General features: G+C 43.2%; 4 protein-coding genes across 14 annotated transcripts in view; 3 read left to right on the forward strand and 1 right to left on the reverse strand.

The window, feature by feature from the left end:
- grb10b (growth factor receptor-bound protein 10b) overlaps window positions 1–41,545 on the forward strand; it is a 135,448-nt gene extending 93,903 nt beyond the window's left edge. For 2 of the 4 annotated variants that reach the window (XM_088998806.1, XM_088998808.1), the window contains exons 6-17: window positions 15,982–16,138; window positions 25,955–26,070; window positions 26,476–26,550; window positions 30,703–30,840; window positions 31,067–31,177; window positions 31,423–31,521; window positions 32,493–32,570; window positions 32,731–32,847; window positions 35,699–35,765; window positions 35,875–35,962; window positions 36,035–36,128; window positions 36,890–41,545. In XM_088998806.1, coding sequence (XP_088854932.1) covers window positions 15,982–16,138; window positions 25,955–26,070; window positions 26,476–26,550; window positions 30,703–30,840; window positions 31,067–31,177; window positions 31,423–31,521; window positions 32,493–32,570; window positions 32,731–32,847; window positions 35,699–35,765; window positions 35,875–35,962; window positions 36,035–36,128; window positions 36,890–37,036 — 1,287 coding nt within the window. In that variant the 3' untranslated portion in view covers window positions 37,037–41,545. The remainder of the gene's footprint in view (window positions 1–15,981; window positions 16,139–25,954; window positions 26,071–26,475; window positions 26,551–30,702; window positions 30,841–31,066; window positions 31,178–31,422; window positions 31,522–32,492; window positions 32,571–32,730; window positions 32,848–35,698; window positions 35,766–35,874; window positions 35,963–36,034; window positions 36,129–36,889) is intronic. The other 2 variants (XM_088998809.1, XM_088998810.1) reach the window with 2 other exon arrangements.
- A 1,583-nt stretch (window positions 41,546–43,128) lies between these two features.
- Window positions 43,129–69,349, reverse strand: cndp1 (carnosine dipeptidase 1). Of its 2 annotated transcripts, XM_088998811.1 has the most exons (12): window positions 69,077–69,344; window positions 68,815–68,925; window positions 67,317–67,460; window positions 59,757–59,919; window positions 58,282–58,370; window positions 47,019–47,216; window positions 46,858–46,942; window positions 44,953–45,113; window positions 44,706–44,870; window positions 44,485–44,626; window positions 43,901–44,048; window positions 43,129–43,688 (listed from the first exon to the last, which is right to left on the reverse strand). In XM_088998811.1, exons 2-12 carry the CDS (start codon window positions 68,923–68,925, stop codon window positions 43,610–43,612), a joined length of 1,485 nt encoding a protein of 494 aa, XP_088854937.1. In that variant the 5' UTR covers window positions 69,077–69,344; the 3' UTR covers window positions 43,129–43,609. The 2 variants fall into 2 exon arrangements, with proteins under 2 accessions (XP_088854937.1, XP_088854938.1); XM_088998812.1 differs by lacking the exon at window positions 47,019–47,216 and having other exon boundaries at window positions 69,077–69,349.
- A 1,871-nt stretch (window positions 69,350–71,220) lies between these two features.
- On the forward strand, window positions 71,221–97,967 carry taf2 (TAF2 RNA polymerase II, TATA box binding protein (TBP)-associated factor). Its single transcript, XM_088998805.1, has 27 exons — window positions 71,221–71,937; window positions 72,093–72,147; window positions 72,817–72,977; window positions 73,556–73,674; window positions 76,799–76,940; window positions 78,209–78,440; window positions 78,919–79,103; window positions 81,682–81,795; window positions 82,786–82,885; window positions 84,667–84,752; window positions 84,840–84,975; window positions 85,517–85,671; window positions 85,931–86,045; window positions 87,054–87,163; window positions 88,285–88,350; window positions 88,822–88,948; window positions 89,907–90,032; window positions 90,721–90,861; window positions 91,206–91,316; window positions 91,838–92,031; window positions 92,815–92,954; window positions 93,107–93,176; window positions 94,181–94,290; window positions 94,920–95,149; window positions 95,826–95,990; window positions 96,136–96,235; window positions 96,307–97,967. The coding sequence occupies exons 1-27, from the start codon at window positions 71,855–71,857 to the stop codon at window positions 96,579–96,581; spliced, it is 3,648 nt and encodes a 1,215-aa protein (XP_088854931.1). The 5' UTR covers window positions 71,221–71,854; the 3' UTR covers window positions 96,582–97,967.
- Window positions 97,968–142,529: 44,562 nt separating this feature from the next.
- enpp2 (ectonucleotide pyrophosphatase/phosphodiesterase 2) overlaps window positions 142,530–144,179 on the forward strand; it is a 76,078-nt gene continuing 74,428 nt past the window's right edge. For all 7 annotated transcript variants that reach the window (XR_016115438.1, XM_088999712.1, XM_088999714.1 and 4 more), the window contains exons 1-2: window positions 142,530–142,735; window positions 143,094–143,193. Coding sequence is in view for 6 of the 7 variants with exons in the window: in XM_088999712.1 (XP_088855838.1) it covers window positions 142,619–142,735; window positions 143,094–143,193 (217 nt within the window). In the remaining variant the exon portion in view is untranslated. The remainder of the gene's footprint in view (window positions 142,736–143,093; window positions 143,194–144,179) is intronic.

Here is a 144,179-nt window from a genome sequence, read left to right on the forward strand (position 1 = left end):
TTTTGGCATAGGCTGTATTTTGGCTCCTGCCAAGACTGATGACCTGAATAGAATTGGGACTTTCAGATGGCACAAGTGAAGCAATACAACTTCGTGATAATTCATTAATTATCTCCAAATAAAGCCAAAAATCACAAGTGTTTATTGTTTGTTTAATTTTAATTTTTCATGTTTTTGTCTTGTCGCATCAGATTGACTCTGCCTTGAAATACTCGTGAACATCCGGAGTGTGAATCAAGGATTATTTATATTTATCACTGCAAAGGCTGTCCAATCCATCAAAGATGGCAGCCCATTTTTTTTTCAATTTGCTTGACAGTTAACCATGTTGTAATTCAAATCCAAAGGAAGGAAGTTCGTAATTCTCCCTTTGGAAATAGATTTGGTCTTGTATGTATTTGTTTTTTACGCATATTTAATAGCAGTATTTAATAATAATAAATTAAATAATCAATGTTTCTGACACGTTTGCTGTTAATCTCCGTCCAATTTAACAGATCTCTCGTTTTTCTATTATGTTGGTGATCATCATCTTAGGCTTAAAGGAAAAAAGAAGATTCGTTTGTAGTGTTTTATACAAGATCATACAATGTGGAATTTTCAAACCAACTATAACAGATAACAAATGTTATCTGCCTATTTATAAAAATGTGTCGTCGCTGTTCTGCATTTCCACTCCACTGTGTGTATATGATAACCACCGCTACAACATGTTTTTGTTCAGCCAATGACTCGACAGCAAGGATGGCTAAAGAAGTGAGAAACCATTTTGACGCAATGGTTGAAATAGGATCATGTCAAAAGCAAAAGTGAGGCATAGCTACAGTGCAAGCATTGGTCAGCCTTTGCTAACAGTGCCACTCATCAGCATGAGCGACTGAACATAGTGTTCAGCGAAGTAGACTGTATGGTGTGTGTGGACGGTAGTGGTGTGATATTTTTGTTATGAAGGACATTGTTACATGAATTGACAAGTGTGTTGACGTGACTTGGTATTTAAAGAAAGTAATCAAAAAAAATATTGTTTTCCACATTGTGAGCTCTGCTTCCTTATTGAGAAGCAGATAACGAGAAGGGTGAGAAGAATTGAGCCAGCGAGATCCAGCCACATATGAAGGCACTCTGGAACTGCCTGAAATTGTGATTATCTTTTTTTACTGATTTTTTTTACTGATTTGTTTTTAGAAATTGTCTGTTTTTATGATTAGTTGAGTTTGTTTAAGGACTGCACTTATCCCACGATGCAGTCTATCGCTATTACAAATGTTGCCCTGCAAGGATGCACATTGTGCCCAAGATCCGTTTTTTTCCTCACTGTTGAGCACAAAATGATTGAAACGTTACAGACTTGATGCAGTAATGGGAGTCGGAAGGAAATCCCCGTCCTCTCTCTGGAAGGGATGGATGACTTGTTCCTTATCTAACAAGCAGGATTTGTTTTCATTCTAGAAAATATTTTTTTTTTCAATTTTAAGATTTGTTTTTGTTAGCTATTGTAACCTTGGTATCAAGGGAATGTACAAAGTTACAAAGAAACAATTACTTATCATGATGTGGCTTTTCCTTTTGAGATGTATTTGATGAATGCTTCTCTCCCTGGTGCTTGTCCATTTTCCAAGAGCTTCATATTGCTCGCATTTAGTGGAGCCAAATGTCTTTACTGCCTCGGTTTATATCTCTAATGGCTAATGGCCTTTTTAGAGGTTCTAATCTGCAACAGAAACCCATATCTGATGTAATGGCTTGTAACGTGCACACAATCACGCCACAGCTATTAATAGAACAGCTGGCAGTTGTCAGCGCGCGGGGATGGATGCGTGTGAGCTGCTGGGCGTGCACACACACACTTGTGTCCATACCTCAAGTTTGCGCAAGCTGTTTCTCATACAGTTCAGTTTACTTTTCCTTTGTCTCTTTGCGCCTGTCTCGTTTCACTCTTGCCGTCTTTGTGTGCTTTATTGGTGCATGAATGTGCGCGCAGACAACCATATATGTACATAAATGGGCACAGCAGCATATATGACTGTATTTTGGGGCTTTCATGAAAGCCTAAGCGTGAACATGTGTGGTGCTTGAAGCTTTCGCTGTCTCTCCGAGGGATCACGTCACAGCAGTTATCAGACCTGAGTCATCAGAAAGGTTGAGAGGTCCTGCCCTGCCCTGCTGCGCTCCTTCATCCAAATGAGGACATGGTAAAAAGACTTACTGTGTCTCCTTCCCGTCAGTCATTTCCTTCATTTCTTCAGTCTTATTCTGCCCTCATGTCATTTCTTCCTTGTTGCTTCTGTCTCAAGGACATGACAAAGTTGAGTACGTCAATGGGAAGTAATATTCTGCACAAACCAGTCTCGGAGATGTCCAACTTTTACATTAAAACAATTAACTTGCACGTGCATGCAGTTGGGAAGGTGAAACACAAATTCACGATTGATAACCGTGAATGTGGCTGACTATCAATGTTAGTAACTCATACAGGAAATCACAATGAATAAAACAAGTACTAAGTCAAAATTATGTATTTATTCAACAACTAAAACTCAGATACAGTCACAAGATTAAGATTAAGATTAATATTAACTGGTTCTGGAAGAAACATTTTAACTCATTCACTGCCAGACACTATGTGCAAAATTGTGTCCAATGTTTTGTTTTTTCACTTTTACTCAAATTCCAGGACCCACAGAATATTGAGTTTTAGAATACATAAACATTCGATGCAGCGTAAGAAACCTTAGACTCTCTTCTTTAATCAGAAAAAAAGAGTTAATTCCTAAGTCATACGATGCAGCGTAAGAAACCTTAGACGCTCTTCTTTCATCAGAAAAAAAAAGTTAATTCCTAAATTATATGGGTCTGGAATTATCTGAGCTTCAAATGGATGTGGCTGTACAAATACAATACAATACAATACAATACATACATATTGATTTATATAGTGCTTTAACAACAGCTGAAGCTGTAACAAAGCGCTAACATGGACAAAAGGCAAATGCTGCCCCTTATGGAGGGGAAAAACATTGCCAGAGGTCTGACTCGCGCTTTATCGGCAAGAAAAACCAAAACCGAACAAATTGGGGAATGGCGCTACATGTCACACTTCTCAATTCCCTAATAAATTAGGGAATGGCAGTGAATGAGTTAAAATGTGTAAGCTAAAATGCATGCAGACCAAAATGTTAAATCATGAAAGTGCATCAAAACATGTAACAAATACATGTTACAACAAGATGGTTGCACATGAAAAAACATTAAAAAAACATAGGTAGACACATATGGTAGAGGTCCGTCTTCGACAAGATGATGCTCGGTGATAGTCAATGGCAGAGCAGTTCAGGAAACTGAGCTACAGGTAGCACGCCATAATATATGTTTACTTTTCGTATCTTTACATTTAGTGTGTAACAAGATACAATACTTTGCCATTGAGATATTTTGAAAAGAGAAAATTTTGTATGAAGAGGCGTTTGTAAGTACAGGTACTTTGATTCAAATTACCTTAGCCTCATGCCAATTCATTCCTCTTGCACGATTGATTGAACACTCTTTTCTTTTTGTCAAATTGATGATAACCTCACGTGAAATTCATGCCTCTCTCATACATCCACACCTTTGCCGTCTTGCGTTTTTGCACACATTCAAACGTGAATAACCACCCCTAGTATCTTGTGATCATGTCATCTTATTTTGTTTATTTGATTATTTTTTTAATATAGCATATCTTGGAACTTATGAGACTAACCTGCGACTTCTCTAGTCATAGTTCATGCCACTTGATGTGGAAATGCCTGTTCTCAACTTTTTAAAGGTAACTACAAAACATAACGTGTAATTAAAATAGTAGCCTTTTCATACATTGCTCCACTGCAATGAACCGGTTGTGCTGTTGTACAGCATATGGGTGAGCCAGTTTATCCTGCAATGAATGTTTGAAGTTTTTTTTTCCTCTTCAACCCTCCACCCCATTCTCAAAGGAGGAATATGAAACTTGAGATGGTTAGGAGTGCCAACAAAATTATGGCAATACGCCACTTGGTATTTTTATAGGACAATAGAACTGGAAACAAGTCCAAGAAGATCAGTAGCATTGTGGCGAGGAAGACGTCACAGTGATTATGTGAACTCGTGTGGCATGTGGCAGCAAACAGGGTATGTCATTATTTCGATACCTCTTCTTTTCCTTACGGCTTTTCCCCTCAGGGATCGCCACAGCGAATCAATGTCCTCCATCTATCCCGGTTTTGTGCATTCTCTTCTCTCACATCAGCTACCTTCATGTCCTCTTTGACCACATCCATAAACCTCCTCTTCGGTCTTCCTCTCGGTCTCGTGCCTGGCAGTTCAAGGCTCAGCATCCTTCTCCCGATATAGTCGCTCTCTCTCCTCTGGACATGTCCAAACCATCTCAGTCTGGCCTCTCTGACTTTCTCTCCAAAGCCTCTAATATGAGTTGTCCCTGTAATGTACTCATTCCTGATCCTATCCAACCTGGTCACTCCCAAAGAAAACCTCAACATCTTCAGCTCTGCTACCTCCAGCTCTGCTTCCTGTCTTTTCTTCAGTGGCACTGTCTCCAGTCATTATTATTAGTCATTATTTCGATACCTAATTGGCTTAAACTTTTTTCATGGAATAAGATGGTATTAATTTTTGTATTTTTAATGTTTATACTCCTAGCATAATTGACAGAAGAAATAATCAGAATAATTCTATGAAATGACATTTTCACCATGAAAAAAATACAGTGAGTCTCTCATTTGTGCGACCAGCACAGCATGTTGCTACAAATTAGTCTGCTGCCAACGTATTGCGCATAATTATTTATTTTTTTAATCAAATTAACTAAATGTTTGTGAAAGCTTGTTATAAACAAACAGTACCACAGTAGTCACTAATCTGGGTGAAATAGGCTAATATGCAGTAATAGGGCAGCGTGAAGGCATTGCCAAACTCAAAGATTATGCTTCACCAGAAATTGTTGGATCACATCCAAGCCAAATTATTCCACACTCATGATTTGTCGGCATGTTAAGGTGCAGCCACTGATCTTTGCACAATTGCCAGTGAAGCTCAACTGATTTAACAACTGACTTTAAAGGCATACTCCACATATGCACACCACTTTCAGTAGTAAAAAGTGAATATTTGATCTATAATTAGTTTGATAACTTCATTCCTTTTCATACATATTTAATAAGTGAAACACGTCACTCGGTAATCATCATGCATAAATATCTACAATGTTAATCCTGAAAGAATCAAGCCATATCATTTACAGCCAATGTTGTGAAAGCCATATATATATATATATATATATATATACAGTAAAGTCTCGTTATATCGATATTCAAGGGAGTCCGAAAAAATATCGATATAACCGGGACTATCGATATATCCGACCCTGTTTGCATGTAATTTTCTCCGTGCGTGCATAGAAATAGTATCGATATAACCGGGACTATCGATATATCCGATATCGATATAACGAGACTTTACTGTATATATATATACAGTAAAGTCTCGTTATATCGATATTCAAGGGAGTCCGAAAAAATATCGATATAACCGGGACTATCGATATATCCGACCCTGTTTGCATGTAATTTTCTCCGTGCGTGCATAGAAATAGTATCGATATAACCGGGACTATCGATATATCCGATATCGATATAACGAGACTTTACTGTATATATATATATATATATATCTAATATATATATATATATATATATATATATATATATATATATATATATATATATACACACACACACAACACCTTGCCTGACGAAATTTTCGGTATATATACATATATACATATATATCCATCCATCCATCCATCTTCTGCCGCTTATCCGGGGTCGGGTCACGGGGGCTCGTCCTGGCGGATCCCGAGGCGTTCCCATGCCAGCTGGGAGACATAGTCTCTCCAGCGTGTTCTGGGTCGTCCCTGGGGTCTCCTGCCAGTGGGGCATGCCCGGAACACCTCACGAGGGAGGCGTCCCGGGGCATCCTAATCAGATGCCCGAGCCACCTCATCTGGCTCCTCTCGATGTGGAGGAGAAGCGGCTCGACTTTGAGCCCCGCCCGGATGACCGAGCTTCTCACCTTATCTCTAAGGGAGAGCCCGGACACCCAACGGAGAAAGCTCATTTCGGCCGCTTGCATCCGGGATTTCGTTCTTTCGGACACAACCCATAGCTCGTGACCATAGATGAGGGTTGGGACGTAGATCGACCGGTAGATTGAGAGCTTTGCTTTTTGGCTCAGCTCCTTCTTCACCACGACAGATCGGTACAAAGTCCGCATCACGGCAGACGCCGCACCGATCCGCCTGTCAACCTCTCGCTCCCTTACACCCTCACTCGTGAACAAGACACCCAGATACTTAAACTCCTCCACTTGAGGCAAAATCTCCTCCCCGACGCGGAGAGGGCACTCCACCCTTTTCCGACTGAGAACCATTGTCTCAGATTTGGAGGTGCTGATTCTCATCCCAGCCGCTTCACATTCGGCTGCGAAACGCTCAAGCGAGAGTTGGAGAGCTCCACTTGAAGGCCCCAACAGTACAACATCATCTGCAAAAAGCAGAGATGCTACACTGAGGCCACCAAAACGGAAACCTTCAACGCTTCGGCTGTGCCTAGAAATTCTGTCCATAAAGGTTATGAACAGAATCGGTGACAAAGGGCAGCCTTGGCGGAGCCCAACCCTCACTGGAAACGATTCCGACTTACTGCCGGCAATGCGAACGGTATTTGAGGGTGGGAAGTGAATCGATGTTCCGGAAGTTGGGAGGAAGTGAGTTCCAGAGTTTGGGGGCAGAGCAGTTGAAAGCTCTGTTCCCCATCGTGCTGAGACGGGCAGGGGGGGCGGCACAGGTGGAGTGAGGAAGAGGATCTGAGGGAACGAGAGGGAAAAGAAATTTTAAGAAGGTCAGATAGGTATGGGGGATAGGTATGGGGGGCAAGGTAGCTTTAAATTTAAAAGAATAATTTCAAAGTTGATTCTATATTTGACCGGGAGCCAGTTTATAAAAAGGCAGTGCGAGGGAAATTGAGTTTGGGTGTACATTAGTGAAGTATTTCAGAATATATTCACATTTTTTTCCTAATTGGGCACCATCCTCAAATCCATCTAAGTCTTAATCTTCTGTATCCGAAATCAACAGCTCGGCAAATTCACAATCAAACATTGTCAGTCTTGTTGCCATGCGGCTCCTCAGATATGATGTCGGCTTTTGGGAAAGCCCTAACAACAGCGCAGGCAAACACGTCAGTTTAAACGTCCACATTAGCCCAAGCATCCACAATCCAATCAGAAATTGTGACCTAATTTAGCCCGCCTTGCTTTCCTGTCTAAGTATAGCTGCGTTCGCCAGCGCTCCCGCACTAGTCACAACTTCACTTTGACCATTTCTGTCCGTTACCAAGGCAACAAAACACAACTGTCAAAGCCAACTTTATGCGCTTAGTTGTCCGTGTCACTATCGTACCAGTGGTTCTCTGGGATGCTGAAAGTGAGCGACACCTCGACCATGTTGGTAATGTGGTTGTGTTGGATATTGTCTATGGGCAATGTTTTTGTTGTAGTATTTCAAAATGTGAAACAATGCTTTCCCCTCATAATGTGCCATAGCCCAAGCAAGTATGAAGGAATGTGAAAATTGGTTGAGAGAACATTCGATAATGGAAGCCAAGTGAAGCCGACAGAGCGGCAGAATAAAGGATTAAAGTCTTCCAGAAAGCAGAGGTTCCGGACGGATCTCATCCACCGAGGAGCTTTTTAACCACATCGGTGACTTCAACCACAGAGAATCGGAGAGCCCATCTCAGAGTCCCCAGACACTGCTTGCTCCAAGGAAGGCGTGTTGGTGGAGTTGAGGAGGTCTTCGAAGTACTCTTCCCACCGGTTCACGACGTCCCGAGTCGAGGTCAGCAGCACACCATCCTCACTGTACACAGTGTTAGTGGTGCACTGCTTTCCCCTCCTGAGACGCCGGATGGTGGACCACAGTTTCCTCGAGGGGGTCCGGAAGTCGGCTTCCATGGCCTCACCGAACTCTTTGCATGCCCATTTTTTTGCTTCGGCGACCACCGAGGCCGCATTCCGCTTGGCTAATCGATACCCGTCAGCTGTCTCAGGGGTTCCACAGGCCATATAGGCCTGATAGGACTCCTTCTTCAGCTTGACGACATCCCTTACACCAGCGAGGACGGGAGTTTCCACCACGACAGGCACCAACCACCTTACGGCCACAACTCCAATTGGCCGCCTCAGCAAGGGAGGTACGGAACATAGTTCGGACACAATGTCCCCACCTCCCCCAGGACATGGGAAAAGTCCTGCCGGAGGTGGGAGTTGAAACTCCATCTGACAGGGGATTCCACCAGACGTTCCCAACAAACCCTCACAACACGTTTGGGTCTGCCAGGTCGGACTGGCATCTTCCCCCACCAATGGAGCCTACTCACATCCAGGTGGTGATCAGTTCACAGCTCCGCTCCTCTCTTCACTCAAGTGTCCAAAACATGCGGCCGCAAATCCGATGATATGACTACAAAGTCAATCATCGAACTGCGACCAAGGGTGTCCTGGTGCCACGTACACATATGGACACCCTTTGTCACGTTTTGCGAGGTGGTGATGGCGGGTTCGGATCCCAAAAAGCAGACAGGAGGGAGCAGGAGGTTGTTTGACAAATTGTATTAAAATAAAGTCAGCAGGAACAAAATGTAAAACATCAAAATGATCTGAATGGAAAAGATACAAAGTAGCAAAAGAAGACCAAGTGTAAAAGCCCACCAAGGTTAAACAAACACGTACACAATGCATGCAGCAAACAAGCAGCAAACAAACAATGAATCGGCCCCGGATGATCGTGCCCGGTGTCCTTTTAAGTGTCATTGATTATAACGACCAGCACCTGCGAGGCTGCCGGCAGGGCTGACGTCGCTACCCGCTGGTCGCCAATCTGATCGGGACGACCAGCACCTGTGCAGGTGCAGGCGGGGCCGACAGCGCCCCCCGTTGGTCGCCAACCAGATCATGACAGTACCCCCCCTTCAAGGGGCTGCTTCCAGAAGTCCCAACAGTCTCCCAAAAGGTCCACTCGCCAGGGAACGGTCGGTGGAGAGGGCAACCGCTGCCTCTCCAGCATACGACGGGCGGCGGCCTGATGGGAACGGGACTCGGCCTGGGGTGGACGAAGACGCGGCACGGATCGTCGTGGGCGTGAGTGCGATCCCTCTCGCACGTTCACGCGACGGCGCATGGCTCTGCGTGGACGTCGAACTGCCAGGCAAAGAATGGCACCCCGTACGGCCGTATGGGAACGGGTCTCGGCCGGACGCCGACGTGGGCGTGCACTGCCCGGCTCCGGGGGAACGAGACCAGTCCAGAGCCGCTCCGGGATCCAGCGGTGAGTGGGGTCTCGGACTGACGTTGACGCGGACGTTGCACGGCTCATCGTGGATGAGACTCAATTCGTCATGCACGACGACAGCGTGGCTGGACGTGGGCGTGCAATGCCAGTCACCCAGTGTCACCCTGGACGGCCACCTGGAAGGAGGTCTAGGCCGGACGTTTACGTGGACGTTGCGGCTCGTCGAGTGACGCAATTCAAACGCGACGATGCTTGCGCTAACGTGGACGTAGCATTGCCAGGCACAGGGTGGAAATGAGACGGGTCCGATGTACCTGCGGGATCCGATGGTTGGCCGATTCATTCTGTCACGGTTTTGCAAGGTGGTGATGGCGGGTTCGGATCCCAAAAAGCAGGCAGGAGGGAGCAGGAGGTTGTTTGACAAATTGCATTAAAATAAAGTCAGCAGGAACAAAATGTAAAACATCAAAATGATCTGAATGGAAAAGATACAAAGTAGCAAAAGAAGACCAAGTGTAAAAGCCCACCAAGGTTAAACAAACACGTACACAATGCATGCAGCAAACAAGCAGCAAACAAACAATGAATCGGCCCCGGATGATCGTGCCCGGTGTCCTTTTAAGTGTCATTGATTATAACGACAAGCACCTGCGAGGCTGCCGGCAGGGCTGACGTCGCTACCCGCTGGTCGCCAATCTGATCGGGACGACCAGCACCTGTGCAGGTGAAGGCGGGGCCGACAGCGCCCCCCGTTGGTCGCCAACCAGATCATGACACCCTTATGTTTGAATAAAGTGTTTGTTATAGACAATCCGTGTCGAGCACAGAAGTGTCATAACAAAACACCACTCGGGTTCTCATCAGGGGGGCTGTTCCTCCCAATCACGCCCCTCCAGGTCTCACTTCATTGCCCACATGAGCATTGAAATCACCCAGCAGAATAAGGGAGTCCCCAGGGGGAGTGCTCTCCAGTACACCCTCTAAGGTCTCCAAAAAGGATGGGTACACTGAACTGCTGTTTGGTGCATATGCACAAACAACAGTCAGAACCCATCCACCCACCCGAATGCGGAGGGAAGCAACTCTTTCGTCTCCCAAGGTGAATCCCAACGTACAGGCGGCGAGCCAGGGGGCAATAAGTATGCCACACCTGCTCTATGCCTTTCACCAGGGGCAACTCCAGAGTGAAAGAGAGTCCAACCCCTCTCGAGAGGGCTGGTACCAGAACCCAGGCTGTGTGTGGAGGCAAGCCCAACTATGTCAAGACGGAACTTTTCGACCTCATACACCAGCTTAGGCTCCTTCCCTGCTAGAGAGGTGACGTTCCACGTCCCAAGAGCTAGCTTCTTCAGCTGAGGATCGGACCGCCAGCGTCCCCGCCTTTGGCTGCCACCCAGCTCACGATGCACCCGACCCCTGTGGCCCCTCCCATGGGTGGTGAGACCTTGAGAAGGGGGACCCACGCTTCCTCTTCCGGCTGAGCCCGACCGGGCCCCATGGGTGTAGGCCCCGCCACCAGGCGCTCGCCAATGAGCCCCATCTCCAGGCATGGTTCCAGAGAAGGGCCCCTGTGACCCGCGTCCGGGCAAGGGAAAACCATATGCATTTATGTCTTTCTTCATATGGGGTCTTTTGAGTCATACTTTGTCTGGTCCCTCACCTCGGACCTGTTTGCCATGGGTGACCCTGCCAGCGGCATAAAGCCCCAGACAATTTAGCTCCTATGATCATCGGGACACACAAACCCCTCCACTCACGGAGGTCTTGCGAAACCATCTTGAAGTAAAAAATACAACAAAAAAACTAAATAACAAATAATGTGACACAACACAGATGACACAGGCATGAAACAGTTTTACATGAAAGAGAAGAGGATCCAAGCGTCCTTTTCACCAGTGGATCAGGGACGTCATGGTGGAATGTGCACATCTGCTGCAAGCTAAGCTTTGAAAGCATTTCTTGACGAAAAGAGATTGTCTCACATCACCTGTCCCACGTAAATCTGCTTCAATTCATCTGCGCTGACGCTCCTCTCTTCTCATCGCAGGCTCCTCAAGCCATGCCATCCATCCATTCAGCCACAGACTGTCTAACACCACCGACCCGACCTTTCTACTGAACAAAGCCAGGCTGTGAAAATGCTGCCCATTACAAGCGCAAAAAAAGCACAATCGCCCCAGAGATGTCCAGCCATGACTGCCAAATGACACCAACATTCCTCCCAAATCAAAAACAGTGCTGGCATTTTCATGCTGCCGAAAAGGCACATCCGCTCACCACAGTCTCCTCCATGATGAATGTCGTGGCCAAAAATGCTGAAAAACAATCCATATCCATTCCACACGACGCACAACAACTCAAAGTGACAAAAAACACAAAAATAACAAAAAAAGCAATGCTCATGAGAGCACTTGCTGACGGCTGCCTACTGGGACGCCATCTTGGACTCTTTTTCACCCATTTTAACCCATTGCCAATTCTGTGAAATTGTGCCTTCCAGAATTGTTTCAATCCATTCAAGGTAGATACTGAATATAGCAGTTAATGAATTTGACTGAAACCAGTATGACATCATACATGGTGCTGGCAGCCTTCTTGGGACTTACCCTTTCTGGATAAGAATGATTCAGATGAGGGCAGTACGTGACCTAGGTGTGGTGTCGTGAGCTCGGTATGGTGTCGGGGGTTTCTGGTTTTCACACAGCTGTGCAATATGGAGTTAACCATGCACTGTAAAACAAACAACACACACACACACACACACGTGTATTTTTGGTGGCTATAACAGTAATTGAAGTCAGAACAATTTTAGACATAAATTATTGGGATTTATGGCATCACTGTTAGCACAACAAGGCAAGCAAGTTGTTGACTTCAAACCAGTGTGTCGAGTTGTTTCCACTTAGATGTTTAAGTTTGGTGTCAATATCATTGACAATTAGTTCAGTAGCCTCTTATTTCCTGATTGAAATTCTGGTATGGCCCATTTTGCAATGAGTAAAGCTGAAAAAATATTTTGTTGATTTGCCCAACATTAAATTTTAAGTGCACGCGGTAACAGTGTATACATGCTACACATTCTGCCGCACTGTGTCAACAGAAAGGTTGACTGTCTCCCATCCTTCCACTTTTTGGCCATTACTTATCATCTCTTTCCTCCTATTTACCCCCCACCCCACCCCCATTTACTCTCACTCACACACGTACACACGCGAGCGCACACAAACACACACGCGCGCGCGCACGTTCCCTGTTACTTTCCCCTCCCCATTTCCTGACTCCCCTTTTCCTTCCTTCTTTTTCTGAAGTCTCCATTTCATACAGTAAATGTAGTTATATCTCTTCATAACCTCATCCTTTTTGCCAAACAGCGCATACTCGAGGGGCATACATCACGCACTCACACACAAAGAAAGTTGCTTCAAGGCTGATATGTAAGTGTACGACTACTACTTGCCCCCTGCCCAGGCGGGGTGTGACAGGGATTTTTTCCCGGCTCATTGTACAATAAATATCTGAGTTTGACGGGGGGTAATCGTATTTTTTGAATGTTCCTTTTTTTTGGGTTGGCGGTGGAGGGGCGGGGGGTCATGAAGCTTGCCATGAGGGGTGAAGATGAAGGTTGGGTTTCTCAAGTGCTGCTCCAGGTTTATTTCATTTCATGTACAGTGTACTTCGTAATGAGTCTTGCGAGTGCAGTGCAGCGCTGCGAGATCAGACTCTGAAGTTCAAAGTTAAGCCATGGGAAAGGATGGAGGGATCGTGGGAGAGAAAAAAAGGGGGGGGGGCAAAGACACGGAGAAAACATTCGGCCCCAATAAGCCTTCACTTGAAAACTTTTGGTGGCAATAAAATGTGAACCTTTTTTTTTCTTTTTAAACTCGATCTTGTCCTTCTCCACCACACGTCCAGAAAAGATGGTGCAGTCTCCACCACACGTCACGAAAAGATGGTGCAGCGAGAAAGACATCTGAAAAAGTTAGTCTGCCCATGACTGCGTCGGTGTGTTTGTACTGTGTGAGTGTGCGTGCGTGCGTGTGTGTCCGCTCTCGTCTGAGTTTGTGTGGGAATGATTACATCAGCCCGCTGGTGTCTTATGATTGGTTGGTGAGCGTGTGGTTTGATTCACTGCGCCTTGAAGCCGGCGGCTGAGGCTGTAACCCTTTTGAGAGACTGAGGGAGGGGGAAGAGAGAGGTAAAGCAAGATAGTTGTCAGACTCAGCCGGCACTGCGAGCGCAACACTTTACCTGCTGCCGTCTGCTCCTTGTGTCTGTTGCGGGAGCTGAAGCGGACTGAGTTCTTTGGTTTGCTTGGCAGCTCCGGTGGCTTGGCAGATTGAATTGTGCATGGTATGTGACATGCCGCATTACTTGTCAACTGCCGGCAATATATGCCTTTCTCTTCTCAGACGAGAGAAGGTGACAGCTGGATTTACCGTCCCAGTGTGAATGTGTGTATGCGTGGACAGACCGGCCCCCTCCAAAAATGCCTTCGTGTTCCCCGGACTGCTGCCTTTTGCGGGCCGTGAAGGTAAGACCACTCTTCATCTGTGTCTCACCCTTTCTAGCTGCCTGCTTTTTGCACTTTGGAAGTCCTGCTACGCTTAGACTGTGTTGACAGATTGACTTTGTGTCCACTAAAGAAGGACCCCAGACTATTTGTCTTTTTCTGGGGAGGGGGGGGGTGGAGGTTAATCTATATATAGTATGCCATCTGTGTTAACTGGTTTGTGGCTGAATAACTTCGCAAGCTTAGTCAGCTTCCCCAGTTAATAAGTGATGAGTGTGACTGCATGGTTTCCTTGTGCTGAGCCAACCTGTGGGTAGTTCTTGGAGGTCTATTTAGGACGACTCACCCTGCTTCATTTCCTGTACCTGGCAGTTGGGGGAGGGGTGGTTATAAGGAGGGCTGGCAAAATATTATCAAATGTGTATGGATACTTATATTTATGCAGTATGCATTGATTTATGACTGCCGTTTCACATTAAGTGCTCGATATAATGAGTATACAAATAATAAACCACTTTTTTTTCTTGCTCAGTGTCATATGTGAGACTACGTTCCCCCCTCCCCCTCCTTTTATATTTTAAACCTGTACACCTGAACTTTCAGCTGAGAAGCAATGCATCAGAAAACTCAGAATTGGTTTCATGGCATTTGAAGGTTAAGACACTGCATATAGCAAGAGGTAATTCTAATACCTCGGTTATACTATTACCGAAACGAGAATAACAGAATATCCAAAGACTACCTCCGCATACATTTTGGTTGAACTCTTGTATTGAATCTCACGAGTTCGCACGTGGCAGCCAGAGGAGTAGACAGCCATGTCCATTGCGTTCCATTTTCTCGAGCTTCTGTGGCTTCTTGCGACAATGTTGCCAATGCGAACGCAAATGTGAGTGGTTGTTTTTCCATATCTCCCTCGTTAGAATTGATGAGCAGTTCAGCCTCTAGTGCACTGCCTTGAGGCTCCAGGTTATTCGTGACCACATATCCATTATGTGGATGAGCGGTCTTTGAACAGGGATGAATTGATGGAGGATTTTTTGGTAACCAAATGATGTTTCTGGTGAGTGTATAATCTAATCATAAAATGTAGGTGGAGAAAATGATAAAAGTTCACTCAGCCAGATCCAGGAAGGGTATTGTGAGTTTTCTTTATTTGAAGTCTCAATAGATATCAGTTTACAACAGACCACAGGTAACACTGCTCTCCGGGCTTTCCTTTCTTCCTCTTCGAAGTGACTTCCTCAGTCTGGTTTTAAAGGTGGTTCACCTGAGCTTATGGCCAGCGGCAATTGGCCATGCCCAGGTGGTTGCAATCACCTTCTCAGAGACAATTAGCGGTCGCCCGACTCTACTGTTTTGGATGGGGAGAAATGTGCACCTTTCTCCCATTCAAAATCCAGAAAACGAAATTATTTAACATTTCTTTTGGCATCATGACAGTCTTTAGTGGCCTATCTATCAGTTGAGTTGGCAATTCTTCTGCATTTCATGTTTTACTATTTATGACAAATGTGGACAATTAGCAGACAGTAATACACTGGTGAAAGGACACTTTGACTCTCCTCTTTCATGTACAGTATATCTGCTTTAAAAAATAACAAATAAGATTAGATAATAAGATTAGTTTACACACTAATTTGCCCTGTTATGTTCAATATGAAGTATTTCCATTGCATTTTAAAATGTGGAATGTGTGTGTGCATTCTAATTGGAATACAAGGATCTATGTGAGTGTGGCCATTGATTAACTTTGACCATTGATTACGCAGCTGCTTTTCCTTTGGGGAAAATAATTATCCAAATGTCTCCCTATTTTCTGATGTTCAAGGCCAACATGAAAACAGAATCATCATTTGTTTGTGCATTTTCTGTACCTTCAATTTGAAGTAATGTTTTTGAATAATAAAACGACATTTGGGTAAAATCACCACTCGACTACCAGGCAGTTTCTTTATTTTTCTCATCAAATAAAATGCCCAAAACGTTCCATTTCCATGCTTGTTGCACTTTTGTCATTTGGAGCAGTGATGTTTCCTTCAAATTGTAATACAGGTATTGTTTGATATTCTGTTGTGCCTCCTCATAGATTGTAAAGATCTCCACCGAAGACGGCATGGGAAAAGTGGTGGAGATCCCAGCCGACATGACGGCCAAGGACCTTTGCCAGCTCCTGGTTTATAAAAGCCATTGTGTAGACGCCAACAGTTGGGCACTTGTTGAGCACCACCCGCTGCTGGGGCTAGGTGAGTGCCTGAATCCTACACATAAGACACAAGCACACATATGAGCAGACCCTCACGCTTGCCCCTGGAGGAAACTCTTGGCTGGGCCGAGATATGCGATGCAGTCAGGCACGCGCACAGGTGCATTCATGCTTGCATGCCAACATACTCGGGCAGACAGGAAGGCTAGGAACGCGGGCATGTAGTGAAGCGTGAGTGCATGCACTTTCTGTGCAATGTATGCACGCATTGTGCAAATATACTGCCCCATGAGCCGATCAAATGAGTTTAAGGGCACCAAGTTGCGCAATTAAAAGGAGCCCAGACTCAGTAAGGAAGATCTAGGTTTAATGCTTAATGATTAGCATTTGGGCTAACATTGTTCTTGATGTCAGAGTTGCTGTCGCCAATGAAGTGGCCCTTGGAAATGCATACATTTTTAAAAGACCTGTTCAGAAAGAAAAGCAAAAGTAAATATTCTAACTATTCTTGAAATTCCAATGACTGGAAATGAAGACAATCTATCCATACGGGTGGAATTACAGCAGGGTGCGAATTCAAGCAAGAATCGCCAAATTTGGTCAATGGAATTTAAGTAATTCTCCAAATTCAAGGAATTCTTGGGTAAATTCACTTGTGCGTTTCCTGTTTACGCGCTGATTGAAGTATGAAGAGAGGACCGTGGAGTGTCACTTTGAGATTTGCCCATTGGCAAACGTTGTCAATGCCATACATTCTTTTTCCGACCTTTCACAACTTTCTGAGGCTCATCCTACAGGATGCAATATTTTGGGCTTTACAGGAATACTTTTGTACAATGCTTGATTATATTTTCTTGTATGTCACTGAAATATTCCAATTTTTAGGAAGTGGACAAAATAAACATTATGAATTATAAATTGGAGTTGATCAACATTGTAACATACAATTCTGTTAATATCACTGCAGAGATGTGGTCAAATGTTTATTCTCTCTTGTTGGAAAAAAACAGCAAGCACCATCCCTCCACCCCATGAAAAAATACATAAATAAATTGACACTTCTGTTCACATAAAAGCCTCCTCAAATTAGAAGTATTGGGGCCTTAATATATAAATCCATTGAAAAACACCACTCTACTTGGCTAAAAAAAAATATTGGGGTCTTGCACGTTTGTGATGTCGTCATTGCAACTGTCTCTAAGGTTCTTCATTGATAGACAGACCGAATCCTATTGCAATATTTGAGTCATACATTGTCAGTTACAAACGTGTCAGTGATAAAAATGGAATAAACGGCAAAAAGTATGTTTTATTCTAGACGTTCATGAAACTGTTGCTTCTATTTCGGACTTTGAAGAATAAAATGTGGGTGAAAGAACACATCATTGCCCCAGGGGACATTGATTATCAAGTATTTCTGGAGCTCATGCTCACTCTGAGCCTGAGTTTCCACAATTCACAAATTGTGAGAGAAGGCCTTTTGGGAGTTTTCATCTCATGTAGAGCACAATCCCAAATATAAAAGCTTTTTTTTCATAAAACCGTGCCTGGTAACATTTTAGCACTGTCTACAATCATAAAATGTTTCTGAGATGTGCACATTTCTTAAGAAAGAATATACAGTACATTGCATCATCCACGTTTAAATGTATTTTGCAATCATCAGTGATCATCAGTGACTTTTTCTCATCAGTGCAGGCTTCCAGCACGATGCTGCCAAACACGTTTAACTTTATTTGTTTTGAATGACATTATGTGTTGGCTCAATTTCTTTTTTTCCCCCTGTTGTGTGGCCCAGCTGTGTCCACCTGAATCGATCCCAGTTCGTTTTTCTTGTTTCATGTTAAAAGGTCAACGTTACCTTGAAATTCACATTTTCAGGGTGACGTCACAAAGTGAAGCTGTAGGAAGTCAGGAAAGTGGCTTTTTTTTTTGGGGTTTGCAAATTGTACAGTTTTAAGGGTGAATGAAACTGTACCACTGACATAATTTCATGTCTCTCTGTATGATGTTTCATGTTCATCCACTGGCGTAATGCAATGCATGAGAAAATGATGAATGCCATATTTTCCATACTAAAAGGTGGACTGGGTAATGAGGCGCACTTTCAATGAATGACCTATTTTGTAATTTTCTTTCATATATTGGACGCATCGGATTATAAAATGCAATCTACAATGCCTCCACTAGATTGAGATACGCACAATGGAATGCCAACAGAACGATCAGATGTCAATAAAGCGTTTTTAATAAAGCAGCGACACAGTTCACTGAACCAACAGCAAGTTAGAACATTCAGAATCAAAATCAAAAAGCCTTTAAAAGTCCCAGGAAAATGGACTCGTTAGCATTGAACTTTCTTGCCGCTGCTCCTTTTCCGTGTTCAACTGCAAAATGAATCACCTTAAGTTTGAACTGCACAGTAAACACGTCTTGAGCAAGGACAAATTTTGGAGGTAACATATTACCGTATTGACCAAACACAAAGCGCATTAGATTGCAAGGCGATGGAAGACTTTTACATGTGACTTTTGGTGTCGAAAACATGTAATATGATATTGGCTGTGACAACGCTATTCCTCGCCGTGGTGCATATTCATCACTATATACAAAAGAATGCTCCTAAATAAAATAATAATAATCCAGTAAATTAAAAAAATGATGAGAAAAGTATTGCTTTGGGAAAAAATCTGCAATTTTTTTAAACACATTTTTTTTTATCTGACTTGAAAATTGTATTTTCTGATCATTACTTTGACGCAAAACAAGCGGGGAAATTCAAAGATGTGCTGAGTCAAGCTCAGTCAAGTGGACCCAACAATAAACCTGTTTTACTGGGTTATATTAGCTGAAGTTTACATTCAATGCCTTTGCCACTTGCACTGGAACACAACCAATTAATAATTTGTCATATTTAAATTCCAAATCTGACATCAACTCTTATGAATTACATGTCTTCCCATAAAATATATGTATTTCACACATTATGGTCCTGTAATGCACATAATATTTGCACTGTATTTCGCAATGTTTTTTGAGAACTATGCGACTAAATATTCTCACCATTGTACTGTAGCTAATTAAGGTAGTGGTAACTACGTATTCAGTATAATCGATGACAAGGTTTCTTCAGCCGTCATCTGTACTTTTTGAAGGTGTCGGACATTTCGCCTCCTATCCAAGAGGCTTCGTCAGAGAACTAAAGTCTGACTGGTCGTATCGGCCCTATTTATATATCCCTAATGTCCAGACATGGCGGCGCCGGACACAGCTATGATAGGTCCCTACTCTCAGGTTGGGGGGAGCAGAGGACCACTCCCTGTGGCCCCACTGATTGTTCCTACATTCCTGACTAACGACTGGCCTATTTGCCCCACTCCCACCGGTATCACCTCATCAGCATTAGGGCTCACCAGTTTCACCCATAGTGGCTAATCTGTACATGGAAGAGATGGAGAAACAGGCCCTCACATCCTTCCCGGGGACAAAACCTAGACACTGGTTTAGATATGTGGACGATATTTTTGTAATAATTAAAAAACAATAAATTCAATCCTTCACAGATCACCTCAACTCTGTAAACATCAACATTGAATTTACTCGTGAGGACACTAAAGAGAACCACTAGCCTTCTTGGAAATTAAAGTAATTATAAAAGAGGACAGAGCGCTAAAAACAGAAGTCTTTAGGAAGGCTACGCACACTGACCAATACTTACTTTTTGACTCTAACCACCCTTTACAACACAAACTAGGAGTTATCAGAACCCTCCAGCATAGGGCTAAACTAATACCAACTAGCATTGAAGGTAGAGAAAAGGAGTCAAAACATATCAGGAGAGCACTCACTAACTGTGGGTACCCTCAGTGGTCATTCAACAAATGTCAGAAAGAAATAATAGGGAATGAAACAAAAAATTCTCAAGATACAAAAAGGAGAGGAGTAGCAGTACCTTACATTGCAGGAGTTTCTGAAAAATTACAAAGAGTCCTTTGGCAACACAAAATTCCTACTTATTTCAAACCGATAAACACGTTAAGGCAAAAATTAGTGCATCCAAAAGATAGGCTACCAAATGAAAAACAAAGTAATGTAGTTCATTCAATACATTGTAAGAATGAAAATTGTAAAGAGCAGTACATTGGGGAGACTCAACAAATTCTCAAAAAAGACTTTATCAACATCGCAGGGATAATACTAGTGGGCCTCAATCGGCAGTACATTTGCACCTAAAAGCTAGCAACCACTCATTTGACGACAATGAGGTTAAAATCTTAGCAAAAGAACATAGATGGTTTGAAAGGGGGGGTAAAAGAAGTGATTCTCATAAAACAACTAAATCCTTCATTAAACCGGTCTGGTGGGGTGAGGTTCAATTTGGATTGTTCATACAATAGCCTGCTTAAGCAACACAGGTTAGGCAACATTCGTAATGCTGATGAGGTGATACCGGTGGGAGTGGGGCAAATAGGCCAGTCGTTAGTCAGGAATGTAGGAACAATCAGTGGGGCCACAGGGAGTGGTCCTCTGTTCCCCCAACCTGAGAGTAGGGACCTATCATATAGGATAGGAGGCGAAACGTCCGACACCTTCAAAAAGTACAGATGACGGCTGAAGAAACCTTCTCATCGATGGACCACTCCTGTACGACTGAGAGCTTACACAGACGTATTCAGGGTAATGCATATAATACTATATACTGTATAGTATTTTATATAAAGAGTCCTGTTCTCGTCAATGGCTGCCTACGACTGGGATCACCACCTTATCGTGGTGAGGCACTTTGCGCGTCTCCGTGACCCCGAGAGCTATGTCGGCTGGAGTCTTGTACTCCTGGCAGGGTCACCCAAGCCGAACAGGTCGGAGGGTAGAGGCCAGACAAAGAGTGATCCCAAATCCGCACCCGGGGGTAGCCGTAGGCGGAGTCCAACCGCACTCACCTGAAGGTCGTCTCGAGTCTTCACTCTTGCCACTGGAATACAGTGAGTGCGGCCAAGTATGTGGGGGAAGAAATTGCGCGCCCCGTCCCTCACACTAAATCCACTAGTAGCGCAGGTTTCAGCTTCCACCATATAAGTCCACTGGCGATAGGATAAAGTGACGGGGGCAGGTCATGGATGTGACTGGAAGCTTCTAGCTTGATTCCTACACAGGGGCGGTACAGGATTGATGGTCGTTGCGAAGATGGGATGGAGCAACATTATCCTTCGGCAGCATCCTGTGCGTCTGAGCAGCCCTATTCAGGGTCCGCACTGCTCACCCCTTATAGGGGAAGGGTCTAGAAAAGGTGAGCTAAACATTGCTTGTTCCACCACACCTGGGTTTCCCACCGCAGCCACCAAGGCATCACCCCTCTGCGGTCGAAAACGAAATATAATCAAACCCATGACTATGAACCTGGCTTCCTGGAATGTTCGCACCCTCCTCGATGCTCGAGACGGGATGGAGAGACCTCAAAGACGAACTGCCCTCATCGCACATGAGCTGAGGAGGTACAACATCGATATTGGCGCACTCAGTGAGACTCGTTTCTCAGGCGAGGATTCACTCACAGAAGTTGGTGAAGGTTACACCTTCTTCTGGAAGGGTCTCCCAGAGAATGAGCGAAGACTCCATGGAGTTGGCTTTGCTGTGAAAAGCAGCTTACTCAGTAACATCCCTGAGTCCCCCCCAAGGCATCAGTGAACGGCTTATGACCTGGCGTATTCCCCTGGTAAAAGGTCGCTTCGCAACTTTAATCAGCGCCTATGCTCCCAATTTGGAGGCTGACGATAACACCAAAGATGCCTTCTACGAGTCCCTGGATGCTACCATATCCAAAATCCCTGCCTCTGATAAACTTGTTCTGATGGGTGACTTCAATGCCCGAGTAGGTACTGATGCCAGGTTCTGGAAACAAGTAATCGGAAGGCACGGGACGGAGAAAATAAACAGCAATGGCCTCCGACTCCTCACTCTGTGCTCTGAGCATCAGTTGATTGTAACTAACACCATCTTTCAGCTGAAAAAGAAATACATCACATAATGGATGCACCCCAGGTCCAAACATTGGCACTTACTGGACTACATCATCACAAGGCAACGAGACCAAAATGATGTCTGCATCACGCGGGCCATGCGTGGGGCTGAAAACTGGACTGATCATCGACTGATCAAGTCCAGGCTCAAGCTGAGAATTCGACCTCCTCATAAGAAACAGCAACCCCAAAGGCGTCTTAACACCAGGGCCCTGGAGTCCCCAGAATGTGCAGCCAGCTACCGCCACAAGCTGGCAGAGGGACTTGCCAGCCTGGACAACGACACCAGTAACGGTGACCTTGATGTTGAAAGCAGGTGGAAAAAATTGAGGACAACAATTCATCAAGCTGCCTCTGAGACCATCGGCTTCACTCAGAAACGTCATCAAGACTGGTTCGATAACAGCTCAGCTGCCATACAGGAGCTTCTGGAAGCCAAGCGCAAAGCCCATACCACACTTCTCTCCAACCCTCATTCTCCACTTCTCCTCTCTCACTACAAGGACATCCGTGGTGAAACACAGAAACAGCTGAGGATGATGGAGAACAAGTGGTGGCTCAGCAAGGCCCAAGAAATCCAGAGGCATGCAGACAACAACAACACACATGCCTTCAATGATGCTGTAAAATCCCTGCACGGCCCACGAAGACAACACATTGTCCCAGTTAAATCTGCAGACGGTTCTGTACTACTGAAGGACAAACAGCTAATACTTGAGCGCTGGGCAGAGCACTTTGACTCCCTGCTCAACCAAGTAAACCCTTCAGACACATCTGTCCTTGACTCCCTCCCAGAGCTTCCATCAGTTCCCTCCCTTGATGAACCTCCTCAGTTCACAGAGGTCCTCTCTGCAATCCGGAGCCTTAAAAACAACAAAAGCCCTGGCCCTGATGGACTTCCAGCTGAGGTCTTTAAGAGCGGCGGTTACCTCCTGACACGGAAGCTTTACCACCTCATCTGCAACATCTGGCAAAACGGGACACTTCCTCAGGAATGGAAAGACAGCAACATTGTCACCATTTACAAAAGGAAGGGGGACAAGTCAGTCTGCGGCAACAGCCGTGGCATCTCCCTACTTTCTGTTGCTGGCAAGATTCTTGAAAAAGTAATGCTGTTCCGTCTTACATCGCACATTACCGAAGACATCCTCCCAGAGACACAATGCGGCTTCAGGAAGGATCGAAGCACTCTGGACATGATCTTCGCTGCGCGCCAAGTTCAGGAGAAATGCAAGGAACAAAACAAGGACCTCTATATCACCTTCATTGACCTTACAAAGGCATTTGACACAGTTAACCGTGACATTCTCTGGACCATACTGCAGAAATTTGGTGTCCCCTCCAAATTTCTCGGCATCCTAAAACAGTTCCACAGCGGCATGCAAGCAACTGTACTTGTTGGTGGCCAGCAATCTTCCCCGTTCCCTGTGGAAGTCGGGGTGAAGCAGGGCTGTGTACTGGCCCCTGCTATATTCAACCTGTTGCTGATGGCAGCTACGCTCCTCTTCCATAAGTCCATCCAGGAAGGTGGCGGCGTACAAATCCAATTCCGCCTGGATGGTAACCTGTTTAACATCAGACGCCTACAGGCCAAGACCAAGACCCTGATCAGCGGCATCCACGAGCTACAGTATGCAGATGATTGTGCTCTGCTGGCCCACAGCCCAGCTGCCATGCAAAATGCCCTTGATACCATGTCCTCCGTCTACCGATCACTCGGTCTCGTGATCAATGTAACCAAAACGGAGGTCGTGGCAAAAGAGAGTTCTCCAACCCCAGCGTTCACCCTCAGTGGCACACCCCTCAAGGTTGTCCAACAATTCAGCTACCTCGGCAGCATTCTAACACCCTCCTGTCTAATTGATGATGACGTCCAGGCCCGCATCCATCAAGCCTCCAAAGCTTTTGGCAGATTGCGTACTCGTGTGTTCGAAAACAACCACTTAAGAACTCCAACAAAAGTCGCAGTCTACCAAGCAGTGTGTGTGTCCACGCTGCTATATGGCGCAGAAGCCTGGACCATCTATCGACGCCATGTGAGACGCCTTGATGCATTCCACATCAGGTGCCTCCTACGAATCCTTGGCATCACCTGGCAGGATCGTGTTCCACACACCGACATCCTTCAACGCACTGCCTCCACCAGTATCGAGGCCATACTGGCAAAGAGGCAACTTCGGTGGGTTGGACATGTCATCCGGATGCCTAGCTGCCGCTTGCCTCGACAGGTGCTTTATGGACAACTCTTGTCAGCGAAGAGGAAGCCTGGTGGTCCTAAGCTGCGATACAAAGACCAGCTTAAACAGACTCTAAAGAACTGCAACATCAAGCCCAGCGATCTGGAGTCTGCTGCAGCGAACAGGCCACTGTGGCGCTCCTTATGCCACGAAGGGGTGACACAACTTGAAGACAAGCGCACCCAGAGGAGGATCGTGCGGCACGAGCAAAGACACCTTTGTGCTGCTTCAGTACCGTCTCGCCAGCCCGGTCCTGGCCTCACATGTCCTGAATGTGGCAGGATTTGTGGCTCCAGAATCGGGCTTCATAGTCACCTACAGTGGCATCGCCGCCAGCGCCAATAACCACTGTCCAATACCCCACAAAGCAATGGAAGCGACGTCATCCTCGACTTCGATGGACTGCCAAGAGAGACTTGTCATACATTGGTGAATGGGGAGAAATGGCCCTTTTGAGAAGAAATGTTGACCTTCACTTGTCAGCTCGGAAAGGTTAATAAGGAAGGAGACATGGGGTAATGTTGCCAGTGTGAGTCAGTGTCACAAACATGAGTGACTCATCAGGCAGGCGACCGGATGGAAGGGAAATTTAAAGGAGGCGTCGTGACACTGTTGAAGAGTCCTCCCAGAGAGAGTCCATGAAAACATCATATTAAGGCAAGGAGGCCATAACCTGCATTAGTTTTGAATTAAATGACTTTTTTTTTTACTTGACAAAATTCCTCCCTCGAGAGAAACACGTCCGTCGGAATGTCCTGAGTCACGTCTGGTGCCATCGTCACAGTGGACACAAATCATGTTGACACCAGGACCTCAAACCACATTCATATTGAGACACACTTTTGGCAGTATCACCGCCTCATCTGACCTCTATGATGAAGAACAGGCCAGCAGGAATCAGATTGTCACGACTCCTTTGAAAAGCTCAAGTGGCTCGAACCAGATGGCATTTTTCTTACGTGAATGGATCCAGTATTGTATTAAAGCCAGCGTTCCTTTCGATGAAAAACATTAACTATCTTGAATGGACAGATGGACAGAACGAGAAATGACTGTTTGGGAGCATTTTCAAGCTGCCATTTGTTCATCACTTGACTTTTCTTGTCAGTATCACTTCATCGTGAAAATGAAGCAGAATAATGAATATCTGGGGCCTTATTAAGGATGGCTAAACAATTTAACACATACTAGTACAATGCCAAGTCTCTAAAAAATGGGTTTCCTTCATTTTAGACCATTTTTGGTGATTTCTTCTGCTGGGTGTAGTTTTTTTTATGTCCCACACACTGCTCTATTAATGAATGTGTTTCAGAGGTTAAATGATATCAAATAAATAGTACATGGTTTTGATGTCCACCTTTAGCTATTTGATTTAAAAAAGTAATCATCATAAAATCAATTTCTTGTACGTTTGACGGAAATTGGCGAATAAATCTGAATCTCATTATCATATGCATAATGGATGAATGTTGACGTGGCTCTCTGAAATTGCAGTCGACCCTGTCATCATTGTTTGTGTGTGTTTTTTTTCTTATTAGCTCTGCCAAGGAAAAAAATAAGCAGATGTTATGTCAAATGTATTTTTTTCCACTGCCCCTTCAGAGCGCTATCTAGAGGACCACGAGTTGGTGGTTCAGGTCCAAGCTTCCATGATCAGCGACGGTAGATTCCTCTTTCGGAAGAACTACGCCAAATATGAATTCTTCAGAACTCCCTTGGTAATTACTTTGTCCTGTTCCACATTCCATGTCCTCGCTCAACCTCTTGCTGAAATTGTAACAGCTCATTATGTTTTAGATATCATTTTAAGATGATGATGATGATGCAGACATATTTCAAAGCCGAGATAAAATAGTTTTTTTTTTCGTTTATCCAAATGACAAATATCCCACCACCACACTGCAGTAGTAGAATGTGGATAGTGTTTTGAACTGAAAAAAAAATAATTTCATTCCTAATGTCACAGTGATCTCTCTCTCTCTCTCTCTCTCTCTCTCTCTCTCTCTCTCTCTCTCTCTCTCTCTCTCTCTCTCTCTCTCTCTCTCTCTCTCTCTCTCTCTCTCTCTCGCTCACTCTCTTGTTTCAAGATTAACTTTACAAACTGGTTTGTTTTCTCTTACCAGACCTTTTTCCCAGAACACATGATTGCATGGTGCCAGGAAGCCAATCGTCCCATCCCACCATCACAGCTCTTGCAGGTCCGTATTCTCCTCGGACACACACACACACACACACACACACACACACACACACACACACACACACACACACACACACACACACACACGCAGCTCATTATCGTTAACTAAAACCAACAGAATAACTACAACTAAAATTGTAAACCAATCGTTAATGGAATAAAGAAAATAATTTTTCAAAACAAAACTTAGATGGAAGTACAGTGTACAGTACAGTGTCTTATATTTACAATGAAATGATAACTATGAAGAATGTGAAAAAAATATACCCATGACATTTTTGTCAATTAATATTTTACATGAGACTTTAGGGTTCATTTTAAAAGGATTTCTTGTGGGATTACTGTATGCCCATGTAGAATGAGGAAGGTCAAACAGTCATTTGAAAACTATAGTTTACTTTATGTCTGTGTAAGCTCTCAGTTGTACAGGAGTGGTCCATCGATGAAAAGGTTTCTTCAGCCGTCATCCACTGATTGCTTTTATTGTCCTGACTGACGACTGGCCTGATTGCCCTATTTGCTCTGGTATCCCCTCATCAGCATAACTAAGCCTATGTTGCCTAAGCAGTCTAGTTTACTTTATTACACCATACTTAATGGACCCCTCCACCCCCCTCATGGAGCCCTCCACCCCTCGCCCCATCTTGCACCCAACAAATTCATGTAAACATAAAACTAATGCAAAAACGAGTAAAAATCTATGAGTATTTTCAAAAATATAAAACCTCATAGACTCACAAACCTTCCTAAAACCCAATTGAAACTAAGTGAATTAAAAAAGTCACCAACTAAATAGAAATGAACATGAAAAGTCCAAAAGTATTCTAACCGTGACAGAGACACACCACGTATCATGTCAGTCTTGCCTCATGCACCCATTTCAATTTACCTGCAAGTCATCATTCCACACCATAAAATTAAGTTGACATACCTCACCTCTGACCCTGAGACAGTGTGTCTCGTCAGCGCCTGCAGTAATAACTACTGTTAATCCCCTGTTGACACATGACTGTATCAGCACACGCAATGCGGCGCCCCGTGTGTGTGACAGCTGGAACCAGGGAGTCAAAAACTAGTATGTAGGTTTGCACCGAGCACACGTCCACGTGATTCACGCTGTTCACCTTAGCACAACCCGCAGGAGACCGTGACATGACAGATCTGGAAAGGAAAATGTAGAAATTGGCATTCTTTGGGATCCTCTTGGAAAGCTCTGTCGTAACGGACAAAAGCTGTCTCGTCTCTGTAACGTTTAATGGAGCTGTCAGAGTCCCAACCACAAGTGGAAATCATCCGTTCATCCACGGCACTCACAGAAAGCTTTTTAAGTCCCCTGCTAATCATACGGACGCTCTGCACTGTTCTGCTCCATGAATATGAGTCAATAAAAGGCAGCCCATGTGGTGAACCAAAGTTGTCAGGAATCCTCAGTGTTTGGAGTTTCCCAAGACAAGGCATTATTCCAGGGGTGCCTGTCCGAGCTCAAGCAGGTGTTTGTGACATTTGCCAAGACTAACTCTGGCGACATGTCTTCCGAACAGCCCTGGAAAGGGCCTCTTTTTCTAATCAACATCACATGTAAAGATGCCCTTTTGAAAGGTTCAATTTTTAAAATTAGCTTCAACAGCGGAACCCTTGCTTTAAATATTAAAGAGGTGTCTGTATGTCTACCAGCACCACTCTGCAGATGACAAATCAGATCGCATGATTTCTTTGGAAACACTTTGAAATATTTTGGACAAACAAGAATTCACAACATTTGCAGCAAAATGATGTGGACGTGTATATTGAGGAGGTATGCAAACTGAACTGTATATCAGGAGTGTCTAACTCAATTTAGTCGTAGGCCAATTCCATCTTCCCTCAGAGGGTCGTTAGTAAAAAAGACATCAACATCGCAGGGATAATACCAGTGCGCCTCAATCGGCAGTACATATGCACCTAAAAGCTAGCAACCACTCATTTGACAACAATGAGGTTAAAATCTTAGCGAAAGAACATAGATGGTTTGAAAGGGGAGTAAAAGAAGCGATTTTCATAAAACAACTAAATCCTTCATTAAACCGGTTTGTTGGGGCGATGTTCAATTTGGATCGTTCATACAATAGCCAGTTTAGGCAACATAGGATTAGTAATACTGATGAGGCTAGCAATCAGGCTAGTCGTTAGTCGGAACTATCAGTGGAGCAGCTGCAGTGGGTAGTACCCTGCTCCCCGCAACCTGAGAGCAGGGACCTATCATAGCAGAGTCCGGCACTGCCATGTCTGGACAGTAGGGATATATATATAGGGCCTTAACTACCAGTAAGTCTTTAGTTTGCTGACAAAGTTTCTTGGATAAGAAGCAAAACGTCCGACACCTTCAAAGAAGTACAGATGATGGCTGAAGACACCTTTTCATCGTTACACACAACAATTAAATAGATTACTAGTTTTGAAATAAGTCAAGTTGATTAACTCATTCACTGCCTTTCACAAATTTATTGGGGAATTGAATATATGACGGAGAGCGCCATTCCTGAATTAGTTCGTGTTTTGTTTTTGTTTTTTCTTGCTTGGGTGCCGATAAAGCGCTGGCCAGACCTCTGGCAATGTTTTTCCCTTCTACAAAGGGGCAGCATTTCCCTTTTTTCCATGGTAGCACTTTGTTCCAGCTTGGATTGGATTTGCCTTTATTAGTCTCGCAGTGGAGAAATTTACATTTCACAGCAGCAAAGTTATGAAAGAAATGAAAGTAGAAAAGCAAAACACAGTAGCTGCTGGAAAGGCAGCCACTCTCGCGGCGCTGTCTTGAAGTCAAAAGAACAAATAAAACTAAATAACAAATAACATGACAACACAAAGACACAGAGAGACATTCATTCTTAAGCACTTTCTGTACCCTCTTTGTTACATAAAGCAGTTCCAGATGAAAGAGGAAAGGATCAAAGTGTCTCTTCACCAGTGGATCAGGGACATCATGGTGGAATGTGCACGTCGACTACAAGCTAAATGTTGAAAGCAAACACGCAGCCGTAGCATCCATTGACGAAAAGATATTGTCTCACATCTCCTGTCCCCCATAAATCAGCTTCAATTCCGTCCCGCGACAGTTCCATATACGCATCGGCGCTCTGCGCTGACACTCCTTCCTTCTTATCGCGGGCTCCTCAAGCCATGTATCCATCCAGCCGCAGACTGTCCAACAGCACCGACCTTCCACTGAACAAACCGGGGCTGTGAAGATGCTGCCCATTACAGGCGCAAAAAACACAATGGCCCCAGAGCTGTCCAGTGATGACAGTCGAATGGCACCGACATTCCTCCCTTTCAAAAACAGTACTGGCATATTCATGCTGCCGAAAAGGCGCAACCGCTCAGCACAGTCTCCTCCTTGATGAATGTCGTGGTCAAAAATGCTGAAAAACAATCCGTATACGTTCCACACGATGCACAACAACACAAAGTGACAAAAGAAAGCACAAAAACAAGACAAAAACAACAAAAAAAGCAAGGCTCATCAGAGCACTTGCTGACGGCTGCCTACTCGGGTGCCATCTTGGACTCCTTTTTTGGACGCCTTCAGCTGTTGTTAAAGCGCTATATAAACCAATATGTATGTATCGCATTGTAATTTAGACAGCCTCCCTCATTTCAAGCTCATATAACTCCAGACCCATATAATTTTGGGAATAACTATTTTTTTCTGATAAAAGAGAGTCGAAAGTTTCTTACGCTGCATTGAATATTTTTGTAGTGCTAAAACTCTATAATGTGTGGGTCCTAGAATTCAAATGACAATGACAAAAACCTAGCACTGGAGTGGACACAGTTTTGCACATGTCTGGCAGTGAATGAGTTAAAATAGTTTGTTCAATTTTTGGTCAAGTGACGGTAATTAGGAGAACAAAATTATTCCTAACAGTTTTTTTCTCACACATGACTAAATGACATTTTGGTACACAGTTTACACATACAATTTGCTTTCACAGACCACCTAAAATGACCCGGCGGGCCAGATCCGCAGTCGGGTATGACTCAGTGTCTTGGTGTGTGGGATGTTTATGCTTTGCATTTTGAATCAAATGTTTTGCATATTAATGAGAGCGAATCAATCTGATTGGTGATGAGAAGAAAGCATGCTGTAACTGCCTTTTCTCTCTCCATTCAGAACTTTCTAGCAACTAGTAGTTGTCCCGAAATTCAGGGTTATCTGTATGTCAAAGAGGTGGGCCGAAAGTCGTGGAAAAAAATTTACATGTTCCTGCGGCGCTCGGGACTCTACTGTTCTACAAAAGGAACCTCAAAGGTGAGCAAATATTTTTAACTGATTGTTTGACAATCAAATAAAGTGCATTTGCCTGAAGAATGTGTGTGTTCTTGCTGCAGTTAAAGCAGAGTAAACAATACTTTGGAAAGCTAATCATGATGCAAAAGCACATTTTAGTTTCAGTGGTTCCCTGTGCCGATCTCTGTGTCACTTCGGGCTATTTCTGTCTGTCATCATCTGACAAAGGAATTATTTGTGTCTTCAGGAGCCCAGACATCTCCATTTACTTGCAGACCTTGAAGACAGTAACATCTTCACTGTCATCACAGGCAAAAAGCAGCACGGTGCACCCACAGACTACGAGTTCTGTATCAAGGTGAGTGTCAGATAACAAGAGGGAGTTGGAGTGAAACATTAGGAGCGGGGAACGATTCACCTCTGGCTGAACTCTCCCTCTCTACCATGCATGCCTTTTGTTGCCGATGACTCTTAATCTTCAAAAATGCCCTTAATTGGTTTTATACCATGTTATATGAATAACAGCTTTTACTGTTTTTTGTGGTGGTGAGGGGATTAACCTTTACATTTCAAAGACTGTTCTAATTCTGTGTTCCTCTACAGCCCAATAAATGCAGGGGGGAGTTAAAAGATTTAAGGATTCTGTGTGCCGAAGATGAACAAGGCAGGACATGTTGGATGACTGCCTTTAGATTGTTTAAGGTACAACTGTTGTTGGTTTGTCTGTGCGTGCGTGTGTGCATATGCATGTGTGGGTGTGCGTGTGCATGTCCGCTTCCTCCCGTCTATTTAATCATAATAATAATAATTAAATACTGTCCTGTTGTTACATTGTTATTTAAAAAAGAAAGGGAGAGAGAAGTGGGACAGAGGGACAAAGAGGCAGAGAGGCCAAGAGACAGAGAGACAGGCATGATGACAGCGGCTTATACTTCAAAACTATTGAAACGCCAACAATATTCAACACACTAATTTGTGAATTAATTGTTCCCATATATTGTCTAAATTGCTCCTGACTGTTGGTGACTGACTAGAAAATATCACCTGTAAGTTTCGAAATGGTGTCTACTGTGTCCTTTATAATAAATTGATGGAGACATTAAGTACTACTACTTCTAATAATAATAATAATAATTATTATAATAAGAATAATACATTTCATTTATAAGCGCCTTTCAAAACTCTCAAGGTCACTTTTCAGTCAGAGGATAAGTTTTTCTGTGGGTGAGCAGCGGCAGCCACATGCGCCAGCGTTCACTCAACCCAGAAGTAACTCAAATACATAGAAAGCTAGCTAGCTAATAGATAGCGAGCTAGACAGCTAGACAACTAGCTATATAACTACTACTAGATAGCCAGCCAGATAGCTAGCTAGCCTAAGGATGCAACTATTGAATTCATTTGGTTAATCTAAGTCAGTCGAAAGAAAATATAATGCAAAAATATGAAATGTTGGCAAAATGTTGTGTTGAAGATCTATCAAAAATGTATCACAAGATGTATCACTCTTTCTCTTTGTTTTGCTCATTTTTTAAGATGACCAAAGAGCAAGAGGTCATGGTGGGCAATCAGTTGATGAGTGTAGTTTGAAGCCCACATCACACCGCTCAAAAGAGTTGCCCATACACCGTGCGCTTATCAATAAGGACGATTGTGTTTTGCTTCCTTTGCAGTACGGTATTATATTGTACCAGAATTACAAGATCCCCCAGCAAAGAAAACCCCTGCTTTCACACTTCTCAGCACCCGTGGTATGTTCGCCTCATTACAGAAGGAGATCAACCCTCCAAAATCTGCCATTCTTAAAATCTTAAATCCTTCTATGCCATTACGTTGAAATCCTGACACATCACTTTAGCGTGTACTCCTCTTTTTGACCGCGACACGTTTGTGGCCCTTCCTTCCCCTCAGCGCAGTGTGTCTGAAAACTCTCTGGTGGCCATGGATTTTTCCGGAACAATAGGCCGCGTCATCGACAACCCGGTGGAAGCTCAGAGCGCCGCCATGGAGGAAGGACACGCGTGGAGGGTGAGTCTCCCCTCGCCCAACATCGAGCAACGTTGTTCTAGACTGGACTGTACATGCACCACATTTCAAAGTGAAACTGGATTCAGACGTGTTGCAATAAAGCTGGCAGCTATGCAGGTCGCTTTTTTTCCAAAATCCAGAATCAGGAATGCATCTACTTTTACGTTTCAGTTTTGCAGTAAGGTACAGTGATACAATGATACCTCGGCTTACGAACGCTTTACCTAACGAACTTTTCGCCTTATGAGCATTAAATTCGTGAGAATATCATCTCTGCATACGAACTAGTTTTCGGGAAACACATGGAGCGCCACAATGGCTGGCGGACTAGTTTTTGGCAGAAGAACACCAAACCACACAGTCGAACAGCGCCACTGTGGCTGGCGGACTAGTTTTCCACACCCAATTTCTTTCAGTGCACTCAGTACAGGCGTGGTTTGTTATCGAGTGGATACTTTTGCTATTATGGGATCGCAAAAGACCCCTCCGCAGGCTAGTGTTCAGCCGAAGAGGACACAAAACAAAATTACCTTCAAGCAGAAGAAGGAGATCATCGAGAAACACGAGGTGTGCGTTTGTGTGACTTCTTGTCCCAGTACCAGTACGCTAAGTCGACCATTGCTATGTGCGGCTAAGGGTGTTTCTGTGTTGTCCAAGCCAGTGGTCCCCAAACTTTTTTGTGCCACGGACCGGTTTAATGTCAGACAATATTTTCACGGACCGGAGGATAAATACAACAAAATACAGTAAAGTCTCGTTATATCGATATCGGATATATCGATAGTCCCGGTTATATCGATACTATTTCTATGCACGCACGGAGAAAATTACATGCAAACAGGGTCGGATATATCGATAGTCCCGGTTATATCGATATTTTTTCGGACTCCTTTGAATATCGATATAACGAGACTTTACTGTAAAATGATACGACAGGCGTGGAGACTGTTTTTTTTTCCTTTCTTTTAAATATATTAATAAACGTGAATCCATTGTGTATTTTTATACAACTTTATTAGCAGAGTCCTGGTAACATAGCACCAACAACAACATTATGTCACATAGTCTCTGGCCCTGAACGCTCTATGGTCACCATGGTAATGTTTAAATGTGTCTTCAAAATAAGATACACCGCAAAAACAAGTACAAAGCGCATGAAAAATACAACTCACTACAACTGAATCAGTGGGACCCCTGAGCTTGTTTCTCTACAACGAGACGGCCCCATCTCGGGATAATGGGAGACAATGACACCCAAAGTGTCTTGCTTTGGCCAGTCTACTCCGTAGTTTTATTTTGGTTGCTGTCACTGTAGAAAACCCCGCTTTACACAAATAAGATGTCGGAAACGGCAACAGGGTTTTCAGTGCTCTTGTGGCGATCCCGAGGTATTCTGCCATCACTTTAATCCAGAACACCGGCAGAGTTGTTGTCTCAAACATACTTTTAAATCCGCCTTCATTTGCGAACTCCAGCAGTTGTTCTTCCTCTTGCACAGGCATGCTGGATTCACCTGGTTTGTTGACAAATGGGTTGCGGATCAATTCCTTGGCAGTTCATGGGTCTTTTGTGGCTGGGAAGTAGTGCTCGAACTCTTTTAAAAGCAAAGACAGGTGCTCGTGCATCAGCTGGGCGAATGAAGGCTTGGGCTCAGTCCCTTCCAAAAACCCAGCCAATGTTTGAAACATGTCAAATACACTGCTCTTCACGCACCGTCCCCACAAATCCAGTTTGGCTTTAAATGCAGCTACTTTATCAGCCAACTTGAAGACAGTTGTCATTTTCCCCTGAAGTGACAGATTGAGTTCATTGAGCAGGTTGAATATGTCGCACAAGTAAGCGAGCTTTGCGACCCATTCCTCGTCACGGAAATGCGCTGCAAGCGGTTCTTTATGCGCGGCCCGGTACCAAATGACCCACGGACCGGTCCGCGGCCCGGGGGTTGGGGACCTCTGGTTTAAGCAACGGCCTCAGGCAATAGAAGAGGTTGAAAAACTTCTGTTGATTTGGATTAACGAAAAGCACCGAGTAGGGGATAGTGTGAGAGAGGGTATTATTGCAGAGAAATCACGGCAACTTCACTCGGATATCATCAAGAGGCAAATACATCAACGACCATCAATCACAAAGGTAAATAAAACCACTTTATTATATAGTACAGTTTATTTCTTTAATATCAATACAATAGCACATTTATTATATATAAAATAAGGTATATTTTGTGTAGTTTTAAGGCTTATTTCGTAGAAAATTATCTTTTATGGGGACCTCTAAACGGATTACTCTCATTTTTAATGGTTTCTTATGATAAATTAATGTTTGGAAGACGCACTTCGCCTTACACACTTTCTGGGAACCAATGAAGTTCATAAGCTGACGTATCACTGTACTTTTTTTAACTTTCTATATCATTTTAATGAAAACTGCACATGAATTGAATCCTCTTTATTCTCATATTTTTACTCATTTTTGTGTTTGACCACAGTCTTTGTTTTTACATTTTACTCTTACATTCAGTAATTTAGGCAATGTTTAGAAATAAATATTATCTGCCTACTGTATATTTTATGTTACTCACTCCGGTGTACTTGGAGCGTTATGTGTTTTTAAGGCGGAAGTTGCGGTAAAAGATTTGAAAATCGCTTATCGAGACAATTATCACATTTTTGCTAGTACGGTAAACTAACTGGATCTTGGTAACAAGTGAAATTACATTCTATTTCTATTTATCTTTTTTTTTGGTTAGGAAAACAGCTTAAAGACGGAAATGTTTCACACACATTTCATGATAAAAAGCAAACATTATCCCACTAATCCTGTTGGTTTTGTTTCTTTGTGACATCTGACTCAGAAGAGGAATCACCGAATGAACATTTTAGGCTCCCACAGTCCATTGCATCACTCCTCACTTAACTCAGGTGAATGTAAAGCTGAACGCAACACAGTGCACATTAAATGTTTTTACATTGTACTTCTATTTGGAATGATGTCGTCAATTTCACATTCAATTTCAAATCTCATCTTCAGTCATCCACATAGCCCAGCTGTGGTTCCATGGCAGAATAACCAGAGAAGAATCCCATCGCATTGTCCATCAACAGGGTCAAGTTGATGGGTAATTGAAGGAAAAGCATCCTTGGTGGTTTCATTCAACAAGATGAAAAATGGCACTTGTCTTCTTTTTCAGCTTGTTTCTGCTACGAGTCAGCCAGAGCAACCCCAAGGCTTTCGTGCTCACGTTGTGCCATCACCAGAAAATCAAACATTTCCAGATCCTACCGGTAGGTTTTGCATTTTTCAATACGTGCTGAGGAATGTTTTGGATTGGATTTGGATTTCAGATTATTTTGGGGTAAATGTGATTTAAGATGATGTTTTTTAGGTGTGGTCACGTGTTGTTTGCAAGCACAGCCCTTTTTTTGGCGTGGGGTTGTTTTTTGCTTTTGCTTAAATTCACATATAACTGTAAAGAAAATGTTTGACTTGACTGCTCTTTTAAAATAGCGTATTTTCCAATGTGTAAATCACAACCAAAAGCCTTGATTTTCTTCAAAATATGACCGTGCGCCTTAAACGCCAGTGTGCCTTGTGTGAAGTAATATTTAGCCACAACAGGTCATGCAACTACTGTCAGCAGCCATCGACTCAATTTCCCCGTGAAGAGGTAGCGTCTCATAACGTGGTGTGCCTTATATTTGGAAAACTTATATATCTTTCTATATTATATTTGGATTTGTTTTCATTCATTGAAGGTGCACCATATAGTCCGGTGCACCTTATATATGGAAAAAGTTGAAAAAAAACACAATTCATTGGGGGTGCGCCTTACACTCCTTGGAGCCTTATACACCGAAAAATACGGTACTTTTGTTGTGTCAGTCAATACATACAAAATACAATGCGTAAAAGCTGTGCACTACAGGCATTTACATTTCTTCCGACAATCATATAATTAACGAAGCTCTTTGATTGACTTTTCTTTTTCTTTTTTTTCTTATCCTATGGTCTGACCTACCCTACTTCCTTCCGGCCTGCTTATCAGTGTGAAGAAGACGGCCAAGTATTTTTCAGCCTTGACGATGGTGCCACCAAATTCACGGACTTGATCCAGTTGGTGGAGTTCTATCAGCTCAACAGAGGAGTGCTGCCTTGTAAACTTAAACACCCATGCACCGTTGTGGCCTTATGACCCCTCCCATAACCCGACCCACTGGGCCTGCTATCGCAGCCCCTGACCCTCCCCCTCCCCTCTTCCAAACTTGGCCCCCTCCTCCTTTCACTTTACCTGACACTGCCCAAAGCAGAGCGAATGTTCATACTGGTTGATTCTTCGAAGAAATGTGTGAATTGACTGGTATTTCATCACTCTTTTTTCCCGTTATAATTGTTAATGCAAGTCTGCCAGATACTGCTGATTCGTCGGCTTTCTTTTGGGCTGTGTTTGAATGTTACCGACTAGCACGCAGAGTTGGTAGTCATGAGTAGAGAAAGGATGAACATGAACACTGCCATGTACGCGGTTGCTTTTGCAAAAACTGGTCGTTGTTAAGCTGGGGACTGGGTGACCCTCCCAAAATTTGGAATCTCACAGCTCAAGTGAAGGCTGCTGCTCTCATGTGGACAATCAGCAGGGCAATGAATCCTCTCACGCGTAGGACCACTCTGATCTTTAAGAACTGGAGGCTCTTTGGAACTTCTCTTGGCTTGTGTTGATGGACTCGTTTTCTTTTGCACTCATCCAACTGGGAGTGACTTTTGTGAGTGCTGGACTTCTGTTGTTGGCTTTACTTTTAACTGTGAGATGATGTCACCACCCTCTACTGTCTGAGGCGTGTAAAGACGAGACTAAATTCAGCATTGCATACAGAACAGAAAGTGATTTTTTTTCTTCTTATTTTTTTACATGTATGCATGTGGGTTCGTGTGTGCGCGTGTGTTATCTAGACAAATGAGTCTGCAGAAGGCAGATATATGAACCCATCCGTTTGCAGTAGTCTTAACATTCTGAATGTTTGTCTCTTCGCTGTCCACATATGCTGCACAGTCGTGTCCAGTTGTTGGTAAATTAATGAACTTTTTCAGAAGAAATAAAATGTAAATAAGTGTGTCAGTTATGAACAAACTTCATACAATGTGCACGTCTATTGGCAAGCGCACAGCATGATTCCTTTTAAATGCGTATTTTATAGAGCAGGTGAGATGTTAACGTGGTTGGCACATAAGAAAACAATTGGAGGCTTTCAATCCTGTGGAAAATATCCTCTTCACGCCTCAACTGTCCTCTCTAAAGACTTCCAGGTGTTGCTACATGGTGCCTGTAAACATTCAGCAAACTGGAAATATAATTTGATTTGTTCTACATGAAATGCATTACTGTGCATCCCTTTTATTGGAAATCATGCTTTCCTATAAACAGTGTGAACAGCGCAGTGCACTCTTTGTCAAATGTACATCAGATTGATGACAATGGCATACAAAATGAGCATTCCAAATCTCATGCGTGGCTTTTTGTCTGTCACAAGTGGTTTTGCAGATTGTCATTTGGCATATCATCTCACTGAAAACCTTTCTGTTGCCACAACCCCCCCCAAAAAAAAAAAAAACATGTCTGCATCCAGATAATTGACTTTTAGATGTATCAAAAGCATCGCCCAAAAACTCAGTACGTGACAGTGATACTTCATAAGACCAGTATAGAAAGATGGCGGACACAGAAAAGAAAAAAACAAAACAATCTTCACATCTTGGCAGGTCTGCATAACAACAAAATATTAGGAACGTACATCAGTTCCAAATAGCACTGTTTTTTTTATATGTTCCAATCAAATGGCTGTGAATAGTGACGTCCAAGATAGTAAAAATGTGAAAATGACTTTAGTGTGCCTTCCGCTTTTGCACACAAAAGTTGCAAAGAATGTGTGAGTTAATTCTTGAAATCATATGATTGCTTCTTGCATTTTGCGCAACACCGATGAAGCTCATCAACGCATGCATCAAACTCTTACTGAGTTAGTTTACGTGCTGCTTGTGATAAAGATCGCACTTATAATCTGATGACCGTATGTGTGTCAAACACCCGAAGCTATTTGTTTTTGTCTTTGACTATGTAAAGGAGGATTACAACACAGTGCCTTTAGATAAAGTGTTTTTATGTGTTTGTTTTAATGTTTATTTTAAATTGATATTTTTTTTTAGAAGAGACTCATTACATTTGGCATGAATTCGATGGTATAACAAAAAAAAAGAAATTATGCTTTATTATTCTAATGGCATGTCTGCTTTTTTTAAACTTATCTGGCAGAGTGTATTTGTATTTAAAAAACAATCTGTTGATTTCAATTTCATTCATCCTCCATTGTCACGCAAGCAGTTTTCGGTTCAGTGACTCTTTCGATACGTTTACTATTACGGTCCTCTCCAGTCTGTTCGCTTTTGTCACAGGTGATGCAACATTCAACAGCAATTTCATTGAGCTGCTGCTTGTCCTAAGATTTATTGAACAAATGATTTGCAGTACAGCCACAATATATTGACGCTCTGCATGGTCACCGTAATTCTAAAATGCAATGGTCAATCTTTTTTTTACATATTTGTTCAACAGATATATACAGTATATGTAAATTGATGTAACTGATCTACTTGAAAATGTTAGATGTATTTTGTTTTTCCTCAGCGCTGTTCTGTAGTTGTTTCTTTTTTTTCATTACAGTGAATTTATTGACCAGTGCAAGTTAATACCATGTCTATTGTAATGACTTACCATCTATTGATATACACTTTGTATGATGTATATATGTTATTTCCTTTTTTTGTGGCAGGATGGACTGTTCAAAGAGGAAAAACTATACTTCAAGATGTAAAGTTTTTAAGCACACTGGTATCCTTAATGTACATGTCATTCCATTTGACGACAGGTGGAATGTTCATACACTAAGCATCAAGACTTATGTTCTTTTAAACCATTAAATATATTCTTCTTTTCTTTGCTCAAAACAGAAAATTCCCCAAACCGGTTTTATCCTGACATGCCTCCATTTATTTCCTTTTCTTTATCATGCCAGGAAACAAGAATCTTGATTCATAATGATAGAAAATTTGTCACCAACCTTTTTGAAATTGAGTTCTACTTCTTAAGAAGTCCCTGATTAATGTCAAGGGTTACAAGTTTGATACTCACTGAGGAAAAACATTTACTCCAATTACCGATAGTCAGAAGACACTGGTCATATTATGATTTTTTTTTAATTATTATTATTATTATTATGATTTTTTTTTTTTTTCATTATAATTACGAAACATGGCCCGCACGCTTGTGATGTGGTTCTTTGGAGCCACTTGGTGACCTCTGTTGCTCTCCTGCTCCAAGGCCTGTATCGTAGACCATGTGTCGCACATATGTGTAACATTTCAAGGGAACTATACTTTAATGTGGAAAAGCATTTCAAGTCCAAATGGTTTTGCCGTGAAATTGTATGGGATTTTTTTTTATTTGTTTGCTGTTATTTTTATTTTGAGAAGGAATAGAAGACTGTTCAGCTCAGATCCCCCCAAGACCAATTGAAGATCTGTTGAAACTCATTTGAGATTGAGATTGGGCAGTTGACAATAAAAAAATGAGTGATGACTAAAGAAAAAAATAGAGAACATGAAGAAAATTCCAACAAATACATTAAGCCTCTGCACATTTGCACAGAGAACATTTCACAACTGACATTCTGGGATGTCACGTATGCAGTTCCGATTTTGCATTAGAAGTCTGACATGCTTTGAAAATGTGGTGAAGCTTCACCCTACATGCTCAGAAATGTGCAATGTAATTTGATACTCCGCACTGCAGAATTAACTCGATTGGACGATGTGGTTTATGAGTTTCAGCTTTTTCCACACGCACACACACACACACACACACACACAATATAGCCGTGAGTCTTTTACTCTGCATGTACACATCAACTTAAACATGCTGCCCCACACAAAGGAAGCAAAGATGAAACCTGTTTAGAACAGTGTTGAGGGTGTCGGGTTGGCCCATACAGCCAGGAAAAAAACACACTCCCTCTGAATCTCACATCCAACTTGCTGACAGACGGTCAACTCCTGAATCCTGAAATAAACCATGGAACAGGGAAGACAAGGAGGGTGGTGGTCCCCTATAGTTGGAGCACACCCTTCAGTTACCGTTATGTTTTTTGAAATGGGGACCCGCTTCTTGGTCTGCCAATCCATATATTCTGTCCTGAATGTCACCTAATGATGCAGACACAAAGGCTGAGTCCTCCATTGGCTCCACGCTACTTTTGTGGCGTGATATGCCCCCCAAATTAACATTGAGCCTGACCAAATTCGCCAAGGCGCATGTTGTCCACGTACGGCCCATGAAGAGGAGCCTTTCAATGCCTTGAAGGACCCTAACTGCAAATTCTCTAATTTGGAAACCCCGTGCGTTTAAATGGCACCGGAAATGATATCATGCGATGGGAAATGCGGCCTTCGGAGGACCCAGATTCTGGATATAGCCTGAAACATGAAAAATTCCGGTGCGACCTCATACAACCCAGCACTTTGCCACAAACAGCTTCTTAACCATGTCCGTGACCACAATCCCAATGACGAAAGATCATTTTTCAGACTCAAGACCACAGATGTCAAAGTCAAGGACAGGGGCCAGATCTGGCCGCCACATCATTTTATTCGGCCCGCGAAAGTGAATCAAGCATGTGAAATGCCATGCTGCTTGCTGAAATCCGAACCAAAATTTAAAATTGTCCAATGTAAACCACACGAACAATCATTATTCTTGACTTCAGATTTGATAACTAGTCATTCATTAATTTGTTGTGCGTTTTGTATGTAATATGTGGAGATGAAAGATACCAATGGGTCCCCCAAATTCATAACTGCCCTTTAGAGGAAATTATAACTACAATGTGACCCATAGCAAAATGAGTTTGACACCCCTGCTCTTTACTTTGCTTTCTCATTCCGATGCTTGTTGCTGGAATTGAAGAGTTCTTCAAAGTACCCACAATATCTCGGGACCAGCTCGACCGCACACCATCCCCACCTTAGATGGCTTCGAGAAATGTTGCACGTTAGGAACATTGCGACATACAAACTCTTCGACCGCGGTAAGGTGACAGACAGCTCAAGGACATGAAGGAAATACGTACTCATTCAGTTATTTTTGACTAGTGTGCACTCATTGCAGGTGATTTTAACTTTGCTGAATCCAGAGGCAAACAATCGTCATCGTCCTCTGCTGCTGCCCCTCAACTCTGGTGGTAAGAGGCAAAAACAGTGAATGTCCCTTAAGGCATGACAACAAACTCCCTGGAGAATGTCTGTGTAACCCCGTTTCTGAGTCAGAAAAAAAACAATGATATGGCTAACATTTTACGTATTTATAAGAAACATCAATGAGAAGGTTTCTTCAGCCGTCATCTGTACAAAAGTGAAGGTTTCGGACGTTTCGCCTCCTATCCAAGAGGCTTCGTCAGCGAACTAAAGTCTGACTGGTCGTATCGGCCCCATTTATATATCCCTAATGTCCAGACATGGTGGCGCCGGACACAGTTATGATAGGTCCCTACTCTCAGGTTGGGGGGGCAGGGGAACCCCTCCCTGTGGCCCCACTGATTGTTCCTACATTCCTGACTAACGACTGGCATATTACCCCCACTCCCCCCGGTATCACCTCATCAGCATAACGACCCTCATCAGCATTGCGAAAGTTACCTAACCTGTTTTGCCTAAGCAGACTATTGTATGAACGATCCAAATTGAACCTCACCCCACCAGACCGGTTTAATGAAGGATTTTGTTGTTTTATAAGAATCGCTTCTTTTACCCCCCTTTCAAACCATCTATGTTCTTTCGCTAAGATTTTAACCTCATTGTCGTCAAATGAGTGGTTGCTAGCTTTTAGGTGCGAATGTACTGCCGATTGAGGCCCACTAGTATTATCCCTGCGATGTTGATAAAGTCTTTTTTTGAGAATTTGTTGAGTCTCCCCAATGTACTGCTCTTTACAATTTTCATTCTTACAATGTATGGAATGAACTACGTTACTTTGTTTTTCATTTGGTAGCCTATCTTTTGGATGCACTAATTTTTGCCTTAACGTGTCAGACTTTAGTTCGCTGACGAAGCCTCTTGGATAGGAGGCGAAACGTCCGAAACCTTCACTTTTGTACAGATGACGGCTGAAGAAACCTTCTCATCGATGGACCACTCCTGTTCGACTGAGATCTTACACAGATTTATAAGAAACACTAAAACAGAGTTGTTTTGTACTTTTATTTGAGGATATCATCATTCCTCATTGGCAAATTCAACAGACACTTTACCGTATACTGCACACAGAATTAATACATATAGAAAGACAAAACGTATGTCGTGGCAGCATTTTGTACGGTGCCACACACAAGATTTTCCGATTAGCAGAGAGGCTGTGTGGTTACGGGAGACTTGTGAGCAGAACGTGCAACTGTTTTCAGTTACTAAGATTGGGACATGCAAATTATTTGTGAGAGTTAATAGGCAGCAGTAGCCAGTTTTGGACAGTATTATCGTCTTGGATTTTCATAAATGCCTACAAACAAGTTGAATTGGTGTCATCACAAAATTAAAAGTAATTAGGAAATCAAACATGCTCAAAGGACAGAAATACATTCCAGAAAATGTGATCCATTAGAGTGATTGTCAGACTTTGTTGACCTAACAGGACTACAATTTATTGCGAAACTGAATCCAATGAAATGTTTTACACGCTGCGCTTCTGAATCTGGGACACTTCATACAAGTATGCAATAAATAATTTGGTCCCCTCAATATAATTGTACCTAGAAGGAAATGGAAAATAAATGCTCAGTTAAAACACATTTTTTAAAATTGTAATAAACCATTAGGATACAAAGATTTTCATGAAAGCAACATACTACACTCAGAAATAAAACTAGGCTCTTAGCTCGAATATGAAGCGCACCCCCTTCCCATTCACATCAGTGTCAAAAATAATTATGAACGTAGTATTTGAAGGATATTTAACACAAACCTGCTTATTTTCTCATTCTGTGAGTGCAGACCATCGTCAAAACCACCAATTGGCAACATGATGATACTTTTTCCAGTCACATCTTGAAAGGTTTTCGCGATAGGAATGGTCCCACCCTCACGGATCAAGTCAGGATCCGTATCGAAAACTGCAAAAAGATCATGTAAAGGATGCTACACGATGTAAAAACAAATAAATTACTCTCTCCACACGTAGAAAAGTTCCAAATCCAGAAAATATTGGTTTCACTGCTTGAACAAATCAAACCTCAATGTTGAACTTTCAGAATCTTTCTGAAGGCCCAAATCTAAAGGCAATCTTAAGGTTTATTAGTCTAAAGGTCTTCTGATTCTAATCATCTCTATTACCCAGCACTTTTGTTGTTCACCAATATAATCTGGTAAGTGATTATGTGAGAGCTCCAGTCACCAGGTCCATTGGAGATGTGTTCTAATTGTTTTCCATCGATCCACACTCAATTGACAGATTTGTCGGTGTCCTTGAAATTTAGGATAGCGAGTATTCATTTAATTTTGTTTTTCCCCAACAAGTGATGTGCTGCATGAGATGACAACATACCATACCTTTCTTGACAGCTGCTTTGCCGGCCTCATAGAGAAGGTCTCGGGTATCAGCTATCCAGGGCTTTGCTCCAATCACCATTGTGACCTTTAGTTTGTTTGGACTCCTCCTTTTGGCAAACATTGAATGCAGGTACTCTGTGACCTTAAGCAATGTATCGATAAGGGAATGAGATGTTACTTGACAAGTGGAATTTATTTAGAATCTAACAAAGAATGCCTACCTGTTTATTGACCATCACAGGATCCATATTAGGAACTTGTCTAATCGAGAATTTAGCAATAACCTTCGCAGGAATGACTGTTTTAGTGCCAGAGTCGGAGAATGCTCCCTCAATGCCATGAATTGAGACAGTAGGATACCGCCATCTATGAGCCAACAAGTCCACCTACAGAAAGCAGAGTCACTATTCTTGGAGGAGTCTTCTTGCTTGATTCAAATAATGTGCCAAAATTGTTCTCATGCGCCACCTTGTTATTGTACATGAGCTGACTAACACCGATTTTGCTCATGTAGTTGTCAAGATCAAACTGGATATCTTGGTACATTTTCCATTCTTCATCAGATAGTGGAGCAACAGCTTCCCTGATCCCAGGAATCAAGATCTTACCACTTGGGCTTATAAGAGTATCTGCAGAGCAGAGGATCTGGATTTAATGGTTATGTCTGTGTAAGCTCTCAGTCGTACAGGAGTGGTCCATCGATGAGAAGGTTTCTTCAGCCGTCATCTGTACAAATTTGAAGGTTTCGGACGTTTCGCCTCCTATCCAGGAGGCTTCGTCAGCGAACTAAAGCCTGACTGGTCGTATCGGCCCCATTTATATATCCCTAATGTCCAGCCATGGCGGCTCCGGACACAGCTATGATAGGTCCCTTTACATTAAAGAGAACCAACTAGCCTTCTTGGATTGTAAAGTAATTATAAAAGAGGACAGAGCGCTAAAAACAGAAGTCTTTAGGAAGGCTACGCACACTGACCAATACTTACTTTTTGACTCTAACCACCCTTTACAACATAAACTAGGAGTTATCAGAACCCTCCAGCATAGGGCTAAACTAATACCAACTAGCATTGAAGGTAGAGAAAAGGAGTCAAAACATATCAGGCGAGCACTCACTAACTGTGGGTACCCTCAGTGGTCATTCAACAAATGTCAGAAAGAAAGAATAGGGAACAAAACCAATAATTCTCAAGATACAAAAAGGAGAGGAGTAGCAGTACCTTACATTGCAGGAGTTTCTGAAAAATTACAAAGAGTCCTTTGGCAACACAAAATTCCTACTGATTTCAAACCGATAAACACGTTAAGACAAAAATTAGTGCATCCAAAAGATAGGCTACCAAATGAAAAACAAAGTAATGTAGTTTATTCCATACATTGTAAGAATGAAAATTGTAAAGAGCCTCAATCGGCAGTACATTTGCACCTAAAAGCTAGCAACCACTCATTTGACGACAATGAGGTTAAAATTTTAGCGAAAGAACATAGATGGTTTGAAAGGGGGGTAAAAGAAGCGATTCTTATGAAACAACAAAATCCTTCATTAAACCGGTCTGGTGGGATGAGGTTCACTTTGGATCGTTCATACAATAGCCTGCTTAGGCAAAACAGGTTAGGTAACATTCGTAATGCTGATGAGGTGATACCGGTGGGAGTGGGGGAAATGGGCCAGTCGTTAGTCAGGAATGTAGGAACAATCAGTGGGGCCACAGGGAGGGGTTCCCCTGCCCCCCCAACCTGAGAGTAGGGACGTATCATAACTGTGTCCGGTGCCGCCATGGCTGGATATTAGGGATATATAAATGGGGCCGATACGACCAGTCAGGCTTTAGTTCGCTGACGAAGCCTCCTGGATAGGAGGCGAAACGTCCGAAACCTTCAAATTTGTACAGATGACGGCTGAAGAAACCTTCTCATCGATTTAATGGTTATGCCTTACACACCACCACCACCACCACATAGTTGCAATTAACACAACACATCCAGTGTTTAACATGTTTCTCATCATTTCGAATTCTCTTATGCTTTCAAGGGTCATGGGTTCTGGAGGTTATCTGGAGGGATTCTGAACTGGTTAGCAGCAAATCGCAGGTAAACAAAACAAATAAGCATCGATGCTCACAGTCACACTGAGAGACAATATATCACAGCAAACCTTTCCCTCCAATGAGAACATACGTAGTTTGGTAGTTGCTTTTCATTTTAAATCTTAGAAATATAGGTGCTGGCTGGGGACCAGTGACATGTTAAATGTCACTGTCATTTACATGTGCTGTGAAGAGATTGAAACTGGAAAATGAATTATGTTGTTCTGTACTTGTGACATGTGAGATTGCAATATCATTTGATTTCTATTTCCAAATACACACTCACCCAGAAGGCCAATGATATCTGTCATGGGTTCTATTACAGTGCCTCCATAAACACCAGAATGCAAGTCCTGCTTTGGGCCTTCAACCTGCATAGGGAAAAAGAGGTAAGAATCAAACCGTTTTTTGTTACTTGGCTCATGATTCTCGGCGCAATCGTACAACCTCGGCGAAGAAATAGCAGTTGCCCCGAGTGCCGTAGGTAAGAGCTGGTTTTCTGCTGAGCCAACCGCAGTCAGAAATGATTATGTAATCTACATCAGAGAAGAACGTGTCTCTGTTGGACTGAATCATTGCATCAAGACCGTTGGAGCCCGTTTCCTCCATGCCCTCAAAGATGAATTTTACATTTACTGGTAATTCCTGGTGTGCAAAGATGAAAGTAAAAATAAAAATTAGACCCGATTCAAGTTTTTAACATTCAATTATGAAAACAGAACGGGCAGATTTGAAAAATGAGCCAGGTCTCAAAGGAGTCCCAGAATAGTCCATAACTTCACCTCTCTACTACCTTTGCTGAACATTCATTTATTTAATTTCCGAAGTTATGAGGCTGTGAGCCCAATCATTAGAGATAAGATGTTTGCACCACTCATTGTAGCAATTTTGTATCCCAAGTTCCCGAGAGACATTTCTTCAGTTTCATTTCATCGGTTTGTACCCGCAATCTTCTTACTTCTATATGAACATGTCTGCCCTTCACCCGAATATCAGTTTGTAGCTCATCTTTGCAGAACTCTGGAAAGTGAAACCGTACCTGTATTTCGACCAACCTCTTCTATGACTCGACCTATTCTACCAACCATTGCTTCTGCGTTTCAACTAGCCTGATAAGATTTATTGACCATTGAAACTGAAACTTGGGTTTAGATTTTTTGGATCTTGGACAAGTTTGGTTTGTGTTGCTTTGTGTAAGCGGGTTCGGTAAATGATACAACTTCTGGATAGAGTTGAGGTTCTTCATTAGGACTGCCGTCTTGGTCGGAGGGAGAAGGCAATTGACATGTATGCCTGTCGCAGGCTCTCCTCTGACTGACTTGCAGCAGCACATGCTCCTTTGGTCTATAGTGAGGCATCACGAGTCGAACAAGCAAATATGATTTGCTCATATCATTACATCTCCCTTTCTTGATTTAATTTTTTACCTTTAACAAACGTAATGAATTTAATGATGGCAACACACACAGTATTTTGTGTGTGCAGTAATTAGCAAATTTAAACTTGAACAAAGTCTTTCCAAAATTTCCAACAATAAATGAAACATTCACAAGAAACAGTCACATCATCTTTTCACCACATGATCACTTAGAAAAACATGTTAAATTGTATCAATCAGTCTCTCATGTGGTTTCACTTTCCTTGAGGATTTTCGGATAGCATGTCCTGGAATTAGATGTGCTACAACAGTGTCTGTTACAGTCTCTATTCGTTGACTTGCTATGGTTGGTTCTTTAAGAAGATCTTGGCGGTTTCTTCTTAAAACAGCACCTCCCTCTGTCTGAACGTTGTATGACCTTGGTTGGACCTGACGGAGAACAGTCCCTTTCTGTTACCATGTGTCTGTTTTGTCTTTGTACCATACTTGGTCACCGGTGTGTAGTTCAGGTAGGTTCTGTGTTCCTCTGTCATGGTAGAACTTCTGTTTTTGTTTCTGTTGCTCTTTGATCTTCCTCACTTTCTCCCCTTCCTTTGCCTGTAGCAGGTTTTCTGGGATGGATAAGTTGGATCTCAGCACGCCTCCCATGAGTAGCTGGGCCGGGGACATACTACACTCGAGCGGCGTTGTGCGATACACCAGTAAGCTCTGGTAGAAATCCGTTCCACTGTCTGTTGCCTTGTACATCAGCCCTTTCACAGTCTTGACAGAACTTTCCACCAAGTCATTGGATTGTGGAAAATGTGCACTTGAGGTAATGTGTTTAAAGTCTCACTCCTTTGCAAATTTTCTGAACTTCTAATTGGCGAATTGTGGACCGTTATCAGAAAACACTTGGTTTGCAATCCCATTTCTAGCAAATATGGCCTTTGTGCATGTTATCACTGCTTCTGCTGTTGTAGCATGCCTTCTGCAAACTTCTGGATACAGGGAGTAGTAGTTTGTGACCAAAAGATAATCTTTACCTTGACAGAAAAACAGGTCAGTACCCACCTTCTGGTATGGCCTTTATGGTGCTTGGTGTGGGTGTCGTGGTTATGCCGGTTGATTTGCTTGATATTTGAGGCAAATTGTACCTCTCGACACTTGATCTGTGATGTCTTGATTCATTAAATACCAGAACATCAGTTGTCGTGCTCCTTTCTTGCACTTTGCAATTCCCAGATGCCCTTCATAAATCATTTGGAGCATTTCATTTCTTAAAATCTTTGGAATGACAATATTACTGCCTTTGTGTATGATGTTGTCCACTGCAGATAACTCCATCCTGTAGTTCCAATATTCTGCTGTGTCTGGTGAACAATTTTGTTTCACTTCAGGCCATCCATTTTTGATGATTTGTTTCAATTGTTTCAGTGTCTCATCTTTATTTGTCTCCATCCGTATAATCTCCATCTTTGCATCTGCAACTGGCAATTCACTTGTGATCATGTGTACGTAAGCTTCGACTTCTTCATCCAGTTTAGCCTTCGAGTGCACTTTCGGGTCAACAGCTCTGGATAGTGTGTCAGCTGTATACATCAGTTTTCCATCAGTTTTCCAAGGGTGTATGAAACCTGATCATCATTCGCTGTGGTCATTTAGTGGCTTTTGAAACAATGCTATTAAGGGCTTGTGATCTGTCTCCACACTGATTTCTTGGCCTGACACCAATTGAAATCTCTCACAGGCATGCTGAGCAGTTCTTTCTCATTCTGTGCATAATGTGTTTCCGGATGCGTCAACGAACGTGATGCATATGCTACGGGTTGCCAGTCCTCATGTTTTTGTAGAAGTACTGCACCGAGCCCACTTTGTGATGCATCCGATTTTATTTTGATTATTATTTTTTTGGATCATAGAATTTCAGTACTGGTTCCTCTGTGAGAAGCTTCCTTAGTTCAGTCAATGCCTTTTCATGCTCATGATTCCATTGCCATTCTATGTTCTTCTCAGTTAGTTGTCTCAGTGGGTCATCTTTTCTGACAGGTTGGGTATGAATTTTCCCATGAATGTGATCATCCCATTAAACCAGGGGTCGGGAACCTATGGCTCGTGAGCCATATATGGCTCTTTTGATGATTGCATATGGCTCGCCGATAAAACTAAATACATATTGTCGTTTTTTTCGCCGTTCATTTCCCGTTGGGGCTGCAGTTGGTGGAAAGCGCAATTTTGATTGGATGACACTGACCTAGAATGGCCGAAAGCGCCATTTTGATTGGATGATAGTGGCCATCATATTGAAACAGGTAAACGCCCCTTTAAATGAGCCCAACTAGTGCACTTCAGCGTGAATGCACCGGAGCATTAGAGGAGAGAAAATGTTCTCATTATAATTTGCAATGAAACAATACCATCGATGGATGAAACAGTCCAATGTCAGTGAAATTTTAACAAGCCCCATGTTAACGTTAGCATCAACATACTTCTGTGAGAAGTAGATTGAAGATAGCATGTGTGGAAGCTTATGAGCCGTGTGCAGGCTAGCTAGCAGTAACTTCGCCTCTGGACCGGCAAATTGAATTTCATTCCGATCGTTTGCCTGGATTTTTACCAATCACGAGGAACGGAAAACCATTCATGTTAACGGTGAGTACTATCACAAAGTTATTTTAAATAATAGATTCTGATATTTTGTTGAAAAGTGGCCGCGCGTGTGTGTGCGTGTGCGGGCGCGAGCGTTTGTATGTGCACCCGCGCGTGCGTGTGGCTCTCACTGAAAAACATTTAGAAATATTTTACTTTTATGGCTCTCTTAGTCAAAAAGGTTCCCGACCCCTGCATTAAACCATTGCAAATCCTTTTTGCATTGTGGCTTTGGCATGTTTTCTATAGCAGACACTTTTCGTGGGTCTGGTCTGATACCTTCACTGTTTATGATATCTCCCACAAATGTCAATTCTGTTGCACCTAGCTGACATTTCTCTTTATTCAGCTTCAGGTTTCCTTTTCGTGTTGCTTCTAGCACAGCTTTCAGTCTTTCGTCATGTTGAACTCTGGTGGCACCCCAAATGATGAGTCATCCATCAAGGTATCAACTCCTTCCAAGTGCTCATATATAATGTTGATTGTTTTGTGATAAACTTCGGGAGCTGAAGCAATGCCAAAAGGTAGTCTTAGGAATCTGTATCTTCCAAACGGGGTGTTAAAAGTACATACTTTGGAACTTGGCTCATCCAGCTTCATTTGCCAAAATCCCGAACAAGCATCCAGCTTGCTGAAATACTTTGCCTTTGAAACTGTGCCATAAAATCTTCACGAGTAGGTAGCTTGAAGTGTTCTCTCTTGATGGCTCTGTTTAGATCTCTTGGATCAAGGCATAGTCGGAGGTTTCCATTCTTTTTGTCTACGACAACAAGGGATCTGACTCAGTCTGTCGGCACATCAATTTTCTTTATTACATGCCTGCTCTCCATGTTGTCCAATTCTGATTTTAGCTGCTTTTGTAGAGCAAATGGGACTTTCCTGCATGGATGTATGACTGGTGGCACACGTTTGTCTACTCTGATAGTGTGTTCTCCTTGTGGGCAGCCTAACCCTTGAAACAAGTCTTTGTACTGCTCAATCTGTTGATCATATACTGTCGCTTCACTAGGTGTAGTCTCTCACATGCCAACAATCCTAGTATAGCCAGCACATCTCTGGGAACTATGATGAAAGATAGCTTATACAATTGGCCTTTAGGTGTCACATTCACAATGCATTTTCCTTTTATTGGTATGACTGCACCTAAAGAGTTTGATGTTTCTCTTTATTTATAAGTAGGTTCGTTGTCAGATCTCCCAGGCAGGTGACATACGGAGCTTGATCGTGGCGTGGAGTCAAGCAAGTCGTGCTGTGAAACTCCGTACGATGCTGAGCAGGTCTCTGCGAGCTGTGTGTCTGTCTGGGTCTGAGTCCGAGATGAGTCTGATTCTCTCTGTCCCGCGACGGCTACTTTTATACCATTTTCAAACATGGGACATGTGTCAGGCTGAGACGCACATCAAGGAGATCAAAGGGCTTGAAAGACATCAAGGACACGGTGCGCACCTGTGACGCCACACACCCGCATGGGCTGTGACTTTCATGTGTGCTCTTTGTATCCTTGGTCTCTGTCTGATCTTCATGAAATCAGTCTCTGAAATGACATTCACATTGGCTCCAGTATCCAATTTGAATTTTAGATGAATGTCCTTCACTTTCAGTGTAATGATCCAATCTTTTTCTGACATCATGTGTTGCTTTGTGTAAGCGGGTTCGCTCAATGATACAACTTCTGAATAGAGTTGAGGTTCTTTATTAGGACTGCTGTCTTGGTCGGAGGGAGAAGGCAATTGACATGTGTTAGAAAAATTTTAGATGCACATCCTTAAACATCCAATGGTACTTATTTTCCATTAATTTGTATTTGTCTAGTTTGGTCTAAGTTGTTACTCTATATATGTGTGTGTAGTTTATCTTGTAACCTTACGTATTTGTAGTGTGAACTGTTACTTAAACATTCTTATTCCAGTCTATCAACTTTCACCCTTCTACCTTGTAGCTGATGGGCCTGTTGGAGGCGATGTCATACTCCCGCCATATATAAGCTGGGTGGGGAGGGCTTCTCTCTTTCTCTCTTGCCCACCTCAACCGACCTCACAATGTCTCTGCTGTCTACAAGATTAAAATAATCTTTTTTGCACAACACCTTGGTTCCTGCTGATTTTACTACCATCTTCTAACACCGTGACGATCCATGACCCAGAGGGAAGGATAATTTTTAACCCATGAACATGTGTGCCTGTCATAGGCTCTCATCTGACTGACTTGCAGCAGCGTGCATATGCTCCTTTGGTCTATAGCCAGGCATCACTAGTCGGACAAGCAAATACCATGTGTTCCTATCATTATACGGTTCACAATAGAAATCCGCGATTATGGTTCTAGTCTTGAACCTGGTTTGGATTGTATCTGGATTGGTAACCTCCACTTCACCATCCCAGCCAATTTGCTATGCAACAAGACACACCATATTCACTTGCCTGCCTGCTCCAACCCATCTGCTTTCCTCAGCGTGTGCCTTGATGCCCTATTACCCGGTTCCACACATAGGTGGTTTCGAGAACGCTGCACCCAACAAACACCTGGGAATACTGTACATCAATTGACAGCCAGATTTGTGCCATCCTCTGAAGTGTTTCTGTCTCTAATTCTCCTGTCACATCCTGATTGACGTCAGGTGCGCGCCCCTCCCTGTTCCTCCGGCGCACACACCTGATTTCCATTCACTAATGTGACTTCTGACTATAAAAGTCACCTGGTTACTCTCCGTATTCGCTGGTATATTTCCCAGTTGTGATTTATCGGCTCCACCATATGCCAGGTTGGTCTTGCTCATTAATTGCTGCCCCGTTTTGTCCTGTTATTTTCTTTTCCCCCCTGCGTGTCTCAGTAAAGCCTTTTTGAACCCATTACTGTTTCCATCGTGTATTTTGGATCAGCTCCCTTTTGTCTGACGAGGTGCGGACGTGACAGAATACACCGGCCACTATGGATCCCGCCGATGGAGACAAGTTCATGTCTGTCTTAGCTCATGAGGCAGAGCGTTCGAGGCAGCTGGCACAAGCTATCGCGGAGATCCACGGTACGATGTCCTTGCTGGATCAACGCTTGAAAGGGGTTGAGACACGCCTCACGACTTTGACGGCCCGCCCTTCCCCTGTGTAAGCAGTTGCGAGCTTCCCTTACCGCTCCTTTCACGTTACAGAGGCGAACCCGGGCGCTGCGCTCAATTCCTGATGCAGTGCTCGTTGGTGTTCGAGCAACAACCCTCCGCATACGCCATCAACGAGGCCAGGTTGCGTTCGTCACCAGCCTACTCACTGACCAGGCGGCCTCCTGGGTGTTGGCGGTCCGGGAGTCCCAACCCGAACTCTGCGCTTCGTACCTGGACTTCGTGGCCGAGTTGCGCCAGGTGTTCCACCACCCGGTATCAGAGTGAGAAGCAAAGGGACTACTTCTGGACTGCTAACAAGGAACTCGTTCTGCCGCCAAATACTCCATCGCCTTCCGCATCCTGGCCGCCCGGAGCGGCGACAACGATTGGGCACTGAGTGGAGTATTTTGCCGCGGACTCAGCGCCGCACTCAAGGACGAGTTGGCAACCCGCGACGCTGGCACAACTCTCAGCGAGCAGATCAATGTCATCATGTGCCTGGACAATCGTCTCACTCAGGGAGAGGAAGCGGGAGCAAGACGGCCAGGGGGACAGACGAACCCGGGATCCGGCTGCGGATGTCGTTGCCTGGCATCAGCGAGCAGGCTCGGCGTCAGGAGGGGAGCTACGAGCCGATGCAGGTGGGGAGTGGGAGCGAGCCCGCCAACTCCGGAGGACGTCGTACTCAAGGGCCCCGCCAAAGACCCTCGGCGTCTGTAAGCCCCCTTCTCAACGGCGGCCGCGGTCCTCGTTGGACTCGTCGAGGAAGGCACCCGTTACGCGGCTGTAGTTGGACGGCGATTTGATTGGTCCGTCCAGTTCCCTTGCGATACGGGCGTTAGTGGACTCGGGGGGTGACGGGTGCTTTATCGAGCCCCAACTGGCGTCTTTGTTGGGCTGCGGCATTGACAAGCTAACGATACCCAAGGAGATTCTTGACTTGGATGGCAGTTTATTAACCAGGGTTACCCGAGTTACCGCTCCGCTTAAACTCTGGCTGTCGGGCAACCACGTCGAGCATCGTCGTTTCCTTCTCATGCCCTCCCACGCCGCACCACTCGTTCATGAGCTACCCTGGCACAGCACCCATGACCCTTCCATCTCTTAGGAGGGTCCCACCATACAAGGCTGGAGTCCCCGCTGTTAGGCGCACTGTCTTCGATCGGCCACAGCAGGATGCAACCTCTCTCGCGGCGGCCCGCCCGAGGAGATTTGTCTCGAGGGCGTGCCACGATGTTACCACGACCTGAGGGAGGCGTTCAGTAAAGACCGCGCGCAATCCGACCGTGTGACTTCGCCAACGACCTACAGCGCAGGGCTCCACTACCGGACTCTCGACTATATCGCATCTTTCACCCAGAACAAGAGGCACATACATTGACACCTCCCTCGCTGAGGGTTTTATCCGACCCTCGTGTTCTCCACCCGGCGCTGGGTTGTTTTTCATCGAAAAGAAGGACAAGACCCTGCGCCCGTGTGTCGATTACCGGGGTCTGAATGACATCACCATCCGTAACAAGTGCCCGCTCCCCCTCATGGATTCGGCCTTCGCACCCCTCCAATCTGCCACTATGTTCACTAAGCTGGAGTTAAGTAGCGCGTACCATATAGTTCGCATCAGAGAGGGGGACGAATGGAAAATTGCATTCAAAACTCCCTTGGGGCATTTTGAATCCATGGTGATGCCGTTCGGACTTACCAATACCGCGCCATATTCCAAAGTCTTATTAATGATGCGCTCAGGGACTTCCTCAATGTTTTTGTCTTCAGTTATTTGGACGACATTTAGATTTTTTCCAAATCTGCAGAACATCGGCAGCGGGTCCGGCGGGTCCTGGCGCGGCTCCTGCAAAACCGTCTTTAAGTTAAGACAGAGAAGTGCGAGTTCCACGTCCGTTCTCTGTCTTTCCTAGGTTTCATTGTGGAGCAGGGGCGACTTCGGGCCGATCCCGCCAAGACCAAAGCGGTGGTAGATTGGCCAGCCCCCAAGACGCCTAAGCAACTTCAGCGATATTTTGGGGGTTTGCCAACTTCTACCGCTGCTTTATACGCGATTATAGTCAGAAGGCACTTCCATTAACCCGTCTCACTTCCACAAAAGCTCCGTTTAGGTGTACACCCGAGGCAGAGGGTGCATTCAACCGCCTCTGTCGTGCCTTCACCAACCTGCCAGTATTGCACCATCCTGACTCGGACCACACGTTCTCTGTCAAGGTTGACGCCTCGGAGTCTGGGGCGGAGGTGGTATTATCACAGCACTCCCCAGGTGACCATAAGCTCCACCTGTGCGCCTTCTTCTTCCGTCGTCTCAGCCGCGCGTAGGCCAATTATGACGTGGGAAACCGGGAACTGCTAGCAGTCATCCTGGCCCTGCAGGAGAGGAGACACTGGCTCGAGGGGGCGAAACATCCCTTCACGGTGTTCACCGACCACAGGAACCTGGCAGCCATCCGGTCCGCCAAGAGACTGAATTCGCGCCAGGCTCGGTGGGCACTGTTCCTGACCCACTCCAACTTCACCATCACCTACTGCCCCGGTTCACAAAACACCAAACCGGATGCCCTGTCACACATCCATGAGCCGGCGGAGAGGGAGGAGGTCGCTACCAGCATCCTGCCGGCGCAACATATCCTGGGCGCTCTGAGGTGGGAGGTGGAGAAGGTTCAGGAGGCGCAAGGTGGTAATCAAGCTCCGAAGGGGTGTCCAGTGGGTCGACTATTTGTCCCCCCCGCACTGCGCGCTGAGGTGGGAGGTGGAGAAGAAGGTTCAGGAGGCGCAAGGTGGTAACTAGGCTCCGAAGGGGTGTCCAGTGGGTCGACTATTCGTCCCCCCCGCACTGCGCGCGGAGGTGCTGCACTGGGGACTCGCCTCCAGGGCCGCCTGTCACCTTGGAGTCAAGAGGACGATGCACCACGGGATTCCGGTGAACATCGTGTCAGACCGGGGACCACAGTTCGTGTCCAAGGTGTGGAAACGTTTCTGCAGGTCCATTGGGGCGTCGGCGAGCTTGTCGTCTGGTTACCACCCTGAGGCCAGACGGAGTGCAAGAGCTAGGATCTGGAAGCGGCTCTACGTTGCATGTGTGTCTCCACCGTCCAGCGTCGTGGGCCCTCCACTTGCCGTGGGTGGACTAAGCACATAACAGCCTGGTCTCTTCAGCGACAGGTCGGTCTCCTTTCATGTCTGCCTGTGGTTATCAGCCCCCGCTATTACCCACCCAGGAGGGCCAGGTGGGGGTCCAATCCATTCAACATCACCTCAGACGGGCCCATGGGGGGTGGAAGGAGACCAGAGCCGCCCTGTCGCGCACAGCGTCCCGGAACCAGCGCATAATGTGCAGCGTGTTCTACCGGAAACTTTTCCTTGTGTGTCCTACATACTTGGCAATAAAGATGATTCTGATTCTGATAATGGATCGGCGTCGCCGCCAGGCACCGGGCTACCAGGTCGGGCAGGAGGTGTGGCTGTCCACGAGGGATCTCCGGCTGGCCGGAACGTCGGCCAAATTGGGCTCGCGGTTCGCGGGTCCCTTTCCCATCGAGGCCATCCTCAGCCCGGTCTCGGTCAGGCTCCGGCTGCCACCCACGATGAAAGTCCACCCGGTATTCCACGTTTCCCTCCTCAAGCCTGTGGCAACCAGCCCCCTAGCCCCGACACCCGTTCCCCCCCCCTCCGCGGATGGTGGACGGTGACCCTGTATACACCGTGCGGGAGATATTGGACTCGCGGCGCATGGGCAGGGGCTTGCAGTATCTGGTCAACTGGGAGGGCTACGGGCCGGAAGAACGTCAGTGGGCTCCCCGCTCCTGGATCCTGGACCCATCACTTACCCAAGCGTTCCACTCGGCCGGGTGGGCCGCCAGGGGGCGTCCGTTGGGAGGGGGCACTGTCACATCCTGATTGGCGTTAGGTGCGCGCCCCTACCCTCCCTGTTCCTCCGGCTCACACACCTGATTTCCATTCACTAATGTGCCTTCTGACTATAAAAGTCACCCAGTTACTTTCGGTATTCACCAGTGTATTTCTCCGTTGTGACTTATCGCCAGGTTGGTCTCGCTCGGTAATTGCTGCCCCATTTTGTCTTGTTCTTTTCTTTTCCCCCCTGCATGTCTCAGTAAAGCCTTTTTGAACCCATTACTGTCTCCATCGTGTATTTTGGATCCAGCTCCCTTTTGGACGTGACATCCTCTTAATACCTTCTCTCAAATACAAGTTTTAGAATGGCCCTCATTTTGCTCTGTCAAATTCATAAAAGCTAAAATCATAACGACACTTATGCCAAATGTTTACCCACACTTGAAAATGCACCTCGAGGTTGACTGTACAGCATATTCTACAAACTCCGATATTGCATGATACATGTACTAAAGTTTGGCCGAGTCATCCTAAAGTTTGGCAGAGGACAAACAAGAGTGCTATTAAAAATTTAATTAAAAAAGAAAACTGGCCCAGCACAAGACACATCTTTGAAACAAAAGCTCAACCAAATTTGCTATTGGTAGTATGGACACGTTATCACCATTTTTTTAATATACACTGTCTGGAAGAAAAGAATCTGTTTTAAATTAGATATCAAGTAGACAGGATGAACTTAACAACTACTATCTCACCATATTAAGTGACTTGTAAGCCTCCACCGCATGAATCCACGCTAAAACTGGAGCTTTGTTGTCTGATGCTCCTCTTCCATACAGGTTACCTATAAATATAAAAGACACAAATACAGTGAGACCTCAACTTACAAACACCTCAACTTACAAACTTTTTGTCTTACAAACGTCAAATTTATGAAAATTAAATCTTATAATAAGCACTATTTTCATAATACACACCCACCACGGCTGGCGGAGTGATCTTCGGCGGAAGCACACGACCGAACAGCACCAGAGGTTAAGTTACCAACAGTCCATATGGAAGGTGACTCTCCTTCCATAAGCCATCAACAACCATCAAAAAGGTAAATACAACTTCATTTTACAGCACAATTTATTTCTTTAATTACAGTCGTCATGTAATGCGCCTCTCTTTCCAAACAGCAATTCCCTTTGACCTTCGACCTCCAACGCCATTCCATCAAGCCATAAATGACCATCACAAATGTAACTAAAGTGACTTTCTGATACAATGCAGTGTATTTCTTTCATTACAATACAATTGCACATTTATTATACATAGAATAAGGTATGTTGTGTGTAGTTTTAAGGCTTATTTAGTTGAAAAGTATATTTTATGGAAAGCCGGGAACGGATTATTCCCATTTTAATGGTTTCCTATGGGAATTTTTTTTCGAGATACACACTTTTCGCCTTACACACTCTGTCTGGGAACCAATTAAATTCGTAAGTTGAGGTCTCACTGTAGATTAATTTAATTTCATAGTGTTTGTAAAATGTGTATCCGCTACAACAGTCCTGCGGGACATGACAATCTTGAATTGTTCTGAGACCACATACAGTATCTCTATTCATTTTTTTGAAATGATTAAAAATTGCATTAATCAATTATGCTTCCCCCCGAAAAAACACAACCATGTTTTGTAAAAAAAATAGAAGAATCTTCTTTTCCTTTCGTCTTTTCCCCTTGACACTGATTTGCAAATCAGTGTCCTCCACCTCCAGAGGTTTGATTCGCATGTTTGTTTTGGCCAAGCTTTTACGTCGGATGCCCTTCCCGACACAACCCTCTGTATTTATCCGGGCTTGGGACCGGCACAATAAGACACTGGCTTGTGTCCCCTTGTGGCTACAGAACAAGCAACTATTAACTTAATAAAGATAAAAATGCTCAATAAAAGGCTCCCAAACACAACATGGTCATCTGCAAAGCAAAATTCAAATAAAGTAAAACTACTCACCATTTGAGGAATAAAGACAAATATAAACACAATGAAAGCGAACATGAAAAAATGAAAATGTGTTCATGAAAGGGAAATCAAGATGAAATATGTTGTGCCTTTAAATTTCTAAAGTAAAGATGTCGATCGTCAGTGTACTCATCATTAAAGTATTGATGCCAAAATGTTTCAATTTCAATGTGTTTTATGTATGACATTCTACACACCCCAAAAAATGTTGAAAGGCATTACCATTGATTTCGGTTAGGTTGAATGGATCAGTGGCCCAGCCATCCTCGGGCTTTGCTGGTTGGACATCTGTGTGGCCATAGATACACACCGTGTGTTTGTGTGAGTCATTCCCAAACTGAGCAGTCACAACTTTTGGCAACAGTATGAACTGTCCATTGGGTAGCTGCAGATACAAACAGACACGCCATTTCAATTTACTACATTTTAGAGCAAGGCTGTGGGTTAGTGGTTTCAGTTGCAGGTCCTGTTTTCCAGGCTTTGCATCCCTTTCAAGAGTTTGTATGTTTCTCACCATGTCCAATTGGTTTTCTCCCAGTGATAGTTTAATTAAAGACTAAAGTGTCAACACATGTGAGTGTGAATGGTTATTTATCTGCACATGGTCGGAGATTTGTGATGAGTCCTGGCTATGTCCTGCCTCGTTCACAAAGTCCTCTCACAAAAAAAATACTCTCAATGGAAAAAAAAGAAAGAACATATTTTGAAAAATTAACTGATGAAAATTAGACACAATTTTTTTGTTTCCTAACTGACATCAGAAAAATGTTTTATAGATTCTAAAATACCCATCTAAAATACTGATATTTTAGTCAAATGCAAAACACCAATAAAAATGACTTCAAGTGTCCCAAAACTGCCACAAAATGAGCTTGGAACTAGGCAGATTCAAAAAGTCCCGCCTCCTTGCCCATGATGTCACTATTCGTCACACATTGCCTTGCTCCAGAATGAAAACAATGGCTTCATTCATTATTCTTTTAATACTATGAGCTTAACAGCCTGGTAAATCAAAAATTATTTACAGGTATTGGAGGATACTTAGAGGTTAAGTCAGTCAGAACCTCCTAAATATCAGGGAGGGAAGATCTCAACCCCATCCACAAAGGCACGGCCTCCCACAAAATGGGCCTGCTTATGTTCCTTTCTGGCCTTGTCCACGTGGGGCCACAACAGACGCCTCCTCTCACGTACCTCTGGTGGGAAGTCAAGGGACAGCCGAAGACCTTTAGCCTGGAGGAAGGAGTTACCTGCTTTCGCTGCTGCCCAGATGGCTTCATTGTGGATCCTGAAGGCAAACTGGATCATTATAGGGCGACTCCTGGAGCTGTCTGGGCATCTCGGGCCGAGGCGATGGATGGTGTCCACCACACCAGGGATCTTGTCCTTGGCCTCAGGCAGCACACCCTGAAGTACTTGTATGGTCTCCTGACGCATATTCTGCTGGTTGTTTTCTTCCAATCCATGGAGGATAAGATTCCAACGTCGATGATAGGTCTCCCACTTGGAAATGCGGTTTATCATGTCTTTGTTTAAACTGTGTGGGTGAGACTCCAGTTTTCCCAATCTATCCTTTATTGCAAACGTTTCTGCGTGCATCTGGTCCAGAGAAACTTTCAAGTCATTTATTTGTTTTGTATTTTCTTTACTCTCTGCTTGTACTTTTGCAATAGTCACTGAGTTCATCTTAATCATAGCCTCTAGGGCATCAGCTCTTGTGTTCATTAGTTGCCGCAGAGACTCGAATTCAGCGAGCAGAATTGCCATGAGGTCTTGGGGAACTGGACCTCGGATATTGCGAGCTATTTTGGGTGCTGGTGAAGTAGGGGAGGAAACTGTGGTAGAGGTAGCCGCAGGAGAGAGTGGAAGCGGAGGGAACGAATCTCCCACCACATTCTCATTGGAAGCCACAGTAGGTTCACCCCCCAGGTAATCGTGCATATTAGCAACAATCATGGCGTGACTTTCTTTTGGACGACATACAGAAGGCAAAGAAACAGTATTTTCACTTTCACATCCTGTAGTAGCAGCATTAACGGGTACAGGGCTGACGTTAGCTTAGGTGTTAGCATCTGTAGCCCTGCCTTTTCTCTTAGTCATTGTAGATCTTATCTGGTCTCAGATCAAGCAGAGACGATTAAACGTTATCTTGCGGTTGCTCACATGTATTCAGGGCTCATTTGGTGTTCAGCAGTCCTAATGAAAGGAAGCACTCAGGAGTGCATGTCCTCCTTCGTCGCACGTGTGCCGCTGAACTATCGGAATACTCGTTCCAGAGAACGAAATAGAAATTTAATATTCTACACGTTATGATACGCATCATACATTATGTGCTTATTATGTTTAAATGTACTACTTTTGGTTATTCAGCAGTCCTTAGTCTCTATTTCTTTTTCAATAGAGACTGTGCTTCACCAAACCTTTGGTGTGGTCTCTTTGTTTTTGAAGTGATCCCGTGGATTGCTGTTTGAGTTTTCTATATTTAGTTTTTGTTAAAAAAAAATTGTAATTTCTTTTATATTTTACTTTTCCTAGCTTAATTTTTCACTTCTTCTATTTTCCTTGTCTATTTCTTACTGTTCTCATCCCTATGTCCCTTTCCCTTCTCTCCCTAAATGCCAGGGGTTTAAGTAACTCCTTGAAACGCAAAGCTGTATTTTTGTTTCTCAGAAAATGTAAGTGTGATTTCTTGTTTTTACAAGAAACTCATAGTACAACAAATGACGTCAGTCTCTGGAAAAGTCAATGGGGAAGAGACTTATGGGGAGCACACAGGTCGGAAAAAGCAGCCGGTGTCACAGTTCTAAAAGAAAATTTCTCTTGGGAAATTATTGGTCATGACAGTGACCCGGCTGGTCACTATATCATACTTATGTTGGCAATCTCTGATAAAAATGTTATCATGATTAATATATATGGGTACAATTCACGTCCTAAAAATATATTATTGTTAGAAGAAATTGATAAAAAAGTTGAGTACTGGTTAAACAAATATCCAACTGCCTATTTAATTCTGGGTGGTGATTTTAATGTAGTTATGAATAACAAACTAGATCGACTTCCACCACCAAGTCAAGCAGTCTCTAATCTATACCTCATCACCTTCATGGAGAAATACAACCTATATGATGGGATATATATGGATATATTAGGGATATATAAATGGGGCCGATACGACCAGTCAGACTTTAGTTCGCTGACGAAGCCTCTTGGATAGGAGGCGAAACGTCCGAAACCTTCACTTTTGTACAGATGACTGCTGAAGAAACCTTCTCATCGATGGACCACTCCTGTACGACTGAGAGCTTACACAGACGAACCTATATGATGTTTTCAGAGAAAAGTTTCCCTCTCTAAAAACATATACTTGGCACTCTAAGGACCTTTCAAAACAATCTAGACTGGATGACTGGTTGATATCTAAAACAATCTCTGCGGACCTCGTTGAAGTAGACTACCACCCAGCACCACTGTCCTATCATAAAATAATCACACTTAAGGTAACCTTGACACCAGTTATGAATATTCCAAAGGCTTTATGTTGGAAGCTGAACAATAGTTTGTTAGCCCATGATGAGGTAAAGGAAAATATAAACAGGTTAATAAAGTCTCATTGGGACACAGCCCTTCTTCAAAACTCTTTCAGCCTCCAATGGGAACTTCTAAAATACGAAATCGGTAAATATATGAGGAAATATAGCAGCAATTTAGCGAAACACAGAGGAGTGGAAGAGGACAATTTATGTGCTCAAATAATGTCTCTTTCCAGTCAATCAGCAACCCTATCTGAGGATGATCACGCCAAGTTAGCAGACTACCAAGATAAACTTGATGGTATATATAGACGAAAAGCAGAGGGCGCATTTATCAGATCCAGGAGGTGTTGGCTGGAAGAAGGGGAAAAATGCTCATCGTACTTCTTTAACTTGGAAAAATCTAAATCTAAAAAACAAACCATTGACACATTAAAAATTGATAACAAAATTGTTTCAGACTACCACAAAATCTCCTCTTTCTGCTCAGAATTCTATGGTAACCTATATACTTCCAACCATATGCAAGCAGAGCCAGTGTCAATTTTAGAGTCCATTACGTCCAATAAAACTATTAGTATTAATGAGAAAAAACGATGTGATCAACCAATCAATCTAATTGAAGTGCAGGATGCAATTAAGCAGCTCAAGATGAATAAATCTCCTGGAAACGATGGGCTTACGTCAGAATTGTATAAAACATTTTCTGACCCTTTGGCTCCTTTCCTGCTCAATGTTTTTTCTGAAAGCATCTCAAAAGGCTCCCTCCCCTGTTCACTCTCTCAAGGTCTTATATCTCTCATTCCAAAACCAAAAAAAAGACACACCATCTCTTGAAAACTGGCGCCCTATCTGCCTATTAAATACAGACTATAAAATTTTGGCCTCCATCCTTGCAAACCGAATTAGAAAATCCTTACCGCATATAATTAGCGAAACACAGTCAGGCTTCTTGAGTAAAAGACACATTGCCAATAATGTTCGTCTTGTATTGGATATTCTTGATTATCAGGAACTTATTAACCACAATAGTTTTATTTATTTCTCGATTTTTACAAAGCTTTTGACAATTTGGAACACCGTTTTATTTTTCAATCACTTAATAAGTTTGGTTTTGGAAACTACTTTACTCAGGCTGTTAAGACACTGTACACCAACTGCAACTCCTCAATACTGCTTAAATATGGTACGTCCCCTCGCTTCAACGTCTCCCGTGGCATCCGTCAAGGTTGTCCCATTTCTCCCTATTAATTCTTACTTTCAGCACAAATCTTATCACTGTTGGTCACTGAAAGCGAAGTCCAAGGGATTGAAGTAGCGGGCAGGCAGGTTGTGATTAGCCAGGTGGCAGATGACACCACACTCTTCCTGAAAAATCCTGAGCAAATTCCAAAGGCCATAGCTCTGGTTAAAGAGTTTTCCAAAGCGTCAGGTCTTTCGCTTAATATAAATAAATGTGAGTTGTTAGCTGTGAAATCATGTAATGAGTCTATGCTATACAACATACCTGTTAAAAATCAAGTGACGTACCTAGGTGTTGTCATAGCCAAAGAAGACGAAGAGCGTTGTCATCTGACCCTCGATCCAATAATTGATAAAACCAAGAAGCGCTTTAATCACTGGTTACAAAGGGATCTATCACTAAACGGAAGAATACTGCTAGCAAAAAGTGAGGGAATCTCTCGGTTTGTATATCGTACAATGGCTTTAAATGTGGATTCAAGCACATGTAAGACAATGGACAAAATAATGTATAACTTTGTATGGAAAAATAAAACTCATTATATAAGAAACTCAGTCATATCCAGGATGTTAAAGGAGGGAGGCCTAAATTTTTTGGACTTTACTTCTCTAAACTATACGTTTAAGATTAACTGGCTGCGTAATTATCTGTGTAGCCCTGATGCAATCTGGAATTTCATTTCAAAATCCATGTTTTCCCGACTTGGTGGTCTGTCTTTCTTGCTGAAATGTAATTATAAGGTTGAAAAATTGCCTGTTAACCTATCACAATTCAATAAACAAGTTTTATTAGCCTGGTGCCTAATGTATAACCATTCTTTCTCTCCGCATTCATGTATGATCTGGAATAACTGTCATATTTTGTACAAAAACAAATCACTGTTTTTGTCGAGATGGATTGACTGGGGTATCATTTATGTAAAGCAACTTTTTAACACAAACAATGTTTTAATGAACTATGCTGAGTTTCTCAATACGCATCAAATCCCTGTGACCCCTCAGGACTTTGCCATCGTTATGGATGCCATCCCAAATGGTATCATAAGCCTGTTCAAGGGTCACTCCGCTACTCCCGACAGACCACCGCCAATTCCAGTGACAGAAACTGCCCTGGGGAAACTCTGTTTCTCATCAATTGCTCGAAATCGGATCCGTGCAATTCGACATTTGTTTCAAAAATCTTTTGTGACGGTTCCCTACGTTGTTCATCCCTGGAGAACGTATGTCCCAAATATCCCATGGGAAAAGGTTTGGACCCTTCCATATAAATTTTTCATCTCAAACAAACAAAGAGAAATGACCTACAAACTTTTGCACCGTTGCTATCCTGTTAAACATAAGATCCGGTCCTTACAGGATATATCTTGTACATTTTGTGAAGCTGAGCCTGAAACTGCAACTCACCTCTTCTGGGCTTGTCCCGAAACTACTCGCTTCTGGAAACACTTTGTCAAATACGTTCAATGTAAAATCACTTCTCCGTTCATATTTCATTACAAAGACATGCTTTTTGGATATTACAACAAGACCAACGATAAATATTTTATTATTAATTTATTAGTTTTTCTTGCCAAACATCATATTCATAAATCTAAATTTTGTGGGAGGAAACCCCTATTTGTAATATTTCAAAATGAAATGAAACTATATCAGAAAATAATTCAACCATCTGCCGACCCAAACGCTATCAAAACACATGATTTGTTGATGAAATATGGCATAATTCATCTGGTGTCCCCCCCCCCCTCTCTTTTTTGTCAATTTCACTATGTTGTGCAGACTCGATGAAATGTTAAAACCCCTGGCACCCCCCCTCCCCCCGCTCTCTCTCTCTTCTATTTTTTTCTTCTCTCCTCTTTTTTCTTCTTGTATAATGATTATCTCCTCAGGAACTTCTATTTCCTGTGTGATCAGGTACTGTCTCATACGCAATTATGTCACCTAATGTATGTTGCCAACTATTTGGAAAATATCAAGTATGCAGAAAGATTTGCTGAGACACACCTCAGATTTACTTTTAGAAGCTCCACGAGCTATTCAAAACCAATGGTTTTGTTTACTTTTGTTGTGTTTTGTTTGCAGTGTTCTTTGTTTGTTTCTGTTGCTTTGTATGTTTGCATGCCATTTGAATAAAACACAAAAAAACAAAAAAACAATGGCTTCAGAGAGTTCAGATTCAGAGAAGATGCTTTCGTGTTACACATCCAGTTCTGAATACTGTGAGTCCACTGTGAGACTAATAAAGGCAAATCCAATTCAATTCCAATTCCAATTCAATTCAATATGATTCAAATAGTTCTGAAGAGGAAAGCATAAATGTTTGCAATCAATTAAAGAAGTCCTTCCGTATCAATTCGAGCCGTCTGGACTCCAATGTAGCGGCCAAAAAATGCACAAGGTGCTGCACAAGCTCCGTTGGAAATGGGCTGATTTGTCCGCTGGGAATTTCTGTAAACTTACACCTTCTGTGTGCGTGTTACCGTAATTGGCTGCGACACACAACGATTCACCATCGTGTTATTTATGTAGTTTTCCTTCTCATTTCGCAATCCACATGGTGTTTTCAGACGGAAAAAGTACCCAAAATGCATTGTGTGTCGCTTTCGCGGTCACGGGCGTTCCCTCGTGACGTCACTTAGGGGATCGTCATCAACTCGAAAACAAGACTTCCTGAATATTCAGCGCGAGTCTTAAAACGTAAAATATAGTTAGATGCGGTGGAATATTTGTAAAATGCGCTCAGTAGAAGTCATTTTAAGTGATTTTACAAATTATGGACAAAACTTGTCCGAAAGTGTTGGTTGTCCTTTAACTTTTAAATTGTGGTTTGATTTAATATAAAAATAAATGGGGTTCTTATAGTTGTTATAGTTAAGGGACTGGGTCCCAATAGGGCTTCATGCCTCACAATGTCTTTGGAACTGGTAGATTTTGAATGAAGTTTTAAGATTCTCACATTCTCGAGTGTGTTAAGGTACTGGCAGTCTGTTTTTAAACGTCAACTAACCTCTTGATTCCCGATGTCGATTAAGTTGACAGTTCCTCCCATTTGCTGGAGCTTCTTTGCTGTCAATTCCATCATGCGGTGTAACTCTGATCTCTTGAGGATGTTGCTGGAGTCACTTTCAACACCTACCCATTCCCGTAGAGCCTACATATACATAAGGTAGACAGCTGCACTATTTGCGGGTACAATGCTCAAATATTATTAAATTTAATTTGAATTTATTAAATTTGTGCAGAAAGTCATGTACTCCTCATGGGAAAGGGAATTATTCTTTCTAAAATCTGTAATACTATGGTTTCAGTTTGCTGTATTGCACCATTGAATTAAATCATATGGTTGTTAAAAAAAAAAAAAAAAAAAAAAAAAAAAACAATATATATACATTTCTATTAAAACTAGCTCTCTCTCTCTCATACATCTCTCTCTCTCATCTCATATATATATATATATATATATATATATATATATATATATATATATATAGTCTGTATCCTCGAGTTACTCAAACATTAAATTATTATTGCTTTATGCATAATAACATTTATAGTTACGACTACTACAACATAGTTTACTATATATATATATATATATATATATATATATATATATATAGTAAACATATAGTAAATATATATATATAGTAAGCTATGTAGTAAATATATATATATGTAGTAGTAGTAACTATAATAGTAGTATAAACTATGCTGTCTACTATATATATATCCAGTAAAGTCTCGTTATATCGATATTCTCGGGAGTCCGAAAAAATATCGATATAACCGGGACTATCGATATATCCGACCCTGCGCGCATGTAATTTTCTCCTTGCGTTCATAGAAATAGTATCGTAATAAGCGGTACTATCGATATAACTGATATCGATATAACGAGACTTTACTGGATATATATATATATAGTACTGTATATATATATATATATATATATATATATATATATATATATATTGTGATGTCACGAGAGGCTGTGTCCTGGAGGGGAAATACATCCCCCTAAGATGGCTCCACCCAGAGAGAGTCTTGGCCCCAGCTGGTGGAAGACAGCAATTCAAACCACACACCTGAAGAACCCCATCTTCAGTTTTTACCTCAGAAGAGACTTTTATTTGGATTTAAGGAGCAGAAGAGACTTTAGTTGGATTGAAGTATCAGAAGAGACTTTATTTTGATAAGTATTGGAAGAGACACTATTCAAACCTTTGTTGCTTGTGAATTCCCCCTGGAACCCTTGATTAAAACCTTTTGTTTGTATCCAAACCTGTCGTCCATTGCACTTCTTGTCCCGTCCCGCTGAGAGCTAGCCTCTCATGATATCACTATATATATATATATATATATATATATATATATATATATATATATATATATATATATATATATATATAGTAGACAGCATAGTATACATTAAAAAAATGCATAAAGCAATAATAATTTAATGTTTGAGTAACTCGAGGATACAGACAATTTAAAAGGCACTGTACCTCTACATATTCTTCTTGATGGTTGTCCACATAATTTGCCAGGTTGGTGTACTGGAAACCATGAACACTGGAGAAAAGCAGCAAGATCAAGGGTATCCTCGGACAATTCATCTGTTGTTGAGAAAGTTGGAATTGCACAGAAAAAAATATATACTGAATTAACTCATGTATATTCAGTGTTGTTTTGGTGTCTTCTACATATTAAAAAATTAGTTGATTTGAGAAACAGATGCAAGTACATTATGCAATAGAGGGTACTCACTTTTGGATATTCTGAATGCCAAAGTAAAATCCAGGACCCTTCTTTGCTTCTGTTTGGACCGCTCCGCTTTTTGGAAGAAATTTATATAGCTTCTTCCCCCACCCCACACACACCTCATATAAAACTCAAGTCCGAAATTTCCCTGACAGTGCCAAGAGAGCTGACTAATTATTCTTTTGGCTAATATGTACAAGAGCGCAGGTTTACTTTATTGATCCTGCGACAGGAATTCACATCAGGGTTCAGCCGGAACAAAAGCAACGTGATGGATTAGCACATTCCTGTTGTCCCATTTCCTAGCAGCTCACAGCGGTCTATCTATATTTGTTTGAAGGTAGAAGTGTTCAAAGCCAATTACTTCTCATTCCCTGTTGCTTGAGAGACTTAAAGTTCACGTGGTGTATCCGGGAACCCATACCGCAACCAATTTTTGTGTGGAAAAATACATTGAAAAGATGTGACATTAAATCCCTACTAGTGGCAGTATCTCACAGGGCTGACAGAATTTACTATTTTTATTTCATTCCATCAATCAATCGAATAATCATGCACAATTGCATTTTGCTTGAAGGTTAATTTTCCCCCAATAAATGTTTATTATCTGCTCAATGTGAAAAAAGGATTGCCATGGTGGCATAAATTGGCATTTCTTTAGTTCATGTCAAATTTAGGTTGTTCATACGATGACTGCAAACAATTATTTTCATTATCAATCAAACTGACTATTATTGCTCCCCTATATTTATGATGTCAGAAAACAAGCTTAACTCAAATCACAGTATTCCAAAGTAAATATAGATGTCAAAATACATTTTTTTAACAAGAAGGATAATCGGCTTTAATGAAGGATTAAAGAAATGAGATGGAATTTTTGGAAGGCTGAATTCAGAGGATTTGTATAACCTTAAATTTAGGCAGTGGCTCAAAACCATTAATCAATTCTCAAAGTAGTTGTTGCAATTGTCGATCGGCTATTGAATATTCTGTTAAGCGTGTCTCCTTTATATAGATCTGTCTAGGAGGCTATGACCAAGGTAGATTAGGATCTTCACGGGTTCCACTGGATCCCACGGCATCCTGGATTCAATTCAAGGGAACAAATGAGGTAAAATAGAAACAAGCCATCATTTCATTTAGTACTGCTTTATGGCTCCAACCTGGTTAATACAGTCTGTTGAGTTTTGGACGTGATGTAGTGTATTGCCCACCACGGGTGCCTAGATGTTAGCCACATGCTTCACAATATTAGAAGTCAGAGATTTGATGCTGCTGACTAGGGGTCTGAGAAGTGCCCCTTTGTGTCATTTTGGAAAGCCTTAAATGTCAGGAATGGCTGTTTATGGTACTTGGCTATTGTAATTTTTGTTGGGACTGATTGCACTCAGGCACAAATTAAGAAAAAAAAAAATCAGTTGATTTATTTTTTATGTAAAATAAAACTAGATTTAGATTCTAAAATGACAGGTTTTTTTTCGGCAAATAAAATGTTTTCTTCACAACTTCCCTTCCGGATAAGAAGCAAAATTGAAAGGCGCTTATAAATGAGATGTATTATTATTAAAACTGGATGAATTTAGGAAACATGGGGGAATAAATAAATAAAGAATAAATAAATACGTAAAAATAAATAAAGATGTGCAGGTAACATCCGAGTTACGACTACCCTTACTTAGGACCACGACGCCACACCGGCCTCTGTTATCGATTTTTTTAAACTTCTTTTGAAACTGAATAGTATTTTTTATTAATAAACATCAGATGTCGTTATGAGACAGGACATGCACTTAATGATTTAATCGTCCCATTAATTAATATTGATTCAATGTTTCGGATCAAACAGGCATATATAAAAAAAACATGCAAATCGCTTTTTTTTAAAGTGTGCTCAAGGCTAAAGTCTCAATAAAAAAATGCATGAGTGGGCGGTCCCATTAAAAACCCCGGTTCAAAATGGCGGCAAAGCTGTATGTTGCTCAAAGAGAGTGATTGAGACAGGATGCGAAGAAGAAGAAGAAGAAGAAGAAGAAGAAGAAGAAGAAGAAGAAGAAGAAGAAGAAGAAGAAGAAGAAGAAGAAGAAGAAGAAGAAGAAGAAGAAGAAGAAGAAGAAGAAGAAGAAGAAGAAATCAAGACAAAAAAACCACACCACAAAAATAACAATATAAAATACCTAAATAAATAAACTATGGGCACTCTATGTGTAACCATTCCACCATAATTATTTGTTTCTTTACAAGAGCGCTATTTTTCGTCCCCGTTTAGCAAACCTGATGTATCACAGCCTCTTTTTTCCCGTTTGGGCTGCCGTACGACTTTCGCCACTGAAGGCTGATCTCCATTGTCATGGATTAAACCCCGTTTAAAATTGTTGCTTTTTTTGTTAAAAAAAATTCACTTTATTGACAGAAATTATGCAGTAAAGAAAGCGTTGTTTTGTTTTTTCGCGCCAGAGTCCAATAAAAATTGCGTAAAACGATGGACCTTTACAGTCGCGACTCTAATGTTATAGAAAACAATTTCGCTGTACATGTAATTCACTTTTAGTAGTTGTTGCTGGCAGAAATGCCTTAACGCGTTTATCATGAATGGAGAAAATCTACCTGGAAGTTGTGATCTCTGAAAAACAAATCCGAGTTGGTCCAACAAGTACATATCTTCATTGGGCGGTCATTTAACGCTTTGTGTGTAGTCGAATCCTTTTTTCCTCGTTTTATTTGTTTGGGAGTTTGTTCTGATCTGGAATATATTTACTGCACCGAACTACCAACAAAACTCACCTGATGAGACGCGGTTGTGGTGACAACGAGACGAAGATGAACAGAAAGAGAGATAAAGGATTTGAGAGTCCACGACCTTTTAAATTATAAGTATATTATTTTGTTTGCACGAATAGATTAACGAGAGTGAAGATGCCCTTTTCAGATGTTGTAACTATTGCATTTAGATTACGAGAAAATACCACAATATATTGTATTTCATTGGTATAGTTATGTAATGTCATTGTTCATTTTCTTTTACGACCCACCAGGTTGTGTGCATCAACAATATCAACTTCCAGAGAAAATCTGTAATTGTGAGTATACACCTCAACAATGCCAAACTTATACCACATCCACACCATGCACACTTGCATGATGATGGTTATGATGGTGATGCCCGATTTTCACTGATACCTCCAGAGCAGCATTTATTTTCAAACAGCGTTTACTACAACCAATTTAATTGTAGTTTTCAGTGGTCTAATTGCAGGACTTGACTGTGCTGCCTTCAATCTATTCAAATCTCTCATTGAAAGCAGAAAATATGACAACTGAGATGCCGGACCGTTGAACAATTTAAGTTTTAAATTAAGCATGACTCAAAGAATTTCAGAGCTTCAACAATTAGTCTTCACTTTCCAAACGACGACTGAGTATTAAAAGGAGAGGCGATCTAACGCCTTGGTAAACATACAATTGTTCTTGTATTTTTCTGGGACGTATTGCTGGAATCAAATTCCATGTGAGTGAAGATTTGCTTTAAAAAATCTATTTGAATATTATGTGTTTTTGTGTATACAGTTGCCTGCAGGTGGAAAAGGGTTTGCAAATCATTGAGAGATGTCCTAATTTCATTGGAATTGAGGATTACGTGTATTTAACTGTCTTTTGTACATTAAAAATGTTTTGTCTGTTTGTCTTTGCCGTGTTTGTCTGTGCTGACTAAATGTTTTTGTTCCTCTTTTTTTCTTTGTATCATTCAGGGCTATGTTGAGCTGACCATAATTCCGACAGTAGCCAACCTTAACAGGATCAAGTTGAACAGCAAACAATGCCGTATCTACAGGGTTCAAATCAATGAACTTGAATCTCCTTTCATTTACAATGACCCAACGCTGGAAGTGTGCCACAATGAGTCCAAGCAGTAAGTACAGTATGTCAACAATTTTTTTCAGTGAGGATCTATTTACGACCAATATCATACAAAATCTTTTTTTTCTTGCTGTGGTTCAAAAATTGCAATTGTTTGCACTGTCTAACAATATCATAATGAAAAGAAAAAGTGACATGCTATTGAGCCCAAGACTGGTACTATATTCGCTCATAGAGTTAAAAAAAAAGACATGAAATATGATAATTGTATTAAAAATATGATAATTGTATTATCATATTTGCAGGGAACTTATTGAACTTCCAGTTCAACTCTTAAAACTTAAAAAAAAAAAACTTTTAAAAACTCGATCGTGATCGTCCGTGGCACTGTGTGGACAACTGAGGTTCTTCTTAATGTATTTATTTACATGTATGTATGTATTCATTTTATCTCAGTCCACAGTGAATTTCTCCACTGCGAGACCAATGAAGGTAATCTAAATACATGCGGACAGGGAGACACTCGATCTTGTGTTGCATTGGCATTCTGCCATTTTATTGGTAACAACTGTTTTTGAAGCTGATTGTATTTTAGTTAAGTAGGTTATATGATTTGTCTTTTTCCCACAGAAGGAACCTGAATTATTTCTCTAGTGCATATACTGCAGCAGTGAGTGCTGTGGACCCCGATGCAGGACATGGGGAATTGGTCATCAAGGTTCCTTCTGAACTGTGGAAACAAGGAGATGGTGAGCCTTTCCAAAAAAAAGTCGTTAAAAAGTTTCTTAAAACTCAAATATATTCTTTGGCTTATGATCCAACATGAGACTTGATTTTTAGTTTTGCTGTTTTTGTGCTTTACAATGTCTTCATTATTTATGTATTGTTTTATTGTTTGATATTGTATGCATTATTTCTACTCCATGCACAGCACTTCATCAACAGCATTTATTGTTTTAAAGTGCTGTATTAAAGGACAACCGACGTCACTTTTTTGTTTCCTAACTGACATCAGAAAAACGTTTTATAGCATCTAAAATACCCAAAAGACGCAGTCTGATATTTTTAGTCAAATGCAAAACACCAATAAAAATGACTTAAAGTGTCTAACAAGTACTTCAATTTGAAACCGGAAGTGGCCAGTTTCAGAAGGTCGCACCCCCATGTTCGTGGTGTCACGGCAAGACGTCTTGCCTTGCTCGAGAATCAAAACAATGGCTTCAGATTCGGAAAATATGCTTTCTTGTTACTCATCCAGTTATGAATATGATTCAAATAGTTCTGAAGAAGAAAGCATACATGTTTACAATCGATTGAAGATTTTTTTTCCTTGTCATTTTGAGGCATCAGGGTTGAGAAATGTTGCACCCAAAAAAGGCAGAAAATGGCTACAAAGCAGTGTAAGGAATTAATCAGCCCGTTTAAACAGGCTGATTAATTCCTTACATGGAGCTTTGTCGCCCTCTTCTGCCTCTTTTTGGTCCTACACGACGTTTTCAGACCATAGTACAGCAAAATGCATTGACGTGATGGAAGGACTGCTCCAATGTGTCCTTTTTTCGGTCAGAGGCGTTCCTTCAGTGACGTAGGGTGAGGACTCGTCACCAACTCAAAAACAAGACTTCCGGAATATTCAGCGCAAGTCTTAAAACGTAAAATATAGCTATATGAGGTGGAATCTTTGTAAAAGACGCTCAGTAGAAGTCATTTGAAGCCATTTTCCAAATTATGGACACAATTTATCCGGAGACGTTGGTTGTCCTTTAAAACAGTTAATTAAGTTCAGTACCCCGTTCAGGCCAACCTTCTTGATTTGACAGTCGGGGAAAAGAAATCTGGATTCAACATACCATCCAATTTTATAATTAAATAAACAAACAAACACACCCATACATAAATACATAAATGTCTTGGTAGCAACATACGAATAACGGACTCAAATCATTCATCTGAACATTTTAAATAATATGAGAGGAGGGACCTTGATGCAAACGTTTATGTGCTGATTTTTCAACAGCCTGAATATCAAGTACAGTGATACCTTAGTTTACGAATTTAATTGGTTCCCATAAAGTGCGTGTAAGGCAAAAAGTTCATCTGCTGAACATTTATTTCCCATAAGAACCCATTACAAATTAAAATAATCAGTTCCCAGGTCCCCATAAAACATAATTTTCTACTGAATAAGCCTTAAAACTACACAAAATATACCTTATTTTACGCATAATAAATGTGCTATTGTATTGTCTTCTTCACTTCCTTTCGGCTTTTCCCTTCAGGGGTCACCACAGTGAATCAGCGTCCTCCCTCTCGATGATATCTGAGTGAAGTTGCCCTGCTTTCTCTGCGATAATACCCTCACTCACTATCCCCTGCTAGCTGCTTTTCGTTAATCCAAATCAACAGAAGTTTTTCAACCTCTTCTATTGCCTGAGACCGTCGCTTAGACAACACAGAAACACCCATAGCCACACATATCGATGGTCAACTTAGCATACTGGTACTGGGATGCTAAATCACACAAACGCACACCACGTTTGTGCTTTTCGATGATCTCCTTCTTCTGCTGGACTTTAATTTTCTTTTATGTCTTCTTAGGCTTAACACTAGCCTGTGGTGGGGCCTTTTCAGTCCCATTATTGCAAAAGTACGCCATACGATAACAAGCCACGTCTACACTCAAACAGAGAGGGTGTGGAAAACTAGTCTGCCAGCCACTGAGGCGTTGTTCGACCGTGTGGTTTGGTCTTCATCTGCCGAAAAGTAGTCCACCAGCCACCGTGGCACTGTGTGGTTTGGTTCGTCCGCCGAAAACTAGTTTGTATGCCAAGATTATATTCTCGTGAATTTAATGTTCGTAAGGCAAAAAGTTCGTAAGCTAAAGTGTACATAAGCCGAGGTATCACTGTACAATTAATAATTGCCGGTATTCCGAGTGTTTGGAGTCGGGTACACTTGCTAGCTTGATAATATAATATGTCTGGTGGTGTGGACTCAAGACCGATTAAAAAAACTACTCACACATTTTGAGTTGTTGTTGCTTCATGTTGATTTACATGAAGCTAGTGTTGGAGGAGAGTGGCCTCTCCTCCGCGTGTTCGTTAATATCGGATGATGTGTATTTTGGTAATCCAAATAAAAGCTGTAGTCGATGAACAGTACCTTCGAAGGGTTTATTTGCAGAATATTCCGGACACATATGATTTACAGACAATGGCTGCATGATCACGAGTGCGTTCACATCATGGACACACAACATATTTATTTCATCAGAAGGGCGGTATCAACACTATGGCGCGACACCGAGGCGGCGTTCTTCCAAAACAATTCCTAGCTTTTATCAGTCTGTCTCCACAAAGTCTCCAGTTAACAGTGTATCAAGGTTAACAGATGGCTCCAGGAATGAACTTGGTTCACTCTGTGAATCAGAAGGTTATACAGGCTAAGTGAATATGTTCTCAAGTAGCTTGCAACTCTTTAATTCTAACTTTAATTTAAATTTCTCAAAAAGTTGAATATTCCCCCTGTTTTGTTGGTGTTTATCGGGAGGTGGAACTGATCAATTGGATTTCCATTAATTTAAATAGGGAAATATGATTTGAAATGCGTTTTGAATCACAAGCGTCTTCATGGAACAAATCTAAACTGCTCATTGAAAATGCTACCACCATTTGAACACAAATGAATTGTATTTTTCATGTATAGTGTTAATCCAGTTCATACAGGAGATTGACTTTTTTCATGCGGGTAAATATAAAGATACAGGTACCTGTGTAATGCCATCCCGACTGACTCATTTGAATTTGCTCTCCAAAAGGCGTTTGTCACATTGTTTGCAAAATATGATATTTGTTCTGTGATTTCTGTCTCTAGATTTGCATCTTTTAAAAGTATACATTGAATTTTCCCTGGACCAGCCAAAGGGTGGTCTCCACTTTGTTATTCACGATGTGGAAGGTAGTATGGCAGAGAGGGGTGCTCATGTGTTCTCCTTTGGCCACCACAACTCCACTCGGTAAATAACACACACACACACAAACAGATATTTTGATTTCTCATGCCAATGAAAATTGTGGAATTTTCAAATGCCTTGTGAAAGCAATCAAAATACTTGAAATTCCAATCTTCCCAAGTGACATCAAGCTGAGCAAGCAAGAGTGAGTGCATGTGATTGATTCAAATTCCAAATGTTTTTTTTTTTTCTCAAAGTAATGGCAGATTAATGAAAGCCCTTGCCAAGCAATTGCATTGTTTTAAGAGAGCAGCTGATAAAAGGCCACTGGTGAGTAACAAGCGGTTAATAGAAGTTGTGTGTGTCTCTGGAGTTCTATAACATCTCTGTGCGGAATCATGCACAGTGATGGAATCATGCAATTCAGGCCCTGGAAGAAGAGAATTTTGCAGTGGGCATAGAAAAGCATGAAGACACATTTTCCAAACAGTTACTGTAAATTTAGAAAGGTGTTCTGCTTGGAACGTTATTGATGGATTTTATTTTGTCATATAACATTAACTATATCAAAATTGTCACAATATGATCGGTGTTATTGTTATGATACTAAAAACATCACTTCTCTCTTTAAAAAAAGAACAAATGGATTGGATTGAATTAGCCTTTATTAGTCTCACAGTGGAGAAATTCACGCTTCACAGCAGTAAAGTTATGGAAGGAAGAGGAAAGGAAGAATTAGAAAAACTAAATACTGTACATGAGCTGCTGGAAAGGCAGCCACTCTCGCGGCGCTATCTTGAAGTCAAAAGAACAAAAAAATAATATGACTACACAAAGACACAGTCATTCAATCTTAATGACTTTATGCACTCTTTTTGTATGAAGCAGTTTTAAATAAAAGAGAGGATCCAAGCATCCATTTCACCAGTGGATAGGGACGTCATGGTGAAATTCAACTCTGTCTGAGTGCTTCAGAGGAACACTGTGATTGACCATGATACTCATGTGTTTTTAAACTGTGTCATGAGCCTTACAATATCCACCTGACCAGAATATTGTGATAATCATTTTATCATAAGGTTCATATTATGATTTTGTTACATCCTAATATGTACATATGTCTATGTAACTGTGTATTTACGGTATGCATCGTAACAAATGCTCTAATCAATGATATTAGAAGTATTATTAAAACTGTCTATGGTGCGACTCATAAAGGGTTTCTTATCTTATACATATTTGGAAAACTTTTTTCTTTTAGGAACTCAATCCGAAATATGATTGCTAAATCTGTTCATATTTACATATTTATTTTGTCACCCTTTTCTTAGATTCTGGTTCCCTTGTGTGGACTCCTACTCAGAACTGTGCACATGGAAGCTTGAGTTCACCGTTGATTCCTCCATGGTTGCAGTTTCATGCGGTGACCTCATAGAGACAATCTACACACATGACATGAGGAAGAAAACTTTCCACTATGTCCTACCGATCCCAACTGCAGCACCCAACATCTCCCTGGCTGTTGGGCCCTTTGAAATTCTTGTAGACCCCTACATGCATGAGGTGAGTGTGTGGGTGTGTTTGTATTGTTAAAATATACAGTCCTCTTGAAATAGTTCTCTTTTGGGTGCATTATTGATATTTCTTTTTCGTTGTGCAAAATAATTACTCCGTTCATTTTCTGTGATTCAAAGCATTCTGATTTAAATATCAGTTCTTTGATTACTAAGTCTTTAATCCACCAATTTGTCCTTACGGCAACTGAAATCAAGTTTAATTACTACCGCATTTGCAATATGTTACAAAATGTGTTGTCGGTGTGCCATCTAACCCGAAGCAGTAGGAAGCTTGGCAGTAACCATAAACAAACGAAAATACAACTGGTGATTAACTGTTTTTTTAAAGGGGGCAGAGGTGTCCATATTTCCAGCTCAGAAAAATGTCTGAAATCAGGATAGATGTCGTCTACATCCCGAAAAGAGTATGCTAATCCTTAAAGAGTCTAACTGTAATGTTGTTGTTCTTTTTGTCCTCCCACCAGGTGACTCACTTTTGTCTGCCACAGCTGCTGCCACTTCTCAAGCATTCAATGTGTTACCTGCATGAGATATTTGAGTTCTATGAAGAAATCCTAACATGCCGCTACCCATACTCCTGCTTTAAGACGGTTTTTGTGGATGAGTCCTATGTCCAAGTGTCTACCTATGCTTCCATGAGCATTTTCAGGTTGGCACAACATTTGGTCTAACTCCTTTTTGCTTATTTATTTATTGACATTATCATTTATTATTTTGTTTGTTTTATGGTTCGTATGCATTTGGCAGTGGTGCTTTGAAATATGAGATCACTCCTGGAGTGCCTTCCTTGGCCACCTGGGGTCAGTGTAAGACAGAGTGACTAAATAACTGGCCAAGAAAATCGTTCAAAGGCATTCATCATTGGTTGTCCACAATGTACAGGGTTTGAGTAAAAATCGTTCAAAGGCATTCATCATGCATGATTTAGTAGTTTCTCCTCCTTGGCCAAAGTTAAGTCTTGTGCTCAGGTGGTAGCTGCTCAGGTATCCCCAACACAGAGGCTGTGGGTTTCCGCAGAAATGCTCTGTGCCAGTTTGGACACTCACCAATTCCATGGCATCGACTGTTAAGATACATGTCGACAAGAATCTGTTAAGTGCTTAGGCAAGAAATTAGGATTTCTTCATACTATGGACAATGAAATGACAAACAGGCCTTAGAGCAGTGATCCTCAATTAAAATTTGGAAGGATCCAGGGAAAAGACCCAACCTCAAAATATTCTGATTTGCTGAGACGACACATCAAATGAAATCAAAAGGACTCTTACTTCCCCCCTTTTTTACAACTGTGTTTCCAAGCATGAGGTTTTGCAAATGCAGTTTGCAAATACAATGCTTCAATGAAAAACAATAATCTGTACCATGACTAAAGCTACTTAATAAAAACAATGCATGAACATAAATAAATGTATTCCCCTAAATGCAATGACCACTAATAACTTAAAGGTATACCGTGTTTATTTATTTTTTTTAGTTTCATTCAGCGTCATTGATTTTAAACACATATTGTAAAATCAAATAGGCACATTAATAAGAGATGCACCTGTACTGGTCCAAAAAAAGTTTTTTTAGCATTTTTAGTTTAACCTCGAACAGCCAGTATGAGTGCTGCACACTTGCCTCCTTGCAAGTCTCCCTCACTCCATTGCCCACTCAATTGCCCACTCCATTGCCCACTCCCAACGAATCGGAAAAGATAATTTAATTTAAAGAATATTTTCATATAAATGGTTGTAATAAACTACAAAGTATGAATTTGAGGGGGAAATCCCCATTAAGCTTGTCTGTGACTGTAAAGTGTCCTTGAATCAGAATCAGAAAACCTTTATTCGTCCCACAATGGGGAAATTTGCAGTCCACAGCAGCAATTGAAAAGGGATGGGGTTGGGGTGGGGGATATTCTAAGCATTATTCTTGAGAGCTTTGAAAGGCGCTTGAAATAAAATATATTATTATTATTATTATTATTATTATTATTATTATTATTATTATTATTATTATTATTACTACTACTACTACCTTTTTGATGATTACGATCAAACATATTTTACTGTGGGTCAATCTTTTTGAATCTTTTTCGAGCCAAGGCACATTTCTTTCATTGAAAAAAAATCCCACTGATCACTACCTGAAAATGGGAGAAATGCGTATTTTAACAATTGCATCTTACAGTATATTGTTACTATTGGAGATTTTTTTACTGTGTGACAGATGCTTTTTTTTCTCCCGGTCGTTTGCACTCTCCGGCAATATTGTACCAATCCCTTTTGCCATCTTGAGTCTTTGTATAATTCAAACATCATGCAAATGACTTTTCTGCTCAATGTGTCAGTGGAGGTAGGCCAGCTTCCATTTACGTAACTCACATTTGTCCATTGGGAAATTCGCTTACAGAGTTAGCTTTGCCGCATGTATTGCAGAACAGACTTTCTCACTCGAAAAAGAACATATCTAACCCAGTTCAACTGCTTGTTCTTCTGTTTGCACATATAGTACCCGGTCTATCATTCCAACTCACAATAACCACAATTCTTTCTCTTTTGGTTTGGTGTGTCAACATATCACATTCACTGCCCAATCGTTTTGCCAAGATAAGACAATAATAATAATAATAATAATAATAATAATAATAATACATTTAATTTATAAGCGCCTCTCAAGGACACTCTACAGTCACAGGTTTTTCTGTTGATGTCAATGAGAGTCACGGATCACCGGCACACTTTTATATTTATGAACCAGAGAACAAGCGCATACTGACACTGCTGTTATGAGCTGCACAGCGTCATTGCATATTGCGTGATTGGCTGGACACTTGTCACAAACTTGTCACTCAGTCAATTATGCGGAAAATTGATACTTAAAAAAAGTTGCAGTGCATTACTGCATTAATTGTGCAGAATCATAGAGGGAAATGTTGGTGCGGTTGCATCTCTGGAAATCGTAAATGTAAATGAAAACTGGAAATCTCAATTGTCTAGAAGCATAAGGAAATTACCGAGCTGCTGCTGCTCCTTACCGGCATGGAAGAGTGTTTCCCAATTACAATGTCATAATATTGGATCATTTCCTACAGCATGCCTGACAACATATAGCGGCACATGGTTGAAAAAACACTGCTGTAAGTGCTAAGAATATACATCGGTATTTACATAGCTAGCAATTGGCTTTATGTCCATACCGCTGCCGTCCTCACATTTTTCACGGGACTTTGCTATGTTTTCCAGCACCAACCTACTTCATAGTGCTATGATCATCGACCAGACCCCTTTGACACGTCGTTGCCTTGCCCAGGCCTTGGCTCAACAATTTTTTGGATGTTTCATCTCCAGGATGTCTTGGTGAGACACATTTTCTATTCAAGGCCCCTGCATCAAAAGGCCTGATAGATACTGCATTGTAGCATTTTGGGGGGCTGTTATGATGTTAGTTAAGTGTCAACAACTTTTATTTCATACGGTAAAAATATTCCACATTTCTGAAGGTAAGAGTGAATCTGTGACCACCTTGAAAAATAGGATTTTAAAACCCTCTAAACTTTAGCTACTCCAAAGAAAGAAGGTAGCTTTGATTCTTAATCGCGTAAAGGCAAACACAGAATTATGTTTTGTGGCATTCAGCAGTGGCTAGAGAGAATTTGTGACCAAAATTTTACTCACGTAAAATCAGGATACATTTAAAATGTGAAGTAAAAAATGCGTCTTTCTTCCTTCATTCAGTAAACCCAACTGCAATTTATCCGATAAATTACCTTGGGTAGGCGTGCCCACTCCGTCAATCGCGATTTCTAATGTTCATTATTCTAGGTCATATTTGCCTTTGACATGATCGGAAATTAATCCGTTCGAGCCCCAAAATTTACTCACAGTGATCCTTCACTTATCGTGATTAATGTGCGCTGTGACAATGCAGTTATGTGAAAAACAGCGAAGTGGGGTTAATTTTAGTATTGTGAAGTAATTTGATCAGTAGTCTGTAAAAAGGTTGCTGTAAATGATGATGTAGAAAGCTGTCTAATAAAAAGTGTTTTTAATATTTTGCTGGTAATTGCTAATTACTGTCAAATTTGGATAAACGCAAACAAACTTGCGTGCACAATTTTATATATTCCCAACCGAGCAATGAAAGTCACCCATGGCTCAATATAAGACTGGTTTGAAAATGTTTAGCAGCGACCTCTTTAAAAGACACAACCTTTTCTGTATTTCTGCAAATTGTGTGTGTGTGGTCAACAGCCAAAGTTGGCTAAACAAATGACTGTATTAAAAATGACAATATGATATTTATTGTGAACCTAATTGTATGAACGTGCTACGTTGTTACTTCTGTAGGGCTGATGAGTGGGTTTTGAAGGGAATCTCAGGCTATATCTTTGGCCTCTATCTGAAGAAGACATTTGGAGTGAATGAATATCGGCACTGGATCAAAGAGGTATCATCTTTATTTTTTAATATTTTTGTAAACATGGACATATTGCCAATGTTTGTTTAGGAGAGTAAACTCGTGCTGAGTGAGTTATATGTTGGTGGTTAGTATCACACCTTTTTATTTACCAGTAATATGGCTCCTCCACTGCAGCATCTGATTTCCTCAGAAATTGTTTCTTTAGAATTTCATTTATACTCCACTAATATTGCACAAATATAGTGATAAGTTGAGGTCTTTTCGGGCATTTTCTGTGTTGATTCTGTGTGTGTTTTGGTAAATAAAATTCAACTTTTGGGATGCACACCAAACAGTACCAGTGGAAAACAAGGGATCCAAATTTGAATCCGACATGACTGATTTCAAGGAATTGTGAATGCCTTTTGAAATAATTTACCATTGATAGTCCTTGAAGTTTTTATTGGTGTAGTTCGCCTTCCATGCTTGCTGCTCCAAATGAGTTAAGGGGCTCTCGCTGAAATTCTTGGGCTCAATAGGGGTGCTTTGTATCGTGCTGAAATGTGACACATGCTCTGGTGATGGTTTCCACTGGGGAATGTGTTTGATTTTAAAATACACAGAATTACACACAGCAAAAACAAGAAGTCATACCAATGAGGGTACAGCAAGTCCTGAAGAATGAATGTCTCTCTGTGTCTTTGTTTTGTCATATTGTCTCTATGCTGTCATATTATTTGTTATTTAGTTTTTTTTTGTTCTTTTGACTTCAAGACGGCGCCGCGAGAGTGGCTGCCTTTCCAGCAGCTCATGTATTTCGTTTTTCTACTTTCATTCCTTTCATCACTTTGCTGCTGTGAAATGTAAATTTCTCCACTGTGAGACTAATAAAGGCATATCCAATCCAATCCAATCCAATGCATCAGTATTTCAGGAACCTCTTTTCACTCTGATATAACACTGCAGTCGCAATAAGTTTATCAAAAACAGCCACATTACTGTGAAAAGTCTACTGAACACCAAAGCTCTTACTTTGGCTCTTTCCTAACTCTGCTATTAACATGATAAGCAACTCCTTATTTGCCTCCTCGTGCTTCTTATTAATAGGGTAGTTGATTTGACACCAGGGGGGGATCTGCTTCACACAACTTCATGCTGCTACTTCATACAGGCAGACATTAGATAGTCCCTGCTGGCTGCAGCGCAAGCTGTTCTGCTTTGCAACCCACCCATTTTCTACACAGGCTTGGGACCTGTGCCTCTAATTGACAAACAGTCATTATCCCTTTTCGTGTACAATACAAGGATTTGAAGCATCTTATTGCTTGTTATTACTCAAACCCCGTACATTGAGGACAACCAATTACTATAATGCCATTCAAAATGCTATTGCTGTTTTTCCCCTCATCATTTGAAGATAACCACGACGGTAGAATTATGAATTCCTGTGTAGATCTTCCAATTATTGCTGTTAAATAGTCTACTTCACAGTTCTGCTTTTTTTGTGGGGGTAGGGGAGTCGGGTCATATATTTCATCTTGAATAAGCATTACTAAGCAATTACGCCCTCCCCAGTGAAGAGTGGACAGCACATTGGAATTATATAAATAGAGAGAAAGTGAGGGACAAATGAACAATTCTTCATCATCAGTATTGTGAGTGCTTTTTTTTCAAGCTTGACCTACATTGGGCAATGCTTTTTCAAATAGCAAACTTGTAAATAGTGGCCCCACTGGATTTGCAGGATATCCATATGTTACATTATGTTTGATGGTGCTGAAACTACGTACATGCATTTTTTTTAACTGAGCATATTTATTTTTCCAAAGGAGCTGGAAAAAATTGTGGAATATGAACTGAAGATGGGAGGTGTCCTTTTGCACCCAGCATTTAGTGGAGGCAAAGAAAAAGACAAGTAATACATTTTAATGTAATAGCAATCCGGTAACTGTTGAAATGGGAACTAAACAATTTGAAAGTGAATGTTCTTCTCTTTCTCCAGCCCAACTCCCCACCTTCACTTCTCACTGAAGCACCCACACACATTGTCATGGGAGTACTACAAAATGTTTCAATGTAAGGCTCACTTGGTGATGAGACTTATTGAAAACAGAATTAGCATGGAGTTCATGTTGCAGGTGAGGTGTCTTTTTTAATTTGAGTTTTGTATACATGGGTATGCACTCTGTGCCTTTTTTGGCTTTGGTTTTCAAATTTTGTGCTTGGGCTTTGTCATTGAGTTTAGTTGTCAATTTGCATGGAAATGGATTTGAACAACTCGCGCCGGACGAGTCTTCAAAGCCACAATTTCATGGGATAAACTCCATCCGGCTACAAAGTGTCACTCAAAGATGTAGTATTTTAATATGTGTCATACATTTTAGGGTAAAAAACAATATCACTACGCTTGTCAGATGTTCATATCCACACGACAGTCGAGGCAATGGTAACACCGTTGGTACTAAAGAACAAGTATTCTACTGTTGTGCCTCCGATGGTATAGGGGTGGTATTGGTTCTCACAAGTGCAGAAGGTACTTAATTTGGAGGTCTGCCCACTAGCATGTTAACCGTCCACCATGTTTGACCAATAAATTGAACAGAAAATACAAACGATAGGATCCAGATCAAAAATGGTGACTTACACTATTGAAATAATGTTTTGTTTATTTTCCTTAAGGTTTTCAACAAGCTTTTGAGTCTGGCGAGCACAGCCTCGTCACAAAAATACCAGAGTCACATGTGGAGCCAGATGCTTCTATCGACTCATGCCTTTTTGAAATCCATATCTAATGTTTCTGGCAAGGACATTTCCCCTCTTATCAAACAATGGGTGTATCCTTTACTCCACAGCTCTCAAACTCACGCGCCTTGGCCCATAACTGGCTGTCCATGTCATTGTATATTGCCTGTAAAAAGCCTTAAAATGATGGACTCTGAGTTATTTCTTTATCTTTCTTGAAGAACGCAGTCATTGGTTTTTTTTCTCTCATTGTTTTACAAGTTGTGGGATATTTTAGTCACTGAAAAATACAGCACACAGCACAGGCAAATTGCTGGTTTCTATTTTTTGTCTTGACTCGCTAATAACCAGAGATCAGAGTGCTGTGGTCAAATTCTATGGCAGTTTTGCATTCAACAGAAAGAGGAATGTTCTGGAATTGGAGATCCGCCAAGACTACACATCCTCTGGAACTCAGAAATATGTTGTGAGTATTTCAGTTATTTTCATACTCAACATTTACTTTTTTTTTTGTCATTGGTGTACATCCCAGTGTCTTGGATCAGGCAATTAACTGACTGTATGTGTCCTGATTATAAAGTCATATAATTGTATTTGAAGAGTTCAAAACAGGTTCCTATATATTGTACTGTTGAGCAGCTGTATTCTCTTTTTGTGTTGTGTTTATCTAAATGGCAGAAGGACTAAGAATTATCAACATTTAACTAATTTTTTTTGCCAAATTGTCCTATTTTAAGTGCGTATCGGTGTTTAAAAAATGTGGCAAACATCATCCTGGCAAACATAATGCTGGACCTACAAAACTTATAATGACCTGTAGTCTACTGAATCGCACCGGCGCATTCCTGATGATATTTGGCCAAATTCTCTTCTGCCTCATTCGCTGGCAGGTGGCCGCTTGCTTCTCCGAGCGGAAACAGAGCCACTTCTCTGTGTGGAAAACGACTCAGCGCCCAAGACAATGAAACCATTTTTGTATAGCACATGAGCAAATCACCAAGCACCACTTTCCCTGCCCTACCAACAATTTCTCAGACTCACTAAAGCTGCATTGTTACCTGTGCAGACAGTTGATCATCTCCAAGTGCCAGCATGGCAAATCACAGAACAGATTAATAAAACAATAATTTCAAGGGTGCTACAAGCATGACCTTGGTTACATATACTCTTTCCAAATTCTGTTATATTTCCCAAAATTACCATGGGCCACTCAGTATTCCAAGATGGCGGCCCGAAAACCCAAAATTGGTTTTAGAATTTTGTTATAACCTGTCTGACCGAAACAAGTTGTATGTATATTATAATGATTTATTGTGTTATACAATGTATATGATTACAATATATTTGAAAAAACTCTCATTGTGGTGGACTGCTGTAATCTTCAGTATGTATTATTTTATGGTATTAATGAACTGGTATTTTCACTAGTGTGTTGTCTCTACCAAACACCCTCGAATGTTTGTGTATCCCACAGGGTCCCATCAAGGTAACAGTGCAGGAACTCGATGGGTCATTCAACCATACCTTGCAGATAGAAGAGAACAGCCTCAAACATGATATCCCATGTCACTCCAAGAGCCGAAGGTGTTCTAAAACCTCCACTAAGTATACACAAATTTACACCGAAAGTGTCCCGTGTTATTTTTCAATTCATTCACCGAACATTTGATTCTGGAAATGGCAGCATGGTCATCTAACAGCTCCCGGGCAGTCAGGCGAAGTTCAAGTCTCACTTGGAAAATTCCTCTCTTTCTATTGCTTACTCTGTTAGCCTCCTGCTTCATTGCCCATGAGTGGCTCTCTATATGTGCCCTGTGATTAACTGCTGACCGGTCCATTGCATCACCCGAGATATGCTTCAGTTTAGCTGTAATCTGAATGTGGAGAGTCAGTGTTGATAACAATAGTTTATTTTCAAGACAAAATTAAACCACCACTTGCCTTAAATTTCCTCCGTCCAATCACCTGGTGTGTATATTGCGGATAGTTGTTGTTTTCTCACAAGATTGCAACTTTCAACTAATTAAATTCACAACTTTGTTTATTCCCAGGGCGCAATTCTAGAGACAAACAGATGCCAGTGATATCACTTATTTTGTCATAAGGGTATGTGGAAGCTCTCAGTCTCGTACAGGAGTGGTCCATCGATGAAAAGGTTTCTTCAACCGTCTTCTGTACTTAATTGAAGGTGTCGGATGTTTCGCTCCTCATCCGAAAAGCTTTGGCACCGCCACCTCTGGACATTAGGGATATATTATATATTGGGCCAGAGCTACCAGCAAAATTTTAGTTCGCTGACAAAGCTTTTCGAATGAGGAGCGAAACATCCGGCATCTTTAAAGGAGTACAGATGACAGCTGAAGAAACCTTTTCATCGTTTGCCATAAGTGATAAATCTGGTATCACACCAATCAGCATGCCAGTCTTAAATTTGGATCTGACATTATTTCAGATCTGTTTGTCATCTTTGGGTGATTTACAGCTCAATTATAACAAAATACATGCAGTGTTTGGTCTAATAAGAAAAGGGGGAGGGGCAAGAGGGAATAACCAACCAGTCACTTGGGCAGTTGGAAAACTACAGGCGTCAAAACATTTTAACGGGATCGGAGGAATGGCAAATACACTTGATTACAACATAAAATGATTTCTTATTTAGTGGACAAATGTTTTATTTATTTATTTATTTATACTTTTGTCCCTAGAAATAAGAAAAAGAAGATTCCACTGATGAATGGCGAGGAAGTGGACATGGATTTATCAGCCATGGAGTAAGACAAATAACACACCAATTGTTACATTTGCATTTTCAAAAAAGCTTAGTGAAGCGAAGCGACTGACCAATAATGTCCAGGCAGGTTTTCAACACCATTTTCTCAATTACATTTCCTGGAATGGTTGCAATTACTGTCTATTTCACCTTTTCTATGGTCTGGCACCTACAATGACAATCAGACTGTTTGTCAAGTGTATTAAAGCTGGCACTTATGGGACCAAATAAGTCATTTCAAGCATTACATGTTTTGATCTCATTTTATCACCAAATATTGGGATTGGCATCATCCAAAAAATGTCACTTAACTGAATATTTTGATGAGGAGACTAGGAATTGAATTTTGAAGTTAAAGTTGAATTTTTAAGTTGAAGTTAGGTAGTTTGGTGTTACCAACACAAAGACTTACTGGTCATCGAAACCGAACTGCTTAATTCTTTCATGTCTGTTTCTCTTCTTTGTTATGTAGTGCTGATTCTCCTCTTCTATGGATACGAATTGATCCAGATATGTCAATTTTGAGGAAGGTGGAACTGGAGCAGGCGGACTTTATGTGGCAATACCAGCTACGTTATGAAAGAGATGTAGTTGCACAGGTAAGTAAGCTGGTGCTCTTTATCAAATATACATTGGTACACTGACTTGGCCACCTGCAAAAATGACAGCATGTGCAGTAGTCGCACGCTATGAATGCATGCACACGCAAAGACACACACGCACACACACACATACACACACACGCATACACACACACACACACACACACACACACACACACACACACACACACACACACACACACACACACACACACACACACACACACAGCATCAACGCAATGCGATTCTAAGACAGCATTCACACTGTGAACTCTTATGACTTATTCATAACAAAGCGTGACACACGTAGCACGCAGTTCAGTGTTTACAACAAAAAATATAATGTGCCTAATTCAAATTGATTTGCTTCACAGAAGAAAATTAAAATTAGAAAAGTGCAAAGGATAATTGATTTGGTCCCTTGACAATTAATAGGAAAAAAACATTATTTTATGCAACCTGTTTTACTCCTAGCGGCAGGGTGGAGGACTGATTAGCGCGGGTTTGAGCCCGCTTCCGGCTTTCTTTGTGGAGTTTCCATGTTCTCCCATCGTCTACCGTGCATTTTCTCCAAGTTCTTCAGTTTTCTCCCGAATCAGGCATGGCAGGCTGATTGAACGAACACTCCCAAATCGTCCCACAGTGTGATTTTGAGTGCAAATGGTTGTTTGTCTACGTGTGCCTTGCGTTTGGCTGGCAACCAGTTGAGCGTGTACTCGGCCCGCTATCTACTGTACCTAAAGACAGATACGCTCCAGCTCTCCCGCTACCCTGGTGAGGTTAAGCTGTTCAGATAATGTGTAGATTGATGTTTCACTCTTTGGAATTAGTTTATAGTCCAATCACAGGTGGCAGACCTGCTTGGATAAAACTTCACATTTTGCTATGCGTATCATTTCAACAAGGTGTTTGTTCTTCATGGCTGAGGTTTCGCTGTGTGTTTTATACTTTCTAGGAAGAGGCAATTTCAGCCCTTGAAACTTTCCCAACTCCTGCCTCTAGGCTGGCTCTGACTGACATCCTTGAACAAGACCAATGTTTCTATAAAGTCCGCATGCAAGCTTGCTTCTGTTTGGCAAAGGTATATGATAATGTACCATATAGCGTACTTGCAGGGATCTGGATGAAATATATTTTCTTGTTTATCCAGAAAAAATGCCTATAAACGTTTTCTTTGGCGACACTGGTTGTATTAAAACAAGTTTATAATAGCTTGTGGAACATGTTTATCGAGGCGCCATGGATAACGTGCGCAGCCATACCGTATTTTCACAACCATATGCCGCACTTTATTATAAGATGTAGTGTCAGCTACTGTACACGTGCTATTTCTGCATTGGTACACAAACACAAGACACATTGGGTGCAGGCATGGTATAACCTCCTCTACCTTTAAAAATACACTAACAATCATGCACCCTCACTAGTTTAGCGCTTTTTTCCAGGAATGTACAAAATTAAAATTTAGACAATTAAGATTCTATGTTTCTTAAACTTGCCACTTGTACCAGCATGCCTGGCAAATTTATTGATGAGGGTGTAACTTTAATTGAAAGCAATAGATTGGCCGAAACATTTTAGCTGTAAAGCATAAAGACTACACAAGTCAATAGCAATTGCACTGTGTACATGTTTGTATTACAAATATGGGGATGAAAACAGCAATCCTTAAAAAGGGGCATGACATTGTCTGGACCTGCACCTTCATGTAATGAATGTCTTCATTTGGAAATTACGAATATGCTGTTCTGTGCACATAATAATTGCAGATTGCCAATGCAATGGTGAGCACGTGGCAGGGCCCACCAGCTATGAAGTCTCTATTCACCCGAATGTTCTGCTGTAAGAGCTGTCCCAATATCGTCAAGACCAACAACTTCATCAACTTCCAGAGCTACTTCCTGCAAAAGGTATAATCTACCTATTAAAGCAGACACTAAATATTTTAATGTGTGGGGGATCTTGCCTCGTAATTTGTTAGTTTTAGCCAAAAATATACCAAACTGGGTAAAACTATTGTTTTGTTAAACTATTTGTGAATACACAGGCTTTAGAATATGCCTTAAATAGGAATTGCAGTGCCAATGATTGATAGTGCATTATAACATGTAAATAATCTAAAAAGAAAACTGACAGGATTTGTCATTGTTGGATACATGCATTCATTATTGATATTGACTATTAAGTCTACCCAACTTACTTGTAATTTAGTTTATTCAACTAACAAATCATTTTTTTCTGTATTCCTTGCAAGACGATGCCTGTTGCCATGGCATTACTCAGAGATGTCCAGAACCTTTGTCCCAAGGATGTCCTCAACTTCATACTTGACCTCATCAAGTATAACGACAACAGGAAAAACAAAGTAAAGACAAAGCAATCTCACCCCGCAACTTCAATTCTTAATATTGTCAAAACCTAAATTATAGTCTGTATATTCTGGAGAATAAAATAGTGAGTCTCTGTCCACAGTGTCTGTGTCATATCTCTGACAGATAGTCATTTAATAATTCCCTCATGTCAAATTCTGATGTTATAACAACGCAAAGCAATTTGTAAAAAAAAAAAAAAAAAACACCACAAAAATAACAAATACAATGAATACAATAAATCAATATGTGCTACTTTTTTATTAAGGTTGGTGGTGAAGGGAATGTGGTGACTTTTTGTAGCCCACAGTACTGTTGTACAGTCTAATTGTGGCGAACAAGGGTGAATGATTGTGGTCTCCCCAGGAGAAACAGTCTACCCTTTCCCTTCCTGAAACAGTAGTCTGTATTTTGGGAAATAATCATAATATAGTAAAAGAGTTGACTGAATCAATTTGTAGACATTTCACATGCCATCTTGTCTACTAACATTCCAATCTTCTTTGTCCTTATCTAGTTCTCAGATAATTACTACCGGGCAGATTTGCTTGAAGCATTGACCAACTCGTTGACACCAGCCATCAGTATCAACAATGAAACTCGAACTGTGGACAATTTAAATGCCGATGTGCGACTCATTCTGGAGGAGATCACCCGATTCCTTAACATGGAGAAATTATTACCAAGTTACAAGAGCACGATAACTATCAGGTAGTTTCTGCCCAAGGGCACACGTTAGTCTGGTTGTTGTGGTCAACTTATGACTTTTTTCCCGAAATTGTATCTGTATCCCTCTCAATTATCAATTTTCTCAATATTTTATCGTATCTTTTCATCATGTTTCATCCATGAGACAATATTGGAAAAAGATCAGAAAATGATCTGACTCTACACTGAAAAACTATCCGCCGAATTCATAAAAATGAACAAACAATTTTTTCACTCTCAGAAAAAATTGTTTACCTTAATGTCACAGTTTTCATGTCTGATCATTAACTTTTATCAATTGGAAAATTATGTACACCGTTTTTTTTGCATAAAAATGCAAATTATGTGCTAATCCGATCCAGCCGATCAAATCTGTGTAAAATTTTAGGATGAAAATTGTGTCAATGTCCCAGTATTTATGGGTTTGATTAATCACCTCAATAGCAAGGTTGTGCCATGGCGTGGGCATACATCGCTGGCAACGGAGATGGTTCTCCTGATTTTCATAGAAGTAACCTCAATTTAAACCTGAACGTCTGGACTTGAAGTACTTCTTGTCTGTATCATTTGAAATTTTGTGTTAAAAAAATAAAACAGGCCAAATCTGTATTTTATTGAATGGTCATGATGTGATTCTCATTTGCTTCCTGCTGTGATGGAAATTTGATTTTTGATACTGTTTTCATTCAACATCAATGCATTTCAGCTTCATTTTTTGTTGATATTTAATTCAGAATTCTTTTTTTCCATTATTTTTTTTTCCTATCTCCTAACCTTTATTCATAGTTGTCTGAAAGCCATTCGCCAACTGCAAAAAAATGGTCACATTCCAAGTGAAGCATCACTGTTCAGGTCTTATGCAGAGTATGGTCACTTTGTGGATGTTCGTGTTGCTGCTCTAGAAGCTCTGGTGGACTATACAAGAGGTAAGATCATCTTTCAATTTCTTAAAACAAGCACTTTTTTTACTAAGTGAATTAAAAATAGTTTCCTGGGTTCTACACCGACATTCAGATTAAGGGAATAAAAGCACAATTACGATGACCTCATTTGTTGACGCTGTCAATTTATTTTGCAGTTGAAAAGAGTTCCACTGAGCTGCAGTGGCTACTCAACTTGGTTCATAGTGACCCATCTCCTTATGTCAGGTTAGTCGGCATATTAGGCTTGCTTAAAGGTGTCTATTCCAGAGGGAGTAATGTAATCTGATTTTGTACATTCTGCGTTTTTCCATGCAGCAGTGTCTCACTAACTTGCCCTAATGTAGAATTCAAGCAATTTTTAGTCATGTTTATGTCACCTTTTCGACCATTTCAAGTCCTATGCAAAACTTTACTCGACTCTCAGCTCTGACAAAGTACCACATTTTCCCAGCAACATGAATTTTAACTTGTGGACTTGAGGCACCCCCATGCCTTAAACTAAATAATAATAATAATAATAATAACAATAATAATAATAATAATAATAATAATACTCATTTCACAAACATTTGAAAAACCACAAAAACGGTTGTTCCACATTTTAACTCGAGATACTTGTTTTCTGAGTAATTAGCATATGTTGAACCATTATTTAAATCATTATAAATCTCTGGAAACATCCATGTTTGCGGCTTTTCTCTTCATTGACATTTTAAGAGCGATTTTACAGTATTTTTTGCATTGCCTAACTTCATCCTGTTATGCATTTACAGTACAATATGTCAAATATATTGCATCATACTTTTTGCAGTAGTGTTAAACTTGTGAATTTATCATCTCATTGGCAGAGTATTGAGCCTTGCACTGCATTGGCCTAAAAGAGATGTTCATTTCTAATCCACCCTCAAATCTAGTGAATTATATATTCAATTATGACAATTGTGTATCTACAATTTGTGGGTACGTGCTCAGTCTGAATCGTGTGCGTCAAAACCCTTAAATGTGTCAGCCTTTGGTCAAGGTTTGATCTTGACAAAAGCGATGTTCATATCCCCATCAGGGCATGATAAATAGTTTTGAAATCTAATTATGTATTCTTGTTATAATGTATTACTTCTCTAGATGCAATGTAATATGCCAATGGTTTGAATATTTGGTTGTGTGGTTTTTTTGCTGCGTTAGTAACTATAAATTGACATATGTTTGCATTTATTTTTTTCCCTTTCAAGACATAAGATTCTAGCCATGCTTTGTAAGAATCCACCCTTCACCAAGACAACAGAATCAGCGATATGCAATGAAGGTCTGGTGGACCAGCTTTGGAAGCTCATGAACTCTGGTGAGTCTCAGACATGTTCCCGTCAACCAGTCAAAAATGATTTCCACCTAATTAATTTTCAGAGCATGAGCTGAAATGTATTATTACTATTATTATTAGGGCCTGCATATCTCGCTTGCTTTTATTCGCTCTGTGTCTACAAGGGGAGGACTGGAATAGGGGAAACTTCAATCAATGAATAAAATCATTGGTGAATGACCAGTGAATCTGGTTGACTGGCAGATGTTTAAAAAATCATAATCCTCTCCTTTTCTCTATTTTCTTCCATGGATTTTGACAAAAATCTCATGACTTTGGCTAATGGTGAATGTTTATCTTGGTTGCCAGTTCAACAGCTATAAACAAGTCAATGCACACGCCATTATCTAAACTTTTTTGCTCTGTTCCGACAGCTATTTTATTTAATCTCGATAATGCAAACATTTAATCCTCAGCCATTGTGTTCTTTTTAAAACAAATTAAACATAAAAATAAATGTTTTCTTAACACACACAATGAATACTCTACAAAACTCAACTGAAACAACGCAGTTTACAGAATATTTAACCTAAACAAAAATTTGTCAGAACGCAACATAGGAAAACCATGCAATTGTAACCACTATTCCTGCATATTCTCTTCGCACTCAGGTACCTCTCATGATTGGCGCCTGCGTTGTGATGCTGTGAACCTCTACTATACTTTGTTTGGTTTGACTCGGCCTTCCTGCCTTCCCCTCCCTGAGCTCGGCCTTGTGTTGAATCTAAAGGAGAAGAAAGCTGTACTTAACCCTACCATCAAGCCTGAACAGGGTGTAGGTGCTGTTATTGACACTCCTGCTAGTATTGGAATCCATGGTGTTGGCTTAAATTATCCACCTGTAAGTATTTGCCAAAAAATATTTCATCATTCGTGATAACAATCTACATTATTTAACCTTAACCTGTTTTTTGGGTTAAGGCCAAATATATTCTTCACGCGGGACAGATTAAAATTGAATGTCTGGAGATGAAAGAAGTAGTTGAAATAAGATTGAAAATGTAAATATTAAAAAACAAAATGTGGAAAAAGTAAGACTGCCACAGATGGTTCTTTTATTTTTGAGAGAAGAGACTGCGGACTTTTTTCCACTGGATTAAATGAAGTACCTCTAAACTCAGTGTTTCTACTGTTGTCTTTAAAAAAAAACATATGTATGCATGATACCTTTTTTTTAAACTACCATATATTTTACCATGCCTGTGCCCATTAATGTATTGTGTCTTGTGTATGTTTTCCATATAGAAATCTCATACATAACTGACACTGCACCTTTTAATAAAGTGTGCTGTGTGCTCATACGGTACCTACAATTGGGCCAAATTTAACCCTTTCTGGACAGTGCTTAATACATTGGACAGCTTATCGTGTTACCAGGTTATAGGGTGCATGAAAGGGTTCCGTGTCCACTGCTTGAAATTTAATTATCCACAGAAAACAGATTATCCTGTGGTTTGTGCTGTGTTAAAACGGTTTGAAATTGACAGACTGCCTAATATGTTTATTTTTTCTGGTAGGAGGATGAGGAACCTGATCCTATTTCACTCGGCGTGTGTGGGGTAGGACAACCTCCTCAGGGTATCAAAAGAAAGGCTGAGACTCAGCTGGGCTCCCCACCTGAACCCATACAGATGCTGCATCATCAAGATGATGATGGTAGAATCGGGCGCTACAAGATCAGAGTAAGGCTGTCGATGATTTATTAGTCGGATATTATTATTATTGTTTTGTCTTTTGCCAAGTTAGGATGGCATTTGTTTGTTTGTTTGTTTGTTTTGATAGATGGCATATGACTTTGCTCAGTTGTTTTGTTCTGGTTGTTTATAGTTTAACACAGAAGATGAAGATATTGACATGGAAACTGTGCATGATAGTCAGGCCTTCATTCACCATCACCTCAATCTGCTGGAGAGACCCTCCACACCAGGTAATATAACACAGTTGCAAAACAATGATAGTATTTATGTTTAACACCCCAATGATGTTTCCCCTTTCAAGGTAAAGAGCCAGCATTCATCGAACAGTCAATGCCCTCCATGCCAGCCACACCTATCCCATCCTTCTCCAAAGACACCACCGCATCCTTACCTTCAAAACACAGAGGGGAGCACGGCCACCACCATCACGAGCACAAGAAGAAAAAGAAAAAAAAGCACAAGCACAAACACAAGCACAAGCATGAAAACAAGGACAGAGAGAAAAGCAACTGGCATCCTTACAGCAATAGCCCAGTCAGTGGCAAGTCCCTCCACTCACCATCGCTATCTGAATAAAATCTTCAAGGGTAAAGTTAGTTACCCATCGTAGTGTCACATTATTATCAATTGAGGAACCTGAAGTAGACCAAACACTTTCTCACTTTCAGGTGGTGATCCATTTATATGAAGAAGCTCTGTTTTTAAAAGATTCATACTTTTTCCCTTGTTCATTCTTGATTGTTTTTTTTTTTATGGGGACTCAGTAGGGTTTCTGGGTGTTTTAAAAAAATCTTATTTTGTCTCTAGATCGAAAATGTAAATTTACCTTGCTAAAGTGTTTGTAAGTTGTTACCCAACATTTCTGTGTCTTTCATAAAACAGACCAAATCTTCCAATATTAATTATTCCTGTAAAACCTCTTACTCAAGATATTATGTAATTTTAAACACATTTCTTGGCATTTCAAGGCCATTTTTGTATATGTATGATTATGTTTTTATTCTAAGTTCTTTTCACTGCTATTTGACTCATTCACTGCCATTCCCGAATTTATTCACATATCATGAAGTGACGCGCCAGTCCTCAATTTGTTTGCGTTTTGTTTTTTCTTGTGGGGAAGTGGCTTCAAGCTTCGGTCAGACCTCTAGCAATCTAGCAATATTTTTCCCTACCACGAGGGGGCATCATTTTCCTTTTGTACAGCCGCCTCCCCTTTCAAGGCAGATAACTCGAGAACCAAGTAAGCTCAAAATTAACTTTTTTCTTCTGACGAAAGAACAGAGTCGCAGGTTTCATATGCTGCATTGAATGTTGATGTAGTCCTAAAACTCAATATTCTGTGGGTCCTGCAACTTGAGTGAAAATGACAAAAAAAAAAACACTGGAGCAGACATATTTGCACGTCGTCTGGCAGTGAATGAGTTAATGACAATAATTTCAGTTATTGCTTCTCTCACATAATATGACAGTATACATATCATGAATAATGTTAAGAAATATCTGCATCGACCATATGTGCAACAATAATCATAAAGACAGCCAAATCTGTGAATGAAATACAGGATCGACTGATCAGTTGGGGGAACTGCTCCCCCAACCTTAGAGCAGGGACGTATCAGAGCAGAGGTCTGGCACCGCCACCTCTGTCCATTACGGATATATATTGGGCCATAATTACCAGCACAACTTTAATTTGCTGACGAAGCTCTTCGAATGAGGGCCGAAATGTCCAACGCCTTCAAAGAATTACAGATGACGGCTGAAGAAACCTTTTCCTCGATGCACCACTCCTGTATGACTGAGAGCCTACACAGATGGATTGACTGACGAACATTACATCCATTTTAATGCAAACCTGCATGCCATTGTCAGATTGTTGGATTTGCATCACATGAAATGTATGTTTTCCGAAGCACCCTGAATGTTGTATATACATCGCAAATATATTTAAAAAAAAAATCATGTTGAAAGAATATGAAATGTCTCAGTTTTCCAAAGTAGCAATGCCTTAAACTACTTAGAATCTCATTTGGGCCTCTCAAGTAGGAGTAACAGTGGCAGTGGTTTTCAGGCATTGCCATTAAACACACACGCGCACACACACACAATCAGAGAGATAATAAAAAAGAAGCAAAGAGAAAGAGAGGGAAGAAGGGAAGAAGGGAGAAAAAGAGTGAATAGAGAAAATAGAGATGGGAGAAGACAAAAAAAGCAACAAAAAAAAGAGAAAAATCAAGAGAATGAAGAGAGAAAAGAGAACTTCTAAACAGTTGAGCACACCCAAAAACTTCGAGACAAACGTTTGATGCATCTTATTAAATTTGTTTTCAGGTTAATGTTTGTGACTTACCATCAACTTAGACTTTTCTAGCAACACAGCTTGTGCTGGGACTTCATGATGGCCAAGCATGAAGGCAAGGGTGTCCACACATTTGTGGTCGATAGGTTTAGAGTTTAGACAGTGCAGAAGAAAGGAATTGGCTCAAATCATGAACCATTGATATTGTGTATGGGGGGCTTTGATATTATATACACAAATAAGCAAACAAAGAAATAAAAAAACAAATAAACCCTCAATGCAAAAAATAAAAATGAACTTGACGCATCAATTCTTACAAATCATGAAACCAACAAAAATATGTAAAACATGAAAACAGCAATGATGCTAATAAATGTACACATATATTGACCAGTTGATACACACAAAGAAAAAATAAACATACAAAACAAATAAATTCAAAATAATCATGAAACACTGGACATGATGTTCTTATGTCCGTTTGTGCCAATGGATGGTCCTCACATGAGATTAGCCTTGATGTTGAGAGTGGTGTGGGAGCTGTGCCTCAGGGATGGGAAGGTTGTGAATTTGGGACACATCATCAGTAGTGCTCCAAAGAATCATTGGGTGTTCCGGCGTTTCATCACTAGACACCCTCATCGATGGTGGCCAGCGACAGTTTGATCACGCCCACGCTTGTGTCCCATGCCCAATCAGATGTTGTGAAGCTGGTGGGGGGGAGGGGTCTTAGGTTGCTGACCTATGAGCCCAACAAGGGTCCTTCCTCTTCATCCAGATCCAGTGGCTGCTTCTTTCTGCCGCTTCGGAGAGTGATCTAACGGTGTGCCGCAGAGCCTGTCCATGGATGCCCAGGTCTTTTAGCAGTTTGATGGTGGAGGAAGCCACAAACCCTCTGCATCAGACTTCAATGGGATAGACCTTGGCTTTCCATCCTCGCTGTTGCGCATCCACTGCGAGTTCTGTGTATCAGAATCAGAAAACCTTTATTCGTCCCACAATGGGGAAATTTGCAGTCCACAGCAGCAATTTGAAAGGGGATGGGGTGGGGGGTGTGAATGATAGAAAACAAGATATTCGAAGCATAACAAAAATGTCAACTGTATACTGTGCAAATGTAAATGTGCAAAACCGTTTCATAAAAAACTGTACATAGTGAGAGTATCATGAAAGGCATATTGATATATTGCATCAAGCCATATTTGCAAGTGTCCAGTTTTTTTTCACATGTGATCATTGATAATTGCAAAGCCTGACAGCAGTCGGTAGGAACGAGCAGTAGGAACGAGCGGCGGTACCTCTCCTTCTTGCGCGGGTGTAATAGTCTCTGGCTGAAGGAGCTACCCAGTGCTGTCACGGTGGACAGGAGGGTGTGGGAGGGGCTTTCCATCGTAGCTTTTAGTTTAGCTAGCGTCCGTCTGCTGCCCACCTCCAGAGAGTCCAGCGAGCAGCCCAGGACAGAACTAGCCCTCTTGACGAGGCGCTCCAGTCTTTTCCTGTCCCGGGTGGTGATGCTGCTTCTCCAGGTGCAGCAACGCCGAGTGGAGAGGGTAGATGATGGCATCCTCCACACCGTTGCTGGGCTGGTAGGCAAATTGTAGCAGGTCCAGCGATGAGCTTGCCAGCGGTCGCAGGTGGGCGAGGACGAGTCTCTCCAACGTCTTCATCAGGTGAGACGTCAGCGCCACTGGTCTGTAGCTGTTGAGCTCCTTTGGGTTGGCAATCTTAGGCACTGGGACCAGACTTGACATTTTCCACAGCTGTGGAACTCTGCCCAGCTTCAGGCTCATGTTGAACAAGTGCTGGACAATGACACACAGCTGGTTGGAGCAGGTCTTGAGGAGTCGGGAACTGATGTCATCCGGACCTGCTGCCTTCCTCAGTTTGTTCCTCACCTGCGCAGTTGTGACAGACAGGCAGGAACCAGGAGGCAGAGTGGCGGCTGAGGGTGTGGCAACGGTTGGGAGGGCAGTTGTTGGTTGCGGGAAGCTGGTCGTGAGAGGGGGCAGGGATGGTAAGTCCACGGTGAGAGTTGGTACAGGTGCAGCGACAGGTGGAGTTGACAGTGGGCCGGTGGGCCAAGAGGCTTCGTCAGTGAACCTTTTCGCTGACGAAGCCTCTTGGATAGGAGGCGAAACGTCCGAAACCTTCAAATTTTTACAGATGACGGCTGAAGAAACCTTCTCATCGATGGACCACTCCTGTACGACTGAGAGCTTACACAGACTTACCACCATATTCAAGAAAATTTTATTAGCCTTCATTTGGTACCACTTTCAATGCTATAGCATCACCCTCTGAAAAGCTACAATGAAAATAAGGTCATAATATCCCAAATTTTGCAGCGTTTTTGAAAATAAATAAAAATTACATAAATAAAATTACATGGCTCTTGAGGCAGGCATAGCCAAGGTCCAAGATCACATTAACTGGTATATTTCGCTAATTTAGACGTTGGAGAACGGGAGTAATATCAGTTTCCATATGTTAGAAGAAAAAGGTCAATTTTGAATAGGTCTAATGCGGCAGACATTAGTCAATTCAGGCCAATTAGCCTTCTCGACGTTGAGGGGAAAATCTTTTTTAGCACGGAGAATTTTCACCTACCTGGAGAAGAATAAGTACGTTGATACATCTGTACAGAAGTCTGGCATCGCTGGGTTCCCTGGTTGCTTGTAGCACACCAGTATGATCTGGCACCAAATCCAAGCGGCAAAGAAAGACAAGAAAGATCTTCATGTCATCTTCCTCGACCTGGCCAATGCCTTTGGCTCAGTTCCCCATTTCTCTGGGAATCCTTCAACTTCTTCCAGGTTCCATTACCCATTACTACCTTGGTAGCCTACTTTGAAGACCTGCAACTGTGCTTCACAACACCTGACTTCCCAACAACATGGTAGCGTGTAGAAGTCGGCATCATGGCAGGTTGTACGATTTCACCCCTGACCTTCACAATGGCCATGGAGGTCATCATCAGGCCTTCAAGGTGGGTGGTGTGGGGGTGAGCGAACCAGGAATGGGATCCACCTCCCACTGGGAGGTGGATCCCATTCTCATCACTCATTAGTTTCACACCTCTCTCAGCCACATCATTGCTCACTTTCACTGACCTCCTGGTTCGCCCGGAACTCCCGGGAGTCCGGGCTCCAGAACGCCGTCTGCTGGACCTATCGAGGGACGAAGCACTCCAACATCAACGCGGTCCTCTGTCCTCGCTGTCACTACGATCAGATGAGAATCTCAAATTGGATGTGTCGCCAAAGGTTCTGTGCTGCTGTACACCTGGAAAAAAAACAGTCAAGATACACACAAAGATGTTTTTTTGCATTTCAAAAATTGTTTAATATAATCTGAAATGTGATGTACTGTCAAAGTAGCTTGTATCATCTTCAGAATCAAGCTGAGGGATATCGACGAAAAGGTTTCTTCAGCCGTCATCTGTACTTCTATGAAGGTGTCGGACGTTTCGCTTATATATATATATATATATATATATAGTAAAGTCTCGTTATATCGATATTCAAGGGAGTCCGAAAAAATATCGATATAACCGGGACTATCGATATATCCGAACCTGTTTGCATGTAATTTTCTCCGTGCGTGCATAGAATAGTATCGATATAACCGGGACTATCGATATATCCGATATCGATATAACGAGACTTTATTGTATATATATATATGCAGTGAGACCTCAACTTACAAACACCTTAACTTACAAACTTTTCGTCTTACAAACGTCAAATTTATGAAAATTAAACCTTATAATAAGCACTATTTTCATAATACACACCCACCACGGCTGGCGGAGTGATCTTCGGCAGAAGCACACGACCGAATAGCACCAGAGGTTAAGTTACCAACAGTACTTATGGAAGGTGACTCTCCTTCCATAAGCCATCAACAACCATCAAAAAGGTAAATTAAACTTTATTTTACAGCACAGTTTATTTCTTTAATTACAGTCCTCATGTAATGTGCCTCTCTTTCCAAACAGCAATTGCCTTTGACCTTCGACCTCCAACGCCATTCCATCAAGCCATCAATGACCATCACAAATGTAAATAAAGTGACTTTATGATACAATGCAGTGTATTTCTTTCATTACAATACAATAGCACATTTATTATACATAGAATAAGGTATGTTGTGTGTATTTTTAAGGCTTATTTAGTTGAAAAGTATATTTTATGGAAACCCGGGAACGGATTATTCCCATTTTTATGGTTTCCTATGGGAATTTCTTTTTTGAGATACACACTTTTCTCCTTACACACTCTGTCTGGGAACCAATTAAGTTCGTAAGTTGAGGTCTCACTGTATATATATATATATATATATATATATATATATATATATATATATATATATATATATATATATATATATATATATATATATATACACAGTAAAGTCTCGTTATATCGATATCGGATATATCGATAGTCCCGGTTATATCGATACTATTTCTATGCACGCACGGAGAAAATTACATGCAAACAGGGTCGGATATATCGATATTTTTTCGGACTCCCTTGAATATCGATATAACGAGACTTTACTGTATATATATATATATATATATATATATATATATATATATATATATATATATATATATATATAATATAGTCACGAGAGGGTGTGTCCTAGAGGGGAAATACATCCCCCTAAGATGGCTCCACCCAGAGAGAGTCTTGGCCCCAGCTGGTGGAAGACAGCAATTCAAACCACACACCTGCGGCTGATCAGTGCTTGATTGGAAAGCAGGGCTCTTAAGGCAGAGAGCCTCTGAGTGTGGAGCTCGGGGGAAAGACAAGCTCGATTGCTGTGCTCTGTGGAGAAGTTGATTGCTGCGTGGAACTCATTGCCAGTTGGGACCACACGACTGGACACTGGATTTGTACCTAGCTAAGGTGGCTAGGCTACATGACGAGGACGTCAAGAGGGGTGAGGCCTAGAGACTCTTGTAAAGAACCCCGTCTTCAGTTTTTACCTCAGAAGAGACTTTATTTGGATTTAAGGAGCAGAAGAGACTTTAGTTGGATTTAAGTATCAGAAGAGACTTTATTTTGATAAGTATTGGAAGAGACACTATTCAAACCTTTGTTGCTTGTGAATTCCCCCTGGAACCCTTGATTAAAACCTTTTGTTTGTATCCAAACCTGTCGTCCATTGCACTTCTTGTCCCGTCTCGCTGAGAGCTAGCCTCTCATGATATCAGAATATATATATATATATATATTTATATATATATATATATATATATATATACAGTAAAGTCTCGTTATATCGATATTCAAGGGAGTCCGAAAAATATCGATATAACCGGGACTATCGATATATCCGACCTTGTTTGCATGTAATTTTCTCCGTGCGTGCATAGAAATAGTATCGATATAACCGGGACTATCGATATATCCGATATCGATATAACGAGACTTTACTGTATGTGTGTGTGTAACGGAGTTGTGCGCTTAGATTATTAAATTATGAAGGAAGTGACGCAACGGCGCACAGTGTGGCACCATGTCCCGCCCATAGTTGGAGGACATTCATGTTAATCACAAGACGAAACCCATTCGACTTCACCCATTCCTTCTGCCATACTGTGTTGCAGAAATAAAAGAAATAAAAAGACACATCCACGCGTCTGGTCTTATTAAGACGGCAGCATCGTGGAGATGAAGACAGTCACTGTTGTGACACCCGTCACATTGGTGCCGTGACCCGGATCACAAATGACTCTCCACTTCGGACCGGGACCGCGATGCTGCACAATGAAGACGCTGTGCAGTCCCATCACTCGGTGGACGGTGTGTCGACCCCCGTTTTGAAAATACATGTAGTGTGTTAATTGTCTGAACTGCTGTTTTGCAGTTAGTGTGCTTTTTTTCATGTACGTGTTTTTGTGTGTTAAGTCTAAGAATGAGCTCCTTACGAGTAACAAGTAGCACACTTTTGAATGAGTGTGTTGGTAGAGGTAGAGGCTTCCCAACCGTGTTACAGTTGTGTAGTGCAATCCAGAGTGGTGTAGTTTGTACAGAGGGGAATGGGCAGGTTCAAGCTGAGGCCACTTATGTTAGTGGGGACGGAGTTCCTTCCCAGACCCAGTGCAGTGCATCTACGATGAGCGCACAGACCACTGATACACCGGCAACAGATACCTTTCTCCAGTCTGTCACAGTTATGTAGTGCGTTGCAGAGTGATGTAGTTTGTACAGAGGGGAATGGGCAGGGACTAGCTGAGGCCACTTATGTTAGTGGGGACAGAGTTCCTTCCCAGACCCAGTGCAGTGCAGTGCATCTCCGACGAGCTCACAAACCCTGACACACCGGCGACAGATCCCTTACTCCAGTCACCTGACGTAGTTGGTCAGATGAGTGACATAATTAGACAACTTCCTTGTACATCTTTGCCCGATAACCTTGTCTATTTTGCCTGTTAATCCTTCTATTGTCTCCCGTGTGTATGTTGCCTCACTTCTGCATAATTTAAGGGGGGTGTATGTAACGGAGTTGTGCGCTTAGGTTATTAAATTATGAAGGAAGTGACGCAACGGCGCACAGTGTGGCACCATGTCCCGCCCATAGTTTCCAGAACAATCTGGAGGAGATTCATGGTGAGTCGCAATTTTCTGTTGGTCTCGATTAACGCGCATTTTCATGACAATATCTTTTTTTGTTTCCCCTTTTATACTGTCTAGTGTTATCTAATTAGTTCCCTTATTCATTTCGAGTCCAGATTACTTTTTGTGTCATTATTTACTTCACGTTTTGTCGAGTGGAACTATGAAGCACATGTGCTTCATAGTGCTTTTCTATTGCGCAGTTAATCACAAGACAAAACCCATGCGACTTCACCCATCCCTTCTGCCATACAGGTAATAATTGCTTCATTTCGTTTTTATTGTACAATATTTAGTTTCTTGTGTCGTGTTTCATTTGCCCGTGAATGTTCGTGGGGGGTTGAACTGTGCGCCCTTGCAAGCGCACCACCTGTTCTGCTGAGTCTCCGCGTAAGATGCGTTCAGGGACATCATGTAAATAACATTGAACTTGTGTTGTATTCTCATTTTCTGTAAATAACCACTACACGATCACACGTTGTTAATTTTGTTTTGTTATCTACAATGTTTTGCATTTGAGAACAATCTGGAGGAGATTCATGTTAATCACAAGACGAAACCCATGCGACTTCGCCCATCCCTTCTGCCATACTGTGTTGCAGAAATAAAAGAAATAAAAAGACACATTCCCGCGTCTGGCCTTATTAAGACGGCAGCATCGTGGAGATGAAGACAGTCACTGTTGTGACACCCGTCACATATATATATATATATATATATATATATATATATATATATATATATATATATATATATATATATATATATATATATATATATATAAATCCTCGTCTCACCCAATCCTGTCTGTCCCCATTTCAGCTCGGGTCCTCTACCAGAGGCCAGGAAGCTTGAAGGTTCTGCGCAGTATCCGTGCTGTTCCCAGCACTGCGCTTTTCTGGACCGAGATATCCGATGTTGTCCCCGGGATCTGTTGCAACCACTCGTCGAGTTTGGGGGTCACTGCCCCAAGTGCTCCGACCACCACAGGCACGACTGTCACCTTTACCTTCCAGGCTCTCTCCAGCTCCTCTCTGAGCCCTTGGATGCGAGATGCGATATATATATATATATATATATATATATATATATATATATATATATATATATATATATATATATATATATATATATATATATATATATATATATATATATATATATATATAGGTCATTTGCTGCCTCGCTCAGCATTTCATTTATTGGGGCTGGCTTCCCAATCTCATTATTCATTGGGGCTTGCCTCCCAATCTCTGGTTGAACCTCTTCCTGTGATGTGGCAGCCTGGGGCCCTTCACCTCGGAATTTGTGTTGTACCTCATCAATCTCAAGTTGTGATAGCAATTGCCGTTTGTGAATATTGGAACACTGAGCTATAAGAATGAAAACTGGGCAACGAAGGCACCGATTACAACGGCTATGTGAAGTACCACCTGAAAGTCTCATGGAAACTGTGAATGCAGCACTGAGAACGATCCCGACCGGAACGATCACGGAAACCAATGAGCTGATATACACCTCAGCATCAGTGATCCTAGACATGCTTGGCTACAAGAGCAACCATGAGAGCCACGAGATTCATTACCCACCATGGAAAAGACGGTTGGAGGCCAAGATCAAGGCGGCTCGGAAAGATGTGAGTCAATTGACGGAGACCCAGAGAGGTGTGAAAGGTGTGAGGCCAATACCCAAGAGGTACATGCAGATAACCATACCTGAAGCACTCGAAACTGCCAAACAAAGGCTCCATGCCTTGGCCAGTCGCCTAAAGAGGTACACGAAAGAGAATGAGGCCAGAAGAATAAACAGGCTGTTCGCAACACAACCTGCGAAAGTGTACGCTCAGTGGCAGGGTTCTAACAGCAGAGCAGACCCTCCAAGGCTGGAAACTGAAAGATACTTGAAAGGCATATGGGAGAAGGAGGTCGCACATAACAGCAGTGCACAATGGCTGGTGACTCTGAAAGAGGAGCACAGCAACATCCCTGAACAGAACCCAGTTACCATCACAGCGGCAGATATACAAGGAAGAGTCTCAGGTATGAAAAACTGGACGGCACCAGGCCCGGATATGGTCCACACCTACTGGCTAAAGAAACTCACAGCTCTCCACGAGCGCCTAGCAGCACAAATGAACCAGCGGCTGATGGATGGGACTCACCCAGGATGGCTAACCGAAGGGCGAACAATCCTGATCATGAAGGATTCCTCAAAGGGTGCAGTTCCTTCCAACTATCGGCCAATAACCTGTCTCTCCACAACATGGAAGCTCATGTCAGGCATCATTGCGGCTAAGATAAGTGGACACATGGATCAATACATGAGCAAAGCACAGAAAGACATTAGTAGAGATACTAGAGGTGCCAAACATCAGCTGCTGGTTGACAGAACAGTCGCTCAAGACTGCAGGTCCCGACATACCAACCTGTGCACAGCCTGGATTGATTACAAGAAAGCATATGACTCGATGCCACACACATGGATCAATAAATGCTTGGAGTTGTATAAGGTCAACAGGACCCTGAGAGCCTTCGTTGCAAACTCGATGAGGATGTGGAAAACCACACTTGAAGCCAATGGCAAGCCACTAACGCAAGTGTCCATCAAATGTGGCATATACCAAGGTGATGCACTCTCCCCACTGCTGTTCTGCATAGGACTGAACCCCCTCAGCCAGATAATCGCCAAGACAGGCTATGGATACCGCCTCAGAAATGGAGCTACGATCAGTCACCTCCTCTACATGGATGACATCAAGCTGTATGCTAAGAGCGAAAGGGACATAGACTCCCTGATCCACACAACCAGGATCTACAACAGTGATATCGGAAAGTCATTCGGGCTGGAGAAATGTAGTCGGATGGTGACTAAGAGGGGCAAGGTAGTTCACACTGAAGGGGTCTCACTCCCTGAAGGAACAATAGCAGACATTGAAAACAGCTACAAGTACCTCGGTATACCACAGGCCAATGGCAACCTCGAATTAGCAACAAGGAAAGCGGCTACGACCAAATACCTCCAGCGGGTGAGGCAAGTCCTCAGAAGCCAGCTCAATGGCAAGAACAAGACCCGGGCAATAAACAGCTATGCCCTGCCAGTGATCAGATACCCTGCAGGAATAATAAGGTGGCCAAAGGAAGAGATTCAGACCACGGATGTTAAGACCCGAAAACTCCTCACCATGCACGGAGGGTTCCATCCCAAGTCCAGCACCCTGAGACTGTACACAAGCCGTAAGGAAGGAGGCCGGGGACTAGTGAGTGTGAGAGCCACTGTCCAGGATGAAACATCCAAGCTCCATGAATACATCAAAGAGAAGGCTCCAACGGATGATGTACTCAGAGAATGTCTCAGTCAATGGGGAACAGAGGATGAGGTGCTGGAAGAGGGACAATCATGGGAGGAAAAGCCCCTACACGGGATGTACCACCGAACCATAGCAGAAGTGGCTGATCTCAAGAAGTCCTATCAGTGGCTAGAGAGGGCTGGCCTAAAGGACAGCACAGAGGCACTCATCCTGGCTGCCCAAGAGCAGGCCCTGAACACCAGAGCCATAGAGGCAGGGATATACCACACCAGACAAGACCCAAGGTGTAGGTTGTGCAAAGAGGCACCTGAGACAATCCAACACGTAACTGCAGGGTGTAAGATGCTGGCAGGGAAAGCCTACATGGATCGCCATAACCAGGTGGCTGGCATAGTCTACCGAAACATCTGTGCGCAGTATGGACTGGAAACCCCAAGGTCAAAATGGGAAACACCTCCCAAGGTGGTGGAGAATGACCGAGCAAAAATCCTGTGGGACTTCCAGATACAGACTGACAAGATGGTAATGGCCAACCAACCAGATATCGTGGTCATAGATAAAGGGGAAAGGAAAGCCGTTGTCGTGGATGTAGCGGTCCCGAGTGATGGGAACATCAGAAAGAAGGAACATGAGAAAATCGAGAAATACCAAGGGCTCAGAGAGGAGCTGGAGAGAGCCTGGAAGGTAAAGGTGACAGTCGTGCCTGTGGTGGTTGGAGCACTCGGGGCAGTGACCCCCAACTCGACGAGTGGTTGCAAGAGATCCCGGGAACAACATCGGATATCTCGGTCCAGAAAAGCGCAGTGCTGGGAACAGCACGGATACTGCGCAGAACCCTCAAGCTTCCTGGCCTCTGGTAGAGGACCCGAGCTGAAATGGGGACAGACACCACCCATGGTGGGTGAGACGAGGATTTTTTTTTTTTATATCAGTGGTGGGCCGTCAGAGCCAGCAAAGCCTTCTCTGCTGGCCTAACATAATCAGACATTAAAAGTCAATTTCATTAAAAAAGCATTTTTTCCAAATATATGTATAATTATTCTACATACTGTTTTCTTGATGTTATATTATATCCATTTGGTTATGCTCCTTTCAGTGTTGTAGTTTTAGGTCAGAGTTTTTAATCCAATCAGAATTCAGCTAGCTTGTGTCGCCAGGCTGTATGAAATCTGACCGACGCCTTCAGAATCAACAGTGAGGGCGTCTGTGCGCTGTACATGAACGGGCACATGTGGTTGATATATAGTTGCGATAGCCAATCAGATCACGAGTTGGCACAGTAAGGCCAGCTAGAGGGCCTCGCGTTGAACATGACATGTACGGGTCCTGTGATTGGATACTCACTTTACCTCAGCCCTCAGCGGAGGCAGCGCTATGCAAATCAACCAAGCTACAACAGATCAGACCCGGAAACTTTAGCAGAAAAACCAAGTATATCTACTCGCTTTTTTAACCCACAATGGGTGAAGGAGAGGACAACACGCTGTCGCATGTAGGCCTATTCTCAAGGACAAATGAAAAAGATTTGTTTACTTTTATTTTCAACAAATAGTTTGTTTTGTGAACGTCTTGTTTTTCTTATATTAAACTGACATTTTGTAATTTAGCGTAAAATCTTGTTAAAGTTTTCATATTCTTGGTGGACTTCATAAAACTTTGTGGACAAATGATTTTAAATTTCCTTTTATTTTTAAGTGTTTGCAGTATCACGTATAGTGACAAGTTCTAATTGCTGATGCAGATTTATTAATGTGTAATGGCTCCGGAAAATAGCCTGTGTTGTAGACGATTAAGGTGAGGCCACGCCCAGTACTGCGTGCGTGTGCTTTTGTAAATGATATCTCCAGCCGTTGTGTCATAAATTATGGTATTACGAGGGATATTTGTTCAAGTCGGACTAAGCAGGACTTCACTGAAGGCCTAGGTGTGTAATGCACGGACCGCCACTGATATATATATATATATATATATATATATATATATATATATATATATATATATATATATATATATATATATATATATATATATATATATATATATATATATATATATATCCCTACTGTCCAGACATGGTGGTGCCAGACTCTGCGATGATAGGTCCCTGCTCTCAGGTTGGGGGGAGCAGAGGGCTCCTCCCTGCAGCTCCACGGATTGTTACTATTGTTCTGACTAACGACTGGCCTGATTGCCCCACTTCCACCGGTATCATCTCATCAGTATTACTAATCCTATGTTGCCTACGCAGGCTATTGTATGAACGATCCAAATTGAACCTCACCCCACCATGATGTCCCTGATCCGCTGGTGAAGAGACGCTTTGATCCTCTCCTCCTCCTCTTTCATCTGGAACTGCTTTATGTAACAAAGAGGGTACAGAAAGTGCTTAAGAATGAATGTCTCTCTGTGTCTTTGTGTTGTCATGTTATTTGTTACTTGTTTTTTTTTTTGTTCTTTTGACTTCAATACGGCGCCGCGAGAGTGGCTGCCTTTCCAGCAGCTCCTGTGTTTTGCTTTTCTACTTTCATTTCTTTCATAACTTTGCTGCTGTGAAATGTAAATTTCTCCACTGCAAGACTAATAAAGGCAAATCCAATCCAATCCAATCCATATCGGTTTAATGAAGGATTTAGTTGTTTTATGAAAATTGCTTCTTTTACTCCCCTTTCAAATCATCTATGTCTTTCGCTGTGTGGTTGCTAGCTTTTAGGTGCATATGTACTGCCGATTGAGGCCCACTAGTATTATCCCTGCGATGTTGATAAACTCTTTTTTTGAGAATTTGTTTAGTCTCCCCAATGTAATGCTCTTTACAATTTTCATTCTTACAATGTATGGAATAAACTTACTTTCTTTTTCATTTGGCAGCCTATCTTTTGGATGCACTAATTTTTGCCTTAAAGTGTTTATCGTTTTGAAATAAGTAGGAATTTTGTGTTGCCAAAGGACTCTGTAGTTTTTCAGAAACTCCTGCAATGTAAGGTATTGCTACTCCTCTCCTTTTTTTATCTTCAGAATTTTTGGTTTCATTCGCTATTCTTTCCTTTTGACATTTGTTAAAAGACCACTGAGGGTAACCACAGGTTGTGAGTGCTCTACTGATATGTTTTGACTCCTTTTCTCTACCTGCAACGCTCGTCGGTATTAGTTTAGCCCTATGTTGGAGGGTTCTGATAACTCCTAGTTTGTGTTCCAAAGGGTGGTTAGAATCGAAAAGGAAGTATTGGTCAGTGCGCGTAGCCTTCCTACAGACTTCTGTTTTTAGCGCTCTGTCCTCTTTTATAATTACTTTACAATCCAAAGAGGCTAGTTGGGTCTCTTTAATGTCCTCACGAGTAAATTTAATGTTGATGTCTACCGAGTTGAGGTGATCTGTGAAGGATTGAATTTCTTGTTTTGTTGTTTTACAAACAGTCAGAAATAGAAACGTATGATTAATGATTACAAACTGAACTTACCCACAAAATCTATCAGGAACTTTGCGAATTTACCAAATCCGGATAGATGAGGCACCACAGAAAAACCAAAGAGAGACAAACGGGTACATTTCAAAAATTACTTTGACAGAAACAATCACAGCTACTTGTAAACACGGGAAAAAATTAGGTATGAGCAGATTTCAAAGGAGAATTGGATCGAAAATTTGTCAGACAGAGATCTCTTAGAGACAGAAAAGGCAGTACTAAACAAAGGTTTAATTTTTTCAGTAACTTTTTGTATTGTGCCGGTCCCAAGCCCGGATGAATACAGAGGGTTGTGTCAGGAAGGTGTGATGTCACGAGTGGCTGGGTTCTGGAGGGCAAATACATCCCCCTAAGATGGCTTCACCCAGAGAGAGTTTTGGCCTCATCTGGTGGAAGGCAGAAATTCAAACACCACACCTGCGGCTGATCACCGCTTGATTGGCAGGCAAAGCTTTTAAGGCGGAGAGCCTCTGAGTGTGGCCCGGGGGAGACAAGCTCAGTTGCTGTGCTCTGTGGAGAAACTGATTGCCGCGTGGAACTCATTGCCAGTTGGGACCATACGACAGGACACTGGATTCGGACCTTGCTAAAGGTGGCTAGGCTACATGAGGAGGACATCAAGTGGGGTGAGGCCTAGAAACTCCTGGAAAATAACTCCGTCTTCAGTTTCACCTCAGAAGAGACTTTATTATGATTTAAATATTGGAAGAGACACTATTCTTGCCTTTGTTACTTGTGAATTCCCCCCTGAAACCCTTGATTAAAACCTTTGTTTGTCTTCAAACCTGTCGCCCATTGCGCTCCTTGTCCTGTCCCGCTGAGAGCTAGCCTCTCATGACATTACATATGGTGGAGAATGCGGGCACTGGACAAGTGTTAATAAGTGCATGGACATAGATGGTTTGTGTTATGTTTTTCTAAATTCAAAATATCTTCAATTACAAAAAAAAAATAAAATAAAAATGGAAGACATCTTGAAAACCCTTCTCGCAAGTCAGGAAGCCAGATATCAGGCCAATTTGGCTCTCCTCGAGGAGCAAAAGAGAGCAAATGAACTGAAGGCAGAGGAATTGCTCTTGCAAAAACAAATGGCCGCCAAGAACATTCCCCGGGTGAAGGCGGGTGATTTTTTTAGCCAAGATGGGGGCGACGGATGATATTGAGGAGTACCTGCATACATTTGAAGCCACAGCCACTCGAGAAAGTTGGCCCAAGCAGCAGTGGGTGGGATTGCTTGCACCCTTCCTGACAGGGAATCACTGAATGCTGTCCTGGACTTGACCGCAGACAGAGCAGAAGACTATGATTATCTAAAAGCTGAAATCCTCACCAGACATGGGCTCACCAAGTTAGGAATGGCACAGCGCTTCCACACCTGGACGTTCCAGCCAGACCAACCTCCACGGGCACATATGCACGAATTGGCCCGCATCGCCCGGAAGTGGCTGGAACCGGAAAGGAGCACAGCAGCTGAGGTGGTCGAGGCCATTGTCATGGATCGCTACTTACGAGCCCTGCCCTATGAGGCAAAAAAGATCATCATCCAGCAGTCGCTGACTACTGTCTGTCAAACAGTGGCAGCAGTGGAACAGTACCAGGCCACAGCGGAGATGCTGCGAACGACCAGGAAGGAAACCGGAAACATATCCCCACCCAGGACTGGAATGGCCCGCACAAAGGTGCCCAAGCTCCCCAACACGGCCAAGATGGCTCCGGGCGGCGCCAGAAGTCCACCCAGGCACTGGCAGATACCCAGGGGCACTGATCCCAGACAATGCTACAGATGCATCTCATGGCAGTGTGGAAAACCAATGGAAGAGTCCATGCCGACCGCTGACTCTTCCAGTGCCCACCCTGCTCACTATGCCTCCCTCCTGGGGGGTAGTGACAGCTCACTAACAAGACCCCCCCACCTGTCCAGTGACAGTGAATCAACAGGATGTTGAAGCCCTGCTGGACTCCGGAAGCCTGGTCACCTTGGTGCGCCAAACGCTGGTGGATCCAACCAGGTTGTCTCCAGAGAAAACCCTTCCAGTCTCCTGTGTCCACGGAGACACCAGAGAGTACCACACCACAGAACTCACCATGACCACAACCAAGGGAATCATCCGCATAGTAGCTGGCGTGGTTGACTCTCTCCCTTTCCCCCTCCTGATTGGACGCAACTGCCCGTCCTTTCACCCACTGTGGAGAGAAACACAGGAAAGACTGGCCCGACGACCTCGGAAGGGGAGAGGTAAGACGCGTGTCGTGAATGCTCAAGCCTACGCCCCTGTTTCACTCTCCCCAGCCTGTGCTCTCCTAGAGACAGCAAATGCACCACCGGAGACGGAGTCTGGCCCAGAGACAGCCGAGGAGACGCCAGTCTTAGAAAATCTACCGGATTCTAGTGGTGATGAGAACCCAGGGACCCAGAAGCTGCCTCCCCTAACAGGCCGGTATGGTACAGCCCAGTTGCAGGATACTACCTTTGCCAACGCCATGAAAACTGTACAAGTCTTAGAGGGTGTAATACTGGGGGAGAGGACGAGTCCCACATACCCCCATTTTGCTGTTGACCGTGGGTTAATATACCAGGTAACGAAGAAAAATGGTGAAGTACGTGAACAACTTCTCGTACCACAGCCACACCGAGTTACAGTCCTGGACTTGGCACACACACACCTGCTAGGGGGACACCTAGGGGTAGAAAAGACGAAAGAGAGAATCTTGCAACGGTTCTTCTGGCCAGGGATGCACAAGGATGTGGAGAACTATTGTCGCTCTTGCCCCGAGTGCCAACAGGTGGCGCCAAAGCCCACATACAGAAACGCGCTGATTCCCTTACCCATCATTGAGACCCTTTTTCAGAGGCTTGGGCTGGATATATTTGGACCTCTACCAAAAAGTGCTAGGGGACACCAATATATTTTAGTTATGGTCGATTATGCCACTCGTTTTCCAGAGGCTGTCCCCCTCAGAAAGGCTACCACTAGGCAGATTTCAAAGGAACTGTTTGCTCTCACCAGCAGGGTGGGAATCCCAAAAGAGATACTGACAGACCAAGGAAGCCCCTTTATGTCCAAGGTCATGAAGGACCTATGTGCCCTGCTCAAGGTCAAGCAACTGAGAACTTCCATCTACCACCCGCAGACGGACGGGTTGGTAGAACGGTTCAACAAGACACTCAAGGCCATGATGAGGAAAGTCGAAAAAATCGAAGAAGATGGCCGAAACTGGGACCAACTGCTGCCGTACTTGCTGTTTGCTGTGAGGGAAGTACCACAGTCTTCTACTGGTTTTTCACCCTTTGAGCTGTTGTACTCTTACAGACCCCGGGGACTGCTGGATGTCGCCAAAGAGGCTTGGGAAGAGCAGTCGTGCCCACAACGTACCCTCATCGAGCATGTGGGAGACATGAGAGAAAGAATGAAGGCCATTTATCCTATAGTGCGAGAACATATGGAACCAACGACAGCAGCAAGCCTCCTACAATAGACCTGCCCAGCCTCGAGAGTTCAAGCTGTCACGACACTTGTCACTCCTCAGGTCCATAGCCTTCCCAGTCGACCAGGTACTGTACTACCCTGCCCATGCGCCTGGAGTCCAGTATCTCCCACACGGTGTAGACCGGTCCGTCGGCCAACATCCGGGGGGAGGTGGGACGCCGGGTTGTGGAGGCACACGCACCGGAGGGCCACCTCCAGGTCCTGGTTCTTCCTCACCGTCTGTCCGTTGGTCTGGGAATGGTATCCAGACGACAGGCTCGCCGACGCCCCTAGGGACCGACAGAAACGTTTCCATACCTTGGACGCGAACTGTGGTCCCCGGTCCGACACGATGTCAGTCAGAATCCTGTGGAGACGGACGACGTGGTTAACCAGGAGTTGGGCCGTCTCAACAGCGGACGGCAACCTGGTTAACGGGAGGAAGTGGGCCGACTTGGAGAATCGGTCCACTACGGTGAGGACGACCGTCTTGCCACGGGAGGGGGGAGGCCTGTCACGAAGTCGACGGAGATGTGGGACCAGGGTTTGAACGGTACCGGTAGGGGCTGGAGGAGTCCTGCTGGGGGCTGTTGGGAGGCTTTCCCATGGGCGCAGGTCGGGCAGGTCTTCACGAAAAGGGTGATGTTCCTCCTGAACCCCGGCCACCAGAACCGTTGAGCGATGAGTTGAGTCGTCCTTTTGACCCCCGGGTGACAAGCTATCTTGGAGGTGTGCCCCAGTGAGCACCTCCAAGCGTAGAGGGGGGGGGGGGCGAACAGACGATCCTTTGGACAGCCCCTGGGGATGGGGGTCGTCCTCTGGGCTTGCTGAACTTTCCTCTCAACCTCCCACCTCAGGGCACCCTGGATACGCTGGGCCGGCAGGATGTTGGTGGTGGTCTCCTCCCTTTTTGCCGGCTCATGGATGCGGGATAGGGCATCGTGCTTGGTGTTCTGTGACCGTGGGCAATAGGTGAGAGAAAAGTTAAAACGGGTGAGGAAGAGTGACCATCGGGCCTGTCGTGAGTTTAGTCTCTTGGCAGACCGGATGGCCGCCAGGTTTTTATGGTTGGTGTGGACGGTGAAGGGGTGTTTCGCTCCCTCAAGCCAGTGTCTCCATTCCTGCAGAGCCAGGATGACCGCCAGCAGTTCCCGGTTGCCGACGTCATAGTTGGCCTCGGCGGGGCTGAGCCGGCGGGAGAAGAAGGCGCATGGGCGTAGCTTCTGGTCAGTGGGAGAGCGCTGGGACAGGACGGCCCCTACTCCGGACGTCGGGATGACGCAGAACAGGGGGATTGGTGAAGGCTAGACGGAGGCGGTTGAATGCCCCCTCAGCGTCGGGCTTCCACCTGAAGGGAATCTTGGTGGACGTGAGGTTAGTGAGGGGGAGTGCCTTCTGACTATACCCGCGAATGAAGCGGCGGTAGAAGTTGGCAAACCCCAAAAACCGCTGGAGCTGTTTACGCGTCTTCGGGATCGGCCATTCTACCACCGCTTTAGTTTTGGCGGGGTCGGCCCTGAGCTGCCCCTGCTCCACAACGAACCCTAGAAAGGACAGAGAGCGGACATGGAACTCGCACTTCTCTGCCTTCACGTAGAGCCGGTTTTGCAGGAGCCGCGCCAGGACCCATCAGACGTTGCCGGTGCTCTTCTGCAGAATGAGAAAAAATGAGAATTTCATCTAAGTAAACAAAAACATTGAGGAAGTCCCTGAGCACGTCGATCAGATTTTGAAAAACGGTGGGCGCGTTTACCAGATACTCAAAATGCCCTAATGGCGTCTTGAATGCTGTCGTCCATTCATCCCCCTCACGGATGCGGACCAGATGGTAGGCGCTATGGAGGTCCAATTTAGAAAAAATGGTAGCGGACTGGAGGGGCGCGAAGGTGGAGTCCATGAGGGGGAGAGTGTATTTATTGCGGATGGTGATGCTGTTCAGACTCCGGTAGTCGACACAAGGGCGCAGGGATCCGTCCTACTTATCAATGAAAAAGAACCCTGCGCCCAGCGGAGAACGTGACGGGCGAATGAGTCCCGCCGCTAGGGAGGAGTCTATATAGGTGCTCAGGGCTTCCCGTTCAGAAACGTGAAATATGAAAAAGTCTGGAGTCCGGTAATGGAGCCCCGGCTGCAGATCAATAGCACAGTCATACGGTCGGTGGTGTGGCAGGGATTGGGCGTTGTCCTTGCTGAACACCTCCCGCAGGTCGTGGTAACACTGTGGCACACCCTTGAGGCAGATGGCCTCAGGCGGGCCACCGCGGGAGGGGTCTCGCCTTGCCGTTGCCGACCGCAGGCAGTTGGCGTAGCAGTAGGGGCTCCAGCCCTGAATGGTGGGGCCCTCCCAGGAGATGGACGGGTTGTGGGTATTGAGCCAGGGGAGACCCAATCCCAACGGCACGTTCCAGGAGGGCATAACTAAGAATTGGCGGTGCTCAACGTGATTGCCCGTCACCCTAAGTTTAAGCGGGGCCATGAGGTGGGTGACTCGGGCCAACAGTCGACCGTCCAGATCGACAATCTCCTTGGGGGAAGGAGATCGATGAGTTGGCAGCCCAACGAGTCAGCCAGCTGCGGGTCGATGATGCACATGTCGGCCCCCGAGTCAACTACTGCCCGCACGGTTTGGGAGCTGGAGGGCCCAATTAGTTCACTGTCCAGCTCCAACCGCGTAATGGGGGTCGTGGGTTTGACCTCCAGAGGTCGTCGTGGTCGCCGTTTCGACGGGGACTTGCGGGGGCCTTAGGCTGGGGGCCTTGGGTGCGACCAGCCCCGGGGTTGGTGCGGTCGTTCCCTCCCCCTATCAGCATGGGTTCGGGGGCTTCCTCCATCAGCATGGCTCCCGAAGACGGTTCGGGGACGATGGCTTCTGGTGCCAGCGTCGCGGGTAGACAACTCGTCCTTGAGATCGGCATTTAAACTGCGACAAAACACCCCACTCAACGCTCGGTCGCTGTAGCCGCTGCCAGCGGCCTGGATGCGGAAGGCGACGGAGTATTCTGAACGGGCCCCTTGGACGCAGTCTAATAGTCTCCCCTCAGCTTCGAACTCCGTCACCGGATGATGGAAAACCCGGCGTATCTCGGCGACAAAGTCCGGGTACGAGGTGCGCAGCTCCGGTCGGGACTCCCGGACGGCCAGCACCCAGGTCTCGGCTTCTCCCATGAGCAGGCTGGTGATGAAGGCTACCTTCGCCTCATCGCTAACGTAGGCGTATGGATGTTGCGAGGTAAGTAATATTGATCGATAACGGCAGACCTGACGGCACGGTAGTGGAAAGGGTGGCTTTGAGAATACTCCGACGGTATAGTGCGATCGGCAAATATAGTCAGAAGGCACAATCAAGGGAATGACAAACAGCTGTGGGAACCCAGGTGCGTGATGAAGAGAGGGGCCGTCTCCAGGGAGCAGCGGAGGAGGTTATAGGAGGGGGGAGGCGCGTCCAGGACGGCGACGAGATGTGATAGAAGCCAGGCGACAGAGTGCTGGTCTTGGTGCCAACGGTGGAGTGCAACTTCCTGGCATCCTGGCTGGGGCCCTTTGAGGTCATCGAACGTATGGGGGAGGTAAACAACAAGGTGAGGCAACCTGGTAAGAGGAAACCTGAGCAGATTTACCACGTTAACCTCCTAAAGAAATGGCATGCCAGGGAGGCGCTGTTCAGTTGTCTCCCCCCCAGCGAGGCCAAGGAACCGGACACAGAAGAAGTTCAGATGGGTCCAAGTTTGTCCCCCCACCAACACCAGCTGACCCTCGAATTGGTTCAGCGTAACCAAGACGTCTTCTCCTCCATACCTGGACATACAGACGTGGTGCAACACGAGATACGCACCACACCCGGAAAAACAGTTCACCAACGTCAATACCGTGTGCCGGAGGCCCGTAAGGCAGCTATTCAGGAGGAGATAAGGAAGCTGCTGGAACTGGGAGTAATTGAGGAGTCCCAAAGTGCCTGGGCAAGACCGATTGTGTTGGTTCCCAAGCCAGACGGGTCAATCCGATTCTGTAATGACTATCGGAAGTTGAATGAGGTGTCTGAATTTGATGCATATCCGATGCCTCGTGTTGATGATCTTATTGACTCCCTTGGACAGGCACGCTTCATCACCACTCTCGACCTCACAAAGGGTTATTGGCAGGTGCCACTGACCCCAGCATCAAAGGAGAACACAGCCTTTGCCACACCTGACGGACTCTACCAGTACACCAGGCTCCCGTTTGGTCTCCATGGAGCACCCGCCACATTTCAGCGCCTAATGGATCGGATTCTCACCCCCCACAAGAGGTACGCGGCAGCATACTTGGATGATGTCATACAGAGTCCCGACTGGGAGAGTCACTTACCCTGAGTACAAGCTGTGATTGACTCCCTCAGAAAAGCAGGTCTCACAGCAAACCCGAAAAAGTGCAGGTTGGCATTTGGCGAGACCAACTACCTGGGCTACACTACAGGACGGGGGCTGGTGAAGCCTCAAGAAGCAAAACTACGGGCTATACAAGATTGGCCCCAACCCCTTACCAAGAAGCAGGTGAGGTCGTTCGTAGCCATGGCTGGCTACTATAGACGCTTTATCGCTCACTTTGCTACTGTAGCAGCCCCCATGACAGAATTGACAACCAAAAAACACTCCCGGTTGGTGAAATGGAGCCCAGAGGCCGAAATGGCCTTCGTCAATCTAAAACAGGCGCCGTGTTCCAGTCCGATCCTGGTGGCACCAGACTTCAGCAAGGACTTCATTGTTCAAGCGGATGCATCAGAAGTTGGTCTGGGGGCCGTACTCTCGCAAGTACATGGAGGAGAAGAACATCCCATCCTTTACCTTAGCAGAAAGCTGTTGCCTACAGAAAAGAACTATTCCACAGTGGAGAAGGAGTGTCTTGCCATTACATGGGCGCTGGAGTCATTGCGCTTCTATCTCCTGGGTAGACGTTTCACAGTATCTCTGATCATGCTCCTCTACAATGGATGGCCAGAAACAGGGAGACCAACCGCAGAATAACCAGGTGGTTTTTGAGCCTGCAGGCCATTAACTTTTCTGTGGTCCACAGGGCTGGCAAGCGCCAAGGCAATGCGGATGCCCTCTCCCGAAGGGAGGCCTTCCTTGCCTGTTTCGCATCCTTCACCCCGCCGAGGACGTCGGTCTCAAGGGCGGGGATGTGTGATGTCACGAGAGGCTGGGTTCTGGAGCGCAAATACATCCCCCTAAGATGGCTTCACCCAGAGAGAGTTTTGGCCCCATCTGGTGGAAGGCAGCAATTCAAACACCACACCTGTGGCTGATCACAGCTTGATTGGCAGGCAAGGCTTTTAAAGCGGAGAGCCTCTGAGTGTGGCCCGGGAGAGACAAGCTCTGTTGCTGTGCTCTGTGGAGAAACTGATTGCCGCATGGAACTCATTGCCAGTTGGGACCATATGACAGGACACTGGATTCGGACCTTGCTAAAGGTGGCTAGGCTACATGAGGAGGGAATCAAGAGGGGTGAGGCCTAGAAACTCCTGGAAAAGAACTCCATCTTCAGTTTCCCCTCAGAAGAGACTTTATTATGATTTAAATATTGGAAGAAACACTATTCTTGCCTTTGTTACTTGTGAATTCCCCTCTGAAACCCTGAAACCCTTAATTAAAACCTGTCGCCCATTGCGCGCCTTGTCCTGTCCCGCTGAGAGCTAGCCTCTCATGACATTACAAAGGGTAAAGAGTTTGGTGTTTCTCTTTATTTGTTTGCTTGTTCATTGTCAGATCTTCCAGGCAGGTGACACGCATAGCTTGATCGTGGTGTGGAGTCGAGCAAGTCGTGCTGTGAAACTCCGTCCGATGCTGAGCGGTTCTATGTGAGCTGCGTGTCTGTTTGGCTCTCAGTCCGAGATGATTCTGATCTTCTCTGTCCCGCGACGGCTACTTTTTTTTACCATTTTCAAGCGTGGGACATGCGTCAGGCTGAGACGCACATCAAAGAGATAAAGGGCTGGAAAGGCATCAAAGCCGCGGTGCGCACCGGTTACGCCACAGGACCATCAGACATAAAAGCTTGGCAAAAACAAACATGCGAATCAAACCTCTGAACATGGAGGACACTGATTCGGTGTGGCGTCCCCTTGAAGGGGAAAGCCGAAAGGAAAAGAAGTAATAATGAAACTTTGTAATTAGCTGTGCTCATTCAGCAGGTCACCGCTTTGATCTCCACGCGTCTCCTTTTGCAGCAAAAAACATCATGGCTGTCACGGTTTGCAGGGGTGGTGATGGTTGTGGATCCCAAATAAGCAGGCAGGAGGGAGCAGCAGGATGTATTTGACAAATTGTATTAAAATAAGGTCAGCAGGAACAAAATCTAAAACATCAAAGTTGTGTCAACAGAAAAGTACAAAGTGTCAAAGAAAATCATGCGTAAAAATTTAAACAGTAAAGATAAAGATTAAACAAACCTGACAGGGTGAAGCAAACACATACAACGACCGACCCCGAATGGTCGTGCTGGGAGTCCTTTTAACTGCCACTGATGAGGACGACCAACTGCCTGTGAAACTGAGGGTGGGGCCGTCAGCGCTATCCGTTGGTCGCCAACCAGATTGTGACAGTACCCCCCCTTCAAGGGACTGCTTCCAAAAGTCCCAACAGTCTCCGAAAAGGCCCAACTCGCCAGGGAACAATGGTGTAGACGGCAACCGTTGCCTCTCCAGCATATGATGGGCTGCGGCCTGATGAGAACGGGACTTGGCCTGATGTCGATGTGGACGCGGCACGGCTCGTCGTGGATGTGAGTGCGACCCTTCTCACACAATCACGTGACGACGCATGGCTCAACGTGGACGTTGCACTGCCAGGCGCTTAGTGGCACCCCGGACGGCCGTATGGGAACAGGTCTCGGCTGGACGTTGACGTGGTACGGCTCGTCGTGTGACGCAATTCAAACTCGACGAGGCGTGGCATAATGTGGACGTGAGCTGCCCGGCACCGAGGAAACGAGACCAGTCCTTAGCACCTGCGGGATCCAGCGGTGAGTGGGGTCTCGGCCTGACGTGGACGCGGCACGGCTCGTCGTGGACGTGAGTGCGACCCTTCTCACACAATCACGTGATGACGCATGGCTCGACGTGAACGTTGCACTGCCAGGCACAGGGTGGAAATGAGACCGGTCCGTTGTACCTGCGGGATCCGATGGTTGGTCAGGTAATTCTGTCCCGGTTTGCGAGGTGGTGATGGTGGTTGTGGATCCCAAAAAAGCAGGCAGGAGGGAGCAGCAGGATGTATTTGACAAATTGTATTAAAATAAAGTCGGCAGGAACAATATCCAAAACATCAAAGTCATCCGAACAGAAAAGTACAAAGTATCAAAGAAAACCATGAGTAAGAATATACCATGAGGAAACAAACCTGACAGGGTGAAGCAAACACATACAATGACCCGACCCCGAATGGTCGTGCTGGGAGTTCTTTTGATTGCCACGAATGAGGACGACCAACTGCCTGTGCAACTGAGGGTGGGGCCGTCAGCGCTATCCATTGGTCGCCAACCAGAACGTGACAGTCTGCCACGGATTGGAACGACCAACACCTGGGTTGGGTTGAATTGGATGGATGGATGGATGGATGGGTGCGTTTGATTGGTGCTGGCGGGGCCGACAGCGCCACCCATTGGTCGCCAACCAGATTGTGACAATGGCGGAGAGAAACGTGCTGCTCAAAAGCTTAAAACACCCGTTTCTGGTTCGCCTCCAGACCACCGAGAAGCTCTACTTTGTCCTCGACTACGTGAATGCACAAGCAATCGAATCAATCAAATTGATTCATGTTCTGAGGGGTGCCTTGTTAACATGCTTGCCCTTTTGTTTCCGCAGCTCTTCTTTCACCTGCAACGTATACATCTACACACAGGAAATTTCTGTAGAAAAAAAATAATCTCTCCCCATCCACCCACCCAATACCATCCATCCCACCCATCCATCCATCCATTGAATCCCACCCAGCCGATTGACCAGCCCACCCATCCATGCATCCACCCAATCCAATCCATCTATCCACTCATCCATCCAACCCAACCCCCTCATCCATCCAATTCAATTCAACCCAACCCACCGACCCATCCATCGATTCCAATCCAATCCATCCACCCACCCAACCCCATCCAATCCACCCAGCCCACCCATCCATTGATCCATCCATCCATCCATCCATTCGTCCAATCCAAACCCACCCATCCATCCAATCCAATTTAACCCAACCCATCGATCCATCAATCCAATCCATCCACCCACCCAACCCCATCCAGCCCACCCATCCACCCATTGATCCATCCATCCATCCATTCATCCAATCCAACCCAACCCACTCATCAAATTCAACTCACCCAGCCCACCCATCCATCCAATCAAACACACCCACCCATCCATCCATCCATCCAATTCAACCCAACCCACCGACCCATCCATCCAATCCAATCCATCCACCCACCCAACCCCATTCAATTCACCCAGCCCACCCATCCATCGACCCATCGATCCGTTCATCCAATCCAACCCAACGCACCCATCCAATCCAACTCACCCAGCCCACCCATCCATCCAATCCCACCCATCCATCCAATCCAACCCAACCCACCCATCCATCCATCCATCCATCCATCCAATCTCACACATCCATCCAATCCAATCCAATCCAACCCACCCATCCTGCATATCCATCCATCCATCCATCCATCCATCCCATCCATCCATCCATCCATCCATCCATTGTGATGTTGTGTGTGCGCGTGGGTGTGTGTTCTTTGCAGGGATCTGAAGACCGAAAATATTCTCTTAGATTCTCAGGTGAATAATAGTCCCACATTCTCCTCCTGACACGGTCCAACACAAACCAGGTGGGGTGTGGATCCCTTAAATACTGGACTATGCATGATTGGCAACATGACACTGGAGCGCTGCTGAGGAGGCACACGAGCTGGTCCTAAAACAAAGAACCCCCCCCCCCCCCTCGCCAAAAAAAAAAAAAAAAAAAACAGAAGAGCAAAATCATGACAGCTCTTCTCTGACTGGCCGATGTTTTTGTCCTTTTAAACGTGAACACATCTCCATGCTTGCGTTTATGCTGTTACAGGGTCACGTGGTGCTAACAGATTTTGGTTTGTGCAAAGAAGGTGTGGAACCAAAAGTAACCACCTCAACTTTCTGTGGAATACCGGTAGTGAGTTGAATACTGCATGTCAACGGATATGAACACCCAAACATACAGTGATCATTAAATTTACTCACATGCAGATCTAGAAATAAAAATACAGCAAATACAGTTTGTTTAAAACGTGTCACTATCTGAGCATGTGATATTAGATTTTCTACATCAATTTGCATATCACAACCTCAGCAACAAACTCGCTCAATAACAGCCTGAACGTTTTGACATACAGTGGTACCTCGGTTCTCGAACATAATTCGTTCCAGGACCCTGTTCGAAAAGCGATTTTTTTCGAACACCGAAACCACCTCTTTGCTCCTGTCACTTGCGAGTTGACAGCGGGGGGGGGGGGCTGCCACTCCCGGCCGCCCTCCACCTAATGTCAATTATCTAATCACGGACACGGGGCATTTATATGGTTCGCGATCACCTCGCCAATGCCGGATGATGATTGACTCAACTCGACTCAACTCGCCACCGTACGTACCTGGACTGTTCCTTCGATGTGCGAGTGTATCCGGTCCGAGGTTTTTTTTTTTATTCAAATGGCATGCAAACATACAAAGCAACAGAAACAAACAAACAACACTGCGAACAAAACACAACAAAAGTAAACAAAACAATTGGTTTTGAATAGCTCGTGGAGCTTCTAGAAGTAAGTCTGAGGTGTGTCTCAGCAAATCTTTCTGCATACTTGATATTTTCCAAATAGTTGGCAACATACATTAGGTGACATAATCGCATAATTGCGTAAGAGACAGTAACATACATTAGGTGACATAATCGCGTAAGAGACAGTACCTGATCGCACAGGAAATAGGAGTTCCTGACAGATAATCATTATACAAGAAGAAAAAAGAGGAGAGAAGAAAAAAATAGAAGAGAGAGAGAGCGGGGGCAGGGGGTGCCAGGGGTTTTAACATTTCATCGAGTCTGCACAACATAGTGAAATTGACAAAAAAGAGAGGGGGGGGGAACACCAGATGAATCGGCAAGCACATCATCCTATGCCATATTTCAATTTCATACTCGGCAACGGCAGCCAATCAGAAGCATGCTTCGGACTACACCCTGACTCAAAAGTGTACTTCAGAGTTTTGAAACCCGCTGAGAAAGTGGAGTCAACATGGCTCGTAGCGATTTGTTACCCGCTTACTACGCCAAAAAGCAAATGGCACACGAGAGGGTGCTAAATGAGGCAATCCCGGAAGATGACATACATTTACGGGATGCAGGGAAAATACCAAAAGTGTACTTCAGAGTCTTGAAACCCGTTGAGAAAGTGGAGTCCTCGTAGTGTTAAGCAGGCAAACAAAGCAAACGTTGCACGCTCACGTTGCACACTCACGCTCGCGTGCACACAAAGCAAACGTTGCACGCCCGCACGCGACAACAGTTGGTCACGGAGAGAGCGATACACCCGTGCGCCGCTCAGCTCCCCACCCTCGCATACGCACTCACACGTCGTATTGGCGTTCGAACACCGAAACAAGAATATCTCGAATATTTTGTTCGAACAGTGAGGCGTTCGAGAACCACTGTATTTGATATTTGCAGTCCATAAAAAGTTGCAAGTGTTGATTTTGGCAACGTATTTTATCATTGCTTCTATGTTTGCAGATGACATTGTGATCTGTAGAGGGAACAGGTGGTGGAGAAACTAGAGGGGTGGAGATATGCCCTGGAAAGGACAGGAATGAAGATCAGTCGCAGCAAGACGGAACATATGTGTGTGAATGAGAGGGATCCAAGTGCAAGAGTGATGCTACAGGGAGAAGAGATAAAGAAGGTGGAGGATTTTAAGTACTTGGGGTCAACTGTCCAGAGCAATGGAGAGTGTGGAAAAGAGGTGAAGAAGCGTGTCCAGGCAGGCTGGAGCGGCTGGAGAAAAATGTCAGGTGTGCTGTGTGTGTCGTGCGGCGAGACAGCAGGTGGAAAGAGGATAAAAGTTCACTCAGCCAGATGCAGGAAGGGTATTGTGAGTTTTCTTTATTTGAAGTTGATATCAGTTTTCGGCAGGCCCCAGGTAACACTGCTCTCCAGGTTGTCCTTTGTCCCTCTTCTTCCTCCTCCAAGAGACTGGCTCAGGCTGGCTTTAAAGGTTCTTCACCTGAGCTTCTGGCCAATCAGGTCCCAGCGGCAATTGGCCATTCCCAGGTGGTTGCAATCACCTTCTCAATCAGTCTAAATCAATTAGTGGTCGCCCAACTCTACTGTTTTGGATGGGGAGAAATGTGCACCTTTCTCCCATCCAAAATCCAGAACACACAAAATTATTTAACATTTCTTTTGGCATCATGACAGTGTGATAGAGGGGTTTCAGCTAGGATGAAAGGAAAAGTGTATAAAACAGTGGTGAGACCAGCCATGATGTTTGGACTGGAGACAGTGCCACTGAAGAAAAGACAGGAAGCAGAGCTGGAGGTAGCAGAGCTGAAGATGTTGATGTTTTCTTTGGGGGTGACCAGGTTGGATAGGATCAGGAATAAATAAATTAGAGGGAAAATAGAGGCTTTGGAGAGAAAGTCAGAGAGGCCAGACTGAGATGGTTTGGACATGTCCAGAGGAGAGAGAGTGACTATATCGGGAGAAGGATGCTGAGTCTTGAACTGCCAGGCAGGAGACCGAGAGGAAGACCGAAGAGGAGGTTTATGGATGTGGTCAAAGAGGACATGAAGGTAGCTGGTATGAGAGAAGAGGATGCACAAAACCGGGATAGATGGAGGACCTGAGGGGAAAAGCCGAAAGTAAAAGAAGAAGGAGCCTCGCAGTGGAGAAATGTACATTTCACAGCAGCAATGTTATGAAAGTAAGAGGAAAGGAAAGGAAGAAGTATAAAAACACAGATCTGCTTTAAAGGCAGACTCTCTCGCGGCGCCATCTTGTAGTCAAAACAAAACAAAAAAATCAAAATAACAAATAATGTGACATGACACAAAAGACACAGACACTCATTCAATTTTATGCACCAAACAAACTCAGGCTGTCTCACATCGCCTGTCCCACCTTTTGAGACAATCCGTATCCGTTCCACACGACACACAGCAACACAAAGTGACAAAAGACAACACAAAAACAAGATAAAAACAACTAAAAAACAAGGCTCATGAGAGCACTTGCTGACGGCTGCCTACTCGGGCACCATCTTGGACTTCTTTCAGTCCGTTCCATTCAGCAACTGATATTTGAACATAAACAATGTCTCTGTGCATGTAGGGTTACAATAGAACAATATTCACAAGCAAATATTGTTTATTCTTAAAAAAATATATAAACATAAAAAAACTCAAATCACTGCAAGTTTCCAAGTCATTTAAGTGAAACTTTTTATGGGTTATACTGTTGCCCTGAGGCCATGACACTCATATCAGAAATAGTTGCAAGGAATTAAATGATAACACATTCACTGTTTAATTCTTTATTTTGCATTAAATGATGCTATTTCAAATTATTTCTCGCAAGAACTCCTCAGTAATCTATACAACCAAACACAATTGTCACAATATCCTTCTTCACATTTAGAGGGGCGCTGGCGACACTCAGCATATCGACCCAGAGTTCACCAGGGAAACGGTTTCAAATTCTGTAAGCCGGACGCAAGATTTCAATGCCAGCACGAGTTCCAACAACACCTTCAAAGGTTTCTCCTACGCGGCGAGCGAGGACAGCTTTCTGTAAAACCAACTCACTGGTTGAAGAGCTAACCGTATGGCCCTTTGTGCTACATGGCAATGTAGCTCACCTTGTTCAATGTAAGGGCCCACAGTAGTGCCATTTTGTAACAGAGTGCGTGGACTCAAAAGATCCATTGTTCATCCAGTCGAGTTTGATCTCTTGAAGTATGATGAAGAGGAGGCGTTGGTGAATGTAGCTATGGGATCATTCTGTTATTGTTTCTCTGCTGCTACACAAATACTGTACGTCCAATAGTGAGGACAGTGAGTGTTGAATGCCCTTGTTCTTAAGAACCAAACTCATCCACGCGTGCATTTCTGCACTGTGTACACTGAGAAGAGAAAAAGAGCACTCCCCAAAGAGTTGGTGGCATTCAGTTGTCTTGCAAATGATATGACTGCCTTTTTTGGGTAGCATCTCTGTAACATGCCATTTGTCACCACAGCTTTTGGATAAATTATGAAAAGATGTTTCAATGCCAATTGGCTCAAGGTGTTGTCTTTTAAGCATGTGTCAGTTCAGAACTGTGTGTGTGTGTGCGTGTGTGTATACGCGTGTGCATGCGTGAACGTGTGTGTGCGTGTGTGTACGCACGCGTGTGTAAAACCCTGACATCTCCCACGGATTTTGACCAATCACGTGCAGCTTTGACCGAAGGGGAAAAAAGTCAGCTCCTATAAGCGGCTCCCTATTAGGAGTTGGCTCCAATCGTTTACTTCAAAGAACCTTATCTTAGAGGCTGTTCGTTCGCGAACAGCCTTGTTGTTGCTTAAATTAATTAACTACCAAAAATCATGGACAATTATGTGAAAAACGAATTACTCATGTAAAAAAACAATACAGTATATCAAATATTTTTATTTATATGGCTTTATTCATACGTGCAGAGAGAGCATCTACTTTCACTTTCCCTGTGGTTACTCTGATCTGATGATCAGCTATCACTAATCTGATTTTCATATTAATAATGCTGTAATACCAACTAGTAAAATTGATAATTGAATAATAATAACAGCATAATGTGATCACATTTGTCCTGTATCTGTCTACACTGGTACTGTCCCCCTCAAAACGGCGGCTGTCACACCAATTCTTAAAAAGCTTGAATCGGATCCCAATGACTTCAAGAACCTTTGCCCCATTTCTCACCTTTTATTTCCAAAATCCTAGAAATTTGGTATACAATTTCATTGCTTTGAGGATGACAGCTCTATCTCTCCAGCAAACCTGACGCCTCTCTTCCACCTTCTTCCCTTTCACACTGCCTCTCTGAAATTAAATCCTGCTTTACCCATAACTTCCTAAAGCTTAACAGCGAATAAACTGAAATTCTCCTTGTTGGTACCAAATCCACCTTGAGCAAAGCTAACAGTTTTTCTTTCACTATTGACAATTCGACCGTTTCTCCCTCCCATCAGGTGAAAAGCCTAGGTGTCATTCTTGAGAGCTATCTTTCCACTCCCATGTAAATAACTTAACCCGATCTGCGTACTTCCACCTACCCAAGATCAATCGTCTTCGCCCATCCCACACTCTTCACAACACTGCTATCCTCGTTCATAGTCTTGTCACCTCCCAGATTGACTATTGCAATTCACTTCTCTTTGGTGTCCCTCAGAAACCTCTCTACAAACTTCAACTCGTCCAGAATTCTTCAGCCCATATCATCACCAGAACCTCATCCTTTCACCACATCACCCCCGTCCTCCAAGAGCTCCGCTGGCTCCCGGTCAAATATAGAATCAACTTTAAAATTCTTCTTTATATATTTAAAGCTATCCATAACCTTGCCCCCCCCCCCCATACCATTCTGACCTTCTTCAAATTTCTATTCCCTCTCGTTCCCTCAGATCCTCTTCCTCCCTCCACCTCTGTGTGCCCCCCCTGCCCGTCTCAGCACGATGGGTGACAGAGCCTTCAGCTGCTCTGCCCCTAAACTTTGGAACTCACCTCCTCCCAACATTCGTAACATCAATTCTCTTCCCACCTTCAAGTCCCATCTCAAAACCCACCTATTTAAAATTGCATTTTATGTTTAGCTCCCTCTCTTGTTTCTATTTATAATTGTACTTTATTTAAAGCATTTCATTGTCACATCCTCCTCAGCGCCAGGAGCGCGCCCCTCCCTTCCTGTCACATCCTCCTCAGCGCCAGGAGCGTGCCCCTCCTTTCCCTGTTTTCCAGACTCACTCACCTGTTTCTCATTCCCTTGATTGTGCATTCTGGCGATAAAAGCCACGCATTCTCGCTCGGTCCGCGCCGGTGTATTCTCCGTAGTTTCCCTGTCGCCCAGCAGTACGCAGGTTTGTTCCGCTTATCTACTCTGTTGCCTGAATTGCTGTTTGCCCCGCGTTTCTCAGTAAAAAGCTTTCTTGAACTTTCCGTCTCCACCGTGTATTTTGCATCCAACCCCTTACTACTTTTCTCCGTCCCTCGAGTCCTGTCACCACTCCTCGAGCGGACGTGACATTATACACCGGCCAACGATGGATCTCGCTGGTGGAGACAAATTCCTATCCGCCTTAGCCCATCAGGCGGAGCGTTCGAGCAAGCCTCCAAACCGTGTCCGCGCTGGCTCAACGCTTGCAGGAGGTTGAGACACGCCTCGCCACCCTGACGGCCCCTTCCTCCCCCCCGTGAGTAGGCGCGAGCTGCCTCTACCACACCCCTCATGCTACGCAGACGAACCCGGGCGCTGTGCTCAATTTCTAATGCAGTGCTTGCTGGTGTTTGAACAACAACCCTCCGCCTACGTTGGCGATGAGGCCAAGGTTGCCTTCATAACCAGCCAGCTCACGGGTCAGGCCGAGACCGGGGTGTTGGCTGTCCGGGAGTCCCAGCCTGAACTGTGGTAGGAGAGCCTACCCGGACTTCGTGGCCGAGCTGTGACAAGTTTTCCACCACCCGGTCACAGAATGAGACTCCGTGCAAGGTACACGCTCGGCCGCTGAATACTCCGTCGCCTTCCGCATCCTGGCTGCCCGGAGTGGCTACAATGATCGAGCACTGAGAGGAGTGTTTCGTCACGGATTGAGCGCCGCTCTCAAGGACGAGTTGGCCAACCGATGCAGATGGGAAGCGGGAGCGATCGATCCAACCCCGGGGTCCGTCTCCCTCAAGGCCCAGCCGAAAACCTCCAGCACCTGTAAGTCCCCGTCAAAACGGCCACCGCGGCGACCACTGCACCAGTTACGCGGCTGGAGTTGGACGGCGAATTAATTGGCCCGTCCAACTCCCAGACGATACGGGCGCTAGTCGATTCGGGGGCGGATGGGTGCTTCATCGACCCCCAAATGACAGTGACATTGGGCTGTGACATTGAGAACCTCAAGACCCCCAAAGAAATTCTTGACCTTGATGGTCGACTGTGAGCCAAGGTCTCCACTTTGAGATGCACGACCAAGAAGGAGGCTGTTTGGTGTGATATGTTGGATGAAGTTTTCCCGACTCTGGATTCTGGCATCAATCGGGCGCTCATTTGCGAGGTTTGCTGCAGTGTAGAGAGCTGTCTGGAACTCTGAGAAGCTGAGCCCATACTCTTTACCAAGACTGTGGAGTGCCCTCTTTACAATACGTACAGCGACCTCTGCTGCACCGTTCCTGTGTGGAGAGTGAGCGGGGTGAATTTTCCACATCCACTTAGTTTCATTTTTTGGCTGCTGTTTCCTCCAGTGTTGTTCTTGGATGCCCTCTGAGAGCTCTGAATCGTTGATAAGCCATCAGGAAGCTGTCTGTTGATGGAGTTGTGACCAGTTCGGTGTGGATAGCTCTGCTGGCCATGCAACAAAAGACAACAGACTTTGAGTGTTACTCTTTTATTGACATCATCTTGTACTTGGGCCAAAGAGGTCAAGTGTTGTAAACTCAAAGGGTGCAGCAGGCTCTGTCCTCTCTGATGGCAAGTCACCCATCACTTGTTGGCATTTCTTTGCTCTCAACTTCCTGCAAGTCATGCAGCCATCAACAACCTTCTGGGCAATTCTTCTTCCCCTTATCACCCATGCTTTCATCCGCATGTTGAGCAGTGTGCCAGCCACTCCATCATGGCTCTCGTTCTGCGCCTCTCGGACTAACAGTGTAGACACCCAGGCATCATGGGGTAAGAGTGGGACACAGCAGTGGTCATCTTTGAATGTCTGCACGCGGCCACCACAGTCTAATAGTCCAGAGTCCTGGTCTTTGTAGACCACCAGCTTGTTCGTGGTTGAATTTGGGAAGTTTACGCCCTCTTGTACTGAAAGAAAAATGTCTCACAGGGAATCTTTCCTTTCTTCCACAGAGATGGCTCCTTTGGAGGAGACTGCCTCCCACTTTGGGCCGTCCAAGGCTTGAACTTTTTGAGAGAACCTTTTTGCCGCCCTCCAGACCATTGCAACTGTTTTTACCAGTCTGGTCGGCACACTGAACCGTTTGACATCCAAAAGGTTTTGGACAACTGACCCTCTTGGCGGTCTCCTCATTTCTGTTTGGGTGTGATTGGACTCTTTTTCCGGAGACTGTTTAAGAGCTTGGGACTTTGTCAACACAGCAGCAAATGCTTTTCTCTGCAACTTGTTGATACTCTCTCTGGCGATGGTTGCTAGTTCCTTGGCAGATTTGGTTGGCCATTCACTTTCTGGCAGACTCAAGAACAGGGGTCCATTTTGCCACTCTGAATGTTCATCCAGATCCTGAGGGCTTGCTCCTCTGGTGATGACATCTGCAATGTTTTGTGACCCAGGGATCCACCACCAGTCCTTTACTGCTGTGCTGCTTTGAAACTCTCCGATCCGATTAGCAAAGAATGTCTGATAGCCATAGCTTTCCCGTTGTATTGCTCCAAGGACTGTTTGACTGTCAACAAAATGAAATCACCTTCTGGAATTTTCTGAGTCGTGAGGCAAACACTGCTCCACACATTTCGGCTTTGACAGCATCACATTTGTGGTCCAAGAGAGTTAATTTTGCTTTGGATTCGACCAGTCTAATAATGGGACCCTGGTCTGTGATCCATTTCAGGTACATCGCTGCGTCATAAGCATGCTCACTTCCATCAGAGAATGTGACCGCAGAGGGTGGTTCAGTAATGAAGCATTTGGGAGTTAGAGCCCTAGTGAACATGATCGTACTGAGTTGCTGGTTCTCCTCGAATAGATCGATTGGATCATCTCTGAGTCCATCTGAGAGTGCAATGTCCCATGTGTCTTTGACTGGACAGCTTTCAGCCTTTGCCTCTTGAAATGCCCTCCGTACCAGAATAGCTCCCTTTTGCTTGGTAAGAGTCACAAGGCCAACTGGATCGTACAGTCCTGACACTTGACTGAGAGGTTCTCTTCGCGTCAAAGGGTTGGGTGTCATGGCTCTGATCTCGTCTTTCAGAAGGTTTTCACCCAGCCGCATCTTTTGTTTCCTCTTAGAGAAGTTGATTCCAATTGTGACATGGAGCTCATCGTGTTCAACTCTGTAGCCCAGACCAAGTGCTTTGTTGCCATCATTGCCCATCTGATTTGGTAGGATGATGGTCTTTGTCCTTTCCTCATTACAGCGCTCCTTCCTCCCACTTTGCCCAGAGAAGACCCATGGCTTCAGCTCAAAACCTCCGGCCTTAAGGATCCTCTCCACATTGCCTGTGATGGCGTTTAGCTGGACAAGGCTGTTGTGTGAAGTAAGGATGTCGTCAACGTAGCTGTCGTTATGAATCATGAGACATTCCTCTTCAAGGTGGGCAAAGAGAGGGAGGTTTGCAGTTTCACACATTGCCAGTTGCGCTATGCACCCTGCAGGTTTGTCTCCTATGTTCACTCTTGAGATTGCGTATTCCCCCAGGTCCTCATTCTCAGTATCTTGCCAGAGGAATCTGTGAAGATGCACTTCTTGGTCTTCCAGCCAGACGGCGTTATACATCTTTTTTATGTCTCCCAGGGCAGCATGAACTCCACATCTGAGTCTGAGCAGGACAGCTCGAATCTGGTTAAGGACATCAAGGCCTTTCATCAGCAGGTCATTCATGCTGACACCTCTGCACCTTTGACTGCTATTCCAGACAATTCTTATTGGAGTTGTAACCGAGTGTGGGTTTGGAGCAATGAGGTGACTAAGATACCAAACTGGTCCATCCCAACTGGTGATGGTGCCTTTGGGTAGTTTGAGGGCTGCTTTTCAATTTACCATATCATGGACTTGTACAGCATAAGCCACCTTCCACTCCGGTCTTTTGGCCAATTGTTTTTCTGTTCTCAGGAATGTAGCCGCAACCATTTTTCTGTTGTTTGGTAAGGAAATGGGGTTCTCCACCCAGGGATACCTGGCATGCCAGTGTGGCTCTTTGCTGTGGTGGTCCTCTGTGACATAGGTGAGGCTGTCCCTTACTACTTCAAGTTCCCGTTCCTCTGTGAGAGTCATCTCTTTGCCGCCTGGTTGACATTTTCCACAGCGGCATCCTCCACACTTTGGATCACATGCTGCACCAATACTGTCCCATTTCCACCACTCTAGGAAGTCCCGGTAGGTGCTTGAAGTGCTTGATCTCTGGAGCTTGGCGTGAACATGAGTGTTGGGAGGGTTTGTTCTAGCTGGGCTAGTGAGTTCTTCGTACTTTAAGGCAGCAGTCCTCATTGATCTTGCATAGCACACTTTGTTCATTCTGTTTTGTTATCTACAATGTTTTGCACATTGAGAAAAATCTGGAGAAGATTAATGTTAATCACAAGACGAAACCCATGCGACTTCACCCCTCCCTTCTGCCATACTGTGTTGCAGAAATAAAAGAAATAAAAAGACACATCCACACGTCTGGTCTCATTAATACGGCAGCATCGTGGAGATGAAGACAGTCACTGTTGTGACACCCATCACACATAGGAAGTCATCTTTGCAGTCTGAACTGACATTATGGACATCAAGACAGCTGTTGCATGCTCCCAGCTTCTTAACAGCAGCTTTCTTGTCTGTAAGCTGCAATGCCCGGAACTGCATGCAGTAGTAGAGTTTCTTCCTGTGCTTCCCATCTCCGCAGACAACACAGCCATTGCGGTCATCACATGCCCTGGTGGATTTCGTCCTGGCATATCTTGGCTCTTATTTGGTTCCTCATCCAATTGTTCCAGCTGCTCATAAATACTCTCTTGCCCTTTCAGGAAGTCCAACAAACCGTCAAACCTGTTGACTGTGGTTACAGCATTCCTGGGATCTGCTGCATAGACGAGCCATTCCTTTCTGAGAGGTGCTGGGAGTTTCTCCTCAATCAACCTGGTCACGAGTGGGTTTTTGATAGCGCCAGTGTCCCCGAGCTCACTGAGATCTTGAAGTGCTTTCTCCACAGCTTGGATTAGCTCCACTACTCTTCGTGGCTGGTTGCTTTTGACTGGTTGTATTCTCTGCAGCTCCTCCACAATTTCTATAGCAATGGGCGTCCGGTTGCCATAGCGATTCTCCAGAACACGGAAGATGTCAGCAGCAGTGACTCCTAGAGCAGTACTCGAACCGAACGCTGAGCAGTGTAGCAACTGACTATTTTAAGGAGTGGTTTCTTCTGGTGAGAGCCTTCCTGATTACTGAATGACTTTCAGCTGCTGGCACATTTGTTTTTATTCCAGTTCTCTCCTCTGGGGGGAAAATGGTGCCAAACTCATCTTTGGACTACAGCTTCGGCCATATTTGTAGTTTGCCAAGACACTCATCTTTGGACTACAGCTTTGGCCATATTTGTAGTTTGCCAAGACATTGATATTGCAGCAGCAACAGATGCAGGCTGACACACTAGAAACTTGATCAATCGCGGGTTCTTTTGCTTGTCTTTTCTCTTCAACTTGTATAGATGGGTGGACTGTTATGTGTCACTGCAGGTTATTTGTGCGGCCCGATTGATGGGATATTTTAACCTTGCAGTCTACACTCTGCCTTTGGACTATGTAGTAAATAAAGTTGAATGAAGTTCAAATTTTGCTGTGTTTTCTTTCCATTTTCTCACCTTTTCACTTTTGTTTTTTCTTTGTAGCGCTATCAAGCTCGTTGTCTCTCTTTCCTGTTTCATGTGCTACTCACAGTGTGCTTCTGTTTCTCCAACCCCTCCATTACATCTCCCTTTCTTAATTGAATTCTTTACTTTTTAACAAATGTAATTAATTTAATTATGTCAGTAATTAGCAAACTTAAACTTGAATAAAGTATTTCTAACTTTTGCAACAATAAATGAAACATTCACATGAAACATTCACATCATGCTGTAAAAGATGAAAGAGGAGAAAAGAGATTGGATCACTACGCTGAAAGTGAACAACATTCATCTAAAATTCAAATTGGATACTGGAGCCAATGTGAATGTCATTTCAGAGACTGATTTCATGAAGATCAGACCGAGACCAAAAATACATAAAGCAAACATGAAAGTAACAGCTTATGCGGGTGCAGTCATACCAATGAGAGGAAAATGCATTGTGAATGTGACACATAAAGGCAATTACATAAGCTATCTTTCATAATAGTTCCAAGGGATGTGCAGGGTCTACTAGGATTGTCGGCATGTGAGAGACGACACCTAGTGAAAAGAGTTTTTGTCGTGGACAGACAAAAAGAGACAGTATATGATCAACTGGCTGGAGCAGTACAGAGACTTGTTTCAAGGGTTAGGCGGCCTACCAGGAGAACACACAATCAGAGTGGACAAGAGTGTGCCACCAGTCATACATCCATGCAGGAAAGTCCCATTTGCTCTTCAAAAGCAGCTAAAATCAGAATTGGACAACATGGAGAGCAGGCATGTGATAAACAAAATTGATGAGCCGACTGACTGGGTGAGTTCCCTCCACTGAGACAACTAACTGAGAAGAAGATAGAATGGCAATGGACTCATGAGCATGAAAAGGCATGGAATGACATATGCATCGCGTTCGATGACGGATCCGGAAACATGTTATGCACAGATTGAAAAAGAACTGCTCAGCATCACGTATGCCTGTGAGAGATTTCATCAATTTGTGTCAGGACAAGAAATCAGCGTGGAGACTGATCACAAGCCCTTAATAGCAATGTTTCAAAAGCCACTAAATGACTGTCCACTCCGTATACAGCGAATGATGATCAGGCTACAACGTTACTCACTGAAGGTCGCATACACCCCTGGAAAACTGATGTATACAGCTGCCACTCTATCCAGAGCTGGCTAAACTGGAGAAGGCTAAACTGGATGAAGAAGTCGAAGCTTACGTACACATGATCACAGGTGCATTGCCAGTTGCAGATGCAAAGATGGAGATTATACGGATGGAGACAAACAAAGATGAGACACTGAAACAATTGAAACAAATCATCAAAAATGGATGGCCCGAAGTGAAACAAAATTGTTCACCAGATGCAGCAGAATATTGGAACTATAGGATGGAGTTATCTGTGGTGGATGACATCATATACAAAGGCAGTAAGATTGTCATTCCAAAGACTTTGAGAAGTGAAATGCTCAAAAAGATCCATGAAGGACATCTTGGAATTGAAAAGTGCAAGAAAAGAGCACGCCAGCTGATGTTCTGGCCTAGAATGAATCAAGACATCACAGATCAAGTGTCGAGATGTACAATTTGCCTCAAATATCAAGCAAATCAACCGGCAGAACCACTACACCCACACCAAGCACCAGAAAGACCATACCAGAAGGTTGGTGCTGACCTGTTTTCGTGTCAAGGTAAAGATTATCTTTTGGTCACAGACTACTACTCCTTGTATCCAGAGGTTTGCAGACTGCAAGCTACAACAGCAGAAGCAGTGATAACATGCATGAAGGCCATATTTGCTCGAAATGGGATTGCAAACCAAGTGTTTTCTGATAACGGTCCACAATTCGCCAATGAGAAGTTCAGAAAATTTGCGAAGGAGTGGGACTTTAAAAGTGGGATTTAAAGTGGGATGCCTGGCTTTAGATCAAAGGAACATGCGCGCTGCTCCTTTGATCTAAAGCCAGGCATCACTAGTAGAACATGCAAATATAATTTGCTCATATCATTACACTACTCACAGTGTGCTTCTGTATCTCCAACCCCTCCCCCTTCTCCTCACTGCTGTGTGTCTGTAATTCACCCCTCCTCCTCTACCACGGATCTTGACCAATCACGTGCGGCTTTAACCGAAGACTGGGGGCGGGAAAGACAGGGAAAAAAAGTCGGCTCCCATTTCCAGCTCCTTGTGAGGAGCCGATTCTCTTCGTTCATTCAGAGATTTGGTTCTAAGAACTGGCTCGTTCGTGAACAACACATCACTAGTATGGTCATCAACCCCTCTCACTTTTGTGTTTTTTTTTCCTTTTTGTGCTCGCGATCGTTTCTTGCCGCACCGGTTGACCTTGACTGCCTTGTAGTGATGGGAATTCCTGCTCTTTTTAGAGAGCCGGAAAGCTCAGCTCACCAAAAAGAACAGGCTCTCTTGGCTACCAAATGGCTCCTTAGGTTGTCTCATCTCATCTCATTTTCCGTGCTGGAGCCTATCTCAGCTGTCTTCGGGCACGAGGCGGAGTACACCCCGAATTGGTTGCCAGCCAATCGCAGGGCACACAAAGACATACAACAGTCACTCTCACACTCACACCTAGGGACAATTTGGAGTGGTCAATCTGCCTGCCATGCATGTTTTTGGAGGGTGGGAGGAAACCGGAGGACCCGGAGAAAGCCCACGCAGGTCCGGGGAGAACATGCAAACTCCACACAGGGAGGCCGGACCGGGACGCGAACCGGCAACCTCTGCACTGTGAAGCCGGTGTGCTAACCACTCGTCTACCGGGCCGCCCCTCCTTAGGTTGTTTGTTGCTTAAATTAATTTACTACCAGAAATAATGTTTAAAGGACAACCGACGTCTCCGGACAAGTTGTGTCCAGAATTTGTATAATGGCTTCAAATGACTTCTACTGAGTGTTTTTTAACAAGATTCCACCGCATATAGCTATATTTTACGTTTTAAGACTCGCTCGAAATATTCAGGAAGTCTTGTTTTTGAGTTGGTGACGAGTCCGTACGTGACATCATTAAAGGACCGCCCTCTGACCGAAAAAAGACACATTGTAGCAGTCCTTCCATCACGTCAATGTATTTTGCTGTACATGTTTGGTCTGAGAACCGTGTTGCACCCAAAAGCCGCCAGAAGATGGGGTACAAGCTCCATATAAGGAATTTATTAGCCTGTGGAAGCGGAGGTGGCCACTGGAGGTCGCCATTTTGTGCCTCTTTTTTTTTGATTTTCCCCCAATGTTGCCTCAAAATGGACATATAATTCTTTAATCGATTGCAAACATCTATGCTTTCCTCTTCAGAACTACAGTAAAGTCTCGTTATATCGATATTCTCGGGAGTTAGAAAACATGTCGATATAACCGTACTGTCGATATATCCGTCCTGCACTGAATTGCATTAAAAAAAGCCGCCAAAAGTGGGCATCCTAGCGCCATAAAAGAAACGGAGCTGGCCATATGAGCTCGCCATTTTGCGCCTTTTTTTTGGGTGAGAGATGTTCCCCCAATGTTGCCTCAAAATGGCACATAATTCTTTAATCAATTGCAAATGTGTGTGCTTTCCTCTTCAGAACTACAGTGTATTTGAATCATATTCATAACTGGATGTGTTACAAGAAAGCATATTATCTGAATCTGAAGCCATTGTTTGGATTCACAAGCATTGCAAGACGTCTTGGCGTGAAGTCATTTTTATTGGTATTTTGCATTTGAATAAAAAGTGACATCGGTTGTCCTTTAATACACAGTTTGGAATGTACAGTAATTTTCAAAATCATCACGCTTCAGCAGACAAAACAAGAAACGTTGCAAAAAAACGATTGCATTCATATGAAGGTGTCGGACGTATACCTTCAAGAAGTACAGATGACGGCTGAAGAAACCTTCTCATCTATCTTAAGCGTGTTCGCTCGAGGTTGTGACGACTGCACAAGAGCTCCAGCTGCACCACTTGTTGTCGGTACGCAGACTCGTCGCCGTCTTTGATGAGACCGATGACCGTGGTGCCGTCTGTGAACTTTATGAATTGGACAGCTGGGTGCGAAGAGCAGTGGAGAGAGGACGCATCCCTGCGGGGCACCAGTGCTCGTGGTTCGTGTTGAGGATGATATGTTGTGTCCGTCCTGTCAGGAAGCTGCGGACCCACTGGCAGATCGTAGGGGACACACCGAGCTGGAGAAGTTTGGAGATGAGGAGTTCTAGGATGATGGTATTGAACACAGACCTGTAGTGTACAAAAAGGATCCTTGCATAGGTTCCTGTGTTGTCTAGGTGCTCGAGGATGTGGTGCAGTCCGATGTTGACTGCATCCTCTACAGACCTGTTTGCCCGGGAGGCAAACTGAAGATGATCCAGAAGAGGTCCGGTGATGTTCTTTAGGTGGTTCAGCACGAGGCGTTCAAAGGACTTTATGACCACAGACGTCATGGAGTACTACAAAAATATATAAGGTACAAAAACCAAGACCAATCTCAAAACAAGGTTAACAAACATTTCCAATCTCTGAATGTGTATACAGTAAAGTCTCGTTATATCGATATCGGTTATATCGATAGTACTGCTTATTACGATACTATTTCTATGAACGCAAGGAGAAAAGTTACATGCCGCAGAATCGGATATATCGATAGCCCGGTTATATCGATATTTTTTTCCGACTCCCGAGAATATCGATATAACGAGACTTTACTGTATTTATAAGCTTTTAACTATTTACAGTAAAGCAACAAAGTATGCTTAGATGACCACACAACGATTTATATATTAAATTCAGGAAAACAAAAAGAAAAAAACAGTGAGTATAGTTTTTTGAATGTTGCTGTGTCGATGACCATTTTGTGTTTGGGAGCTTTTTACTGAGCAAGTTGCTTGTTCTATAGCTACAAAGGGACATATGTCTTCTTCTGCCGGTCCCAATCCCGGATAAATACAGAGGGCTGTGTCAGGAAGGGCATCCGACGTAAAACCTTGGCCAAAACAAACATGTGGATCGAAGGATGGAGGACACTGACTTGCTGTGGCAACCCCTTGAAGGGATAAGCCGAAAGGAAAAGACGAAGAAAACAAAAAGAAAAAAAGCAGAATCCAGGCAAGTGTTTTATACACACACACACACACACACACACATACACGTCAAATAGAGAGCCATCCAATATTTGGGCCAATATCTGACCTTTTTTTTTGGGGGGGGGGGGGGGGGGGGGGGGTAGCAACAAATACGGTTCGATTTAAACAAAAACAGATTTTTAATGAAAATGCATTAAATCACATTGGCATTCGGCATACATGAGCCAATATCCATACATCCATTTTCCGTACCGATTATTCTTCAGTTGGGTCGCGTGGGGTGCCGTAGCCTATCCCATCTGTCTTCGGGCACGAGGCGGGTGACACCCTGAATTGGTTGCCAGCCAATCGCAGGGCACACAAAGACAAACAACAGTCAATCTCACACACCTATGGACAATTTGGAGTGTTCAATTTGCCTGCCATGCATGTTTTTGGAATGTGGGAAGAAACCGGAGGACCCAGAGAAAACCCACGCGGACCCAGGGAGAACATGCAAATTTCACACAGGGAGGCCGGATCGGGACGCGAACCGGCGACCTCTGCACTGTGAAGCCGGCGTGCTAACCACTCGACTACCGGGCCGCCGACATGAGCCAATATCCAGAGTTTAATTACCTGTATGTCATTGCACTTGTTGGGCAACCGTCGACTCAAAGGAGCATATGAATCCCCTTTCAGAATAGCTTTGTGTTAGCCAACCCTGTTTTGTTGAAACCAAGTGTCAGGGGGAGAATTGTGCCCTGTGGTTTGCAGTGCACAAACACCACTAAATCCACCTGCTTGGCTCTCCTGCAGTCGACCACAGTTTGGTTGCAGCGACTCTGACCAGTAAGAATGTTTTTGGATTGGATTGGGTTTATCTTTATTAGTCTTGCAGTGGAGAAAATTTATATTTCACAGAAGCAAAAGTTACGAAAGGAAGATGAAAGGAAAGAAAAAAATACACAAACAAAATACAGTACAGGAGCTGCCTGTGGAATTTGCAATCCATGACAAGGTTTGGACATTTGCATTAACCATGGTCATCTGCAGCTCCAATAAAAGACGAGCATCTTTTCCACAACTGTTCTGTGCAGGAAAAGTCACATTTACATAAGGAAATATTTTCTTCCATTTATATTGCAACATATTATATTGAGTGAATATACTCTAACAGGTGTACGTGCCCTGGTTGAAATGACTTTTTTTTCTTGTTAGTGATAAATTCAATGATCATATGTTCTACCACATGAAGAATACTGTGTCGGCAAATGTTTCATCCATTATTCTGCGTCAACTTCATTAAAAGAAACCTGGTAGTCCATCATAGAAGATGTATTATTACTGCAATCTCGTTTTGGGTGGTCTAACCAGCCTCAGGGGAGAATTATATTGGATGCGGGAATGAAAGACACAGAGAACATTGTAAGGAATCGAAGACTGGGAAAAGGTAAGGAGATGAAGCTGTATAAAAGCTCCGCCTCTCCACGAATCTATTTCCTTTGAAACGAGGACTTGCGATCCCAAGTACATTTGTTAAAATGGATAAATGAATTAATTGCTTCAATTCAAAAAATCAAAGGAGACCAATGTACCATTATTATCTTCGGAGTATTCTGAATCTCCAAATTTATGTTAGTTGTTGGGATACTGTATTTTACAGTAAGGGAGTTATTTTGAGCCCGTACGCGATGTTTCAGCTGACGGTAAGAGTCAACATGTTGATCAAAATTCGTAATTTGTTCGTGCAATTGGCTGTCTTGTGCTCAAATGCCTGACATTTGCATAAAATGAACCGAACAGGAATTCACTTTTCATTTATTTATGTTTGTGTTTGAAAAGAAACGGGGGAGGGGGGTAACTCCACGAAAGTGCAATAGTTTCCTGACAAATACTTTATTATTAAAGCGGGTGGACACGTTTCAGGAATAACAGAAACAACTCAATGAACAAATGGCTCTTTGGTTTGAGTTTTTGTTTCGTTTGTTTGTGTTCGCGGTCTAATCTGAAATTTGGAAAAATATTAAATGCTTGCAATTGAACTGCGTTGTCACTGTTTTTCAGTTTGTGTGGATTCTCTGGCTACTACTCACTGATATGTCTTGGAATTTTGTGTTCGACCGACTTAAACGCTCAGGGGCAAACGGCACAGGAAGGGCAGACCGTGAGTATGTCTTGTTCGAACAGACACTTCATTGTTTTGTAGTCAGCATATATAGTACAAGTTAAATCCCGAGAAATAAAAAAAAAAATGATCAAAAACAATTGAATGAATATACAATTTTGAATGAATTGTCAATGAATGTTTAACCTTTGGCGAATGTTCAACTTTCAATGAATATTAATACAATACATCCAGATTTATATCGTGATTTCACAACAGCTGCAGCTGTAACAAAACAAAGTCATGTAATCTCAACCACATTTCCCTGATGCACATTGTTGTTTGAAGCAGTTATAGATGAAAGAGGATATTAAATGAGAATTCAATACATATTTGAGCCATATATACTTTTGACGGCTTATTGCATATACTACACAATGCAAGTGTCATTATTAACCCCCGTGAACAAACATAGCAAAACTGGAGTCTTTTGGGGACTGATTCGTTTCATGACAATTCGGGGATGGATGAGAAGCCACTTCCATCTGTGTTTAGTATGGCAGTTCTTTGCAAACACTGATGGCATGGAAATTGCTGGTGGAGTGTGTTTTCATCAGTCCAAATGATGTCTTTAGAATGCAGCGATTATAACTATAATCTTTATTTACTAATTTGTTGTATAAATTACAGTCAAGTAACATGGGTCTCAAAGTCCAGTCTTAGTGGGCCGCTTTCCTGTATGTTTTCAATCTCGCTTTGCTGCAATACACCTGATTGAAATGACCACGGCTGTTATCAGGCCTCTGCAGGGCTTGCTGATGATTTGAATCAGGTGTTTTGCAGCTAGGGGAGATGAAAAACAAGCAGGAAAACATCCTTCGAGGACCCGTGTTTAAGACCCGTGAATTACATCGAATGATGTTTGCAAATATAATACTACTGTGGATAGTACCACCAAGTACCGGTAGGACACAAGTCAAGCGCTGATGCTACATTGGAATTCCATGTGATGTGTCTGATTGATGTCTGTGTTTTATTTTATACAC

This window comes from Hippocampus bargibanti, linkage group LG06 (assembly GCF_051943395.1).
Source record: "Hippocampus bargibanti isolate YZ-2025 linkage group LG06, ASM5194339v1, whole genome shotgun sequence".
Taxonomy (NCBI): domain Eukaryota; kingdom Metazoa; phylum Chordata; class Actinopteri; order Syngnathiformes; family Syngnathidae; genus Hippocampus; species Hippocampus bargibanti.

Excerpts from the sequence above, each read along its gene's own strand:
- cndp1 (XM_088998811.1), bottom strand. The coding sequence starts at position 68,925 with ATGAATTGTCCGAGGATACCCTTGATCTTGCTGCTTTTCTCCAGTGTT. Across the intron at positions 67,461-68,814 it reads ATCAAGAAGAATATGTAGAG|GCTCTACGGGAATGGGTAGG; the intron begins GTACAGTGCCTT and ends ATGTATATGTAG. Across the intron at positions 44,049-44,484 it reads CAAAGCAGCTGTCAAGAAAG|TTTTCGATACGGATCCTGAC; the intron begins GTATGGTATGTT and ends ATCTTTTTGCAG.
- taf2 (XM_088998805.1), top strand. The coding sequence starts at position 71,855 with ATGAGACGCGGTTGTGGTGACAACGAGACGAAGATGAACAGAAAGAGA. Across the intron at positions 78,441-78,918 it reads TAGACCCCTACATGCATGAG|GTGACTCACTTTTGTCTGCC; the intron begins GTGAGTGTGTGG and ends TCCTCCCACCAG. Across the intron at positions 92,955-93,106 it reads TCTGGTGGACTATACAAGAG|TTGAAAAGAGTTCCACTGAG; the intron begins GTAAGATCATCT and ends TTTATTTTGCAG.